Raw genomic sequence first — 144179 nt, 5'->3', positions numbered from 1 at the left:
AAAATATATAAAGAACTCATACAACTCAACAACAACAAAAAATGAATCGCCTGATTGAAAAATGGGCAGAAGATCTGAATAGATATTCTTCCAAGAAGACACCGAGGTGGTCAACAGGCACATGAAAAGACGCTCAACATCACTACTAGGGAAATGCAAATTAAACTGGGATACTACCCTGTCAGAATGGGTGTGATCGAAAAGGCGGGACGTAACAAGTGTTGGTGAGAACGTGGAGAAAAGGGAACCCCTGTGCACTGTTGGTGGGAATGTAAATTAGTGCAGCCACTCTATGGAAAACAGTTTGGAGATTCCTCAAAAAACCAAATAATAGAACTACCATATGATCCAGCAATCCCACTTCTGGGTATTTATCTGAAGAATATGAAAACACTAATTTGAAAAGATACATGTACCCCTATGTTCCTTGCAGCATTATTTATAATAGCTATGATATAGACACAAACTCTGTCCATCAATGGATGAATAGAAAAGAAAATGTGATACACACACACAGACACACACACACCATGGAATACTACTCAGCCATAAAGAAGAATGAAATCTTGCCACTTGCAACAACATGGATGGACCCTGAATGTATGATGTTAAGTGAAATAAGTCAGATAGAGAAAGACAAATGCCATATGATTTCACTCAAATATGGAATCTAAAAAACAAAACAAAACAAAAAACAAATGAACATTCAACATAAAATGAAAACAAACTCATAGATACAGACAACAGACTAATGGTTACCAGAGCACAAGAGGGCTGGGTGTGGGCAAAATGGGGGAAGGGGACCAGCTGTATGGTGATGGACCACAACTGGACTTTTGATTACTCTGTAGTGTATACAGATGTCAAATTATGATGCTGTACAACTGAAACTTACATAATTTTAAAAAACTTTTAAAAAAGGACCCACAGAGAGCATATATTACTAACCATGAAAACTTTTTTGTTAGGCTTTGGTTTTAACTGAAAAGAAATTCTTATCCCATATGGAACACCAGCTGATCCAGAAAGAAATCCTATCATGTCAGGTGGTAGGTACAGTTATGATTTCCCATTTCTGGAGCATATGAGAGATCTCCTCCAGTCAGACCTGTTTGTTTTTCCCTTACAGATGAAAGCCAGAGATTTAAAAAAAAAAAAAAAAAAAGGAATTTGCTTAGGGCAGAGTTGGGAAAAACCCCAGGACGTCAGACTCAGTCTGGTGGTATTTGTTCAATAGCAGGCTGCTGCCCACAGAGGAAATCAAAGCTCAAAACCCAATTTCTGTGCTCCTTGTAAGACTGTATATGTCCTGTGTGTGTGTGTGTGTGTGTGTGTGTGTAAGGCAGAGGTGGGGAGGAAGGTGGCTACAACCAAAATCCTCCAACTACTCATCCATTTTTTCTAAACCACTGCTAAACCCTGTAGGGACAGGATGTTTATTTCCAAAATTCTGTAAGATAGTTTTGCCAATACATGACTGAACCAAATCCACAGGCAGCATGTCCATATGTTTAAAAAAAAAAAAAAAGAACACATTTGGGTGTGCTGATAATCACTTAAAATATCTGGAAACTTTGCAGGAGAGTTATTGACATGAAGAGAGAACTTAGTAGCCATGAATTTAATGTTTGTTAAATAATAACGCTTCCTAAGGTTCAAGCATCGTCACGATGTCTTAAATAAAATTTAATTAGGGATTAAATTTGCTTCTTGTTCCCCCCGAACCTGGCCTCCCAAGATCTTTCAGAATCTCTAACTTCTGTTTCATCTTCTGTCTTCACATATTTATCATTGTGTCATGAAAGTCCTCTATGGTTTTTCACCTCCGGAGACCAACTATAAGGCCACAGAGGCTGGAAGAAATCATTATAGAATCTGACCATGTATTCAGGGGCCAGACAGTGCATCAGTTTTCAGAATCTTAGCTCTGTCTTTTCTAGGGCCTGATACATCGTAGTCAGGCAGTAAATGTCACCCTCCTATTGAAAGTCCTCCGTGATCCTTTGTTCCCTTCAGAATAAAATTAATACTCCAGCTGGTCTTTAAGACCCAACTGCCTTTCTAATTATTGCTCCAAATGCTTAGGCCACCAGCCCTGAGATGCTTAGAGAGTCTCAAACCAGTGACACTCTCTCCCACCTCCTTACCTTTGCAAATGCTGTACCCAGCTGCTGGAATGCCACTTTTTCTCTCCACTCCTCTATCTTCTACTTTGAAAGTTCTCAGTGGAATCTTCTAGAATCTCCCCAGGTAGGGTCAGGTTTCCTCCAATTCTTTTGCTACTCTCCAAACACACAGACACACACACACACACACACACCTGTTCTCCCGTAGCATCCTGTTTAAACATCTACCATACATCTCCCTGTATTCCTTTTAAAGCATCTTCTGGCTCCTCTGACAAGGAGAGTAGAGGTTCGTTCTGGCCCTGGTGGCCCACGTGTAGGTGCTTACTACATTTCTGATGCATGAACTGAGATGGTGCAAACCCTGATTCCACTCGGCTACTCCCTGTGTGTGAGAAGGGACACAAATGACGTGCACTCCGAGAAGCCCCTGTGTGGCATTTAGGAGGGTTGAAGAGGTACTCTGAATGGCCACGAAATTCCTGGACCACGGCTGAATCATTTGTTTGTTAGAAAAGGTCTCCAAGGGAACACGAGTCACATCCTCTGACTACCCTCTGACAATGGGAAAATACTGGGGAGTCACGGAACCTGGGCCCCTTTCTCAGTAAACCCCATCTATTCAGAGGCTCCGCCAGGTACAAATCCTCCTTTGCTGTGGGCCAGGACAGGGAACCATCTCACTAAGTGAACAAAACCACGAACCCAGAGTTTCTGATTTCCCCCGGGGAGCAAACCCAGCCCCAAAATGTTGACCAACATCTCAGAAGAGAACTTAGATGTGATTTTTTGTTCCAAGGTGTTCAGCCAGGTGTTATTCTAACTGTAGACTTGAAAGGCTAATATCAGGGAAACTTCTGACACAATTAAAATGATTAAGGGGTTTTTCCCATGTAGGGCAAGTGCCAAGTGAATATAGATCGACAGACACAGATCAGATAAAAATGATTTCACAGCAACCTTGCCTTCCTGTCTTTCTGATTTAGTAGCATGTAAGTTATTGTCACTTCACAGCGTAAAAGAGAAGTTTAGTTTCTCCTCGAGAAGCAGTCTAACCTAGCGGCTGGGAATGAAGTCTCTCTGGTTTTGAGTCCTGCCCTCATTAGCTGTGTGTCTTTGGGCAACTGACTTCACCTCTCTGTGCTTCAGTTTCATTACGACACATACATAGGCACATGCCTGCACACGCATGCTCTTATTTCACGGCACTAATTAAGTGATTTAATGCACCAAAGAAAACCACTTAGAAAATTGTCTGGTGAATAGTCAACACTCAGTGAAAGTTAGCTGTCATTATTATGATCTTAGTGACACAAACATATTAATAACCTATTCCACCTTTGCTGCCTTTATTTCTTTAAGATATGAGATGTCTTGAGGTATATTTGGTCATCTTTGTGCCCCAGAGGGATCTCTGAGCTGAACTAATCCTATCTGTTCTAATGATGGGTCCTTTCACCTTGTAGTTAAATCATAAAAATATTATGAAGTTAAAAATCATCTTTGCGCCATCACTGATCCCAGCTTTGATTTTCCATGAAAGAAAGGGACAATGTGTTCGTGTCACAACCTACTGGAAGAATGATTATTTTCCACACTGTGGTGGATCATCCCCCAGTTGCTTTTAAATTTCTTTCCCATGTTGTGGTCTTACAATAAAAAAAAAATGCTGATAATATTCTGCAAGAAAGCTAAGTTGATACACACTCCTGTGAAAAGTGGATCAGATCGGCATTATTCTCTGTTGGAAACAGAGGCGGCTAGGATACAGTTATGAGTATGTGAAATACACTCAACCTTTGAACTGTACCCAGCGTCTAAGATGTTTCAAGTCTTGAAAATGAGTTGAACAAGTTCTTCAGAAGCAAGGAATACGAGAGCTGCTCTGAAGGTGTAAGTTACTAAATGTCCTTCCCACGCAGTTAATTGGTGTCTTTGGGGGGTTCTAGAAGGACAGAGAGAATGTGTCACTGACAAGCCCTAGCAGAGGCAGGAAACGTATTTCTTACCAAACCTGCGCTTTGATGATCCCAAACACCACCACTAGCAGAAACTCCTACCCGTCAAAACTCTTCCTCTTTCGTTTTTAACTTATCTTGGCTTTACGCACGTCTCTGCAAATCTGACGGAAATTCTAAACACTCCTCCAGGGAAAATGCAGACAGACAGACAGACAGACACGCACAGACACGTATACAATTCTGCATGTGCATTGGTGGTTTTCTTGGATGCTGTCATGTACAAAATTCCTTTTTAATGGCGTGATTTTCTGTTCTCTTCAGCAAAGGAATCCATCAATATTGGAAAATAGATTTCCCTCCTCAAATTCCTTTAAAAAATGTGTTATTTAAAGCCCTGCCTTATAACTTTCCTGAAAGATTTCAGGCCTTTCACTTGTTCTATTTTTACCATAATCAGCAGTTTCAAAAACCTTTGCAGATGTCTCTGAAACACTTAATTTCTAGGGAATTTTTCGATTTCTTTCTGCTAGGAGAGCACTGCAGGCATTGGGGTTACGCCTTCTTAGGAATACCTTATTATAATTTTATGAGAAGCTAAGCAAGGAGACTGTAATGTTATTCCCATGTTGGCTTTATATTAAATAAACATTGATAACCCACAAAAATCTTGATCATAATTCAGACTCTCACCCCCAAATAGATTGTTTTGGGAGAAATAAATGTCCAAATGTATTCAGCTACTGTAGCCACAGAGGAAAATTTTCAAATATGGAGAGAAAAACCTTTTAAAACTCACCCTCTATGCATACGTAAACAACAATATTGATGAGTCAAAGTATGAATTCCTATGTCTGTATCTTACATTTTAAAGTTGGAACAGAGAAACTTTCTCGATATTTGATGTAAGACTTTGCTTTGAATAAGTTTGGCAATTAAGGTAAAGCCACCTCCCAGAGTGAAATCCTTAGGCTAGTTTATAACAGTTTCTACAAGTTTATAATAATAAAAATTGCCATCTGACTTTCCTTTTGAGATCAATCACCGCACACCAAGAGCAGCTAAGCTTATAATAATTTATTAAGGTTGCATATCACTTGTCATGTGTAATAAATTATAGAAACCATAGCATCTTTATAAACTATTTAGTGTATCTTATTCGTTTCCTAACGCTTAACTGCAGTACTGTAAGAAATTTCGATTATATTTTAGCTTTAGTTAGAAGATTTAAAAATTATAAAATCTGTTCACAGTACTTCAGCTTTGTGAAGGAACCCCCCCGCCCCTTTTAACTTTTGTGCAACCAGTTTGAAATGCATTTAAAAAAAAAAAAAATCCCCTTACAAACCAGAAGGTGGCATCCGGCTTTTCTGAGCGGCTGAAAATACTGCAGTTCCTTGAATTTTGTATTTAACACCCATGTGGTGCACTTTGTAAGGCATTGTCATAAATGCAAATAAATAATCAATTACTGATCTCTTTTTTTAAAAAATCTACCAATAGACAACCTCGAAGCTTCGCAACACTTTGAACATTCAAATAAAAAATTCAGTCAACAATTGCAGGGTGGGATTCTCTTTCCTGTTCCCTCTCTCCCTCCTCCCACCCCTTACACAGCTTGGTTAAGGAAAAAAGAAGTCCAGGTTGAATTGAAGTCCCAGGGCCTGACAAAGAGACCGTGGCTGCATTTCTTCCCGATCCTTCTGTTATCATCCGTTTCAGTCCTCAGGACATCTGTCCAGACTCTCCTCCTGACATGAGCATCAGTCCTTTCCCGCAGGGAGAGTTTTCCAGTCTTTGCTGAAAGCATTTCCTTCTCCTCTGGAACAGCACAAGCACGGGCGTGAAATTGGTTGGAGTCTCTGTCACCAGTTTGTTCTGTGCCTTTCCTGCCTCCGAGACCCCGGAGTCCCCTGAGCGGGAGAAGTGTGCAAGGCAGCAAGATGATGCTGTGTGTTAGGGTCTCACTGCCACGCTGGATCTTCAAACGTCCGTTCTGGGATAACGTCCTTATCCGTTTTCTGGTCCTCAGTGAACTTTGATGGAATATTTCCTCAGTTTCAGAAACTGGAAGAGCTTGTCTTTCGTCCTCTTTTTCAGGGCCATCAGGGCTCGCGTTTTCTCCTCCAGATCTTGGTCTCTGGCAAAAATGATCTTGGCTCTCTCCTCGGCTTTCTTGTCCCCAGAGTTTTTGAAGAGCCTCTGCAGGGCCTCTTGGTCGATGTTTTCAAAGATGTTGCCCACCGCTTTCTTACGGGAGGCCGTGTCGAAGTGGTAGCCGTGGACGGACGGGCTCACTCGGAGGGAGGTGGACATGGTGCAGGCTGCGTGGCGGGGCTTTGCTTTCATCGACGTGGGAATCTTCAGGAATTCAGCTCCTGGGCTCTCCAGAGAGTCTGTAGCAAAATCATTCCCCGGATGGCTATTTAAAGGGTGAACAAAAGCTCCGGGCTCAAGTTACACTGGTGACATCAGAGTGATCTCAAGGAAGAATCATCGCTGACCGGTTTAACAGTTGAGTTGCCAATATCCTGTTTCTGTGCAAAATGCTCCTGAAAGCTGTGTCCAGGGTTGGGACAGGCACGTGAGGATTTCTTTTTACCTCATCTGTGGCAACAGAAATATGCAGACTTGGGCTCAGCTATTTAAAAAAAAATTTTTTAGCTGAAACCGGGAGCGTGCAAAGATAAGACACAAACAACGTGGGTTAGACTCTCAAAATCTTTCCCAACAACGCAGACTGAACTTTCCGGTGGTTCTGCTGGCCACTGGGAAGTTTTCACTCCCAGAGATGTTATTAAAGTACAGTCCGAACAGCTGGCAGCGGGCCCCAGTGCCCTCTGGACGTCCCTCCCCAGGGCAACCCCACAGCTCTCGAGGGAAAGCTTAACAATCAAGGACGTTGATTTGGAGTTTGTCCGATTGGAGACTAGGAGTCAGACGCGACAAAAGGCTGACGTGCCACAGGCTGAATCTGTGACCTTTCAGAGATTGTGTACAAGTGCTAGTCTGCAACCACTGAAGAAAACTGTGATTTAATAATAATATTAATGACAGACACCTTAGGCTTGTGTATCAATACGACAATATCAAGAAAGCCGGGAGAAAAAGTTAAAAGGCGCTTTACGGACACAGTGCTCAAAAGGAACGAGTTGATTCTCTGCTTTAAGATGTACTTGGGCATTCCTCAGACATAGTCAGAGTAAGACTGACTTTGGAAAAATTCCAATTTGTTCTTCCCACTTGCCACAATATTCAGCCAGCCAGGGTCCCCACTGATGGATGGAGCACTTAACATCCCACTGAATGTGAAATGTCACCTCTCAGGGTCCCCAGAGATTTCCCTTCAGTCAGGGACCACCTGCCGCTCCCAGAACTCTAAGTAACAGGACTGGTCTTCGTTCTCCTCTTATCCAGTCATCTAGAAAAATGTACAACGGGAGAGAGTGTGGAGAAGACATCTCACTAGAAAATTGAGTTGGAGATTCTTCTGATACAGTCATTCATTCATTCACTTATTTACTCAATCAATGTTTACTAAAGGTTGATTTTTAGCTAGAACTTTTCTAGGCATTGGAAATACAACAGTAACCCACACTAAGCCCAATCAATGAAACAGAACATCCCTAACTTAAGTTAACGGAGTTTACGTGCTGCTGGGAAATAGACAATAGAAAAACGTACGTTTATAATATGGGTGCCATCAGAAAGTAATGCCGGAAGCAGTTGTTCTGAAGACGCAGAGGGTTGGAATTGGCATAGGATGTTCAGGGACAGCTTCTCTTCGTGTGACGTGGTACAAGGACCTGAAGCAGGTGAGGGAGTGAGCTGCGGAGATCCCGGAAGGAAGGAAGGAAGGAAGGGTGTTGGAGGCAGAGGAACAGCAGTACGAGGACTGAGGCTAAGAGTCTTCATGGGACATGTGAAGAACAGCCAGGATGTGAGTGTGGTTGGAGCAGAATCCCCAGAGAAGAGTAGGGGGAGAGGCTGATGGACCACAATTCAGTAGTCTTTCTCATAAAGTTTTGTTTTACTCTCTAGGAGACAGGCAGTCTTTGGAGAAATTGGAGCTGAGACATGACATGATTTCCCTTGTAATTAAAAAAATAAATAACTTTCATTTCTTAGTAGAGAGTAGATTTTTAGGGGGGCAAATCCGATCCCGAGCATATTGTGAAGGGGATGTGGAAAGGATTGCCGAGGGCCCCAGTTAGAGAACCAAAGACAGACAGGAGCCCTTCCTGAAAGATGCTTCTAGGAAAGACATTTCTCGGTGAGCTGGTGTGAAACTCATGAGCCATGGCAGCTGATACTTGTTCTGGGTTTTTTCCATGGAAGAACCCGACGTTCTGCTGCCTCGGACGAGGGATTTACTGGCATAACCAGCACACCTTTATCTCCCTCACTAATCTAATGAGAGTTACTATTATGGCAACAGGATTTTTACTGAGTCTTTATTAAGAGCCCTGCACAGGGCTGTGAAAATTACATAACCATCTTAATCGTCACCGCTCAAGGCATCGGCAGCCTTTTCTTGCTCTGCCCTTTCTTGAGGTAATTCTTACACGGGCTCATGCTTTTTATCCCCTATTCATTAATTAAATCCAAGGTTTGATTCCCAGCCTGCCCCATCCCCTTAAGTATGGACGCATTTATTTAACTACCACGCAATACAAATACATACGAATACGATACTAATAGCTGTTCAGTTATAAAAGTCAGAAACCCACCAATGATCTTTAACATCTTCTCTTTCTCTCCTGTCTCTATCTGTCTGTCTATCATCTATCAATCTACCTATCTCACCATGTTCCCCATCTATCTGTATGTCTGTCTATCATCTATCAGTCTACCCATCTCACCATGTTCCGTCTGTCAAGTCTACCTACAAAATATGTCTCTATCCACTTCCTCTCCATTTTCCCTGCCACCATTCAGACAAGCCTCCATATGGTGGATGCTGTGATGCACAGCCCAGAACTCCCATTAAGATTTCCCCAGATGCAGGGGAGGGCGTAGCTCAGTGGTAGAGTGCCTGCTTAGCATGCAAGAGGTCCTAGGTTCAATCCCCAGTCCCTCCATTAAATAAATAATAATTTAAAAATAATAATAAATAAAGATTTCCCCAGATGCTCCGCTGTCAGCCCCCTTTGGTGGTTGTCACCCCTGAAGAAGGTCACATCACCTGAGGCACCTCCCCCTCCCGGTACAGCTGCATCTAGTGACTGATCAACACAAGGGTATCAAAGCCCACTCCCCTCGCCCCAGTTCTGAGGAGTCGTCCACATTTCAGAACATCCTTTAAGGTCAGCTGAGTCCTCCCTCTGCCTGATGCTGTTTCTTTCCCGTGTGCAGGCACTGATCCCAAGAGCTGTCTGTGATAAATCACCTGCTGTTCCTCTCCATCTCGGAGTTTGCTTCCCTGGGAGCCCAGTCCTTGACACCCCATCATCTCTCACCTCTCCCGGCATCCCTGCTTCTACTCTGGTTCTCCATCCTCCACGCAGCACCTGAGCAGTCTGGTGAGCCATCTGCTCAGACCAGCCCTGCTAGCACTCTTAGGATAAGCCTCAATATCTTAGCACGAACTTTCTGAGCATGGCCGGTCCTGGTCCCTAACTACTTCCACAGCTCCATAATTTGCCACTCTCTCCCCTGTTTTCCAATTCCTTGAACGCAGCCCGCTCATTCCTGGCCATGGGTCTTTGCCCATATTTTTCCTTTTTCTGGAATGTTCTTCTCTGCTTCTTAGCTCAGCTATTCATGCCTAAAATCTCACCTAAAAGCTCCTTTCTCAGACAGTTCTTCTCCGATCCTTCTAGACTTGAGCAGGCCTCCCCGCTGGTGGGCCCTCTGCCATCCCTCTGTAGCGAGTATTATAGAGTTTGTGAACATACCTTTATTCTTGGTATTTCTCATTTAAAGTCTGTCTCCACCAAGAGCAGGGATCATCAGATCTGCCTCCCTCACTAATGTGTCTGAAGCTCCTGGGTCACTGAATGTTTTCATAGTGGTGTTAATATCACTGTGCGTAATTCGCTTTGATCCTCGTAACAACCCCGTGCAGTGGAAACTCCTGTGATCATCATGTTCCAGATAAGGCAATTCGGTCCCTGCTGTAGTCTGACTATTCCCACCCCCTTAAAGTGTCCTTGTTCTAACCCCTGGAACCTATGAAAATAGGCCAAAAGGAAACTTCTATTGCAAAGGGGACTTATATGGCAAAAGGAATTTTGCAGGTGTAAATAAATTAAAGATCTTGAGATGTGGAGTCTGTCCTGGATTATCTCGGATTATTACATGGTCAGCCCGTGGAATCCTAAGAGTCCCTTAAATGAGGGAAGGAGGAAGTCAGAGGGGCGAGAAGATGAGACCCTGTTGACTTTGAAGCTAGAGGGTGAGGCTACGAGCCGAGGAAGGTAGGCAACCCAACCCCCAGAAGCTGGAAAAGGCAAAGAAACAGATTCTCCTGTAAATCCTACAGAAGGAACATAGCCCTGCAAACCCTTTTTAGACTTCTGGCCTCTGAGCTGTAAGATAATAAATCCACATTGTTTGAAGCTGCTAAATTTGTGGCAGTTTGTTAAGATGGCAATAGGAAACAAATTCCCTCTGCAAATCTGCAAATTCTTCAGCTACAGGAAGACAACTTGAACCCAGGGCTATCTGAATCCAAAGACCATGATTTGAAACCCTGTATTGAACTGCTCTCCAAGCAACTGCAAGCTGTCTCCTCAAAAAGCATGAATAATGTTTCTGCATGACATTGAGCAGCTCTCCCTGAGTACTGCCTAAAAGCATTCAGATGCATTTGAGAGATTAAGGAGTTTCAACATTGTTTAGAGGACAAGACCATCCGCAGAGAAACAATGTCAGTTTCTGTTTCCCAGAAATGTGACACAAGCCCTAGGGTTACGATTTGCTGATGCTCTTTGCAAAGGTAACTCCATCTGTGCTTGCAAAGCCTTTTGCTGCCGCCATCCTGTTCCTTCTCTTTGTAGAAATATTCTCCATGAATGATGTGGACAACAGAATCTAGAAAAATTACTGGCAAGGATTCACAAATTGCATGTGGATTGAGGCGGGGGGTCATGTCATATCAGCACCTTACAGGATTTTTGCTTTCTACAATAAAGACAGGAGATAATGTTTAAAAGAAGCAGCTTCTAAGCTAGTGTATTTTCTTCTGGGCACCAGTTTTCCAGTATTTTTTTCATTTCGCAAAGGAGATCTGTTAGCCAGTAATCAGTGAGCTTGGTTAGTTTTGTATCTGATGAGGAGGTTTGAGAAAACAAAGGGAAAGAAGAAAAAGAACACTTATTACCTAGTTTTCTTCGTACAATATCTAAATTATTCTTCATAATACTGGAAGTAGACATTATTGACCTCCATTTTCACCAAAGACAAAGAATTGGGCTGAACAACCTGCCCAAGATAAGGGGTAAAAACTGAATTCATTTCCAGATTTTTTTCTTATCCCCAAGTCTCTTCTGGGAAGGTTTTCCTGACCTTTGGCTTGGTCACCTGCCTCTCCTATTTGCACTACTGGGACCTTAGATTTGCCTTTTAAGATGAAAAAATTATGACTTATTTTATATATATATATATATATATATACACACACACACACACGCATATATATATATATACACACACATATGTATATCTTTAAAATGCTAAAGATATTAAGGTATAGTAGCTGGTACATAATAAATATTTATTGAATTATTACATGAATAGATAAATGAACATAAGCACACAGAATTTACTTCAAAGCTGTTTTGGGTACCAATTTCTCTCCCTGGCAACTTCCTGAATGTGAAGACTATAGAAGCCAATACCTTAACCTTAAAGTGGATTCTCCCTGGACACCTTTGTTTTAACATCAGAATTTCATACTATTTCACATCTATTATCTCATTTGACCTCCACAGTATCAGTGGGATGTTCATCCCTATTTTACAGATAAGAAAACTGAGTATTACGGAAGTGAAATACAGTGCCCCAAATTTGGATCTAATTAAATGACAGAGCTGGCCCTGGAACTCTCATTTTTTTGATCCTTAAATCCTGTGTATTTTTTTTCCCCTACCTTTGCACGGCTTCCTGATTATGCTCATTATTTACTTATCTCTTATAGTTTGAAGATTCTATGCCAACTGTCTTTCATTTTTTTTCTTTTCATGAATTTATTCATTGATCTATAGATTCATTCACAAATAAATTGTTGAATGCTTGCTGTGTGCCAGGTTGAACGCTGTGAGCTTGAGGAATAGGTGGGGAGAAGTGACATAGTCTTTGTGTCTGTGGAACACAAGGTCTAGAAAAGAGAAGAGACTTTAGACAGATAAGTGAACATATAAATATATGAAGAAAATAGTTAGAAGTGCTAGAAAATGAAAAGTACCAGGTGATATGCAGGAGGAAACAAAGTGAAGCTTCATTTAAATTGTTTGAGTCATGAAAAGCCTTTCTGAAGAAGAGATGTTTAAGACATTAAGATTTGGCGTGAAGGTTGAAATTAACAAGGAGAGGAGCCCAGCAAAGGACATTGGAGGCATATGGAAATCCTGTGCAAAGGCCCTGGGGTGGGAATGCGTTTGAAGGATGGGGAAACAAACACAAAGACAATGCAGGTGGGAAACAGAAACCAACAAGGAGAGGAGAGGATGATGAGGCTAGGCCAGGTGATGGAGAGGATTGAAGACCGTGTTGAAGATTTAATTAATATTTTATCCTAAGTGCAGTGGGCAATCTTTCAAATTTTATAAGCAAGATGGGGGGTGTAATTTAATTTTTTCAAATTACTTTGACTGTTGGGCCATCAAAAATGACAACTAAAGAGAACAATTATGGCTTCAGAAGGTAAAGAGATGATTCCAACTGTAGTTTGGAAATAAACTCAAAGGGACATGGTGATCAGTTGAATAGGTGTTGGGTAAGTGTCAAGGGTTACTCCCAGGTTAAGTTGTGGGCTCTTAGGAGGGATGGTTGAGCTAGGGATGGTGCCAGTTGAGAAGATTTGGGAGAAAAAGCAAAGGTTCCGTTATGCACACAGTAAATCCAAAATTCCTGGAGAACACCCACGAAGATGACAGGATGTATGGATCTAGAGCTCAGAGGAGAAGTCTGAAATGTAATTTTAATTCTTTATTTGTTCTCGGTGATAACTGTCAAGAAATTAACATGGACCGCAGCTTTCTTTACCCTACATAAATCCAGAACCACAGAGCGATGCCTGGCACAAAGTAGAACACATATACAGACTTTTAGAATTATTTTAAGAAAGGAAGATACAGAAGCTTCGAGAGGGCTGAGTCACAGGCAAAAACGATGCTCAGTACTCAAGTGACCTCTTCACTGGACACTGAAATCGCCCTCATTTTTCTATACTTAACGACTGAAAAGGCATCTCTTCAGTAATTACTTTGAGGCCCTGTATTAGATCCCATATTTTTAGATAAAACCTAGACAAGATTTCCATTCCTTCTATAGTTGTGGTTAATCCCCGTTAAAAATTAATCAGCGAACACTTTTATTTCAGTAAATTTCATTAAATGTACTTTCAGCCTTTCATTATAGCTGATGAGAATGAACGGCGGTTTTCTTTAGAAACTTTGATTCTGACATTTACTGTTGATTACAGAGAGGAACTACTTAAGCCTTCTGAAACAATAAAAATTTCAAAAAAAAAAAAAAGAAAAAAACCAGAGAAACGCATTTTCAAAACCTTCTAGTCAAAATATGGGGAAGAATCCACAAGTTACTGCCAAGATGGTTTTCGAAAAGTGATGCTTTTTAAAATGGTGCTTTTGCATGTGAAATGAAACAGCTGTCTTTGCTTAAGCCAAGGTCTATATTTGAAATGTTTTCTAAAAAAGGAACTACAGATAAGCTTTTCTTTTTTTAAATTTTAATTGGCTGGCTGTTCAGATTTAGATATTGAGCTCCTGGTAGTAATAACTTCTTTCAAGAGGAAACAGTTGTGAACATAAACTAGTATGTTTTTCTCAGGAAGTAAGCATGAGATATTTATATGTATTTATAGTAGCGTGTGTGTTCCTATAATCTATGACTAAGGCTAAAATAAGTCCTTAGGAACCAACTCCCCCTGACTCGTAGCTCCCACCTACTCAGTGCGTGCTTTGAGCTGAAAGTTGTGACACGGGTGTATTTCAGTTTTCCCCGAAATGGAACCATACACACAAGGAAAGGAGAACTTCCGGCACATGCTTCCCAGATTTTGTAAGCGGTGTCGCAAGTGATACACCAGGCGACCACTTCAAAAGTCCCTTCTCTGTTTTTTCGCTGAGCTCAGTATAGTCACACCTGGCTCCTCTCTCTGCAGACTGACCTAATTTTCTGTGACTTTCCAAGAACTATACATGCAACCCAAACCTGTAAGGGGCATGGAGAAATCTGATCAGTGATGGTTCTCAGAGCCACTGAGGGACCCCTCGGAGCCTGGGAATTCTTCATTAGGTAAAGCAAATTCTTAGCAGGGACAACATATCTCGGGTTAAATATTGAAAGTTTATGAGACGGAAGATGTATTAGGCTTGTCCGAGAAGTGCCAAGTGGTAGAAATAAGGCCAATGCAAAAAGCTGCAGGAAGGCAGCTTCTGGTTTTGGTTTTTTGGTTTTATTTATTTATTTTATTGAAATATAGTCAGTTCACAATGCTGTGTCAATTTCTGGTGTACAGCATCATGTTTCAGTCATACATGTACATACATACATTCCTTCACATATTCTTTTTCATTATAGGTTACAAGATAGTGAATATAGTTCCCAGCGTTATATGGTATAAACTTGTTGTTTTATCTATTTTACATATGGTAGTTGGTGTCTGCCAATCTCGAATTTATCCCAATTTATCCCTTCCCACCCTCTTTCCACCCTGGTAACCGTAGGTTTGTTTTCTATTTGTGTGAGTCAGTTTCTGTTTTGTAAATAAGTTCGTTTGTGTCTATTTGTTAGATGCCACATATGAGTGATATCGTATGGTATTTTTCTTTCTCTTTCTGGCTCACTTCACTTAGAATGACGATCTCCAGGTCCATCCATGTTGCTGCAAATGGCATTATTTTATTCTTTTTATGGCTTCATAGTATTCCATTGTATATAGAATTTCATCTTGAGTCAAAGTTACCCAAGTAGATCCAAACAGACTCCCAACACATTCAACGGGCACCCATTTTCCAGTGCATGAGGTGAAAACCTGACTCTCAGCTAACTTCCTCTTCCTCTATGTTGAGGACCTACTAAGTGCCTAGCCTGCCACCCACATGAATATGAGTCCTGACAATGCTGGGAGAACTGCGCAATTGCTGTACAATCTAAGCCTGTGCTGGCTACAAATTGGCACTTGCCACCTGCCTTTACGAGGACTGGGTCACGCTGGCACTTGCCATCTACCTCTGCTTGGATTAAATCGCAAGCCACTGCAGCCGCTGACCTCCATCACCCAGGAGGAGCTCAGGATGGACGTCAGGAATGAGGCGCTCTCTGCTCTGGGAAAACTGGCTGAATGGGCCTTCAGATAGTTAGATGTTTTCAGGAGAGGATTTTATGCCCCCAATTCTTGCACCTCCTCGTATCTAGAAAAGCACTAAAATTATTAACGGTGAAATCTGCTCCTTGTGACCAGCAGCAACCTTCTGCCTAAATGTGTGCTTGGCTGCACGTACCCCCTTCACTGAAATCATATATAATACTGAGTTTTCCCCCTCCCTCTCTGGAACAGTTTCTCAGAGCCATCTGAGAGGCCGTCTCCTGGGCTATAGTCCTCATTTTGTCCCAAATACAACTTAACCCACAACTCTCACGTTGTGTGATTTTATTTCCGTCAACACCTATCTCTCTATAGATAAACCTACTTTTCTACTCGAGTGTGTCGAATCTGTTTTCAGACAGGCTGGAAAGGAAGAGAAAGTAACATATTTTTATGAATATTCATGTGTTTCAGGATCATTCAGAGATTAGCACGCAATAAGAATTTCTTATATAGGGATTTATGACTCAAACGCGGAGGAAACAGATCATGGCCCCTGAACTTTGCTTTTGTTTTGAACGTTGAGGAACTGGTCCATGGTCATTGAGTAAGACTGACTGAAGGCTGACTGCGTGCTTTGGAGTGTATTAACTTGTCTTTATTTGTCTTCTGTCTTTTTCTTTTTCAAGGTAGCATGCTCTACACATGCTCTCAAATCTCATTAAATGTTATTTCTAGGTAATTACATTCTAAGTTCTACTGTGCATTAAATAATTCCTCTAGCAATAAAAATGAATTCAACTGAAATGTGGACAGAGTCATGCCATCTGTCTGTGCTATCACATAGATTCTGTGACCAGAACGGCACCCCCGTGCCTAGTTCACAGATTAGGTTCAGAAAGGGGAGGCAATTTTCTGAGGGACATAAGCTGTTTTCTGGTGGCTCAGGAAGGGTTAAAACCAACCTATGACTGACCTCCGGGAAATCTGGGTAATGGGCCCAGGGTTCCTCTTGCGTGTCTGAGACTTCTCTCGCCTCTTTCCAGGTAACGAATGCCTACCCTTCCATTCAAAGAGACTCAGGGCAAAGTGATGGAGAGTCAGCACTTCACAGTTGAAGACGAGTAAGAATAACTTTCCGTGGTACCTTTCAGAGAGGAGGCGATTTGCATTTACGCTGTATTTCCTTCCCGCATGTGATGGAGACCTGCCACTTATGCAGTCAAGGAGCCAATGAAAGCGTACAGTCAGCTTTCTTCCCTGGTCGTGATTTCTGTGCAGCTTCTTAACCCTAGCTCCTCATAGCAGTTATCCACCTGACCAGTGGTGGTTGTCAGTTAATCACAAAAGCTATGTTGAGGACCTACTAAGTGCCTGGTCTGCCGCCCACTTATTTTGACTTTCGAAAGAAAGATGTGGAGCCCGAGGGCGAGTTATGCTCACTGGAACAACGTGGTTCTGCCTCCAGTTCCCAGCTCCGTCCAGCGCTCTGTTTGTCTAACTTTAAAGCACTTTAGAACACCATGTTCCCTGGCCTTCCCCTGGTCCGATCAGGCTCTGTCTGAGTCCCCGAGGGGACTATAGTTCTTGGCTTGCTTGTTCACAGGCTCCAAGTCCAGAAGGAAGCAGGGGAGGACAGCCAAAGATGCACTGCCAGCAGCTGCCAGGTTACGTGTTCACCGGCCCCCCCCCCCCCCGCCTCCCTCTGATGCCCAAAGCCCTGTGCAAAAAAGAATCCGGCTGTCCTGGCATCCCCACCTTCCTTCCTCTTTGTACCTCTGGCAGGAAGTCCCTGATACAAGATCTCACACACACAGACCCCTAGAATAATGGCATAATGCAGCCTGAATCTTGACCTTAGTCCAGAGTTTTCGGCTTGTCTAGAAGCCAGCAAAACTGTGAAAGACCGCGTCAGATCCATCATCTATTGAGCAGGATTCTGAGAATGGCCTTGTTATCGGACCCCCGACACTGAAACCAAACACCGGGGTCACGGCATCTCACAGCTGGGAGGGCAGCGGAGTCTTTGGGAAAAGAGAAGTGGGAAAAGGCAGAGTACTGGACGCTGGGGCTCAAGTCACTCCTCCTCTGCAAGTTTGCTGTTTCTCTGAGGACTGTGTGGCTGCAGCAGACCCAGAATTCCATTTTTCGGAGAATCCCAGAACTGCAAGGGATGTCAAGGCATCTGAGTGGCTGTCTCCTGCCTCTGGTTCAGACCCCCCACCCTCCAGTCACCATTTTAAGCAGGAAACTGGAAGTTCTCCTAACTTGGCTCCCCCAACCCCTGGGCAATGCTTCTGTGTTGACTAATCACTTAGTTTTTATTTTGATGACTTTGGTGGAAGACGGGGAATTTGTTTCTTTTTTAGAAAAATTCTAGAGAAAAGCTAAAAAGTCTGAATAATGACTGCCTGGAATTGAACACCAGATAGGTGATGGCCGGGATGAGCCAGCGTTCTGGCAAGCGGGGCTCCCAGTCTGCGCAGAGGAGAGAGGGAAGGGAAGTTTCCCCTGTTCTGTGTGCCTTTCAGACACTTTACAAGTTGTCACCAGTGTCCTGTAAGATGGGGACTTGGATGTTTGTGGAAAGTGAGGTTTATTTAATAACTGAATGCCCAGGGTCTCGTTCTTTTGTTTGAATCCAAAACCACAGGGAGCCTTTCCAACAAACTGCTACATCCACCATGTTGACATGGTCTTGATTTCTGTCTCTTACCCTCCTTTTCTCCTAAATCTACATTCATGGTGTGCTTTATCCACAGTGTCTATTTCTCCATCATCTATGTATATCTATCTCTATCTCTATCTCTCTCTTTCTTTCTCTCTCTCTCTCTCTCACTATCTATATCAAATCTAAAATAATCATCACAGCCACTTGTTGAACTCATGAGGAAACTGAGACTTCAGGAAGTGAAGTATCACACAGAACACTGAGCCGCTGAGAAGGAGTGGCCATCCCATCTCCGTGTGACCCTGGTCCCTGCTATTCCCCCTGCATTTGTGTGGGACATCTGAAAGAGTGCTTGACGCATGTTAATAATTGTGCAGCTGCCTTAGACCCAAGAGAACAGATTGGGGAGGGCTCTGTGACGGAGGAGCTGTGTGAATAGGGTAGAGAAGGGAGGAGAGCCATGCCTCAGATGGAAAGTCGAATAAGGTTTAAAGAGATGGATAACGTTTATCTCAAACACTGTTCAGGGCTTACCCTGTGTCCTGGCACTGCAGTGTCTCCACTCAAAAAATTCTACTAATAATGGGGGAGACAGATGCAGACAAAAAGAACTCACCCCATCTCTGCCCTGCTAGCTCGCTTCTCTCCTAGTTCGTCCTCTCCTGGGCAATGGGAACAGTACCCATCCCAGTTCTCTCCTTCCTGCCACTTGTTCCCTCTCTCTCTCCACCTGATGGACAATTCAGTGACAATCCAGTAGCTTCTGATGGACCAGCTTCTCAGACTGTCACAAACTCTCCTGCCCCCTCCCCACCTCCTCCACCGCCATCTTTCTTCTCCTGGGTTACGGCAAACGTTCTCTACTGTTCCCCTGCAGAACATCTGGAATGAATCCTTTAAAGCATCAATCTCATCATAATTCTTCCTGTGGATAAAGTCCTTCAGCTGCTCCACATTGAAGAGAGTAAGACGCGAACCTCTTATGTGAGCCTTCAGAGCTCACTTGAGATGGTCCCCACGCACATATATGGCCTTCGTCTCCATCTGTCTGTCTCTCTATCAGGCCTTTCTGCTCTTAGTGTATCAAGAGTACTCCTGCTTTAAGACTTTACTATGGCCCTTTGCACAGAACCATTTCTATGCACCCACTAGGGGTGGGCCCTAAGTCACTGATGGTGTCCTTGTAAGAAAAGGGAAAATCTGGACACAGAGGAGAAGGCCATGTGAAGACTAAAGCCAAGACTGCAGTGATGCATCAAATAGCCAAAGGATGCCAGGGGTCGCTGGTGATGACCAGAAGTTAGAAGAAGCAAGAAAGGATTCCTTGCCTAGAGCCTCTAGAGAGAGACAGCCTAGGTCTCCAGCATCTTGATTTCAGACTTCTAGCCTCCAGAACCACCAGAGGATAAATGTCCGTTGTTTTATACAACTCAGTTTGTGATCATCTGTACAGCAATCCTGATCAAAATTCCCCCGTGACTAATTCTCTGTCCCACTGCTGATTTTATTTCATCCATAGCATTTATCACTCTGAATTATCATTATGTCATCATATATGTAATTAATAGATACATTTGTAATATTTATACCTACATACTGATATTTCTAATATTTATATCTACATGTATGTGTAATATATGGATATTTGAAAGCACAAAATGTATTTATCTTCTTCACTGAACACCTCAAGAATTGTCTGAGTATAATAAGGCTATGTCAGTGTCTGTTGAATGAATAGGTGAGCTTTGTGAGCGTGGTAATAGACCCATGCTCAGATAACCTCTGAGCCAAAGTTTTTATTATAAATGCTGAAAGCTCTTTCCTCGCTGAAGGCCAGGTTATCTCAAACGCGAAATGTTGTCCCAATGCTTCATTTCATAAATCTAATTCTGGGAACACTGAACTTCAGTTCTGTTCCATTTATTCAAACTCCCAGAGAAATGAGGAGAGTTATAAAGATATGATTTTGTGTCAGTTAAGGGGTCTATTGTATGCGTTAGTGTGACTCCTACTGTAAACATCTAAATTTGAAACAATAACTGTAATGAATTCATCCAAAAAATTAAATCAAATGTATCAGGTGAAAAGACACAGTTAATTTACTTTTATCTGTCCCCATGACTTAAGAATTGAAACAGGAGATTCCTGAACAGTTATGATTTTTCCTAAGACTTGACAGAAGTAAGTTCATGTTTGAAATCTGAGTTTGGGTTTAGCTACATTGAGTACAGTGGTTCATGCTCGAATTCATCATATGATCTGCTTAATTAAGTTTGTACTGACGTCACACTCTGTTGTCTGAGTGTAAAACCTTACAGACATGTTATCAGAGATGAGTCCTATTGCAGAAAGATCACGTTTATTCCAGTGGGAAAAGTTCAGGCTTCAAGACTCGAAATCCTCCAATTTCAATCACAATGCACTATATAATCATGGGTAAAAAACCCTAATTTTCTGGGCATGACATTCTGTTTTTCACGGCTTTTGTTTTCTTTTAAAAATCATCATCAAAGTAATAGAGGCTTGTAACAACAATGTAGCAAACACACACACAAAATAGAATGCCAAAGACATAAATCAGGCCCAGTCTTACCAGCCTCAAATAACAACTATTAACACTAGTTTATTTCTCTCCAGTTGGTTCTGTATGCATATAGTCATAAAAAATACATGCATGGAAAAATGGATGTGTTTCGCACAAAATTAAGAACATATGGTACACAATATACAGCTTTTGTATCCTGCTTTTTTGGGGGGCTATATAAATACTGGTTTCTTTTATTCACATTCGATGTGAATTTTTGTGTGTGTGTGAGAATATGATTTTAAAAGGTTGCCCAATATTGAATGACGCAAATATACTATAAAGTAACAAGCAGTCTATTGTTGAAAATTTAATCTATTTCTAATTTATAAGTGATGTTTCAGTAAATATTGTCCTTAAATCTTTGTGTACATTGCCAATGACATCCCTGAGGTGAATTTATGGGTGGAATTGTAGGGTCAAAGTATATGAACACTCTGAAGACTTTTGTACCAATTCACCATTCCTTGCCTGCCCACCTACCTACCAGAAGTATTTTTGTAACTCTACACGTAAAATGTACACATATACACAAAATTTCTAGCTAAGTAAAAAATAGAATTTCATTGTTTTAATTTTTTTTTAATAATGAAAAGATTTTAAAAATTGTACCACTCTGGTGGGGGATGTTCAAAATGGGGGAGACTCTGTATGTGTGGGGGCAGGAGGTACCTGGGAAGTCTCTCTAACGTCCCCTCAATTTTGCTATGACCCTAAAACTACTTCAAAAAAATAAATTTTTAAAAAGACATAAATGAACTTCTTTACAAAACAGAAACAGACTCACACATATAGAAAACAAACTTATGGTTACCAGGGGGAAACGGGGTGGGAAGGGATAAATTCAGAGTTCAAGACTGGCAGATACTAACGACTCTATATGAAATAGATAAACCACAAGTTTACACTGTAGAGGACAGGGAACCATATTCAATGTTTTTAGGTAACCTATAATGAAAAAGAATAGGAAACTGAATATATGTGTGTGTGTGACTGAAACATGATGCTGTACACCAGAAATTGACGCGATATTCTAAACCAACCATACTTCAATTAAAAAAAATGAAAAATAAAGTTTTAATTAACAAAAATCTACAGTCGAGTTTCTCGTCTTTCTGATCAAGACTGATTTTCTCAGTCTTTTCCTCCATCTGTACGTTGGGAAGAGCACCCTCACTGTGGTATGATATCCTGTGATAAAGATTCACACACTGCACTTTTTATTAGGATAGCAAACCCCAAGAGGACGTGGGATCTCCGAATGCAGTGGTTTTCGTTCCATTAATAGGCTCGTGAAGGGTTTGTTTTTATGGATTTTCCACTTCTGCTTTAGTAGCAGGAAGCTCCGAGTGCAACCGGGATGTTCAGTTTTTGTAATTATCTCTGCACCGTGTTTTCTGGCTTCATAACTGCTTCTCCTTCATTATTGCCTTTTTAAACATTTTTTGATTATGATTTTAATTATTTAATGTTTCACTTTGTAGGCCATGTCAAATAACTTCTGGAAGTAGGCTGAGTGTAAATATGATGTAATTGTGGTCGTGGTACAGTTGTTGTGAAGCATTTTTTTTTCTTTATCTCTTGTCTGGGTGATGCTCTCTCTTCCGTCTTGTGTGCACATTTTAGTTCTTAGAATTGAGAAGGAGATCTTGGATTAAATTCAGGTGCTATTATATGATTTTTCAAGGGGATGAGGTCAAAGGACTCACTTTCATTCAGCAGAATTTTACATACAATGAGGAAGACGGTAGAAAACTCCCAGTAAGATGCGTGACTCTTCCAGGAGCATCCAAGCCAGAGGCTTTGGTTTTGTTAACGAATCTTCTCCTTTTCCCTACTGTATACAAGTGTAAGTTAGTCACATTATGCATAACTGGGAAGAAAAGTATATGATAAATGTTAGATTCCCATTGAGAATTAACAGTCTGCTGCGGCCCATAAATTCAGTGTCATCTCTTGGGTTCCTGATAGCGCCGTATGTGACAAGATAAATTGCTTAGTAAGTTTAAGTAAATTACGGAGTTTTATTAATCTTAAAAATGAAGCTGAAACTCGTGACATTTTAAACATGTTCACAAGGCAACGTGAAAAAACTCCCAATCAAAGCTCAAGAAAAGGGCAACCTTGAACCCACACACAGGTCTTGTTTTGTATTCTTTTAAAAAGTACTCCTTGCCTAGGATAAAACTGCGCACGTCACAGAAATGGAAGACTGAGGACTCGTACCCACGCAGACACGTATGCAAACACACACCCCTCTCCTGTCATTCTGCACACATTTCTGCTGACAGGCATCTAGCTTCATCCAGCCCAGACGCAGTCACGTGAGGAGGACCAGGAATAAACACACATCACCGCCCCTCCCCCTCTTTTTCAAAGTATTTCCCAACCTCTCTTAGTTACTGCTCCATTAGGTCCTGAGTTCCCTGAGAATCTCATTCGATTCTCAGTCATCTGTTCATCTCCTACGAGGATTTACATAATCCACGATGGATACTAAGTATGTGTTTGTTAAATGAATGAATCATGTTGGATAGAAATTGTCTTAAGCCTGCAGAACCTTGTGTGTGCTTCTGTGAGTGGTGTGTGTGTGTGTGTGTGTGTGTGTGTCACAGAGAGAAGGAGAGAGAAGAGGACATTCAGTATGGCCCCCTGCTTCAAGAAATGCCACCGCTAGAGCTACCGTACGTCCTTGGCCACCGGAGTGCATCTTTGCCTGTTTTTGAGAAAATGAGTTGTTTTTTCTCTGAAAATCAGCTCCATGTAGATCATGGCTGGAAAATGGGAGTGAGTAAATACAGACTCCAAGACTCAACTGTCGAGCACGAAATTACATTCTCTGCATCCTTTTTCTTCTCATTCATAGAAGAGAGAATGGAAAATTTCTTTATTTTCTCTCGTCTCTCTATGGCAGAGAATAATGACCTTTAAGTTTCAACAGCACAGGTAGTTAGAGGTCCCTGTGAGCACTGAGTGAGTGAATTTGGGAGAAATATCCTGTTAGATTCCTGAGAGCCTCTGGTCACATTTTCATCAATCAATCACCAGGTACCTGAGTTTATGGGCATTTCTGCTCGGAGATATTTACTACGCATGGTTGATTTATTAACATTGAACACACAGCCAACAACACTCTAACTCTTGTGCAAACGGAACTTATCTGGCACATGTTTTCTCTCTGAAGGAAATCGCACAGGACAGCACTCAGCAGTCCATCTGGGGGCCACTTTAAAACAGCAAAATCGCCCATAAAAAGCACAAACATGGGGATGCTAAATACAACATTTACAATACGATTGCCTCTGTGCCTCAATTTTGGTTGACAGCAGCCCCCTCCCCACTACTGAAAAGAACGTTGCTGACTTCCTGTTTAACAAACGATGGTGAAGAAGGGCGAGGCGTCAGTCATCCTACCTATGAAAATAGGGCACATGCTTTGCTTTAAAAGGATAAAGATAAAAGGTCTGTAAGTGGCTGTGTCTCCATCCATTGTTTCAGGCAGGCGACGCTGACTCACTGTCCTGACGGCCAGGGGAAATCCTGTATTTCCCTCTCTGGGGCTTTTGGTTTAATCTTGCTTAAGAGAGGCAGGCGCTTTATTGTTCTGCTGGAGCCACGGTGTCACTCTTCCAGACACACTTGTGCTGAGGTTCAGGTGGCCTCTATAAATCACGTCACTGGAACTTGGGGACATAACTTTTTCTCCGTCTATTGTTTGGACACCGGGGAGCATTGCGCTGGCATATACGGGCATCTTTCCACTCCTCTGGGATAACTCAGCTAGGCCTTCATGGGAATCTTCTCGCACGTTCACCATCATCCCCAAGAAGTCAGCCCCGGCCTTTACATCATATGGGGAAGATGCTCTGTCAGTTGCCAACTATTTGTTGCATAATATTAAGGAAGTACTGTATATGTTGTCAGTCTTTTACAATATCATGCACCCAATGCTATTCTCATTTACAGGAAAGAAACAGAAGCAAGTTTAAGCCATGATGTCTGCCTTCAATGGATGGAAAGAGGAAAAGAAAACCAACTTGAGAATAATATGGCCTGGAGGTGACATGATTTCCCGGTCACATAACAGCAACTAAAACCCAGAAGGATTCCATTTGAAGCCACACAGACGATAGTTACGGAGGAATTCACTGAGAAGGTGATGAGTGACCTGAGAGGGTAAAGTTTATGTAGGTTCTAAATTAGGAGGGGGAAAAAAAAAAGACAATTCCATCAAGAAACAGTGAATCAAAACTGAGTATGTGTTGGCAGAAAACAGTAAATAAAAACCCTGTCTGAGAAAAAAAGAGAGAGATTGTAAAGCAAAGACGTTGCATTTTAAATCACTTAAGTGAGGCTACATTATGGAAAGTCTTGGGCGTGGTCCATTGGGAAACAGAGAACCTTTAGAGATGCTACTATGGTAAAGAGGAGAAATTCAGCAAGTGTTTATTAATTATGCATGGCATGTTAACGAAGCAAATGAATAATCAAATGAAAATTGAAAGTAGGGCTATTTACGATTATTTAAAGGGATACACCACTTACATTAAAGAATCTATTTTTGGGCAATTAAAATACTATGTCCACATCACAGAAGGATGAAATTGGTAGGACAAAGAAACTAAATTATCCATTTTAATCTTCTAACATTTCGGATGAAGAATTTCCTCTTGGCTATTGACTATACCATACGCTCTATCTTCTTAAAAAAATGCACCCCGGCAAAGACAGCCCGATGCAGGTCACACAGTTTAATTTTTTTTTTTTTTAACTTCTGTAATTTAATCCTAAACTGGGTGCTTTCCACTGGTTGTTCTGAATTAGTGAGTCACAGTAAGCAAAGTCTGGTTTCGCTCCCTAGGTTGTAGCGAACTGACAAAGCTGTGCACACAGAGATGTCATTAGAAGGGTCACATAATCAACTGAACGCGTCACTCATGTCTGTCGCATCATTTGTTTTCCAAAGTAGCTGCTCCAAACAACAATTCGCACTTGGCGGTTATTTTTATCCAAAGGCCAGTTATTTGATAATATTCAATTCATTTTATCTAAGTTGCTGTTTCTCTCCTGCTACCCAGTTTATTTCTGTTTAGTATAATATTGCTGAACTCTACAGGTTCAGTGAGCTATCCTTTAAATCCTGTGAAATCTGATGGATTTAAATCTTTCTTCTTCGGTACCTTGGTTATCCCCCGTGGTGCTACTCCTTAATGAAATCTGACTTTCATCTGTCATTTTGAGGACAATCTAATACTACAAAGTCTTCCAATATCTTATCTATGGGGTCTTGTGGACAGCCCAAAACTCAGGGCTGTGAGAATTCCTGGCATGGAAAGCAATGGCCAGTAGGTTCAAGTACAATCATTTTCAATTATATTCTTTATTACTCTGCAAAAATCCCTTACTCAAGGACTTTAAATGTACAACACAGCCATCTGGGTAATAACCTGGTCACATCTTTGGATGTAACTTCTCTCAACCTGGAAAAGAAATGGTGATTTCATTCTTAATTTAGAGGCAGTTTTGGCTGTATGTGACCTTTTAGTTTCGAAATGTTCAATTTGCCTGTACTTTGCATCATTTGCATATAATTTATATATTGCAGAGTCTTGTTCTTCACATCAGAGTCAGTTTTAAGATGAAAAGGTTTTGTTGTCATTAAGTCTGGCTCATGGAGGTGGTTTGAATGGCCAATTCTGAGATAAATAGGGTCTCAGCTCAGGAAAAAGGATCTGGGACACACAGAAGAGAATGATCTCTTTGTTGCTGAAAAAACATATACAGCTTCTTTCAAACTTTTCAATATGCCTTATAATCTCCTTGAATTAGAGGAGCAATCTCTCTGTTGTAGATCACCCATTAGGAAGGCCCAGGAAGTTTCAGTGTCCAGAGTTTTACTGGGTTTCATCTGGAAACCAAACAGGACCCTGTGGGACTTTCCCAGGTACAGAAGCCTCTCTGTGTTCCCCATTGCTTGTTTATAGAATAAAAGACTTTATTTTCCCAGGCTTTCCCCCAGTTCCAAAGAGCAGACTCAAGAAGTTAAAGATGAGGACAACAGAGTCCCAGGACTCTTAGTTCCTCCAGAAGGGACGTAGATGACAATCTGATGTGTTCAGGAGCCATATGATTCAACTGAATCTCTATTCCCCTTCCCTCCCCTGAGGTTGGGAGGTTGGGCTGAACATCTGGCTCAAAATCTCAACGTTGATCTTTCCAGCGTGGCCAACCCCCATGCTGGATAGATCCTGAAACTAACCAGGGGCTCCCTATGAGTTACGTCATTAACATAAAGCCACGTGTGGTCCAGGGCTCGACCATGAATAATAGACACTCTCATCACTTGAAAAATTCCGAGGATTCAGAGTATCTCTCCCAGGAACCAGGTACAAAGACAAGTCAAATTCTTTATTACACAGCAGGACTCAGTAAACTTACCTACCTTTATCAATACTGTTAAACCACTGAGCACCATAATAACTTTGCCTTTCCTAGGAAGGACTCTTCTTTGCTAGGAAGAGTCTTTATAAGTTTGCACACTATGTTTTTTAAAGACGAGAAAAGAGTGCAGATGTGAGGGTGTGCTCAGTTCAAGATAAAATTTCTAAGACCCTTTGGGACACCGAACACCTCTTAAAAGTAAAGAAGAAAGCTAGGCACTTCACGCATCTTCAGTTTTCAGATTTGTAAGCAGAAGTGTAAATGTGTATCATCTTTCTGTAAATTAAGTCAAATAAAAATGTGTGTTTGAATTCTATGCTAATTATATATAAGAACTACAAAAAAAAAAAAAAAACTTTTGTGGGAAAGCTGATTAACTCATTTTTTGGAAGAAAAAATAGAGATGGAAGGTAAGCCAGACCCTCCAAATACAAGATACAGATGTTTGCCATATGCTGTTTACAACCATTATCGTTGTTGGCAACCAAAGAAAATGAACTCCTGTCAAAATGCCTCGGATTTTGCCGTATCACTGCAGGTTTGATTTACCTTCTATTACTCCCAGAGAAGCAATCACAGACTTATAAAGATTACATGAGCATTTTTATACCTTTGTACCAGTGGGCTCGATCATGGCTTTGCATCCTATTAAACAAAAATAAAGATATTTTAAAGGTGTTCTGCTACCACTTGAAGATGTAAGGAGTCTCACGGGGTCACTTACTTCCCCCAGCTGCATCCTGACTCAGCATGGAAGGATGCAAAGGGGAGGGTGAATTTCATAGGCTTTTGAGGAGGGATCTGGAGAGAGCATCTCTTCTGCCCTCCTTCCTTCAGATAGTTAGACAGTTCAATAACATTTAAAAAATTTTTTATTGAATTGTGGTTGATTTACAATGTTAGTTTCAGGTATACAGCAAAATGATTCCGTTACAATATATATAATATATACATTTTTTTCTTTTCAGATTCTTTCCCATTATAGGTTATTACAAGAAACTGAATATAATTCCCTGTGCTATACAGTAGGACCTTGTTGTTTATCTGTTTTATATATAGTAACATGTGTCTGTTAAGCCCCAACCCCTAATTTAGCCCTCCCTGCCCTTTCCCCTTTGGTAACCATCGTTTGCTTTGTATGTCTGAGAGTCTGTTTTGAGTTTGTAAATAAAATTTGTATCACTTTTTTAAAAGATTCCACATATATGTGATATCATATATTTGTCTTTTTCTGTCTGACTTACTTCACTTAATCTCCAGGTCCATCCATGTTGCTGCAAATGGCATTATTTCATTCTTTTTTATGTCCAAGCAATATTCCATTGTGTATGTATATACCATATCTTCTTTATCCAGTCCTCTTAGACAGTTCAATAACATTTTACATTTGAGACAATTGAGGCCACAAAGTAGGTAACTCAATCAAGACTCAATGATAAATCTTATTTAAATAAGAATGCTACAAAAACAACTGGAGCCCCAAAGTCCTCGAGTTTAAAACAGATCTCAGCAATCCACCTTCTTAAAATGAAAGAATGAGTGATCAAAAATGGTTGAGAATGGTTATTAGGAAATCATGATTTCTCTGAAAAGAGATCATGGTTTTCGACATTCCAAGCTTCCTGTTTTGCATCACATTTAAGCAGACACTTTGCTGGTCAGGTTGCTTATGTCAAGTTATCGTGATTTATTTAGATGATTATCTTAAAGTTTTAAGAGAAACTGGTCCTTCTGTGGTGTTGGAAATGCTTTGTTAATAAAATGTGTCAGAATCATAAGCCATCAACGGGGACTCTTTGGCTACTATGCAACTCCAGAAGAAATTATTTTCTTCTGTTATTTCTCAAGGAAAATACTGTAAAGAGAGGTTGGATCTAAGGACAGAGGCAGATGCAAACAGGCACAAAAGCACTAGAATGTTTCCCCTTCTGAGTAAAGGGGAAGAGAAGGTGAAGTCCAGCCACAAACAATGGAGTTGGTTGTCTTTGTGGTATAAATACAGTCCCTAAAAGCCCCCCCTTTGGGTAAGCTCTGGTTTCTGCAGGATTTTTCACCAACAGTAACTAGTTATTTTATCAAGAACAGTTCATAAGGTCTGTTTGTGACTCAGGTCGTCTGCAAAGCCCAAGATTTTATCTTGGAACATGTAAGATGGACAAATGATACATGCTTTTCACATCTATAAACACATCTACAAGGTGAGTAACTAACAGAAAAATGGGTAAATGGCATGGCATAGGCAATTTACAAAGAATAAATGCAAACAGCCATTAAACATTTTGGAGAATTGTTCAACTTCACTGGCAATCAAATGCGATTCTTAAGAATAGTTAGCAATTTGTATTTACCAGATTGGCAAGGGTATAAAAATAATATAACCTGCATTTAATGAACGCTCAGATCCTTCCTATCTTACTGCAATAGCTGAAGAGCAATGCATACGTCATCTTTAAAAGCTTTTTACTTTTGAAACAGAAATTTCACTTTTAAGAATTTATAGTATATGAGATGTACAAACACATCGCTGCAAATGAGTCCTCACTGCACTGAGAATTTGGAAGCAATGTAGTTTTCTAACTATGGAAGACTTAAATTATAGGACACCTTCATGATGGAACATTTGTTGGACAGTAATTAACATCATCTTCTCCAAGTATAATTGGCACTGAGAATATGTTCATCATACGCGTGAAAAAGTCAAATTTCAAAAAAGAAGCATGATTCTTAATTTGTTGTAAAAGAAGATATTCAAAGAAAAATTACTGGAAGCGTTAGCTAAAATTTTAACGCTAGATGTCTCTAGGTACAAAATATGTTTTTGCTGTTACATTTTTCTTTATTCTTTTGTTGGAGGGGTGGGTAGTGGGGAAAGGTAATTAGGTTTATTCATTTATTTTTTGATGGAGGGACTGGCGGTTGAACCCAGGACCCTGTGCATGCTAAGAACACACTCTATCACTGAGCTATACTGCCCCCCCCCTTTATTCCTTATTTTTATTTTATTTTTTATTTTTCACATGACACATGAATTATTTTTAGAGTCAGAGAAGACAAGGAATGTTATTTTCCAGAAAGAAATTGCAATGGAGTATAATGATCTCTAATAGGATCTCATTATCAAAATTTCATAGTTCTTTTTTTGAAAGAAAAGAACATGTGAACATTTTTGTCACTTACTAAGCAGTTGATGAGGGTTGGTTTTGCCTACTAGCTAGTCCAGAGTGGCATGCCTCTAAACAAAGCAGAAGTATGGAAATAGACACTTTGATTTGGGAGAAAATGGAGTCCAAAAATTTTAGGAAGCATCAGAGTCTCACTTTCACTTAAAAAATTTAAAAAAAAAAAAAAGAGAGAGAGAGAGATGGTTATAACAGTCATAGAAGTCTGCATTGTGAGGGTGACCCCATCAGGCCTTCCCAGGGACAGAACATCTATGTCCCCTGCCTCTTGTCTGCAGGAAATCTTTAGCCTTCTAGGCCTTCCCTTAGTTCCAAAGAGCAAATTTAACCAGAGAAGTGAAAAGACGCAGAAACAAAGGAAAACGTCAAGCAAGACAAAAAAAAATAATAAGAATAGTTTAGCCATAAAACAAAGTTAAGTATCTTTAGTTCCTCCTCAAGGGCTAGAGATAATATTCTGAGCCTTACCCTTGAGTATTTTGCAGATAACATTGTTGAAGAACAGTGTGCGGAGGGGACCGTGGAGCATCCCAAGAGAGGTGGGAATCCAATCTGAAGACAAACAACACAGGAAACCAGAAGCAGAGGGGAGATGAGAAAACCCCCTTTCTTCTTAAAGACACAGGCGAGGGCACCGGGGTGAGTATCTGAAGCTTTTCTCACTGGTGTGCTAGGAGTTGGGTTGGTGCCTTCCATTCCATCGCCAGATGTGTTCTCCACGCATCTCCACCTGCTGGATGACCCGGGCGCTCCATTCACAGCTGCAGGAATTGATTCCCTCGCCCTGTCATCCTGTTGGATTCTTCCCTGGGGTGAGGAGTGAGCATCAGAAGGTCAGGAGGACAGGAGGGTGAGTTTGGGGCAAGTTCTCCCGCGGGTATCTCCCTGCTAGAGACCCATGTTGTCTGTGTCTCTTGCAAAAGACAAAAGGTCATTTCAGGCTCCTTCACACTCTTTAGTTTTGAGCTTCCAAAACTACTCCATTCTCCGGCCCCTTCAGGCTCAGAGGGTAAGTGTTCTCCTGTGTTGCTAGCCCAGGGATAACACACGATGCTGTGTTAGTTTCTCTAAATCAGACTCAGAGCCTTGTAAAAAACAAAAAACAAAAACGCCTCTATTACACTGTCCTCAGACTTGGCAATTTGAGCCTGCTGTCTACTGCCTGACTGACAGAGGTGCAAAACCAGAGGAGCTGGGATTTCTAGAAGGCTGAATGCAGAATCACTGAAGTCTGAGCATTGGAGTCTGGACCAGCCCAGAAAGAGAGGCAGGTTAGTAGGGGATGTCAGTGAAAGGTTTATCAGGACCGTTCCAAAAGTAACCATATGCAGAAGGAAAGCAAGTGGACTCTCTCTAATGTATCACGGCCCAACCCAGGAAAAGAACAACGAAGGAGAAGGACTCACACGGGCAGCGCTCAACTTCCTGACCTGGTCGTCTATTCACAGATGTTCATTTTATTATTTAATCTCACAATTTACATATATGTTATATATGCTCTCTTTGATGCTGATGTATGTCATAATTAAATAAATGGGGAGGAAGAAGAGTGAATAAGGGTGTGATGAACAACACTGCCCATGATTTCTGTCAATATATCACTCAATATGTTTTGCACACTATCTTCTGTTGTATAATCTTCATACTAGGATTGTGAGGTAGAAAGATTCATTCCTTACCCTCCTATATTGTTGGTGGGAATGTAGTTTGGTGCAGCCATTATGGAAAACAGTATGGAGATTCCTCAAAAAACTAAAAATAGACTTAACCTATAATCCAGCAGTCCCACTCCTGGGCATGTATCTGGAGGGAATTCTAATTTGAAAAAATACATGCACCCCAATGTTCATAGCAGCACTATTTACAATAGCCAAGACATGGAAACAACAGATGGCTGGATAAAGAAGCTGGGGTGTGTGTGTATATATATACAATGAAATACTACTTAGCCATAAAAAAGAATGAAATGATGCCATTTGTAGCAACATGGATGGACCTGGAGATCACCACTCTAAGTCAAGTAAGCCAGAAAGAGATAGAAAAATACATATGATACCACTCATATGTTGAATCTAAAAAAAAGAGAGAAAAAAAGACCCAATGAACTTATTTACAAAACAGAAACAGACTCACAGACATAGGAAACAAACTTATGGTTACCAGAGGGGAAAGGAAGTGGGAGGGATAAACTGGGAGTTCAAGATCTGCAGATACTAACAACTATATATAAAATAGATAAACATGTTTCTTCTATATAGCACAGGGGACTCTATTCAATATCTTGTAGTAAACTGTAATGAAAAAAATTTGAAAAGGAATATATGCATGTATATATATATGACTGAAACATGATGCTGTATAACAGAAATTGACTATACTTCAATTTTTAAAAAGGATAGATTCATCCTTTATTTCAGATATTCTCAGGAGTGTTGAAAAGTGATATAAGTTAGCTGGCAATATTTTAGAAAACAATTTAACCAGAAAAAAAAATTGTGAAAGATTGCCCAGATTGTGGTGCCTCACTTTGAAAAACCTCCTTATTTGCCATCTCAGATCAATTTGTGAGCCAAGAGTGTTTTTAATAAGTAATTATTAGCTTCTAAAAAGAGTCTTTAATCACTAACAGGAAATTTTATAGTTCAGTGAATGCAAACTCAAAACTATTGCCAACTTGTAAAAAACCCTTAAAATATTTAGCTTTAAAATATTTACCGTATTTTTAGCTCTCTGGCTTTCAAAAGCAAAGAAAATTTTGAACTCTTCTCAGTTATCAGAACAATGTAGGATGCTAATAAAAACCCAAACCAGATGAAGTTTGGCACATACTTAGCCTCAGAACAGTACCCCCATATATATGTATATAAAGGCCCTTTGAGATTGGCCTACAATGGAGAATAGTTTCAAAGATAAAAACAGAAATGTGTTTATTATACTCATTTCCTACTGAGAATATAAAGAAGTAGAGATATTATTATTAAATCCCTTTGAATTGGATTTTTTTTTCTCTCCAGCAACTCATATATACTACTGTTAGTTCCATTTTAAAGTCAACGTGAATTCAGATGTGGGGAAGGAAATGCTTTATTCATATGAAACTTCTGCAGTGATTTATACACGAATGCTTCAGGCAAAAAGTAAGATGAAAGTACTTTATTCCCCAACTTAGAATTCTTTTCCACAGTTCATAAGTCAAATTCCTTCTCACTGTGGTTATTGAGTTTAAAGCCACTTCATAAAGCCCTGAAAAAATTATGGAAGAGGGGCTCTCTGCTTGGACTCTGTCCCATCCACCATGGAAGCTGCTGAGCCAGAAGGTTTGGAGTCTCAAAGGCAAAAAAGGATAAAAGAAATTAGCTAAGATGACTAAGAAAAAAAAAAAAAGATCCAGTAGAGAGTCTAACTTGATTTCTGAGGTGGGGAAGTGGGTTAAAAAGTAGGAACAATTAAACAAGGTTGGGTTTTGGAGAGCCTTGAACACGAGTGAAAACTTAGCATTTTTCACTTATCAACAGTAAACCTTTCTATGTTCTTCAGAAATGAAACAATATGTGCAGTATTTCAAGAACATTAGCCTGACAGTAGTGTACCAGTCAAATTGTGTGCAGAGAGGACAAACTTGGGACCAACCAGAACTTCAACAATAAGGGTCTGTGTAGTGAGGAGGAGGGATGGACAGGGAGATAAAGTTGAATAGCAATTCAAAATTTCAAAGGAAGGGGAAGACTTTGGTGGAAATATGGACATGTTCAGGGAGGGAAGAATAAAGCATGACTGTACAGATTCTAGCCTTCAAAATTAAGATGATGCTGGATAGAGAAAGGCCATTGGAAATGTTTGCGATTTGTATTTAAATTGAGGTGAAGAAGACCAGTTTGATTTGGGTGTGTGGAGTGCGAGATGACCATAGGACATCCAAATGGATGTATTCAGTAGGCTGTGTGTGTGGTGTGGTGATCGACTATGTAAAAAACATCACTAGTGGCTAGTTCTTCAAGGGAATTAGAATGAGAGAGAAGACCAGAGGGGATTTAATGACAGGGAGAAAAGTGTCCCACGGAAGTGGAGTGAAGGAATAGGGGAGAGGTCGGAGGAGAACAGAATGGAGCAACTGAAGGGTGTTAGGAATAGATGGATACAGGATCAAACCTTCTACTGATGTCAAGGACATGAAATTGGAGAATTGGTCACCTTGGATGGAGCAGCTGAGGTCAATGGAATGGTTAGTGTGAAAGTCACAGTGTAGCCACTGAAGGTGGACTTGGAGGATGCAGATGACAGCGAAGAGAGGAAGAAGCTAGAGGCGTGCAGTGGATGGCGGTGCCAGAAACAGCAGAGCGGGCTGGAAGGGTCTATTTTAGGACCTGGGATTCACAGTCTTGGGAAAGCTTTTGAAGCTGGGGTTGACAGGCTACGTATTTTGATACACAGTACTATCGGGTGCCTAGTAATGGGTCCAATGCTATAACCTGGGTTTTGGCTTCGTTTGCAGCTTGCAATGGTGAGTTTCAAGGTTCAGCTCACATTATTAAGAGAGAGAGAAAGAAGAGTTGCTAAAAGTACTCTTTGTACTCAATTTCATTGGAAAAAGCAGCCTCACAACCCCCATCTAACTGGTTGAGAACCCTCATCTTCCCAAGCCTACTTACTTCTGGCTCAAACGGGGAGGAGAGACCAAAACCAGATGTGCTGTGACCTTCTCAAAACCTACACACAGGCAGGAGGCCATAACATACTGTTTAAATACAGCCCACGTGTTGGTAATGCAGGCCCTCATTTTCCATGATGTACCTACCGGGCAGGGGCCCAGCCAGCTGCAAAGGCCCCAGGCTGGAATTTCACAAAGAACACGTTCCCCTTGTGGGTGGACAGAGAAGTCAGGAGAGGTCACCTTAAAGCTGCAGCCGCCTAGCAGAAATCTGACATACAAGTGTGACCCTTTTCAATTTTCTTATAATGAAAAGAAATGCGGAAGGGTCCCTGAAAGGTCAACTTTCAGAAACCGGAAAAGACAGCAAAAGAGTGGTTTTTGTTGTTGTTGTTTTTTGCAACGTGACTTAAGTAACAGACTCGGGCCATGTCCCTTGTGGTTTTCGTTCACCGTCCAGTGCGTCTCTCACTGGGAATTCTGTTTTTGTTTTTTTTTTTTAAATTCAGCTTTGACATTTCTTTTTAATTTGTTTCCATTGCTTCTTTCAGACCACCTAGAAAATGGTTTTCTTTCATTTTCTATCTTCTCTCTCTCTCTCTCTCTCTCACACACACGCACACGTGCACATATACCTCTTTCTGTCTCCGATTTTAGAAGACTTGGGCAATGTTTTGTTTCAACTCAACAAAACATGTACTGAATACCGACTGTGCATTCATCAGCCATTTATTCTTGTTTTATTTTGAAAATGTCTATGTTGCTTTTGGAGAAAATGATACAGGGTCCCTCTCAAAAAAGATAAAGAAGAAAAATACAGAACAACTTTGAGATCCTGCCATCCAAATGCAACCAACAGTAACCACTGGCTAACAAGTCAAGCATATTTATAAATATACATATGTTTACAATTTCGTGGAACAGGATCATATAAATTTTCTATGAGCAAAATATATTTTTTTCTTTCACTAATCTGCCATGAGTATCTTTCCTAGTCAAGCTGGATCACATCGTCATGGTTAATAGTTACATCAATGGGGGAGGGTGTAGCTCAAGTGGCAGAGTGAGTGCTTAGCTTGTAGGAGGTCCTGGCTTCAATCCCCAGTCCCTTCTCTAAAAATAAATAAATAAACCTCACCCCACAAAAAAAAAAAAACCATTTATATCATATTTCATGATATAGACACACTGTAATTTTCTCTTTTTTCACATTTCAAGTGTTTTCATTCTGAGCTGCTATAATTTTAACTATTCCCCCCGTGTTGGTAATCTAAACTCTATACCCCATCTATGTATTTTTTATGTTATTTGCCCTTAGTGGCAAAATACACTGCCTGCTTAAAAAACAAACAGCTGCCCATTTTTATTGTATTTACCGTCTTCCTGACTTCGCCTGACTCTTCCTAGAAGGGAGGATTTTTACTGTTTTTCACAACTCCTGACACAGTGTTACATGCACAGTAAGATCAGTTACAATCTGCAGACAGCATTTTAGAGATCATTGACTCTGCATTTCTCATTTTGTAGATTAGAAAATAGAGACCACGGGTAGGGAAAAAAAAAAAAGAGAAAATCTGGACGGGTAAGACAGAAAGGTGATTTTCATTGAGACTTTCTCCTTTACTTCGCAGAGATTACTTTCACACAGAGCCCAGTAGCAACGAAGAGAAAGGGAGAAAAAGCTGTCACTATAGCCCATGCATAGAGATTAGGTTGGAAATATGGGATTTTGTATAAAAGAAAAGATAGTTTCTCGTTAGTTTCATTCTGGCCTCAGGAGATCGTTCCTGTTGATCTGAAAGAGGTCCGGTATTTCCTGAAACAGGAGACTCTGTACTGTTGTAATTTCTCTCATCTACACCCAGCCCTAGTCTGGCCTTCACCTTCAGCATGAGATTTGGTTTGGAGCTATACCCAGGCACATGCCAACCCCAAAATCTCCTCCTACCCACCCTCTGAAAATTCCTCTACCATCTTTCCCAAGGTTCTTGCATCCCCAGTAAATGTGTTCGTCCAGGTGTGTCAAGTCTCCTTTATTTAGTGTCATGTCATTTGAGAGACTGGGGTGAGGGTGAAAGTTGCAAGATGTGAAGAGGCTGGAAACTGGGAATGAGACTAGGGGCCACCAGAGCACACCTTGAGAGGGCAGGTGAAGTGAGAGGACAACTTAACTCACTCCTCATTCTCTTTAGAAGAATCATAGCATTGCTATCTGCACCTTGTGTTTATTCGCTCACTGAATCCTCTTAACGATCCTAGGAGACAAGTACCATTATAGTCAGAAACTGGGCCCAGAAAGGTTAGAGGTCACCCTAGTAAGCCAGCTGAGTAAGTGTGTCACCAGAGGAAGTTCAAGTCCAGAGTCATACTTCCATCTATGATGTTGCAGGGCTTCTCAAAGGAGCTGTTCAATTTTGACTTGAAATCCATTTAGGAGTAAGTTTAAGATACACGAAAAGTTCTAGTTAGCGAAGCTTAAGGTGGTGAACTCACACCCATTACTGACAAAGTATTTCTGCGACCTGCATTGGTTGCATACATACACACAGCTTTAGAGAGCTTGGGGAGGAGTTCAGCTGTCAAAAGAATTCACAGTTGAAACATTTACCCAAATCCAAGTTCAAATATTCCTTGCTCACCTAAGTAGTGTAAGAATTTTGTGGAAAGAGAAAATATTTATCAGGCCTCAGATAATTATTGATGGGTGAAGTCCCACCATTCTTGAAACATCAAATATAAAAATCTGCTCCTTATGTGACCCAGATTGACACACGGTGGGTTTCATCTTCCCTGGAAGAAAGAGGTTCTCAAGCCAAGAGCGGGCGGTAACCTGATGGAAATTGTATTTTCAGAGAATTGGTCTGTGAGATGGACAGGAGATGAATGCAGGCGAGGAACTGGGAAAGGAGAAACCCACTGGGAGCCCACACCGGTGATCCAGGGATGGCTTGGCAGTCAGAGAAAATGGAAGAAACATTGCCAGGTAAGACTCATTGGAAATCTGTGACTGATCAGAAATGAAAACTGAAAAAAAAAAAAAAGAATTGGAAAGGACCTGAAGTTGGCAACCAGGGAGGAGAGATCATGGAAGTGTTGGTGACAGGAATGAGCTGGTGTAGGGGTGGACGGTGTGTGAGATCTGTGAGGTTGGGGACCATGACAAATTCATCTTCATAGCCCAACTCCCGTCACCTAATCACCTCTCAAAAACGCTATGTGAATGAAAGAATTGAGTTTGAGATCATCTTTTTTGAGAAATAAGAGTCCCTTCTAGAGGAAGGTGATACACTCAGTTTTGTATGACTCTGAGGCCAGAAGGGTGCATTTGTTTGTTCGGGCAGGTACCACAGACTAGGTGGCTTAAACAGCAACAGGCATCTATTGTCTTACAGTTCTGGAGTGTGGAAGTCCAAGATTAAGGTGTTGGCAGGTTTGGTTTCTTCTGAGGATGCTTTCCTTGGCTCACAGATGGTCACCTTCTCCCTGTGTCCTCACAAAGTCTTCCCCCTGGGTGGGTCTGTGTCCTAATTTCCTCTTTCCATAAGAACACCACTCATAGGACTTCATTTTCTCTTCATTACCACTTCAAATGCCCTGTGTCCCAATGCAGTCACATTCTGAAGGTACTGGTGGTTAAGATTTTAACGTATAAATTTAGAGGGGGGCCCGATTCTGCCAATAACAGTTATCCAAATGTATATTTCACAAGCAACTGGAAATTCTTCTTATAACCTGGGGAGGAGGACCAAACTGATGAGAGTGATTTGAAGACCTTGGAGTGGGTGAAGCCATGAGACTTACAGTCTTGCTCAGCTACTTGCTCCTAATAGAAAAAAAAAAAAAATATATATATATATATATATATATACACACACACATACATATATATATTTATGAATAAGCATGAGAGTTTCTCAGATAAGATTTTGGGATTGACCAAACCTAGGTGGGTCCAGGAAATAACATAGTGAATGGAGCTAAGTCATCACTAGACTCACAATCCAAACAGTGCCTATCAGAGGAGTTCCCAAGCTCTGCCCTCCCTGTGTGGTTTTAGGACCATTACTCAGCTGAGCAGCATCGTTGTGCCTCAGGCAAGGACTCAAGTGGCAAACAGATTTGGTGCGTCCCCTAACTCCAAAGAGAGGTTTTTATGTTTGCGACCATCACCCCAATCATTGCTGGAAAAAGATTGACTCTACTTTCTCCAGAGACAAATTCAAAGGTTGCTCACTGTCTTTTCCGTTCTGGTACCTTTCACTTCCCTCTCTGTTCTAAGGCTGCATTCTGTGTGGTTGGGTCCACCTGGGAGAATTACACCAGGAGTGTTCTCATAGCAACTAACTCTAGGACTTGTGCCAAATCATGGCCATTATGACGCCACTGTTAGAAAGGTAAATCCAGTGATCTCTAAATTGGCTTAGGGAGGAGAAGGAAAAATAATAGTTGTACTTTGCTACCAGGAAAAACCATAATGTTGATTCTCCTGTTTGAAACACTGCTGTTCATTGGTAAGGGACTCAGGAAGGCCTAAGTCAGAAACATGGTCCGGGAATTAAATATAAAATCAATACCCTGTAAAGGCTTCACCTTACAGAGGAGACCTTTAACCATGACCTTCAAATACGGCTTTTTTTTTTTTTTTTTTTTTTGGCATAATCTGCCCAGTGCTGACCTCTCCTGGACATCCCTAGCTTGTCAGCACTCAACAGGGATTCTCCTCTGCCCCTACCCAGCCCACCCATCTCACTGACTTCTGCCATTTGGAGATTTCAGCTCCAATATGATGCTGTCACTGAAATTCATGCCAAGCTGGGTCCTCCTGATGATCCCCTTTTAGAACCCCACATTCTTTTTCCTTCACAGCACAGAGTACATGTGATGCTTTGGTTAATATCTAGCAACTTCACAAGACCGGCAGCTGCATGAGGGGCAGACGTCACATCTACTTTATTGGCCACTCCGTGCCCAGTGTCTAGATCAGTGCCAGATCTAACAGCCACAGAATCAACATATCATGAGTGCACATACATGCGTATAGGTACTCAACGCATCTTTTCAGCACCTCAAGTTTGTATGTTTGTTTGCTTTGAATAGCAAGTAGCATGATACGGGGGGCCGATCACAGGTGGTGGAGCTGGACACACCCGAGTTTAAATCCAGCTGTCACATTTTATTTGTCTCGATTCAGATGAAAGCAGTATCAGTAACTAATGTTTGATTCTCACCCCCTCTGATTTTTCAATCGAACATTCACTTTTCCTTGGAAGTGTTCCCTGGGCTTTGTGGTGTCACTGTCTTAAGATTCTCTTCCTAAATCTCTGAACATGTCCTCCGTTCTCTTTCTTTTGTCCCCAGAGTTCCATTCTGCATCCTCTTTGCATTGGACCCCCTTTATACAGAGCTCTCATTTCCTCTTGTAGCTTTCACAGCCCCAATCTGAATTCTTCAGCTGCCTCACTGACGTCTTCACAAGACTGCAATAAAGAGTGTGGTAGTGAACCCCAGAAGCACGCTGTCCTGATGTTCCACCATCACTTGTAATTTAGTATCGTTTGATGCGTAAGGTAATATTTTAGTGAATTCCTTATAATTTATTCCTAATTGTGGTGGAAAATGTATTTCGCAGAGTGCTAATCCAGGTTCCTTTACTTTGTAATGAGGACAATTCCTGGGAATGTGGAACATATAATACACAGCTACACCTACCATCTATCATAAATTGAAACATCTAATGTTTCACTGAATTATCTCAAAGATCACAGATTCCTTTCTAGTCCATCCAAAGGACTTTCTGGGTTTAAGTACAGTTCTGTTCAATCAGATATTTAGACAAATTTTCAGGGCACTGAAATCCATAGGAAGGAAGATATGTACTCAAAAAAATAATTCCAGAAGAAGGTGCAGATATTAGGATAAGAAATGACATCCAGCCGTATTTCTATGTTATGGACGGCATCCCCAAATTTACTAAAACAATCTGAAATGGAATAGCTTTCCTTGATGCAGAAGATAAAGATTTGATTGATAATGATTCAGCAAAAATCACTTATTTATTCATCAAACAGAAATGATTTTTCTTTGTGTTTGAATAGCTTCTGCTGAGTCAAGGCATTTGCTTTGATAAAAAATGTATTAGTTACATTTTGAGCTTCACATTGTGAGCTTTTGAGTGAGCCACAAAGTAGAAATAAATATGTTTTTAAGTTACTCTGCAGTCCCAGAGAGCAAGAAAGACAAAAAATAATCAGGCCACAGTCGTGGAAGGTACAATCGATCAACACTTAGGCTTTGAGACTCGCTCTCCAAGGAACTTTTGCCAACTACTTTTTCACATCATCTCTGAAATCAGTTGCTGCTTGGAGACACCTGGAGACTAGGTAAATAAGAAGATAAAAATTTCGCTATGGCTCCTGGAAACTTCTACCCATCTAAAGTCATAAGAGAACTGTATACTAGAGAAGCAGCTGTCTTTGAAGTTGAAACCTAAGTTTTTTGCTAAATAGAAAAATGAATGGAAAGAAAACAAAAAAAAGAGAAATACTGAAAACATTCCACACTGAACACTATCCCGAATCAGAACTATCAGTTGTCCAACAGGCTTACACACCCAGAACTTGGAAGCAAGGCCTCTAAGTCATTGCAAATGATGGCGCCTCCAATGAGATTTAGCCACCTGACTTGTGCACAAACCCAACAGAACTTTATTCAAAGTCATTTATGGTTACTTTATGCTATTTTAAATACATTTTCATATTTGATTGTGGAGCCAATATCAATTTAAAATAAGGGCATTAGAATATAGAAATAGACAGGCCTTAGTTTCAGCAATGAGGTAACTTGTTTAAAGCTATTTGACGAGACAGAAGAAAGAAAAACTAAACAAATCACTAGTATCTCAAAGAACACAGACCGTGTGGTGTTCGAGGAGGGGCACGGAATCCTGCCCAGCACAGGGGGTCCTGAGGAAACAATGTAGATAAACAGCAAAAAAAAAACTGCTGCTTATAAGATATCAAGAAAAATTAAATTTAAAGTCTAACTAAACTGAAACTTTTCTTACACCACTAACAAAAATTAACTCAAAATGAATTAAAGACTTAAACGTAAGACCTTAAACCATGAAACTCCTAGAAGAAAACAGGAAAAAAACTCGTTGACATGAGTCTTAGTAATGATTTGGGGCGGGGGGGGTGGGGGGACCATGCCTAAAGCCCAAGCAAGAAAATGAAAAATTAGTAGGTGGTACTGTATCAAACTGAAAAACCTCTGCACAGCAAAAGAAACCATTAACAGTGTGAACAGACAACCTACAGAATGGGAAAAAAATGTCTGCAAACCATATATTGATAAGGGGTTAATATTCAAAAAATATAAAGACCTCATACAAGTCAGTAGCAAAATAATAATAATAATAATAATAATAATAATAATAATAATAATAATAATAATAATAATAAACAACTAACTGGAAAATGAGAAAAGGACCTGACTAGACATTTTTCCAAAGAAGATAAACAAATGACCAACAGGTACATGAAAGGATGCTCAACATCACTAGTTATTAGGGAAATGCAAAGTAAAACCACAATAAGACTTCACCTCATGATTGTTAGGACGCTCATCATCAAAGAGACAAGAAGAGATCATTGCTGACATGAATGTGGAGAACAGAGACCCTTGTGCGCTGTTGGTGGGAAAGTACATTGGTGCAGCCTCTACGGAAAATACATGGATGTTCCTCAAAGAATTGAAAATAGAACTATCATACAATCCAGCAATTCCATTTCTGGGAATATATTCCCAGAAAGAAAGAAAAACACTAACTTAAAAGATATTTGCCACGTCTACGTTCACAGCAGCATTATCTATGATAGCTAAGACCTGGAAATAACCAAGTGTCCACTGATGGATGAATGGACAAATACACAATGTAGTATTATTCAGCTACAAAAAAATGGGACAATCCTAACATTTGTGACAACATGGATGGACGCTGAGGACGTTATGCTAAGTGAAATAAGTTACACAGAAAGACAAATACCGTACAGTTTCACTCATAAGTGAATCTTAAAACAAAACAGCAAACTCATAGAAAAAGAGATCAGATTTGCGGTTACCAGAGGTGGAGATGGGGGTGGTTAAGGGAAGAGGAACTGGAGAAGGTCAAAGGTACAAATTTCCAGTAATAAGTGCTAGGCATGTAACATACCACCTGGTAACTGCAGTCAACACTGCCGTGTGATAATGTACAAAAGTTAATAGACCCTAAAAGTTCCCATTACAAGGAGAAAAGAAAAATTTTTTTCTTTCCTTTTTATTGTATTTATATGAGATAATGGATGTTAAGTAAACCTACTGAGGTGATGATTTCACAATATATGTAAATCAAACCATTCAGGCTGTACACTGAAACTTTATGCAGCGATGAATGTCAATTATTTCCCAATAAAACTCGAAGCGAAAACGAGTAACTTCACACCAAAAAACTGACAAACACTCCCTCAAGCCAACTGATCAAGGTTAATTTAACACCAACAGTCATTAAGTCATGGTGAGATGAGAAGGGCACTTTACTTCAATGATCTGTCTTCCCAAAACATACTACCTCACTCAGTCTGTCAGAGATGTGACTATTTAATACAATACGGTATCCTGGATGGAAGCCTGAAACAGTAAAAGGACACTAGGGAAAAGCTGAAGAAATCCAAATTAAGTATTTAATTAATAATAACGTATGGATATTGGTTCATTAATTATGATAAATGTATCATACTAGTAAAAAATTATCATCATAATCATGATGGAAACTGGCTTGGAGTATGCAGGATCTGTCTGGACTAACTTCTCAATAATTCTGTCAATCTAAAACTGTTCCAAAGTGCAAGATTTACCTTGAAAAATGTTCACCTGGGCTGAGTTTTGTCAATATTAAAAAAAAAAATGTCAACAAAACTCAACAAAAAGTAGCTTCACCATGTGTGCAAATGTCCTGTTGACATCGTCTCAACGAGTAGGTTACCCATGCACGTGGCTACTTACGAAGGGTAATGTTAAAATACTGCCAAGTTTGGTGATTAACATACTCTGGGTGGTGCCACAGTAAGGCTGTTCCAAGAATTTAGAAAAGGCAGCTGAATCATCTGCCCACTCTTCCCTTAAGTAAATTTATGGACTCTGGATTTCACTGTAGTGAAATCTTGAAAACAACAGTTAATTGTTCCCCAGAAAAGGGACGGCATGGGGGCTGAGACTCACAATTCTCAGAAACAAAGGGGAGATAACAATTATTAAATGAGAACAATGGTGTCACATTGTCAATTTGGTCCCAGAACAGAATAACTACACCTAACTCTGTCCCCACCCCCTCCCACCTTGCCCAGGCCCAGAGAGTCACCTGGCAGAATTCCCTTTAAGTATTCCACAGGTGCTAGATTTTTCACTGTTGCCTTAAACTCTGTGAAACAATTAAACCAGCATTTTTTAAAAAGAGTTAAAGTAGAAACCTATCTTAATTGTATTCATTCATTTGCAAGAATTTAAATAATTTTTCAGTTATTATGTTTAAAATAAACTCCTAAAGTGACCTGGAAGGTCGCTTTATTCCTTGGCAAACATGTCTGTAATAGAGAAAGGAAATCGAGCCCTAAGAACTGACTGAGGAGAGGGGAGAGCCATCATTCAAGGTGAAGAAGATATTTTTATCATAGAACTTTTTCCACTGGCTCCAGATCAGTTTTTCTTTAAAAGCAGGGTCCTGAAAACAAAAATCCAAATGAATGACCAATTTCTTCAACCTCTTGTACTTAATACATTTAATAAATTATCTGATTATTGCAGTATTTTTCAAAGTTTTCCTTTCAATTTGAACTCTTGCCCCTGACTCTCTATATTCTGTAGGAACCCTGCCCCTGCATTGGCTTTAATTCCAGGCTGTTCTTTTTTAGGAAAGTCGCTGGGGTTTCCTTTCATCACTGGCACAGAGGAAGCTGCCTATAGCGCCAGACTCTATAAAAGCGTAAACTTTCTGATAACCTCTTGGGCCAAGGTAGTTACTGAATCAAGACTCAAATCCACAAAAATAAAGAGACTGAAAAGCATAAAAGAAAAGGCGAGCCATCTCCACATAAAAAGGCAAGAACAGGACCAAAAGAAGATGCAGATGCCAGGGCTGGATAGGGGCTGAAACAAAATCAAAACTTGAATCATCCTCAATAATTTGGCAAATGGGATTTTTTTCATCGATCGGTTGGCAAGATGGCTTTTTTGCAAATTGACCAGGTTCTCTTTTGACAATACCGTAGGGCCTTATCATGAAACCAAAGTGCACTGCCCTGAGTCTACCAAGAAGTAAGAAATTAATTGGGAAATAAATGTTTAAATAGCCATGCACACCATCCTGTTTCTGATTTTCCTCCCCAGCTTACTTGAGTGCCTTGAGCCCAGAGCTGCTTGAGTTTCAACATTTGTATTTAAGGGAAGGGAGGAGAGAGAAACTTCTTTCATTTCCCTACATTCAGAATAAGATCACCTGACAGATAACTCGTGTGCTTGCCTTTTTTGCTTGAAATGAACCCACACTGTCCCTAGAAACATCTCTGAAAGAAGAATGGGATTCTTCAGTTACAAAAGTATTTAAAACTGATAAAGACGGTGGAAGGTATGCTAGGAATTTAGGGTGGCAACACCCCTAAATTTTACAGCCTAATTTCCCACATCCTAAGAATAATAATACAAAGTCTTGAATAATATTGTGTTGTTCTATCCAGCAATCTGTTGGAAGGAAGGAAGAAAAAGACTGGGAGGAGGAAGGGAGAGAGGAAAAGAAGAAGGCATGGAAGGACATTGTGGAGACTGCAAGATAAATATGTTCCCACCTTTTTCGTTTTTTTTTTCACACTAGTCTCCCCCAGGAACAACCGCATCCCTGTTCCCTGAACCCACCGTCCGTCATCTGACCTCTTACCGTGATTACCTTTTCATCCTGACTTTCTGGATCCCATCGATTTTTCAGGGTCCAGTGGAATGGTCCCTTTCCTATGCCTTTCCCAGACACCCTGATGTCTTCTTATTTATTCCTTCTAGAACTTTACAGTGGGTTTAGCAAAGAAACTCATCTGAATTTTGACCCCTTTTTGCTTCGCATAACTTACTTAGAAATGGATGAGCATCCAGTGAAGCAGACACGGTTATTTCCTACCTGTAATGTAGAATAAGAGTTCACTAAAATACAGGGTCTTGCAAGTCTTTTTTCCTTTCAGCGTTTACAGCAGTGCTGGGCCCATTCCAGGTGGTCTGTAAATGCCGCTTGGTGAGCGTGTGGATTCGTGAATAAATGAACAAGGAAACGGGTGCGCGGAGCTAAGTAAGGGTTGCAGGCAAATGGAAGAAGCACGAGGCAGTAAAGCAAAGACTGAGTGTTCTCTTACTCTCTTTCCCAGAGAGCGATCAGCTTTCTTTAGAGATCAAAACTCACTTGTTTTGAAACAGTCACGGCAAAGAAAGTGAGAGGACTTCAAAAGAAAAATGATTAATTTCATAAACCGTGATCTTTTCATTAAGAGCCCTTTATGGACAATAAAAAGTCATAGGAGGCAAAGCTAAAATAAGTTTCCTTTCCCAGAGCCCAAGGGAAAAATAATCCTTGAGCATCTTTCTTCAATGAGGTCTATAGTTCCAGTAATGAGAAATCTCAAACAACTCCACTTCCTGTTTATGTAAAACTTGTCACTGGGTGCAGGAGAAAATCTTAGCATCTTGCTGGCCTTCTCATTAAGGTGTCACCCACTCATCAATGCCCTGTACTTTCAGAGCGCACAATCATTAACGTCACCACGGGTAACCCAAAGACCGTCTCGAGGCAAACTTCTTGTTTTTCTTGGTGTCCTGCCATTTCATAAGGAAGAGATTGCCATTTGCCTAATATTTCATCTTGTTCCATGTGGAGGAGTTTTGGAAAGCATCCTGTAAAGTTTGACCTAAGATCTGAGTGAGTGATCCCTGCATTTGGACTGGTTCGGTTTTCAAAAGCGAGCCTGCCTGCTCTGGTGCCCTTTAAGTGATCTTTGCTATACATTGAACCAAGGTTGATAACTCTTTAGATGGTGTTTGCTCATGGCCTGTCTCCAGCTGGCAGATGCCAACACCACGCGTTATTCAGCTCTATTCTTGTCCCGTCAACGCGCTGCAGAGATTGCATCATCTAGACCTGGCCCTTGCTTCTGCCGACTCCATCACTCAGAGGAAGGGGCAGAGTGTAATTTTGCTGCTGGTGATTTGCTGGTGACAGGACTTTAATAGCCTGCCTCCTTCTGCTTGCTGTGCCCAGATGTTACATGACACTTTACCAATAATGCATATTTGAAAGAATTTGTCTTCTCTCCTTGTTTTGAAATAAGTTTATGTTTGCACCATGTTTTATCATTCTTTCTCTCTCCCTTAATGTGTGTGTATGTAAATTTTTTCTCAACTATCTGAGAGTAAGTTGCAGGGAGAATGCCCCTTTCCTTCTTGTGTATTTCCCTGAAACAAAGGCATTCTCTTCTCCTACAAATCCAGAATGTGTATGTTTTTCCAAATGGGGAGATTTGCATCAATAGAGTTCTGTTATGCAATCTGCAGGCTTGAGTCAAGTTTTGTCATTTGTCCTACTAAATATTTTATAGCCTAAGGATTTTTCACTTTTTTTCTGATCCGGTTTCTGTAGTGTAGTGGTTATCACGTTCGCCTCACACTTTTTTTCTGATCCAGAATTCATGTTGCATTTGGTTTACTTATGTTTTTATTCTCCATTAATTCAAATAGTTCTTCAGCTTTTCTTTGTCTCTCCTGACTCTAACATTTTTGAAAAGTAGTGGCCATTTATTTTGCAGAGTAACCCTCAGTTGGGAATTTGTTGAAGCCTCATTTTGGTTAGATTAGCAGGACACCCAATAGCAGGCACGTGGTATCTATCTGTCTCATTAATGGTGATGCTAACATTGTTCACTTTGTCAAGGCTTCTCATCAAATTTTCACCCACTGGTTTTAGCTTTTTTTTTGGTTTATTTTTTAATTTTTCCCCCCTTAACAGAGGCACTGGGGATTGAAGCCAGGACCTCGAGCATGCCAAGCATGTGCTCTACCACTGAGCTATATATACCCCCCACCCCAACCTACTGGTGTTAGAATCTAATGATGATTCTTGACTAAAACAATTATTACTACAGTGGTTGTCAAATGGTGGTTTTCTGAACACATCTTGCCATCTGTATTTGTTATTTGCCATTCTACTGAAGAAAGGAACATCCCCCTTGTTTGTTTATTTATTATTAACGTGCTTATGAATATTCCATATTCATATGTGATATGATTTGTAGATTTTCATTTTATGTGTCAAAAACCTAGTTGTGATTTAATTTGATGCCCAAATTATCCCAAATTTGGGGTCCTGTTCAAGCTGGCTCCTGTGTCTTTTTGAGGCATTCCATTATTCCTTGAGCACTTCCTTAATTTTTGGCATAAAAATATATTCAAAAATTACCTTGAACTTTTCGAGCCTTAACTTTAGAATTGGTGATTTCTATTTGGAGCTTTATTTTTTTTTTACTGGAAAATAGTACTTAAATTCCAAGATCTGAGGCTAGAAACTCTCAGTGGACAGAGTTAAGAAAATTACACTTGTGTGCGTGTGTGTGCATATACAAATTTACATTTATATTTATTTAAAAATTTATGTATTATATATCAAATACTAAATTCTAACTGATAACCTTATTTCCAATCCAAGATATGTTCTCAAAATGAAAGGCCTGAAGCATCCCTAGCAAGATAAATAAAACAAACATTTTTTAAAATCCCATTCAATTCACATGTAGAAATATTTCATCAATTAGTAAGAGAAAACTCAAAATGGGATTTGAGAGAATACCTGAAAAAAAAAAAAAAGAGAATCTAATTGGACCCTGAAAATGAAGCTATTGAAAAAAAAGACCTTGGGTTTCTAGTTCTATACCCAGAAAAATATTATTTTTAAGATTAATAAAATGAATAAATCGTTGGCAACTATGATCAAAAGAGGGAGGCAAAAATCATGAGTAAAGGGGGGCTTTTTATGGAACTTGGTGAGCTAGTTCTAAAATTCCAGCGAAAGAGTGATGTGTAAGAATAGCCAGGGCAGCTTTGAAAAAAGAAAAAGAAGGAGTGTTTTTCCTAACAAATACCACGACATAATATAAACTTTCAGATATCAAAGCAGTGTGCTGATAGAACAAACAAACACGAATAGGCAAATAGAACAGGTCAGAGAGTCCAGAAGCAGAAATTATGTACACAAGGGAATTTCTTCCATGATAAGTGTTGTCTTTATGTTGAAGAGAAAAATCTAACACATTAAATGGTTTTGGAAAAACTAGCTACACATTTGGGAAGGTATTAAATTAACTCATAATTTTCAATATTCACAGAAGTAAATTTTACATGGATTTTAGACCTGCCTGTAAAAAAAGTATACAGATATAAGAAGAAATATGATAATGTATGTATCAACATAGAGCATAGCTGTCCTTCTTAAACTGGACAAATACTGAGTTCAACAAACTTTCAAATTTTATAGGGTGAAATGCAAGACAAAAATAAAATTGTAAGTCATAGACTATAGGAAATAATGGTTGTAACACTGTAACAGAAATTATTTTCTCACAAATAAATACAAAAACTTAAATAAACAATGTGCAATCCATAGGGAAGTTGGCGACATATATTAAGAAGAAATTCCGGAGGAGTGAACATAAATGGCCATTAAACATTTAGAAAGTAAAAAATGTGTAGCCTCTCTAGTGATCAAAAAAATAATAAAAATGCAAATAAAAAATAAACCCTTTTCACCCAAAAGACTGGCAACAATTGAAGTTTGATCATAGAAAATATTGGCAGATAGGTGGAAACTGCTTGTCACAGGTGGGTCATTTGATATGGCGATTTTTGTTTAAAACTCAACAGTATCTTTTAAAAGATAAAATGTGCATATCTTAACCCTCAGTATTCCACTCTCAAGACCTACTCTGGAGAACTATTAGCTATCTTCAGGACAATGTATACAGTATTATTAATTGCAATTCATTTGTTGTAGGGAATATTGGAAAAATCCAAAGTGTTCATCGGTGTAGGAATTACTACCAAATACTATGAAACAGTTTACATGTGTCTCTAAGGTATACTGCTTAGTGAAAAATAAGTAAATTTCAGAGTGAAATATATAATGCTCTTTATGTCAAGAAAAAAAAAAAATCCAGCCAATACAAATTTGATGGAACAAATGGACACATGTGAATATACAGAAAATGATTTCAAATACACCTCACCCAGCTGTAAAACCTGGGAATGGATTAATTTACCTCAGAGTAAACTTTGAAATGGATGTTGTAGATCTTACTAAAGATGTACATTGAGGAAGAAATGAGGGATAAAGACACCAGTGAGAAGGGGTGTGACCATCACACCGCAGTCCTAACCCATCAGTCATACAGGCGCTCTTGTATTTCTGAGTCCAGCGTAAGCTAATCTTCCACCACCAACAACTTTCCAGGAATTGTTTTGGAATCCATAAGGTTCCTCAAAAGTAAAAATGACAACAAACAATATACATTTTATATCATATACTTTCCTTATCTAGCTGTTGACTGCCTGCTTTCTCCCATGAGAGCATAAGTTCCATAAAGAAGACAGGGACCTTTTTGTTCTCACCAATCTATTCCCAAAGCCTAGAACAGAGACAGGTACCCTCATAAAAGTCTGACTCTGTAAATGAAGATTATTGCCCGCCGTATCAGTAAACAAAGGATGCTTTGGCCATCAAGTCATCAGCCCCACCCCCACCCCAACCCAGGGTGAGCGGGAGGGAACTCAGGATGGAGACCAGCAGGCAGCCTGGCCTCTGCCACCAGCCCCAGCAGCGCCCCCTGAGGGGGCGCAGGATTGGGAAGAACAAGACACTGGCCCTAGAGAGCAGGGTGCATGTCAAAGAAATGATTTCAGTGAACCCAGACTTTTGCAACTTCCCACACTTAGAAAAGCACTAGGTTCCTTAACTTGAGATATTTGGTTTTCTTTAATTAACAGTAATCTTTTGATGTTCAGACTACCTGGTCTTTGCCGCAAAACTCCTATATACCCTGGCTCCTCCCCTACCTTTTCAGAGCAGTCCCTCAGAGCGATCTGAGAGGCTGTCATCCTGGCTCAAGTCCTCAGAAATGTCCACCAAATAAAACTACCTCTCAACTTTCAAGTTGTGCCTTTTGTAGTCAACAACTCCCCTTTATGAATTTCAAGAGAGAGAAATTTGATAAATTATTACTTATTTTATTGTGTTATAGTGATATTCCAAATGATTAGTGACCTTGCATTTCTGAGGGATGATACAGTTTCTTTTGTGCCCATTTTTCAGGTGATCTGTCTTCCCAAGATCACTTGGAAATGCCCCTTCTGTGGAGAAACCAATGATGAATCTGTGTCATAGAAAAGAAACTCTCTTTACATGTGTTTTAGCTTGGTGCTGGGGGTTGTCTGCAGAAGGACCAGGTAAGGTCCATCAGGGTTATTGATGGGACAAGAAAGAGAGAGAATATATATTTGAAACTAATCCAAGGATACATTTTGGAAAAGGGGAGCGATGCTAAATGAAACCAGATATACAATTTGAAAACAAGGGCCGTCATAGTAAATAAGGTAAAACAGATCCATAAAGAGAAACTGAAATTAACATTTGAAAAACAAGATGGCCCCAAGTATAATAGTCACTCAGAAAGACACACGAGAATGTGGTATTTAATATGGCCAAAAACATCATGACCTTTGTGCAAGGAATAAAACATTGCATTTTTTTTTATTGGGACCTTATCTATAGATTCCAATCAGTTCCACGTGGCAACAGGCATACTTAGATGAAACCAGCCCCCCCCCCATATTTAATAGAGCTTTGTGCCAAAATTCTAAAAGGTGAGAACTCCAATGAACAAACCTCAAAAATGACTTTTTTTCTTGAATTTTATTGCCCAAAGTCTCCTCCGCCTCAACTAAAGGATACTGTCTGTTCAAGTTTTAAATGAACCCTTGCGCCTCCCAGCTGTTCCTGGGCAAGAAATAGAACTAAAAAAAGCCTCTTAGTCCCCTAGAAGGGCGGCATTCCCCAAAGCCCTTTTCATAGTTAGTTGGGGAGGATAATGAAAATAGAACTTTTAGAGGCCACGGAGAACAATAGAGAAGGGGGCTGGGAGCTACTCCTTGGGAACGGAACTGACCAAGGACCTAATCAGGGAACATTCCAAACATTCCACACGCCCCAGATAGGGGGCCTCCAAACAGCTCCCTGGAATTTAGGAATTGCTGCAGTCAGCTCTGTGTCTCCCATTCTTCTCCTTCCAGAAAAGCAAGGTGTACTGGGCTCTCCTCTCTTTCCTATGCCTATATATTGGTTGCATGTGCTGGGTGGGGTCAGTTAGCTCTGCTTTCCAGCTCCTCGGTCTCTGTATCCAGAGGTTCCAGAATTGGACCCGAGGTAGAGATGCCCGCACTCTCTCCCTGGTGATGAGAGCTCTCAGCATCACCCAGGGACCTTGAGTTTAAAGTCACGCCGGGACGTCGTTCTGTTTCCTGATGGGAAGGAGGGTGGGTATTGCGTATGGAAAGGTGAATGGACAGAATGTCTGGTGATCAGAAGAGAAAACTGATTCATTGTGAAGGCTGCTCGGAATCTTCGATTTCTCCTCCTTCCAGGGATACATACAGGAGGAAGGAACACTACACAATGTTCCCTCCCTGGTAGTTACATGTGGCCAAGTGCCCTGTGCTGAGCAACAAACGTGAAGCTGGAGTGGGTCCTTCAATGTGCAAACTTTCAGGGTGGTTGTGATACAGGAAAAAAATGTAGGGTAAGGGGAGGGCCACGTCCCAGGTCTCAGTTGAGTCCCTGGGACGTGCCCCGCCAAGGGTGGGTCCTTGGCTTCGCACGGAAAAGAATTCAAGAGCGAGCCACAGTTGAGTAAAGGGAGATTTATTCAGAGAGATACACACTCCATAGACAGCGTGCGGCCCGTCTCACTCAGAAGGGAGGTGTGGCGGTCGTTAGTCTTTCTGGGCTTGGTAGCTCCATATGCTAACAAGTGGGAAGACTATCCCAACTACTTTTGGGGAAGGGGCGGGGATTCCTAGGAACTGGGCCACCAATCCCTTTTTGACCTTTTATGGTCATCCTTGGAACTGTCATGGTGCCTGTGGGAGTGTCATTCACCATGTTAATATATTACAATGAGCATATAACGAAGCTCAAGGTCTAATGGAAGTCAAATCTCCCGCCATCTTGGGCCTCAAGGTCTACTGGGACTTGAATCTTCCACCATCTGGTGTTAACTGCTGGGTCATCCCTTGAATGGCTGTGCCCTGCCCTCTTCCCTCCTGTCTCAGCTGCACTTATCAGTGAACACCCCTCTCTGCCACAGCACTCCCTTGCTCCAGATTGGGGCTGCTCCAACAGCCTATGTCCTGGAGTGAAGGATGGGGCAAAAGAGAACCCAAGATGAGCCTCAGGGCCCATTTTAGGAGGAAGAAATAAACCGTGCTGTCCTAAGATTTTAATTTTTTTTATTAATGCAGCATATCCTAATCTATGCTGACTAGTTCAATGATGATATATTTTTTAAATAAAAATACAATTAAATATTACCTATATAGTCACTTTTTTTAAAATATAAAAGTAAGGGGAGATCAGAGTGATATTAGAAGTGAGTTAGCAGAAGAATATACAGACGATCGCTCTCTGTGAGAGGCTTGTCAAGGGAGGGAATTAAAGCATGAGATTGAGGCCAGGCTGCTTTGTGAAATGTTCACGGTCAGCCCAAAATAACTAATTTAGCCCTCAGTACAGTAGGTCACGTGCAAAGGGGACTTCCTATAACCCACTGAGCTGGGAAGATGGGAAACCAAAACACCAGTCAAGTCTCAAAATAACAAGCGTTCACGTCTTGGACTATTTCTGACTTAAGAGCTCTTTGTGGTTAAAAATGAGAACAAAGGAAAATGGATTTCTCTCTTTTCTCACTATGAGCAAAAACTTCTGGGAGACAGGAGTGAGCAAGGCTTGTTTATCTTTGCGTTCCTTTGCCAGGCATGTCAATGAATTATTATTAAGTGGAAAAATAAATATGAAAGAACGGATAATTTTTAAATGAATATTAATTAATATTAATGGACATCATAACAGTGCAGATATGTCCCAAAGCACACCTGACTTGGAAAGCTAGGGCAAAGGTATTCACCACACAAGTTGCTGAAAAAACAACTCAACATCAACAGCAAAGCTGGAATTGTCCACGCAACCTGGTTCTAGGAAATTAGCCAAATGTGATAGAAATGGTTAAAATCAGGAAGCATCTCAAATCCAAGTGTTCTCAATCCAGCTCAATTTCAAATAACAGTGAGTGCAAAGGTGAAAGAAGAGAAGCAGGAAGAATATACCTTTGTTTTGTGCAGACTGGCCTCAGGGCTCCAGGGATACCCTGAGGAAGGCAAATGGAACCCCCGTGAGGAAGAGAGAACCGCTACGAATGGTGGGAACCATTTCAGAAGCCAAGGGTCCTGCTTGAAATGGATATTTCGCTTTGTAGAATTCTCAAGGGGCAGGGAGAAGGCATTCAAGGTGAGCCAGAGAGGGCTGAAGAGAGATATCAGCTGAGGGTGTGAGAGTGAAATGCTCAAGGAAGCTTCTTTTTTTTAAGCACAATGCGCACAAATTTTCTAATCCGTTTTGCTACTGAAAGGAGTGAAGTCAAAGGCCACCAGCTTTCTTTTCCCAATGCAATGCCTGGGAAAATCAATTTCGTACCAAAGGAACACCTGTTAGGCATTTTCTGAATTAACAGGGTTAATTTGGTTGATTATGGTTTAATACCAAATTGTAAATGGCTCAATCAACAAGTATTTACTGAGTAACCGGAGGAACCACAATGCACAAAGCAGCAGGTGCCCCAGGTGAGAACCAGAGTTTGAGAACGGACCGTTGTGGGTACTTTTATCTCATTGGTGGACTCATTGGTGTGTATTCGGAAGAAGAAAAATGAGCAAGTTGTAAAGGAGCTTATCTAGTTCTCAACCTCCTGCTGCCTCATTAAAAACTCCGCAAACGTATTTCTTAAGCTGTTCTGTATTTACTGACTTCACTTCCTCTTCTCCAAATTATTCTTTTAAAAAAATGTACTTTGCATCTATTTTTAAACATTCAAGTATTTAGGAAATGTTAACTATGTATTTTTTAAAAAACAGGCATATACTCTCCCTCAAACAGATTTGAACAAAATATCACTTTTTCACATCGGTCATAGATCATTGTTTAAAAAAAAAAAAAAACCCAAAAAATCACAGAAACATTTAAAAACTCCCTCCCCTGTCCCAGCCTTCCTCCTCCCATCTAATACATAACCGTGATTTCCAGGCTGTTAAATGATAGTCTGCGCTTACGTTTATAAATTTAGTAAATATGTACGGAGAACTTTTTTCCCAACCTAGATCATTTGTCCTAAAGTGGTTCCTTGGAGTTTTAAGGTTTGTGTTTTTCACCTTGAGGACCTTGACCCCTGGGAAATTTCATTTTCATCACAACGCAATTGTGTGAAATAGGTAAAAGCTAGAGTTCCGGAGCCAGGCGGCTGTGTTCAAAGCAGGGTCCTGCCTCTGCCACCTGCTCGCTGTGCCACTGTGACAAGTTCTGTCTCTTTCTGAGACTCGATTGACTCATCTGGGAAATATTTCATTGACCGAGAAAAAGAGTTAAATGAATTAAACTCATGTGGTGTTATATACAGTGGCCGGCATCTAACGAGGACTCAACGAATGTTAACTATTGTTGTGATCGTTGCTGTCATATTATCCTGTGGCATGGAAATTTATTACGAATGGATAATTACTCCAACGATATCTATCATACAGTCAATTTTTTTTCCACCACGGAATCACTGATTTATCTAAAGCCACCTTATAACAAGCTTGTATAAATGCACAGTCTGTTCTGGTTTCTTTGTTGTTCGTTTGTTTTTATTGCGCATTCCAGCTTCTATACCACACTGTCCTAATTAGTGTCCTTACAATAAATCTTGTATATTTACTTTATCTTTATACAAGATAATATCGTCCATCCTCCTCTTCTCCCTCATTTGTGCAGTTTGGCAATTCTTGGCCCTTATTATTTTCCCATGTTAATTTTAGTATCCGTAAGTTAAATGTTTTTAAAAACAACAAACAAAAATCCACCGTGGGAGCAATGGTTACAATTACAGATACTTAGTGTTTCCATTCACAAATGTGACTTGTATCACCGATTATTTTGATCTTTTTAGAATATCCTTCAATAAAACTTTATAAATTTTCTGTAAACTTCATTCTCTACTTTTCTAAAATATATTCCTATGTACTCTTGCTGCTCTCTTGGATAGGATTTGTTAAATTATATTTTCTAAATTTTTATTGTCAGCATAAGACATTATTGTTTATCGAGGAATGTTGATGCACTTTTATTAATTCTACTAGTTTGTGTTTTTTTCTTTTCTATGTAAATAACCATGTCACCTTTAAATAATATTTGCTTTGCTTCTTAAAAATTGCACATCTTTTACATTTTCCTGTACTGGGGGTTATGGTTCCGAAAGGAATTGCCGATAACAGACATCCTTATCTTTTTCTTTACTTAAGAGGGGATCCTTTAATCTTTTAGCATTAAATACAATATTCAGTTTTGGATGTTGACTGACAAGCTTTGTAAAGTTTTAAGGCCATTTTTTAATGCCTTTGTTGAGATTTTTAAAAACCATAAATACTGAATTTTAACACATGCTTCTGTGCGTTTATTAAGACACCTACAGTTTATCTCCTTTAATCATTAATTTGTTAAAGCAGTGAATTACAGGTGTGTGGTTTACAATATTAAATTATGAATTACTAGGATGCACTGTGCTTGCTCACTGAGAGAATGGCTGGATTCAATCGTTTCCTAGTATTTTATTTCGGGTAAGTGCCTCTGTGTTCCTGTACAAGACTGCCCTACAGTTTCTCCTTTTGATACCTTCTGGGTCCAGTTTTAGAACTGAGATTACATTAGCTTTATAAAGCGACTTAGAATCCTGCTTGCTCTTCTCTTGGTTCCTGGAATATATTGCACATCGATTGCTTTAAGTTCCTTTCTAGCTAGGATTTTTTGGTAGGAGAATGGGGAAATGCAGGGCGAGGTAGATTTTTGACCATCAACTGAATAAGTTTAATGACATAATTTCTAACAAGTTCTTTCTCTCTCTCTTGCTGTCTCTGTCTCTGTGTTTTTTTCTCTCAGGGACGTGCCTTATGTTATTCATCTTTCCAAAGAACCAGCTTTGACTCCTGTTAATCCTCTTTGTTTTTCTTGCTCTTGTCTTTCTCCTCTGTATTATTTCCCCTTCCTTTCTTTATGTCCACTCTGTTAGTTTTTCACCTTCATAAACTGAACACAGAGCTCACTGAATGTTTGCATCTGTGCTCATTTCTTCACCTGTGCCTTTAAGGTTCCCGTCTTCTATTACTTCAGTCACTACTCATGAGTATAGTGTGGATTTTTCAGTTCTCCAGGTGTTTTAATCACCTATTCTGAATTCCTCTTTGACTTATGAAACACGCAACTACTCAAATTTTTTTAAAATTAAAAAAAAATTTGAATGAGTTGTTTGGGTATTTGTAGAGATATTTTTGATACTTTATTTTTAATATAGTCCAGGCACATTGTGAAACACAGTCGGTTTTTATCAGTGTTCTATGTCTGTTATGAAACAATGAGTATATTCATTGTTGAGGACAGGTTTTTATACAACAATTTAAGCAAATTTTTTTAGGGGGAAGATAATTAGGTTTATTTATGTATTGGCGATACTGGGGAATCGAACCCAGGACCTTATGCATGCTAAGCATGGGCACTACCCCTGAGCTATACCCTCCTCCTAATGTGTTATTGTTCTTTCTGATTTTTTTCACTTTCTGATTTTTTCCATTTTTCTGGGTTCTGTTTCTGACAAGCGACAAGCAAAATCTTCTATGATTTTATTTTATCAATTTTTCTTATAATTCTGTCTACACTTGGCTTTACATATCTTGAGGTTATACTTTTAGAGCTAGATGGGTTTAGTATTATTTTATTTTCCTGGGAAATTGTTTATTTCATAATTAACCTCTTTGGTTATCTTTATCACAAACATTCCTTTATAGCTTTAAATCTAATTGGCTGACATTAATATTGGTGTACAATTTAACATCTTTATTTATATTAGCATCTTTTCCTGTTTGCCATTAGTATCTTTTCTGTACTGCCTATAAATTGCATATAACGTAATTTTTCTTTATCTAATTAGAGGCCTCTTTATCTTTTAACTGATGATCGTACCTCTATATTTATTGGAATGATGGATACATTTGGAATTATTTGTATAACTTCTTGTGTGTTTTCATGCTATTTCTTGATTCTTCTTTTTTTCCTTTTTTAAAATCATCCTTCTGTTGGATAATGAGAATTTCTTTCTGCTTTTCCCCTCTCTACAAAATTACTCATTAATTCTAATAATTTACCTATAGATTTTTAGAATATATACATACAAATGAAAGCACCTTATCTCTCTATAACTGCTCTTGTAAAGTAGAGGAAGTTGGAAAATAATATTGAGAAGGAATATTTGGTGAGGCAGAAGAAACATCAGAAAGCTGAACAGTCTAGTAAAATATTTATTGGTTGGCAACATGGAGGTTTTTAAGTAGCTTTGACAATAAATATCCTAACAGAGTGGTGAGCAGTCAGGGGTGGGTGGAGAGAAGCCAACTTGCAGGAAATCCAAATTGGATTCAGAAAAAAACAAACAAACAAAAAAAGATTTTTGAGATCAGTGATTCCAATAAAAGCAGCTTCAAATCTAGACTAAAATATTTTCAAAATCTCTTTTAAAAGCACTAAAGAGCTCATCAGACAGTGAAAAATTCCTGAAGAAGTTCTGAAGGAAAGGTGGAATCCAGAGTTTTAAGCAGATAATGAGGGTAGACAAGCCAGTTTTCTCTCTGAGAGCATTTTGAATTTAGTAATCAAGGGCAAAAGATGCCATCTGGGAGTTACTCACTGACCCATGGATGTCCTTAGACCCAGACAAGAAAGATGTTTACCCTGAACTCCATGCTTCCGACTCCCCCGGTACCACAAACCCAACCACAAGAGCAAAGGTACAATTATCAACCCTCCTCGGGCGTCTCTGTCAGTTGGGCTCCCACACTCAGGGTCAGCACAGCACGACTCATACCTGCCAGCCTCTGCTCTTTGACTAATCCCCTCCAGGAAAACGTCCACATCTCTCGCCCTGTATTTTGGAAAGAGAAGGCAATTTTGTTCGCATTATGTAAAAATTTGACAGTTGTGCCACTGCTGATATCAGAGAAAGACACTGCTTTGAGCTGTCCAGGGGGTTTGAGCAGGGAGAGAGGCTTAGATACCTCATCTGATCTGTCAGGCCCTCCCTCTTAGATGGCATGGATGGCACAGATTTTTTAAAGTTGAAGTATAGTTGATTTACAGTGTGGTGTTAGTTTCAGGGGTACAGCAAAGTGATTCGAGATATATATATATATGTGTGTGTGTGTGTATATATATATATATATATATACACACATAGTTTATATATATATATATGTATATATATGTATACTTTTTCAGATTATTTTCCATTATAGGTAATAACCTATAATTAACCAGATATTGAATATAGCTCCCTGTGCTATACAGTAAGTCCTTCTCGTTGATCTATTTTACATACAGTAGTGTGTATATGTTAATCCCAAACTCCTACTAATTTATCCCTCCCTCACTTTCCCTTTTGGTAACCATAGTTTGTTTTCTATGTCTGTGTGTCTCTTCCTGTTTTGTAGATAAATTCATATATATCATTTTTTGAGATTAGGTATGTAATAAATGCGTACGGCCAGATGAGTGTCAAAATAATTTAATAAATAAAGATAGCTGACTTCAAAGCCAGGTTGAGCCATTAAACTACCACTCCTTTTTTAGAAATTATGCTTTCTCCTGGTTACTTACCAGCCTGCCGCCCTGACCTTTAATGATGGTCAGCGATGTGTACATTAGAAATAATCCTAATCTTGGATTCTGCTGCCATACCGTATCCTAGAGACGGCCCCCAGAGGAGCCTGGTGGATAACTTTCTGATTCTGGAACTCTGCTGCTAACAAGGTGTGAATCACATCACAAAACTGAAAAGATCTCTTTAGGGCAAGGTCACACCATGAGCGACACTTTAGATCAGCAAGCCCAGGCAGGCCATGTTGTCCCTCCTAGTACTACAAAGAATGATGTTGTCACGTGTTCAGTCATTCCTGCATATCCGTTGCTTCACCTAGAATTTCATTCATTCATTTCACTCACTTATTTCAGCTGACTACACATTAAATACAGTGGTGGATGCTACTGTTTTCCATGTTCTATAGAGCAAAATAATACCATACAATTTACTTCCAGATGACGAATCTGAGCATCAGAGCAGTCGGTCCCATGGTGGGATTCTAACCCAGAGGAGTCTGACTGCAAAAGTCATCACTCTTGACCGTAGGGCCCTCTCCAGTATTTCAGTCCGGGCCCTGCCCCAGCTGCCCATACACCCCTACAATATACACACAGGACAAGCAGCTAACGAAAACCCCAGGAGAAATCACAAGCCCTGTAACAGAGGACTGGCCACCTCCGTTGCTGAAAGAAGCCTCAACCAGAATTGCGGGGAGCGAGCAGATAATTTCTAAATCTTAACACCCTTCCTCTCCCTCACCTTTTCCTTTCTCAGGGTCTGGAACTACATCACCTCACTGCGGCTGTACCTCTTGAAGCAACACAACCACGCTGGGCTCGCAAAAGGACACCTGGAGGGAACGGCCATCGCCTGCTGGAGGCTGTTGAGGAAGATAACCGATGTTCATTCTCCCTTTCTTGGGGCCTCTACTGATGTCTGTGGGGGAAAAAGCCCCAGGCCTCTCTGAACAAGTGTCACAGAGTCACTTAGCCCTTCCTGAAGCAAAAGGCACTCCCTTCTGAAGAGTCACCAGGCTGAGTCACCCGCTAGGAGCACTTTCGAAAAGGAAGTGTCTGCAGACAAGGGTCTTTGTCCTTTGTTTGCGGAAACCATTGGCATTTGTTTTGGAGACTGCTTGCTCCAGAAACTTTGAAGAAAACATGCCTTGGACTAAACCCCTCTAAATGCCCTGTTACAGCTCCTGGTACGCTGACTTCTGGACTTGGGGGCTCTGGCTTTTTTTTTTTTTTTTTTTTAATTTTTAAATGTTTTGGTTGAGGGGGGGAGGTAATTGATGCCCAGATTTGTCATCTGGAAGTAAATCGTACGGTATTTATTTATTTTAATGGAGATACTGGGGATCGAACCCAGGACCTTGTGCATGCTAAGTGAGAACTCTACCAACAAGCTCCCTCCTTCCCAGGGCTGTGGCTTTGATTTCTTTCTTTCTTTCTTTCTTTCTTTTTTAATGTTGCAATCCCAGCAACAAAGTGGCCAGATGTTTGTTTTGCAAAGTTCTTCCCCCATGAGTGGTAGAGTGCCCCTCTTAACTTGCTTCTTCCTTTGGAGGTAAAGATTTGATGACATTATAGGAAAATTTATCATCCACAAGTTTGGGTTGTATTATGGTGATTTCTGGTTTCCCTAAACATAGACAGAAATTAGAATTTTTTTTAAGAGTCTGGAACTATTTTTAAGCTATAATAGTATGGGCTTTGCCGGATGTCCACCAGTAATTCAAATCATGTATTTTATACTCTGGCCTCCAAGTACTAAGATAATGACTAGTGTTTGGATTGTGCCTCATTCTATGAAAGATCTGAGTCATTTGCAAAATTGCAAGGGGAAGTTTTGATTGGAATAGAAGATTGAGCTGGTGGGGACAGTTAGAAATCAGTCACATAGGTTCTGGGGGTGGGGAATGTGTCTTGGCTGAAACAAGCTTGAATACAAATGAAGCCAATTGCCTGAGGAAGAGCCCTCCCCAGGCTCTCCTGGACCGGTGGCCGTACAATGGGGAATTTCACCTTTCGTCTCTCTTCCTCTTTACCCCAGTTCCCTGTCCAAAGCTAAGGAGTTGACTTGGGGAGCCTGTGCGGAAAGGCGCCACACGGGTTCTGAGTCACCCAGACCTGGGGTGGGCCTGCAGCGTTATGGGGCGGGAGACCCCACCTCGGCCGTGTTTTCTCTGCCTCGGGTCAGGGGGAACGGGAGTCAGGACGCCCCCAGCTGCTTCAGTCCTGACAGTCCAGCAACCTCACTTGTTCCCTTGTTGACTTGCACACTGTAAATCCAGCATTTCTCAGTAGTGCCAGAAGATAACATTTATTATTTTTTGAGCATCACTTTTTATCCTAAACTATGCTGGTTATATAACACTTTGTATAATTACTATTGTGTGTACTCAACTGTAAGATTCATCCTCATTTTTTTTTATGGAAGTATAGTTAATTTACAATGTTGTCTTAGTTTCAGGTGTACAGCAAAGTGATTCAATTAGACACACACACACACATATATATATTCTTTTTCAGATTCTTTTCCATTATAGGTTATTACCAGATATTGAATATAGTTTCCTGTGCTGTACAGTAGGTCCTTGTTGTTTATCTGTTTTATATATAATAGTGCATACCTGTTAATCCCAAACTCCTAATTTATTGCACCCCCACCTTTCCCATTTTGGAAACCATAGTTGGTTTCTATGTTTGTGAGTCTCTTTCTGTTTTGTAGATAAGTTCATTTGTATAACTTTTTTTTCTTGAGATTTCATATATAAGTGATATCATATGGCATTTTTCTTTCTCTTTCTGGCTTACTTCACTTAGTATGATAATCTCCAGGTCCATCCATGTTGCTGCAAATGGCATTATTTCATTCTTTTTTATGGCTGAGTAGTATTCATTCCATATATATATATCTCATATCTTCTTATCCATTCATTGTTGATGGACATTTAGGTTGCTTCCATGTAGTGGCTATTGTAAATAGTGCTGCTATGAACATTGGGGTGCATGTATCATTTCAAGTTAGAGTTTTTTCTGGATATATCCCAGGAGTGGGATTGCTGGATCATATGGCAACTCTACTTTTAGTTTTTTGAGAAACCTCCATAGTGTTCCTCATAGTGGCAGGACCAAATTACATTCCTACCAACAGTGTAGGAGGGGTACCCTCCTCATTTTAAGGAAGAGTAAGTTGAGCCTTAAAGAGTAAGATAATTTGTTTAACTTCATACAGTTAATAACTGGACGCATTAGACTGGGAACCTAGATTTAGTTTTGGACTCTACACTCTCCATTATTCCACACTGGTTGCTAGAAAAACTGTATTGACTGGGGTTTGATGGATACCTCCAAAGGGAAAAGAACTGCACCCATGGGAAGATCTTTCATAATCTTTAATAAAGAAGAAAAGATGTGCACATGTGAAATGGGTCAAAAATGACATGTGGCAACAGGTAAACGTTTCAAAATCGAAAGCAGGGACTTGAAGAGATATTTGTACACTCATGTTCACAGAGGCATTGTTCTCAGTTGCCAAAAGGTGAGAACAACCCAAGTGTCCATAAATGGATGAACAGATAAACAAAATGTGGTCTGTACACACAGTGGAATATTACTCAGCCGTTAAAAGGAAGGCAATCTCAACACATGCTACAACATGAGTGAATTTTATGCTCAGTACAGTAAGTCAGTCCCCAAAGAACAACTATGGTATGACTTCACTTATAGGAGGTACTTAGAGTAATTAAAGTCTTAGAGACCGAAAGTAGAGCAGTGGTTGCCGGGGGCTGGGGGTTGGGGGATATGGGGAGTTATTGTTTAATGGGGACAGAGTTTCAGTTTTGTAAGATGAAGAGCACTCTGTGGTTAGATGGTGGGGATGTCTGCACATTTAGAATGGTTCAGATGGTAAATTTGATGTGTGTATTTTACCACCACTTAAAAACAGATTTGAGATTACCAGCAAAAGCAGTGATCTCGGTTGGGCAGAGGTCTGTAGGAGCCGTGGGCGAAGGAAGCAGGATGTCAAAAGAGAGGCACTTTGGAGGAAGTGGTTCTGGTCTGTGGTCCTCCCGTTCCGGTGACGGCCCTGGCCCAAAGCCGTAGGACCAGGACCGTCAAATTCATAGTCATCTTTTATTTTTTCAGCAGCCAGGGGGATTTTTCTGTACTACAAACATGATCACATTTCTCCTCTTTGTAAAAATGTCCTTGAGTCCCTACTGCCCTCCAGATAAAGTCAAACCCCCTAATCTAGCTCCAACATCATTTGTGATCTGAACCTGGGGGACCTCTACGCCCTGCCGCTCTCCAGGCTTTTCCACTCACTCCCTAAGCTTCAGGATTCAGATCCTTAGTCATGTTATATTCTTTTCCATCTCTGCTGAGCCTTTCCATCCATCACGCCCCCTCTCTCCCCACGTCTCCCTATCAGCCCTGTTGAATCACGCCTCTCCCCGTTCGCCAGGCTAACTCTTCATCATCTTTTTGAAGACTCAACCTAGACATCACCTTCTCCAGGAAGCTTTCTTGAGCCCCCCGAGCCTGAATCAGGTGCTCCTGCCTGCATTCTTTTCGTACCTTGTATTTATTCCACCACGGTGCTCACTACACTTGATTAAACTTTTTTTTCAGTCTGCATCTCCCAGTAGGCTATAAGCTCCGTTGAGAACAAGGACTTTCTTGGTCTTATTTATTGTCTGATCTTTAATGCTTAGCATAGGTCCTGACAGGTTGTAGGCAAGCATTCAATAATATTGGTTGAATAAATAAATCCAGCGTAAAATACTGTTCAGTTTTATTCAGAAATCTACACCCGCACTTCCTCATTTTGTTCTCCTAAGTCTTCTGCCAGCAAGATTGAATAGATCACATAGATTTTGTTTCACAGATCTGGCAATGGAGATCTAAAAAAATTAAGGCAACAATGGAGAGTGACAGCGAAAGAAAGTGGTGGTGTGACCTCTTCTTCGAGCCCTTGTTTATATCACAATAGCTCATGTCTCAGCTTCTTCTATCATAGGAAGGAGATGCCTCCTTTCTAGGCATCACTTCATTTGTTTCTCTACAGATGCAAATGTTGTGAGCGACTGCTGACCGTAGCGGACACTCCCGATGCCCCATCCTATCCTGCCAGTTCACCTCTGAGCTCACCTGTGACGGTGGTTCCCAGCTTCCAGCACACTGAGAACTTCCTGCATCGAGCCTGTACATTTCCCTTCCCCTCTTCCTGATGGCTTACCTTCACCTGTGCTGGTTCTCCACATCCAGGTGCAACCCAGATGTGTGCAGGGGGGTGTGTGTGTGTTGGGGGGGGGTGTTAATGACCTTGACAGCAATCCCCAGTGAATGAGAATGGGAAGTGCTGGGAAACTGCAGCCTCCACACGCTCTGGTGGTGCAGTTCTGAGGCGGGCTCCCTCCTCATGGTTCTCACCAGGTCTCCACCAGGGGGGACCCCAGCTGCCCCTGGAGTTCAGTTCTCATAATAAATGTGAGTCTCATGGGTTTCCTACTTCCCTGAATCACTGTCATCACTCTCTCATTTGTGCTTCTTGTGATTACTTTACAAATAAGTTCCTGGCACCCGCGTCTTTTGTCTTTTGGAGAAAACCAGTCCAAGATATTGACGAATCCATAGCAAGTAACATGGACGGGGAAAGAGCATGTTGCCTCTCTGCTGCTAAGGAAGTGTCACTCTCCTGCCGTGGTCCCCACCGGCCTCCTCACCGGACGATCTTTGGGTCCTCTTTCATCTCTGAGAGACCACCCATTCTGCTGCGGGGACCACTCGTCCATCAAACGCGCAGCTTGGAGATAACTGCTCCTCCCGAGGCGCTGTTCCTATAGCTGCGCACGCACTCCCTGGGGCCTGACCTGTGGCAGGCTGGTGACTGGCACAAAGCAAGCAATTTCCAACCACTGTGCCGGTTCTCTCTGTCCTTTGTTTCTCAGAACTGGCTGGGATTCCTGACCAGGATCCCCGGGGGGAGGACGGGCGTGGCAAAGCACCGTGGCTCTCTGCGCTCCATTAGCTGAAGCAGACAGAGCCGGCAGCGCCACAGAGCATTAACTGCCAGACACACACGTTTAGTTGCAGACAGCCCACGAAAGAGGGTTGAGGATGCTCAGCAGAAAACGTCCACGCGGCAAAATTCGGAGGAGCGCACGTCAAACGCCCTCGGGCGGCTCTTGCACAACCGGTTTCTGAAACCAGTTTCCCCAGAATTGCTGAAATGTGTGTTTGTCCGGGGACGTTTCTCTAAATTCCAAAGGTCAGTTAAGTGGATCGATGTTAGCGCCACCACCTCCACCACAAAATGTGCGCCTCTGACTTGGGTGCTGCTCCCACCTCCCCCTGGGGGAGAAGACACGCCACCTGCTTAGCACCGCTGGGCACCAACTTAGACTTTTCTTCACCCCCAACTACCTTAACCAGCCGCCTAAGCACTGCTCCCCCACGACCTCCACCCCAGCAAGAACTCACAGGTGCAGGGACGCAAATGTGTTTCCCAGGCTAGTGGGTCACACTTAGCAAACTTCGGGCATCTGAGTAACTTTTGTCTTATTTATCTTCGTATCCCATTCGTTAAGTAGAGTGTCTGGCACATAGCAGACGCTCATTAAATATTTGTTGAGTCCTTGGATGTACGGAGGAATGGATGAATGAAAATATGCATAATTCTTTCAGCTGGAAGGATGGAGGCGGATGCCATGAATATATTTCCTGCATAATTAGCTTTGTGCATAGTGGGTGCTCGATAAATGTGAATTAATGGATCCATGATGTGCCTGAAAGAGAATAAATCCCTTCGGAAGTCTGCGGATACGCTCCCATCTTGCTGTTGGTGGATTTCACGCTGTTGCCCACTGAGTGATCAGAGTCTCATGTAAAGTGATCTGTGCGATAGTTTGCACTCCTGAGGTTGGTAAGACATCATTTTCATCGGGCTTTCAATTTTGGCATATGCCCTTTTCCTGTATTCTGTTTTATATTAGTCTTTTGAGGCATCTAGAAAGAATTAGACAGTGGGGGAAGATCAGGGCTATAATTAGGTTCCAGAAAAATTCCCTAATTGAGTAAGAGTTGGTCTACGGCCTTGAGTGTAGGCAGTTAGTCCCCGTAGGGGAGCACTGCTGTGTGTTATCTATGGTACACTGCGGGCACGCAGTCCATTTTATAAAGCCATAATAGAGGAATAGGTACAATCATTCACTGCTATCTTTACCCAGTTAAAGCTGTTTCAAAGTGCTATATCACATACAGCTGCTTTTTTCACTTTATAATAATATAGTAGAATTGAAATAATTTTTCTGCTCTCTTGTAGTGCTGAGTATTTCCATAAAGTTGTATACACCGTGTAGCTTGAGCCCACATTTCTTATGTAATAATAACGATAATAATCAAGGTGATATTATTCAACTTCCTTTCAATGATAACATTTCTGTTAGTGTCTAATACAGTAACAAAGTTAGCAATTTGGGGAGGAGGGTGTAGCTCAGTGGTAGAGTGTGTGCTCAGCACGCATGAGGTGGAACATTTTTTTGAGAAAGAAGTATGAAGTGGGAGGAATAATCCTACGTCAATTCCAGAGCGATTTATCACATAGCTACAGCGCTCAGGGGTGTGGAGGGATGGGCACATACAGCAATGGAAAATAACTGAGAAGCCGGAAGTAACCCTACGGCAGTACGGCCAACTGATTTTGGATACAAGCGTAAAAGCGATTCAGTGAAAGAGGGGTTGTCCTTTTAATAAATGATGCTGGAATAATTAGATATCCACAAGCAGAAGGAAAAGAGAAAGAGAATGAAAAGAAAAAGAGCTTTGACCTAAACTTCACATTTCATTCAAAAATTAACTCAACATGGATCACAAATGTGAGAACAGATATATGTATGTATCTGCATGACTGGGACATTGTGCTGTACACCAGAAATTGACACATTGTAACTGACAGTATGTCCATTTAAAAAGTTTAAAAAAAAAATGGATCACAAATTTACATGTAAAATGCAGAAATACAAGTCTTTGTGAAGAAATGGTAGGAGAAAATCTCTATGACCTAGCGCTTGACATAGAAGCCTTACACATGACACTAGAATCATGATCAATAAAAGAAAAATGTCAATAATTGGACTTACCAAAATTAAAATATTTTGTTCTCTGAAAGACCATGATAATAGGACAAACTACAAATAGGGAGAAAATATTTTCAGATCACATGATTGACAAAGGACTCATATCCAAAATACATGAAGAATTCTTAAAACTCAACCTTAAAAAAAATCAGACAATCCAATTAGAAAATGGGCAGAGAGACAAAGAGATATTTTACCCAAAAGGATCTACGGCAGGCAAGTAAGCTCATGAAAAGCTGTGGAACATCACTAGTCATTAAGGAAATGCTAATTAAGACCACAATGAGCTATCACTATAACCAAACAGAGTGGCTAACATTAAACATAGTGACAGTACCAGATCACAGCAAAGAGGCAGAGAAACTGCCTCTCTCAACATTGCTAGTGGAAATACAAAATCATATAATCACTCTGGAAAACAGTTTGGCAGCCCCCTTTCAAAAAGCTAAATAAATGTTTACCTAACCATCTAGCAGTCACACTCCTGTGCACTCATCCCAGAGAACTAAAAGCTGATGTCCACACAGAAACCTGTACAAAGATCGTTCCTAGCAGCTTCACTTGCAATAGCCAATACCTGGGAACGGTTAACATAGCCCACGGTAGGTCGGGGATTAAACAAACTGTGCTCCATCAACATAAGGTAATACTACTCAGCAATCAGAAGAAGTGAACTCCTGACAAACAATTTTGAGGGATCTCAAAGGCATTATGCTGAGTGTAAAAAGCCAACCTTAAAAGGTCACATACCGTGAGATTGCATTTATGTAACAATTCTGAAAGGACAAAATTATAGAGATGGGGATCAGATAATTGGCTTCTGGGGGTTAGGGATGTTGGGGAGATGGGGTGAGTGTGACCATAAAAAACAGTGAAAGAGATCCCTTGGTGGTGACTGAATAATTCTGTATCTTATCGCAGGGGTGGCTACGTGAATTTATATAGTACACATACCAATACGCCAATGTCAATTTTCTGTTTCAACATATTGTACTATTAGTTACGTAAGATGTAACTATTGAGGGAAACTAGGTGAAGGTTACATAAAACCCTTCTGTACTCCCTTTGCAACTTTTTTGTTGATCTATAAGAATATAAAATCAAAGTTTTGAAAAAGCAGGTTGTATAGACTTACTTCAGTTCCATAAATTCCTAATATCTTTTCAATAAATCCCTCTTTTGCTTAATACAGCATGTCTTGCTTTCATCCAAATTATCCTGAAAGCAACATTTACGTATATGATTTATCTCACCCTTAGAAGAATGAGTAAGAAAAAGGCTTTTGGAAGATGAGCGTGGGAAAACGAGATGAGAAATCACCTGTCTCTTTCTTCTCAGTAGGTTATATTAAATTTGTGTTCTTTCTGCTGAATACAATTACGCATTTCACACACACACACCCTCTCACTGCCAAATTCCATCCCTCACCTCACTGTCTTAATCAGAGGCGATCAGAGCCATCCTTATATTTGGTAAAGGAGACACAACATTTTCATTGCACTTAGTGGACCTGCATGGTTGGTTGCCAGGGGCAGAGAGTCACCCAGCTAAGCCAGCATGGGGACCTCAGCTGGGGAATAACCACTTTTTTCATGTATATTAGTTTGGAAAATGGGCTTTCCGCAGATATTCACCATCAGGATCCTCAGCTGTATTTTTTTGACTCAAGGTGGTTATTCTTGACTTTCTCTGAAATCTTACAACAGTCCACCTTCCGTGTGAGTCAGGTGTTCAGCCTGTGTTTCTGTGTTTTCCACTGTCATCTGCTTGACTCTGGATAAGATGGGGTAACCCAGTATGAAACACAGTCCACCAGGTAGCAGGGACTATAGGGGGAGCAGATTTGCTTGGAAGGAAGTGAGAGCAGAGCAGGGAGTGATCAACATCCTGGGTGTGGCTTTGCTTGAAGAAGGCTGGGAAATCTTCCAACCCTGCTGCTCTGTCGCACGGCTGGAAATCTCTGTCCTCCTTTTGAGTGGAACACATCTTTGGTCTCAGAAAGCAGACATACCACTGAAGTACTAACATGACCTATGCCCCTGATTAGGGTATTTGCTTTTCGAGGGTTACCTGATATCCTGAAGGGATATTTGATCTCAGCTGGGTACGTAGGTAGATTTGCTGTGTGTGCGTTAGGGACCAGTGGAAAAAACAAAGGAAACTAGGGATGGGATGAGATAGAATGTGGATGGACCATCATGGGCTTCCATGGGCTGGAGTCACTGGAGGACCAGGAATGAGTGAGACCCCAAAACTTACTTACAGAGCAAAAACAGAGCCGTGGGCATGGTCAGCAGGAGAAATCCGCCTACCCTCAGGGAGGACAGAAAACCTTATCTGGGAATCTGTGAGCGTGAAATTCTGCTGACAGCTTTGAGGTCACAGTGAGCAGAGTTAAACAAGGAAGCCAGGGGGAGATTCCGGGGCAGGTACATCACAAGGACAAATAGTTGTGGACAGCAGTTCATTGTGTCTAGCCTTTACTTATTTATTTATTTTTTGACTTAATATAATTTATTGGCTCAGGTCACTGGCGAGTCCAAGGGCAGAGCTTCGGTTGCGGTGTCTTCTAAGCTCGCTCTCCCTCCCTCTGCCTCCTTCACGCCCTGCCCCTTTCCCCTCTTGGCTTGCCTCCCCGCCCCGTTTTTGGTGGTTTTATTCTCAGGCAGGCTCGTTCCAGAGTCAACCCCAAATCTGCTTTTTCAAGAATTTCCGTCAGCACCCAGGTATCTAAAAGAAGAGAGAGTCCACTGGCCCCGTGGGTAACAGGACACTCTCTTCAAACGTGATCAAGTCACTTCCCCACTCTCACCTGGCTGGGCGATGGGAGGTGGGGCACTCGGAGTGGCCAGTGCTCTCACGGGTAAGATAGAGCCTAGAGCCGGGCACCTGGGGAGTTCGGAGTTGGGTGTAAAAACAGCAGAATGTTCGAGGGCTTTGCATAAAAGAAAGTGTAGAGAGAGGAAGGCTCTGCGGACCCAAAACACATTTACTTCAGGGTTTTGTAAGAAAAGATGTGTGTGGGAGGCGGCCACACATGGAACAGTTTTGACATTCAGATGCCACTTCAGGACAGTGACACAGAAGGTCAAACGCGGGAACACAGGAGGTCTGAGTCCCCTTCTGACCACACTGGGCTGAGCGTGGACGTAAGGGTTGCCCCTAGGGGCTTACATGGGGTAAGAGGTCTTCTATCTCCGGGAGAAATGGAAAACAGATGTGCTAGTCCTGCCTAGAATCCTACTCAGCACCTAAATAAAGAAACTGAAAATCTGGGCCCCAGAATGGCTTTTAGTTACACTTAAAACCAGGCATGAAAACAGCATAGGAACAGGCCAGGATCATGGTGCAGTAGGAACAAACGTCCGATTAGAGAGCCTTGAGAGTGGGCTCTCCTGTCTATTTCAGGCTCTAGGTGACATTCTTTTACAAAAGATGCAGAACCAGCATGACTGAGCCTAGGAAACAGAGCACAGGGTTAGAGCCAAAGGAACAGAGTTAATATGGAGTCAGATTTGTTCTTCCCTATTACAGGGTGGCTTCATGGAACCCACTGTTGAGTGAAGGAAGCAGCTGTAGAACTGAAAATTACAAGCAAATCTAGCCCCCGAGGCAAGCCCGGGGGTTAGGGCACATACAGGCTGGTGGGGAGGGATGGGGAGGGGCGCAGGAGGGGCTCCCTGGAGCTGCTGCCTGCTGAGTTGGGTCTTTATGGATTTGTAGGAGCTCATCAGGAACCAGAAGGGGCTGTATCGAGGGAATTCCAGGCTCTCTCTGCGTGGAGTAGAAAGACTTAGTTAACGAGCATAAATTTATGAGGAGTTAAGATAACATGATTTAAAGTACCAGCAACCACCCCAAAGTGCTGCGATACTGTCTGGAAGGAGCAGACCGCCATGGTGCAGCGAGGGTTTGCTCAAGGGAGCTGGTGGTCCTGGGGTGGGCATTTCCGGGAAGGAAGGGGATGGGTTTCTCGGGTGCATTTTGCTGTTAAAATATGATTAAATGGTCTATTATTGCTCATTCTATCTGTCATAACGATTGCCAGCGCTGAACACAAACAGGCAGAGTCCCACCTAAATTGGCCAGGGACCAGCCAGAGCTTTGAACAACTCTAGATTGATATTAGAGATAGAAGTAATTGATGGGCACTCGGCACAGGACCATCACAGGGCTGAACGTGAGGAAAGGTAGAGTCCGCACAGATGCTCCGGCCCAGCTGGCTCTCCCAGGGCGGCAGAGGCCGAGGCGGGGCCGGGGGAGGCGAGGCGCCGTGCGGGGATGGGCAGGCAGCGGGGTAACACAGTCATGCCGCTGCGTCCTTGACACTTACTAGCGGAAGAATCCTGATTTATACGAAGCATTTTCCAGCTCTGTCTTTTCTCCCTCACTTTAAAAAGGGGCATTTTATCCATTAATTTTCCCATCACCTAAGAAACACCTGAAACGAGTTTCAAGTCCCAGAACCAGTCTTCCCTCAGCTAAAATCATGCGTCGTCAGCAGTTTACTTGGAATTTTGCCATTTTCCGGACACTGTCCATCTCCTTTCCTGTGTCTTCTGGCCCAAGCAGGCTTGAATTTTTAATTTATTTTTTATTTTTTTTACTGTGTCCTTCATTTAACAATGGTATTGTGTTGTGTTATTTTTCTCCCTGAAACTTGAATTTGTGTTCTATTTCTGTTGAAACTGAATGGTGCAAGGGAATAATCAAAAAGATGTATTTCCTTATATAATGAAGGCAAACACTTTTATGCATGTTGGCTGAGGGGAGGGAGGAGAGGGCAGGACACCAAAAGAGCCTTTGGCATTTTATGCTTCATAATCAGATGATTACAAAGAACTTAAAGTTTCCCCTTCTGAAGGCAAAACTCTCTTTCGTCAAATGTGAGATGAATTGTAACAGCTCCTGGTGCCTTGTTAGCAAGGAACAGAGGAAAACACCATTTACCGGTGGGTCTCAAACTTTAGTTTCTAATGCCATCACCTGGGAACTTGTTAGAAAAGCAATTGTTTAGGTTGAATCCAAAACCTACAGACCAGAAACTCTGGGGTCTTGCCCCAACCCCTGATGTATTCAATTCCTGGCAATTATGATGCAAGGCTAAAGTCTGAGGTAGAGACTGCTGGAAACTTACAGAGTCAACCCATTTAAAGAATTTACTCCTGACTATGGGAACAGGTAGGATTTCTTCCAATCTGGGAGCAGCTATTTTAAACGAATGGGACTTTTTCTGTACCATGTGCAGCTAAAAGTTGAAGATAATATTAAGCCTTTAGTGCAGGCCGACTGGCCTGCGGTGAGGACTGAGTTGCCTGTGTGCTGTGGTTTCACACTCTGTTCAAATCAAACACTGCCTCTGCTCCCTGTGTTTACCTCTCCCTCCCTTGAAATTTTACGAGTCCTGTTTAATAACTGATAAAGGCTTTAATTCTATTATACTTCAAATTCTTTAGGCAGGTTAATACTTTCACCCTTTATCAATCTCTTATACAATGGAGTGAGTTTTAAACAGAATTCTATTTTTTGCTGGGTGTGTGGCTGTCCTGTCTCCACTGCAGCTATGAGATTAAGATATAGTCAGTAAAAAGTAAAAGATATGTAGGGGACTTCTTGAAAGTCTTCTAAAAAGAATAAAAGAAAATTATCCTTCTTTCCCCTTTTTTTCCTAACGATCTGGAAGGCAGATATAAAGGCTGGAGCTCCGGCAGCCATCCTAAATCATGAGGTACAAGAAACCTCCTGAGGATGTCAAAACAGAGAGAGAGAGAAAGAGAGAGCAACTTGAGTCATTAATGACGTAATGGAACCACCTTTCCATCCCTGGATATTTTAAAACATGAGCAAAACAAATTTCTATCCCTGGGATTTTTTTGACTATATAAAATGCAACCTTGTCCTGATAGAGAGATGTCACCAAGATGGAGGTTGACAGCACAGAAACCAGAAATTAGAAGTGTGGAAGCTAAATTCTCCCTGCTTTACAGCTTAGCCAGTCCTGTCAAGCAGTAGGAAATCACCTTTCTTCTTGCAGAAGATTAGATTTCTGCCAACATGAGGCTTTAATTTTGTAAATACTAGTTCTCGTTTTTGTTCAGTCTATAGTATCTCCACTTCCCTCAAAGAGTGTTGTAAGGTGTCACAATAACACTGACATGATTTTAGTTTTATTTAAAAACTACATATTTAATATCACTTAGAATCTAGTCGTGGGATTGGATAAGTTCTTTTCTAGTGAACATGACAGTGATCGGTGTCAGAAAAATATGTCTCTAAAAAGATGAGAATGCAATAGCCTAGAAATTTCTGTTTCCCCCAAGACTTTCCTCTGAGGTTCTTAGGTGAAAAGTTTCTCTGCCAGCTGAAGCCTGAGAGAGGAGAAATGAGCAGAATTCTTCCATGACTCTACACCTTGGATTTAAGAAAGCACATTTCCTTCCACACTGTTCAGCAGTGCATCTAACGGGTCCTGGAAATTAATAATAACAACAGTAAAAGCAGCGAACAGTTATATAATGCTTGATCTATGCAGACACTGATCTAAATGTTTTATATGTTATAATCATCATGCCGTATAAGTGTCGTTATCACCCTGAAACTGACTCACAGAGACGCCACAAATACACTGAATGGAGGAACTGGAATTTAGACCCAGGCCAAGTGACGTAGAAAGGAAGGCTGTGTCGACTAGAAATAAAAAAGCTCAACCTAAAAGTTGAGAATTACGTTTTATTTTGGGAACAAAACTGAGGATGAAAGCCAAAAGACAGCCTCTCAGATAGCTCTGAGGGACTGCTCCAAAGAGGTAGGGGAGAAGCTGGATATATAGTTTTGCAACAAAAACCAGGTAGTCAGAACATCAAAAGATTACTGTTAATTAGAGAAAACCAGGTATCTCAAGTTAATGATTTTAGCACTTTTCTATGTATGGGAAGAGGCAAGAGTCTGGGCTCATGAGATCACTCCTTTGATGGGCACCCTCGCTGTCTAAGTTCAGCGTCCTGCCCTTCCCCTTCCTGAGCCCCCTCAGCGTGCACTGCTGGGGACGGCTGCAGTGGCCGACGGCTTGACAGACGCAGCATCCTTTGTTTACTGATACAGCAAGCGATATTTTTCATCCACAGATATTATGAGTAGATTTCTGTGGGCTTCATACTCTGTATTGAGATCACTGGTCCCAAACTTGTTTACTATGTGGCTCTTGGGCATTTTGTGGCATATTGTCTAGATCTGTCATTTTCACTAGTTTCATATTGGAATTTTTAATTCTCTGTTTGAATTTCTATATTAGAAATTAATGGACAAGGGAGATATTCTTTATGTTTGTTTTCCTTTATGCCTGTTGTGTATTTTTTTTAGAAGAAGGTTGAACTTGGTGACACCCAGTAGACCAGCTGGATGTCCCATTGCCTTTCCATCTAGTGCCAGGGTCCACCCAAGCTTTCCCCTCTGGAGATTGAATGCAATCTCAGTGATTGCCCTGGTAGGACATTTTTAAGTGGACTCTTGGCACGTGCAGACTACATCACTGAGTCTCACCAGGGCACGACTTCCGCAGGAGTCACACATGGCCAAGTGCACTGGCTCAGGGATGGGGGTGATGAGGAATGAAATATTTAACCAGTGATGATATTTGTCTTTTCTTGTAGGCAAAGCCCCAACTAATCTCTTTCTAAGCCCAAGGCAGTTATTTGACTTTTCCTGTTTATAGTGTTTATGTAATCTTTCTTTTCAATCCTCAGTTCTGTTACTAATCTTCTTTTCACAATGTGGCCACATTTAAACTTCCCCAACTGTAAAGATGCTCAGATAACACTGGTCACTGAGGAAGGAGGAAGAATTCCTCTCCAACATAAAACAAAAAACAAAAACACCATAGATTAGTTTTTTTCTTTTTAATGAAAAAATAAAACTATAAAAAGTTTTCTTTTTAATAAAGAAAATTTAAAAAAACTATAAAAAGATACATTATCCATAGTTTGATCACCCAGAATATCCCTATTAAAATTTACCAAAAAATATATATATATGATTTGCTTTTGGACACAGAGAAAGCTATGTGGATTGATTTATGTGGTTCTGTCTCAAGGAAGGATCTTGGTGATAACCTCTCAAAATCCCTCCCAGTCCTACTGTGAAGAAAGAGATCATTTTTTAAAAATAGGAAAAATTTGACCTGAGAGGTCAGTTGGAAAACTGCACCTTGCTTGGAGCTGGTGCTAAGTACTGCAGGTCACTGTTGCCCTCTGGTGGGGACAGATCAGACCTGCAAGCAAAGTTTGAGCTGGGCAGCCCCATCCCCCATGTCTGTCAATGCTTTTGCAGGATAAGTGGTCATTCACACATCATTTCTACACATATTTACTATTTAAAAGTTATAAATCAGGATAGCAAATTATTAAGTAAAAGGTATTCCATTATCCCACCTAGAAAACAATACTTTCATAATGACCTGGAAGCTCAACTTCAGGTTAAAATTCCCAGACTCCTTAGACCCCCATGTGAATCAGAGATACCTGGAGACAGGTGTGGCCTCACCCTTCCCAGCCCCGCTCTGACGCATACCTCCAGGGACTGCACCATCAGGCCCTGGACACCCCAGCCTCCTGGTAAGCGTGCATCACGTCTCTGCAAAGAGCTTCTCCTCCCCACACACTCACTGCAGGCCCAGGGAATGAACAGCCCTGGCGCCGTCAGGAGCAAACCCAGGAGAGAAGACTGTGCGGGTTTCAGAGGCCGTCTTGGACCATTTGCACAGGGATTCTGGGGTTCCAAGCACCTGGAGCATGATCTAGGAAATGGCAGTGGTGGAGGCGGTGTGGGCTCCTGGAAGGCAGTTAGGATGACTGAACTGGCTGGCCTACATCTGTCTGGTTCTTAGAACTTAAGTTCCATGTGCAGGGAAACCCTTCTTCAGCAAGTTAAAAGTCCCACTTTTCAATCTTGTGTCAAAAGATTAAAGGAGAAGCATAAATTCCATTAAGACAGCCTTCCAAATTGGGGCTGAAAGTAACACTGTTTTCAGTGTCAAATGGAGACGATGTAAATGTTCCCGCTTCCATAGACACTGTCACTGGTCGCTGATACTGGCAGCTGTGGTTTGTGGTTCACAGCAGGGGCTGCCCACGGTTCCCCACAGTTGCTCACTCAGTGACAGGCCCAGTAATCCCAAGTGTGGACAGTCTTCTGACTTTGCCTGCAGACTGACTGTGGTGCTTTCGTGTCAAGATGGTCAGCGTTTGATTTTCCACACTGTGAACATTGCGTTCATGTTTGCTGAACTCTTTTGAAAACTTTAGATAAAGTGAGAACAATGATGTATTACGTGTTTGATTAGCCCTGCTAGTAACCAGTACCTTTGCCGCCGTCAACTAGCCAGTCGTTTGGTTTACATAATCGCATTTATGTAATAAAAAAGGAAGTAAAGCCAAATATAATTTCAAGTAGGTGCTTATTTTCCATATTTCAAAGACAAATTAAGAAGTCTTATGTGCATACTTATTTTTATCATTAGTTTTATCAGTATTGTTATTGATTCTCCCCAATTGGTTCCCTAAAAGTTGCTTATCCTGAAAGCAAGCCCTCCTGGTCCCTGGTTCCTTGGGAGGAGGGAGATGGCTTGTGAAGGGGCCAGCGGGCTCTAAGGTTCTACTGAAAAATGGCTCTCAAATAGACCGCAGGTCCAATCTCCGACAGAAAACTTCAAGAAGGAAAAAAACTGTTTATACGCCATTAAAGGAAAATACACAAACGAGTTTGACTTGGAATCTATACACAGCCACAGAACCACGTGGACCGATAGATTTACGAGTTTACAAAGGAAATGACTTTGCAAAAAGAAAAAAAAAATCATTTCTTTTTGATGATGCTTGCATTCAAGAACTCAGTTTTCTAATGTTGTTCCTGAGGAGCAGATGCTAAACTGCAAAAATTAACTGGTGATTGCATTTCAGAAAGCGGTGATATCCGACTTCTTTATTAAGTTTGCTGTTACGTGAACAAAGGAAGAGAAATGTGTTCCTTCCATTAGCAAAGCAAGTAGGACATCTGTGCACAAGGAGACGAGAGACACAATTTGGCGGGTGAAATTCACTGTGGTGGAAGGAATAATTGGCTTGTAAGTACAGATGCTGTAGCATCTCACAGGTTTTAAGCATTTCTTTGTTGTCATATTCTTTAGTTTTATTTTGATTTTAACTCCAGTTTGGAAACAGCAAACAGCGAATTGCACATTAACAGCGAGACAAGAGACAAGCGAAATCAGGCTCTGAGCCTCTCTGTCTCGACTTAATATCCTGTAAGTTGAGAGACCTTTGGTCCAGGTTTGAGGGATCCTGCCCACCCACAGGCAACTTGGGGAACGGGATGGTGTGGGGACCTGTGAGCCCACAGAGTGAGCATGACCTGTGAGCCATGCCATCTAGATGGGATTTCCTTTATGCTTTTTGTTTGTTTTCTTTGAAAATCATCTCTGAGTCTTCAAGTCCTCCTGTCTTTGTCTTTTAGGCTTTGTTACAACTCTTTCTTCTGAAGAAGACAAAGACAATTAAGTCTTGCCCTGAACAAATACAGCATTTTGAATGTGACAGTGGCTACTCCCTTATGTCCCCGGGACCCCTGTCTAAGTAAAGTGGCTCATCTTTTCAAAAATAAAAATAAAAGTATCATAATAATTTAAAAAAACACATTTTTTTTTCTGGGATAGAAAACTTTCTGTAGTCTGAAAGCCTGAGTCTTTACTAAAGTCTCTTAAAAATTACTAATCTAATCTTAGCTGGACCAGGGCACAGAAGAGAATCAGCGCTCCCTCGTCACCAGGACTGGTAAGTGGTGGGGGCAGCCAGCGGGGACAGTGACTCTCGTGTACGTACAAGGTTTAGGACTTTAAGGTCTTGTTCCTCCTTCTCAGGTGCAGGTTTGATCTATGTTCTCAACTCAGAGCAGTGGGATGTTGTGACCAAGGGAGTCCAGAACCCCCTCCCCATGACGGCCCTGAAGAGTGGAAACAGCGGCTGTGGTCCTGGGCAGACACTCTGCGCCCCTGTGGCAGTGCCTCCCAGCACTCCTGGGGGCCATGGGAAGTGGTCAGGGCTTCTCCAGCTCGGGTGATAGGAGGACCTTGAGGGCCAAGCCACCTTTCCTGACTCCTAGCATGAGCCACACGGCAGGCTCCATTAGATGGGTACCCACACCGGCAGGGGGCACTGCTGAGCAGATGCTAACTTGCTGGATAATCAGGTCCCCTCCCCGATGCAGTGATATAGATCAGGCTGCCACCGAATGTGAGCCAGCGGCTGCCACTCTTAAAATCAATAGGCCAAAGAAGCAATGTTGATAGAAAAGCAAGTTGCTTTTAATCAGAACGCCGGTCATCCGGGGAGACGGTGGACTTAGTGTCCCCAAAATACCATCTCCAAAGACTCTGCTCAGGTGTGAAAGTTTTTAAAGAGAACATTGGGAAGTAATCCCAGTTGATGCTTGAGATAATGGGATCAGAGCTGTCGCTAGCCCCACGCCCCCCACCTCGTGCAGGCTTGTCAATTTCTTGTGAATTTTCCTTAGATGCTGTCTCGTTTGTTCCTGAGATGACTGAAGGGGAGGCTAGGGAAGTGATCTGGTCATCTGTGAATCACTTATTCTCCATTTCTAATTCTTTCATCTGGGAAAGAACCAAAAGGTTATGCAGGGTGTTGCATGCTCAGAAGGGCATGGGGTGCCTGGTTTAAGGTTCCTCACAAGACTAAAGGGGCCTCCTGCAGAGAGCTCCTTCTTGCCAAAAGCTGCTTTAAAGCCCTGCAGAATTTAGAACTAGCCCATGTGTACCTGAGTGTGCCTAGTAAGGGGCAACCCTCAATGAATGGCATTCATCCTAAGATTAATGTTTTCTAGTTTTCTACAGTCAGGTGGAGTGAGACCTTGAGACAGAAACTAAGTGAATAAAAAGTTATGTTTATTTGCACATTGAACTGTGGATTTACTATTTATTCCCATTTTGCTCACTGAACTTCCAAAGGGTCAGGTTGTTGCAGCAAATTCGGCCTCTGCAACCTTCCCTCTCCCACCTTCGAAGGCCAGATTGAGATTAGGACGCAGAGTTTTGGGAGAAAAAGAACAGCTTCATTGCTCTGCCAGGCAAAGGGGAGTCATAGCAGGCTCATGCCTTAGAGACTGCGACTCCGTCGCAGGGTTGGGGTCTTGAGGTTTTATAGAAAAACTGGATGGACCAGAAAAGGTGGTAACCAGGGCCCTTTACAGGGTGCTGCCACCTTCCCCTTAACCTCTGTGTCATGGGGGAGCCCTGGAGGGTCTGCCCATTCTTCTGAGATTGTCGGCCCATTACCTTCTTCCTGGAGCACAGCCTCTGGGTTAAAACCATTGTAAAGAATGTCAGGGAGAAGTGTGGGGGCTGCCTAGCACAAAAGCAGTAAGGGAGAGAAAGCCAACTGCAGGAATTCTTAGAAAGAATCAACAAACGGTTTTAGCATCAGGGACGTTAGTTCATTTCCTGCTCCTCCAAATCCCCACTGTTCCTTCATTCCTTCCACTTCTATGGAAATAGGGCATCGGGCATCGCTCTCTTCTAGCTGGTTTTTTTTTTGAATCGGGGGGGTCATCTGCCTCAGTTTGGGGGATGGATACCCAGTTGAAAATATCCCCTTGTTTCAAGTCCTGGATCCAAGTCTTGTATGATGAAGATCCCAGTCCCTTAGTCCACCCTTTTGGTGCCAAAAGACCCGACAACAAGAACTTTAATAGGCAAAATAGACCTCGTTCCCCATTGCCAGAGGAATTCAGGAGAATGAGCCTGAAAACCCGCCTGGACCTGGCACTATAGGGGAGACCTGTACCAACAGTTTACGTTTACCTAAATAGGCTTTAACTTCTGATGTGGTATTAACATAAATATGACAGGTGCTATTGGCCTTTACACGTCTCCTTTCTGCTAACATCTGATCTAAAATAATTTTGCTGTCTAAAAATGTAATTACGAGGAGACCTTGAAGTCATAAGGTTGCAGCTGCCAGCGGACACTGCTTTGAGAGTGGTTGGTGGTCTCCAGAGTATGACACAGCTCAGAAAATTTGAGTTCTCAATGATACAAGAACGTGTCTGAAGTCACGCCCCACCCCGTGGCCACCTAGTGTTTCCTTGAATGTCTGAACCACAGCTACTGCATTTTGACCTTCAAGTGCATTCCCCTCCTCAAGGCTATAGCAGGTGTATGATACATGTCCAAAAGTCTTTAAAACAGGCCACTTCAGTCAGTAAAGTTTAAGTTAAACTATGTACAAGCCAGAATGACTTCCCCAGACCTCAATACGTGCAGATTTTTCCATCATTTCACTTTTGATTGCAAATCTTTCAATGGAAAACACGGGTGAGCAAAACATCCTTGATGCTGGGGTGGTGGCTCCTGCCTCAGGGTCAGATCGTGTCCCTCGGTGCCAGGCCTCCTTTATATTTGCCTCGTTATCCACGTTGTGGGGAAACTCATCAGATATCGTGAACAGGTTCAGAAGTATGTTAACGGGGAAACACATTATAGGCCATACATTTTATCACTTATACCCAACAGTTACACAAGCATTGTACACGTGCTTTTAGCAACTGACATGGAGCAGGCATGTTGTTCGTCATGAGTGGTTACACTCTGTGACAACTCCATTAGAGAATTCTCTTTCTACCCTAAACCCCGGGGGCAACAGTGTGGTTGGAAGTAAAACAATCACTTTCAATATTGATAGGGAGACAAACATCTGATAAATAATTCAATTAGAAAATGTAGATTCAAAGGCAGTAATACTTCAGACAAAACCAAAAAATTACAATCATTTTCACCAGTTTATTCAATGCTATGCAATTAGTCCTTTTTACTAAGAGTTTACAGAATCAGAGCTTTCATTAAACTTTTTAAATATCTTACCCAGTTTAGCAGTATGATTTAAAAGAAACCCATACTTGTCAAAAAGCCCTTTTATGAATCTTGTTGACAATGGAGCAGTTTTGCAAAGCATCAGCTTAACTGTCTATGCATAACAAGTCTTAAAGGCATGGTTAAACATCTGGTTATACCGTAATCGATAAAGAAACCTGATTACAATAATCAGAATTACAACTGGTAACATTTCAGACATACAAAAATTTTTTAAATTCCATATAATTTCTAGAATATCTATATTAATAATATTTTCCCAAACAATGTATCTAAGAAGATTTATTACTTATTTATAATATCTTGCATGCAGTTTAACCCGCCAAATGAACCTAATTAGTTTAATACCTCTCTTTGGGATATTTCAGGGACCTTCTGAAGCATCCCAAAGTTATCTGGAGGTCAAAAGAACTTCAGTCAAAGTTTGGTATTTGGGAAGCTTGTTAAAAAGTTTTAAAACACTGGGTCAGATAAGATCACAGGTCACTGTGAAATTATACTTATTCCCAAGATAACAATAAAATATTTCAAAGGCAAATACAGAGTAGATCAGTTAAGGGGCAAAAGAAACTTTACAACCTGTTACCAAGAGCAGATTAACATTTCAAGAAAACTTTGTCCTTTTTGCTGAAGGAATCAAATTCCAGTTTTGCACTAGCTTATTTTAAAATTTATTTACTTAACTAAATTTATCTTAAATTTAACCAATTCTGATTACACGTAAAACTCTTTCCCCAGGGTTCCTCTTTTATAAACCTGCCATCACTTCATTTATCCAAATGAGTTTGTCCATTATTATTTTAGTAGCTTTTTAATTACATATAAACTTAACCCTTAAAAACCTTAACTCTCTAGCAAAAACCAAGAAGCAAGCAATTGTGAATTGGTTGCCATACCATACCAGCATTTCCTGATTGGAAATTTATGCCTCAGTTTTTCCCTCCTAAGAAGGCAGAGGTAGGTAAACTTGGATGTGCCCAGCAATTAATATTTCAATATGTTATAAATGACACCGATAGTTCGTGAGTTCTCTTCATGTAATTTAGTTCCAACTTACCAAACTCTGGATAGACAATTTTAATTTTAGATAGACATTCCCAAAACATAATTATTCTTAAAGAGTTTACTTAAAAGCTCTTACTTTGTTTACTTTTACTTTTCTTGAAAGTTTTTTTTCCACATTCAGTTACTTTCCTTGTTGACAAATTTGCAACAGATACAATAAGGTCTTCTTTGACTTCTAGTAAGCCTAGGTACAACAGAAGTATTGTACCTAACTGGTGATTATAAAGACATGTCTATATTAATTGAACCAACAAGCATAAGGTGGCTTTACTACCAAATATTGACTCTGTACTGAATGTTTTCCATGGTCACGCGAACCTGAAATTTATTTTCATCAGTTTTCTTTATTTCTGAGTATTCAGAGAAGCACTTACTTTTTTTAAGCCAACTAAATACAGTTAATACAGTTGTTTTACAGATTAATTTTGGCAATACCATACACAAACACACAAACACAAAAAGCACTGAGGCCTCATAGTTCCCGTTTCAGAATTTTAGCCATGAACTGGCTACAACAATGTAAAACCCTTCATTTACAAAAGAGATTGGTTGAAGTCGGGTTTCTGGCAGATGGAACAAATCAAAGTCACCTCTGAAGATGGAGAAACCTTTCTACTAATAATTATGGAGGAGACAAGATTTCTATTTGTCTTGAACAAGTCAAGTTTCAAGTTACTTACCCCCTTTCTCAAGATTTGCATTTTAAAAAGATGGCTAGACCCAGGTTCCTGGAGAAGACCAGGTAGAACATTGTGTCTCAAAAGCATTGAAGCTGGTAACTAATTGTAGTTTGAGGAGTCAAGATTTTTCCTAAGGGACTGTCTGATGGAACTGAAACGCTACCGCCCATTTTGGTCTTTCCCGCGCATACAACACAAAATTCAAACCTCGGCCGGCTAATGCAAGCCTCGAAATTCAAAGCAGGCACAAGTCAAAATTCAAAGTCAAAACAACAGCTTCCTAGTATCACTAACCGCTATCCGGTCGGCGCCTAACAAATGAGAACTCTCTCAGGGAAAGGCCCGTCGAACTGGGCCCCCCTGCCTTAGGGAGGCCCGGAGAGGGTCGGAGGGGCCTCGGTTGTCCCCAGGTACTCACCCTGGTTCTGGTCTGAGGGGCCTCGGTGTCTCCGGGTACTTACCGTAGTCCTGGCCAAGGGGTCGTGACGTCCTCAGCAGCCTTCTTGTCTCTGCCAAGTTTTCGAGCAGCCTGAGGTCCCGAAGAGGTTGGAAGGAAGAAGGAAGAGTCTGGAAGCCAAAACGCCTTCAGCAGCTGCTGGGCTCAGAGGCCTCTGCTCCTTAAATCCCACCTCGGACTTCCGCCTCGGAGCCCCGCCCATCGGCTACGGCGGCCCGAGTGGTTCAGACGCAGACTCCCTCCTCTCCCGTTCCAGGGGCCCCGCCATCTGGCCTCCTCGGCTCCCCCGACCCTCCGCTGTCACATGGGAGGCTGGCTCAGGGGTTGCCATTAAGGAATCAGATCAAGCCGAGGTGTCTAGGTGTAGGAAAGAGGTAAGAGAGGGGTGTCGAGCCCCACATTGGGTCACCACGTTTGTTGCTGCAAAACCGGCCTCTGCACCCCGAAAGCCAGGTTGGGACTCAAAGGCAGAGTTTAGAGAGAAAAAGAACAGCTTCCTTGCTTTGCCAGGCAAAGAGGGAGTCACAGCAGGCTCGTGCCTCATGTGAATTTGACTTGGGGTTGGGTATTAGGTTTTATAGAAAAACTGGATGGACCAGAAAAGGTGGTTAACAACCAGGGCTCTTTACAGGGGCTGCTACCTTCCCCTTAACCTTTGGGTCATCGGGGAATCACGGAAGGGCTGTCCATTCTTCTGAGATTATCAGCCCATTACCTTCTTCCTGGAGCACAGCCTCTGGGTTAAAACTATTGTAATGGAGAGAAAGCCAACCACAGGGTTTCTTAGTCAGAAAGAATCGGCAAACAGTTTGAGCATCAGGGAAGTTAGTTTGTTTCCTACTCCAAATTCATTCATTTTACAAATACAAACATTCAGTGCAAGGAGGAAGAATGGTTCTTCTAAAAACAAAGAAGGAAACTAAAACAGATGTACAAATTTGTGAACCTCGTGGACAACGTCTCACCTGTTCCCATGTCATTAACTACCCATCTTCATGCTGGTGATTTCGGAGTCTGCTTGTCAGCTGCCTCTTTCCTCCACATCCCCACTGAGCACTTTCAACCTTCTGCCCCCAGATTCTGCACATTCAGGGAGAAAAGGGCTGGAGTCCCTGCTGTGAGCCCTAAGCCAGTCCTCAGAAAGAACTTCCTAAGTTGGTAAGTGAATGAGTGCATGCATGCATTTTTTTTTTAATTTTTGAGACGTGAACAAGGTGATCTGTCACAAGCAAATTTATTTGATTTGTTGAAATTTAGGTTGATTTTCTAGCACTTCACAAACAGAATAGGGGAGACACCTGGCTCCTCGGTGGGGGTTCTGATTGAGGGAATATCCGAAGCTGTTAACCAGTGATCAGGTAGAGAAGGAAAGGTTTCTGGCTGCGAAAATTCTCCTCTGTGAAGACCAACAGCTCTCAACAAAGAAGAAGATGTTCTATGGAGCAAGGACGTGAACAGGGCTGAGGTCCCTTTGAGAGTCTCCCAGGAAGAACCCTGGCCCTCATTCTCCAGGCTCACCTGCTATCCAGTGGGGAAGAGGGTTAGGAAAGACATGCATTGGCTGGGTTTGCATTGCTGGGGAGAAGGCAGCCTCTTAACCGCTTTGGTGGAGGATTGCCTCTAAGGTCTTATCCCTGACGCTCTTCAGGAATCTCAGAACCACAGTTCCGCCTGTGCCCCTCTCTTCTAAGGCCCGAGGTGGCCCTGGGAGCTGGCTTGGCCTCCTGCCCTTGGCTCTGGCTGCAGCTGTGATGAGGTACTTGGTCACCATGGCGATGTGATAGCTGCGCAGTGCCACGAGGGCCTCCACACACTGGTTGTAGGCTGCCAGAAGTTGGCCATTTCCGGAGGACAGAATGTGGTCCCTCAGTGAAGGAGCAGAGTGAATTTCTTCTATGAAAGCCTTATGGGAAGGAGGCATGTAGTCCCTCATCTTGTGCAGAAAATCAGCTGAAAGAAACCAAGCAGAACAATGCTGTACGTAGCACCACACGCAAAGATAAGAGAGTCTGTCTGCTTCTGCAGACGTCAATGCAGCGAAAGCTGTTGCTCTCATCCTAATAGGAAGGCTGGCTTGTAAACTTCAGATACTTAAAATGCACATGTCTGAGGGTTGACTGGAGATAGGAAGGGAAAAAGGAGCCTGTCTCAGGTAACGAAGTTGAAAATAGATCTAATCAATCAGTGTCTAAATATTTATCATCTGCCAAATGTGGGCAGAACATCTTGCCAGTCACTGGGAAGGTTATCTGCAAATGGAAGCTGTGAAGCCTTAAACTGCTGAGCTAAATAAATATGCCACTGAATATTGTTTCCTGGGTGCTGTGTTTTGGAGGGAGTGCTAAGGAAGAGAAAAAATTGAGTTTCTGAGAGCAAAGAGATAAAGAGTGAGCATGTGTTCCAGTAACAGCATCTTGAAGTCAAGTTGTTTAAAAATCAAGTCAACAGATATTTATAGGAAATACAGAGAGATGATAGATTATTTAGAAGAAATCCATTCTAGGATTCCTATTACGCAGAGTAGGTCAACTACTAATATCACCAAATCAGAAGTCAATGAAAAGTGGACTAGTTCCAGAGAGCTGGCTTTTGTGAATGAGACTGGACTCTAGGTCATCACGTTCTAGCCACTTTTTTTTTTTCCTAATCCAACTGGAAAACTCTCTACTAGGAAGTCTGTATCACAGCTGTCTCGATGCAGTAAGGAAATTTGGCTTGATGCTGGCAGTAAGGAAATGAGCGATTTCAAGTTTGTCAATGGCAGGCTCCCTGTCTGGGTCCACACAGATTTGGCTTGAGGCGGCATCATGTTTATGGGCAGGGGTTGCACTGGAGAAGCTCAGCCCCACCACCAACTAAATCCAGACTTGGCAACATAGCGTCATAGCCTTCCATCTCCAGATCTCTCTCCTCCACTTTAGAGTAAGGAAGCTACCACCTAAGGAGCCAAACCAAATTACAGGGAACAGCTGGAGACAGAGCCATGTTTTAAGATTTGGAAATAAAAACCCACTCTTCAGATCAGCTCTGCTCTTAATTGACTTGACACTCATAACCTATCGATTATCGATTGGTAAAAACACCTTTGTCCTTTCTCCCTGTTAAGGAAAAAAAGAGAAAGAGAGAAAAATGTCTGACTTACCGCTCTCCTCGCTGTGATGAATGCCTAAGAACTCATCAAAGGCCTGGAGCACTGTGCTCTGAGCGGTGCTCCCGCCCGAGTATCGCAGGGGCTCGTTGGAGACGCCTTCATAAATCAACCCCGCAGGCATCGCTGGGTTATCCTTCCACCTAGGCAAGAACAAGAGTCAGAGAGAAGAAGTGGGAGCTGGAGTTAGGAGTCTACTTTCTGATATGGAAACAAACATTGAAGAAGAAAGCCAACATCCTTTCAATGGCAGCCTCGGGGCCAGAGACTGGCTACCTTTGTGGGATATACACTAAAACATCAGCTTGTCCCCAGCCTCAGAACAGACCAGCCCTTCTCTTTCCTCGTTCATAGGATTGTTCCAGAGGAGTACAAGATATTTAGAGAGGAATCCTTGGCATTGGTCCTAGGATATATTCATTGGGAAGATTCAGTTATAAAGATGTTATCAGTGCTGATCAATGGGAATAATTAATATGGGGGCTCTGGAAGGTGCTCTTCCCTCCCTCTGCTAATCTCAGCCTTCATGGCCTGATAGCTGTAACTCCACAAGTAGAATTTTGAAAATAACACACACACACACACACACACACAATCTTTGCCCTTCCCTAAAACAGTTATAACTATAACAGCTTTCGTGTTAATCTCTCAGTTCTAAATACTACCTGACTTCATGGAAATGCCTTTATCAAATACTTTGTTGGCTGGAGGTGTCAATACTAAGTGTGGTAGCAAAGAGAACACAACACAACTCTGCAGGTCACCAGAAGCTACAGCCAAGGACATGAGGAAGGACTGGAACTGAGGCTCAGATTGCGTGGTTTTTCCTTCCTTCTCTCTCCTCTCTTCTCGTCTTTTCTCTCCTCTTCTGTTGCCCTGATTCCATTTCTTCATCTTTTTGTCTCTGAGTCCCTATCTCTCTGCCTCCAACTCTGTTACTCATTTCCCTGTCTGATTTTTTAATTTTTTAATTTAATTTAATTTTTTTTATTGAAGTAGAGTGGATCTACAATTTTGTCAGCTTCTGGTGTACAGCAAAGTGATTCAGATATATATATCTATATAGATATATATAGATATATATATAGATATATATATAATATTATATATTATATACATTTATATATTTATATGTTATTATATATGTCAACATATATATGTTAAAGTATATATTATATATATATTCTTTTCAGATTCTTTTCCACTGTGGTCTATTACAGGATATTGAATATAGTTCCCTATGCTATACAGTAGGACCTTGTTGTTTAGCTACTTTATATATAGTAATGTATATCTGCTAATCCCAAATTCTGAGTTTATCCCTCCCCGACTCTTTTCCCCTGTGGTAACCATAAGTTTGTTTTCCATGTTTGTGAGTCTATTTCTGGTTTGTAAATAAGTTCATTTGTGTCATATTTTAGATTCCATGTATAAGTGATAGCATATGATATTTGTCTTTCTCTATCTGACTTACTTCACTTAATATGATGATCTCTAGGTCCATCCATGTTGCTGCAAATGGCATGATTTCATTCTTTTTATAGCTGAGTAGTATTCCATCGTGTATACATACCACAACTTCTTTATCCAGTCATCTGTAGATGGACACTTACGTTGCTTCCATGTCTTGGCTGTTGTAAATAGTGCTGCTGTGAACATTGGGGTGCCTGTCTCATTTTTTACAGGGTCTTGAACAATCACGGAGTGTATGTGGGTGACTCCACAAGGAGACAGAAACAGCAGCACCAAGATCACATCACCTTTGTACTTACAACCCTTTACAGTTTCTTCATCACAGTCACATCCATTTTCTCATTTGTCCTCTCTGGACTAGGTCAACGCAGGCATTTTTAAACCCATTTTACAGCTAAGGAAACAAAGACTCAAGGCACTAAGTCTCCAGGGTGACATTGTTAGAGAGTTGGGGAACCAGAACTCATACCCCAAACTTGTAATTTTCTAGTTTCATTTCCCAACATCCCCAGATGTGAATTTCTACTTTTACTAAAGAACAGACTCTGTCTTCCTCTTATTGCCAGGAACAAGATGTTGTGGTCGGCTTAAATATCAGGCTTTCGTTGCTGTCTCACCTTCTTCCTGTAATTCTAAAAGTCCTTTTGCTCAAGAGCAGGAAACACACACATCACGCACAGACAAGAGCTGCAGACAGACGGCTTGGCTTATGTCCATGACCTTCTCCAAATACTTTCCTGTGGTAGGAAATGCTCTTGCTTTCATCTGGAGCTGTTCTGGGTTGTCTGTTCTATGGTTTCACTGAATGGCCTTTGCAGGTGGAGGAATATCACTCTAGAAACAGACTAGGCACAGAAAGCTGGGCAGGAGACACGCAGGAAGAGCGTGGTGGGGAGGATTCTGCGTCTAAGATCACAAGATGCTGTAGCTGTTAGGAGAGAGGGGTTCATCTGCGGCAGATACGGAACTTACTCTCGGCTTTGATGCTTAGTAACTCTGAGCCTTGACGGAGTTAATTCACCTCTCAGAGCCTTGGTTTCCTCATCCAAGTTATATTAGTATCCACCTTATTGGGTTGTTGTGAGAACTAATTAAAATAATACCTGCTCAGTGCCTGGAAAATACTAAGCATTTGATAACTGTTAGCCATTTTATCATGTTATTCGGAGTGTGTTGTAATCTCTGCTCCCTCCAGTTCATCATTTTGTAACTTTGTATAAACCCTTCTGAGTCTCAGTGCCCCTGACATGTACCTACATCCTAAAGCTCCTGGAAGAATCAAATGGATGAGGGGCAGGCTTTAGCTCAGTGGTAGAGCACATGCTTAGCATGCATGAGGTCCTGCGTTCAATCCCCCGTACCTCCATTAAAATGAGTAACTGAAGACTAGGAATAGACTTACCATATGACCCAGGAATCCCGCTCCTGGGCCTATATCCAGAAGGAACCTTACTTCAAAAAGACATCGGCACCCCAGTGTTCATAGCAGCACTATTAACAATAGCCAAGACATGGAAGCAGCCTAAATGTCCGTCAATAGATGACTGGATAAAGAAGATGTGGTATATTTATACAATGGAATACTACTCAGCCATAAAAACCGACAACATAATGCCATTTGCAGCAACATGGATGTCCCTAGAGAATGTCATTCTAAGTGAAGTAAGCCAGAAAGAGAAAGAAAAATACCATATGAAATTGCTTATATGTGGAATCTAAAAAAAAAAAAAAAAAAAAGCAAAAACAAAAACAAAGCATACAAAACAGAAATAGACTCACAGACATAGAATACAAACTTGTGGTTGCCAAGGGGGTGGGGGGTGGGAAGAGATAGACTGGGATTTCAAAATTGTAGAATAGATAGACAAGATTGTGCTGTGTAGCACAAGGAAATATATACAAGATCTTGTGGTAGCCCACAGCAAAAAAAAAATGTGTGACAATGAATATATGTATGTTCGTGTATAACTGAAAAATTGTGTTCTACACTGGAATTTGACACAACATTGTAAAATGACTATTACTCAATAAAAGAATGTTAAAAAAATAAATGAGTAAATAAATAAACCTAATTACCTCCCCCCCCCAAACAGAAAATAAGTTAAGAGTCTAATGGATTCCAGAAATTTCTGGTGACTTGTCAGAGTTCAGGGTACTGGTCCAATAGGATTTCTAAACAGCATTTCATGGGGCAGAAATATGGAAGCCCTGACAGCTACTGCGTGGCAAGTGGACCAAACACAATGATCACGCTTGTTCAGATTTTTCTCCATAATCCTGTTGATGGTCTTGCATAGCCACTTTCTACTCATATTATATGATTTATATAGTGCCCTTCTCTTGCTTCTTCTGTTCATGACCACTTCTAAGTGCTGGACCCTCTCACGACTCAGTCTTTGGGCTTCTCACTGCTTCCACTTCCCAAGTGATCTCATCTAGCCTCGTGGATTTACAAGTCAACTATATTAGGACTATTGACAAATTGGCACCTATGCCTGGACCTCTCCCCTATAGTCCAGTCAACTGCCCACTGGACATCTCCATGGGAACAGATATGTCCCAAAATGACCTCTCAATTCCTCTCCTTCTCCCAGACTCATTCCTCTCAGAGTCTCCACTGTAAGAGAAAACAAAATGGCGGCTCCATTCTTTCATTGGATCTGGCTGCAAACCTTAGAGTCCTCTCTGGCTGACCTCTTTCTCTTGTGTTCTACGTGCAATCCAACAGCAGATCCTGTCAACTTTACCTTCAGTCCACATCCAGAACTGAGCATTTCTCGAGGGCTCCACTGCCACCACCCTAGTCCAAGCCACCACCCTGAATTGTAGTTGTAGCTTCTAAAGTGCCTTCCTTGGCCCATTCTATTTCCCACTCAAAGGCTGGGGTGATCATTTGAAACTTAAGACAGCTCATGTCATTCTTCTGAAAACTTGCTGGAGCTGCTCATCATATTCAGAAAAGAAGTCAAGGGGCCTCTACCCACTTCTGGTCCCCTCATCACTTGTATCTCTCATTCTCCCCACGTTTACTCCACGCAGACACTGCTGGACTCAGTACAGCTCTTCCTCCAAATGTATTCCCACCTCAGGGTTTCTGTGATAGATGCCTGGGTGGCGTACTCCTCACCTTCTGATAGTGGCTTAAACATCCCTTAAAAGTGTGGCATTCACAGATCACAATAAATAGCTAAGACATTTCAGCCACCACCCCAACACTCTAACGTGCCATGGCCTACATTATATCTCCCTGTATCACTTCTTGCTATGACACATTTAGTGGGATACTTGCCTCTGTTATCTTTATGTATTCGTTATCTGTCTCCCGTGATCAAAATATAAGCTCCACGGGAATGAAGTTTCCGTTTTGTTTTACTGTTCCATTTCCCAGCACCTAGAGCTGTGCCTGGCATCCGGCAAGCACTCGCTAAACATTTGATGAATGAATGAATGAATGAGAAAGTAGCATGCTATAATTATATATTGTCTATCTAGAATATGTAAATCCAAGTCTCTTTCTTGGAAGGACCTGGCCAGCTTAAAAGAAGGCAATAGAGGAAAAAACAGCAGGAAAGTTAAAAAATAAAAATAAAAGGGAGGCGCCTACTTTGAAGACCCATCTCCTCCCCCTGTGATGAGGTTATTTGGAAGAAGGAAAATCAGGTTTTCCTGAGCAGCTCAGGAATTGCTCCCATGCATTCTAAGACTCAAACTGCTGTTTGTGAAGAAAAGGAATTATTTTCCTTTCAAATCTCTGTCGGCCAGGTTATTTTTAGCCTTTTTTGTAGCATATTTCTAGCAAACTCAAGAAAAGAGGAAGTTTAAATAGAAAAAAAAAAAAGAAAAGGAAATGAGATGACATTTTTTTCCCCACAGGGGCTGATAACTTCCCTGAGAAATTTAACATGAATGAGAAATAAAGGGACTATGCTTCATTAACCGGTGGAATTTCTCAACTCCCCTAAGTAAGAACAATTTTTAAAAGAAGTAAAGAAAAATAATAAACCAGGGCAAATCAAGATCACAGGAGCAGATTTAGATTTTTCAGGACAACCCCCCTGGGGACTCTCCACAATCTAGATGTTTTTGGCCATCAGTACATTTAGGATTTGATACTGGCCTCTTAGGTGAGCTATGGGAGATATGTATTTTTGAGATCAGAAACAGAATGCAGGCATTTATGTAGATCACAGATAAAATGCATCTTATCCCAGAACTTATTTAAATGAACATGAAGTCACTTTCTGGTGCCTAATTATGATAGGAATTCTAAAAATGCTGACCCAAGACTCCCATTCTAACTCCTAGAACTGTTAACATTATGTGATAGCATGTCTGTTGATATGATATATTATATGGCAAGGCTAAAGGTACTTTGCAGGTGTAATTAAGGCCACTCACCAATGACGTTAACATACGAAGTAATCCTGGATTACCTAGGTGAGCTTAACCTAATCACACAAGACCTTAAAAGCAGAGCGTTTTCTCTGGCTAGTGGCAGAAGGAGAAATCCGAATTAGTAGAAGGATCTGAAGTGATGTCACTGGATTTGAGGAGCCATGTGACAAGGGGCATGGAAAGCTGAAAGCAGATTCTGTCAGGAAAGAAAAGGAGACCTCAGTACCAAAACCACAAAGACCTGATTCTACCAAAAACCTGAATGAGCCTGGAAGTGAATTCTTTCCCAGATTCTCCAGATAAGAGCTCAGTCCTGCAGATACCCTGACTTGGGCCATTTGAGACCCTCAGAAGAGAACCAAGCCAACCTCACCTGGACTTGTGGCCTATGGGAACGCAAGATAATACATGAGCATTGTTTTAAGCTGATAATCTGTGGTAATTTATTACTGGAACAGTAGAAACGAATAAAAAGTCACAGAGCAAAGGGAAGCACAAAGAGATTCTTCAGAATTAGATGCCTCCTAAATTCTAGTCTATTTAAAATGTTTAAGAAATGGCCCCTTTTTTTCCCTCCCCTCTCCTCTCCTTCCAAAGCCTGTCTGCATGTTTTATGTAATATTTGTTGCTAGAATCTCTATTCTACCATCAGATCTTTCTCTTGACCCTGACTACAAGCAAAATATACAGAGAGCAAGAAAACTTCTACAGGGTAGATAATCCTTCGTGGGGGTTTTGGGAGTGAAGGGTACACAGGGAAAGGCTAAATTCTGAGACACACTCTCAATTCCATTTCTTTGCTTTCACCATTTCTTTCTCTTCTCCCCATAAACTAGGTACCCATTCCTCTGGACTTACTCTCTCAAAACCATCTTGCTTTCACTCTCTACAGTGAGGGATCTTCACCCAGGCTAGCCTCCCTTTAGACTGTCTCACACTATAGACCTACCCAACCTAGAGAAAATGCTTACTACACATTGTCACTCCCTTCTTGCGCCAAAGGAATATAGCACTAAATGTACCAGCAAATCAATAAATCTACTGATGTTGGTATTCAGCATGAGTCTTGCTACATCCAGATACAGCTTCAGACTCTTGATAACAACAGGACTTCAGGCACATCCTAGTGGTCAAGAAGGCATTCTAGATGATTTCTAGATGACAGCTGGATAATGTCTAGATGACATCTGCGTGGTATCTGGACGATGTCTGGGAGATAGCGAGATGTTGTCTAGATGACATCTGCGTGGTATCTGGACGATGTCTGGGAGATAGCTAGATGATGTCTAGATGACATCTGCGTGGTATGTAGAGGATCTCCAGGAGATATCTAGATGATCTCCAGACGATAGCTAGATCGTGTCTAGATGATATCTACATGATATCTACACAATGTATTTCACATGTTTCACCTCTTCCATCCACTCCAGCCACCTTTCACTTTTCACCATTAAAACAAAAACAAAAACTTCATTTCTCTCAGTTATAGTCAATAGGAAAGCAATCTCATTAAAACATGTCAAGGTATGACTAATGTATATAAAATAAGAAATGTATCTAAGAGTAGAGTTCTCTAGTTGAAAAAAAATTGCAGGCCATGGGACCAAAGAGGACCCAGGAATGGGAAAAAAATGTCTTGGGGTAGCTATTCCAGGCATGTTAGGAGGAAGCCTTTAAGCTACTGTCTGTGCCGCCATCTGCCTTGATCACAAGGAGGAGAGTGGGTATAAATGACAGAGCTTTGTGGGTGGCACACTGGGCCTTTTTCCCCTCTGTCATCAAGGTGGCTTCCTGAGAAAGGTGAATACAAATGAATGTAAAGTGATGGTGTAAAGACAACTGCTCTAACTTAAATTTTACCCTCTCCGTGTTACTTCTCATGCAGAGGTCTCCTTTCATCCGAGCGTGCGTCTAGGTGATTATGTTGTTAGCAAGGGGTTACTCGGTGTGTTTCTTATTCTAGGAAGCTTCTGTCTGTTTCCCCCTTCACGAATTTGGGAAATGCTATGGATGCCTCATGCAAGAAAACAGTTGAACTATACTCACCCAGAGAAGAAGACCCGGATGACTGCATAAAATACGTCTGGATCTGCATAATCTGCGGAAGCAATCAAAACGTGAACTTTACTACAGGCAAAAAAAGCAATTGGTTCCATGTGCTTGTGTTCTGCCGCCCTCCTGGGGCCGCCTCCTCTATCTGATCCTCACAGAAACCTGGAATGAACACAGCAGCAGGAGAGGGAGGAACGTTCCCTCTGTCGTCCCCCTCGCTGGCGCTTGCAGAAGTGTTAAACTCTTCCAAATGCTGCCCTTCTTCTATTTGTGGTCCTTCCCTCCTCTGTACTTAAAAACAACCACAAAAAAAGAGATCAAGGCCATCTTTAAAAAATTAGTATTTTAAACAGACATGATATTTGAGCGAATGTGGGAAGATGAAAGGAGAAAAGCAGAGAAAGAACTTCCTCTCTCAAGACTTTCAGAAGAGAGGGAAACTGAAGCCACGGATGCTCATGAAAAGTTCTGTAGAGTCAACAAAGGACAGAGAGCGGAGGGTCTCCTGTCCAGGGTTTGTCACACCTGCTCACATACAGGCTCACTGAGCTGCACTCATCAGTCTGCACAGCTAGTTTTGAATCTAAGCCAATGTGTGGGAGTAATTGATTCCACAGTTTATTAACTTGTGTATAAGGAAGCGCATCCTCACATTGTGATAAATTTCTTTTCATCAATTTTTGAAGGTTGTTTTCTCTTCTTTACTCCATGGGGTCCCCCTGTGACCTGGCATGTTTCTCTTAGCCAGATTCCTGTCTATGTCTCTTTGTTTCTGGGAAAAAAGAAACATCTTTTTTATTAGACCTAAATAATGATATCTCTAAACCATCGATTTACCCGTCCCACCATCACACCTGGTCTCTGGTCCTCCATCTCTCTTTGCCCTGAAGCCCCCTGGGCTCAGGAAACTCACACCTTCCATCCATCTCAGGGCTTTCTCAGGGCCTCTGAGTCCTGTCACATCCTCTCTGCTCATTTGCAACAGCGTCTTATGTGCTGGACCTTTCTCTCGACCCCACTTCTCAATCCTTCCCAGCTGGCGCTCTGTTCCCACAAAAATACTATGCAAAGTACTATGTAAAATTTTTGCTGAAGCGGTAATGACTGGCAATAATTTCATGTTTTAACCAACTTGTCCTATTTAAGGAGGAAAAGGCAAATGCTTATTTCAATAGATGTAAGATAATTTTGATGTAAAATTTTTCGATAGGTATAAATAATCCATTCATGATTAAAACAAGCAAGCAAAAAATGTTAACTAATTAGGAATAGGAGGTAACAACCTTAAACTGAGCAAAGGAATCCATAGAAAGCCTATAGTACATAGTATACTTAATGTTGAAATATAAAAATCAGTCTTTTAAAATATGGGGAAGAAAACAAGTGTTAGCACTTCTGTTCAACACTGTGTTAGGAGTCCTAGCATAAAAGTAAGAAATAAATTAGAAGAAATAAGTTATAAGTATTGGTAATGAAAAAATAAAACAACATTATTCTCAGATAATACGATTTCTACATAGAAAACCCAGGTAATCTACAGATCATTATGAAAATTAATAAGAGTGTTTATCAAAGTTGCTAGATTCAAGGTTAATATTAAATATCGATTTCATTCTATAAACCAGGAACAAACAGGAATTAGTTAAATCAAAAGATAACATATTCAAAACAAAAATAGAAAGTAGCTATGAATAAAGCAGAAGATACCTAAATCTTTTATCTTGAAAGAAACTGAAGAAATTTAAGAAAAATCCTTGTTCATGGACAAGAAAACTCAGCATCAATATCTAAGAGAAGAAATGCACATACAGAAGATTTTCTATTTGGAAAAATTTCAGGCCATGGGACAAAAGAATCCCCAGCGATATAAAGACATGGTCTGAGGGGAGCAGGTTAATGTGTTTACGCTGGTCTCCGCCTCTCCACCTGCCTGGATTATAAGGCAGAAGGGCAAGATGTAATATCAAATTCAGGTCATTTTTCTCCAAATTAATATGCAGATTTAATGTAATTCGAGAAAAATTCCTAACGGGCTTTCTATTGGAATTTGACAAGCTGATTCTATGTTTACACGAAAGGCAAGGGTCAAAGATGGGAAAGGCGTCCCTGGAGAATAGCAAGGGGAGGGGCATTTTCTCTCCCTGAAAACGGGAAACACCAGGAAGCTATAGTTCCCTTAAGACAGATGGTACTGGAGTGGGGAGCGACAGACAGGCAGTGAAACGGAACAGGGAGCCTGGAAACAGATCCCATCTTCTACGAAAATCTGCTGTAACACTGTGCTCATAGTGTAGATGAGTGAGTGTTCACAGAAGGGAAATCAAATTTGTTTCCTTTGTCATCCTCTATATAGATAATTATTCTTTAATTATTAAAACTGTGTAACTATAATATAACTATTACAACTATAATGAATTATCTAATTATATGTGTATTAAGGCCTGAAATATGAAAGACAATTTCAGAAGAAAATGTAGAAAAATATATTTAAGACCTATGCTTATGAAATAATATCTTATGCAAGACCTTCTAAAACATAGCCTTTTACAAAAGAAATGATACTTTGACTATATTTGAATTAAGAACTTCTGCTTTCAAAAGGTAGAATAAGACAAACTACAACATTTGCAATATATAACTAACAAAAATCACCCTCCAGAGTGTACAAATAAAAGAATTAAAAGCAATAAGTAAAAGAAATGAATACATGTATGTTCATGACTGAAGCACTATGCTGTACACCAGAAATTGACACAACATTGTAAACTGACTATACTTCAATAAATATATATATATATATATATATATATATATATATATACACAAAAAGGAACAATTAAAAGATAAAAGACTTTTAGAAAAATTAGGAAAGACATGCATTTCACAAAACAGGAACAGGAGCAGTGAGCACGCAGGAACACACGCGTACACACACACACACAGAGAAGATAGTTCACTTGCTAGAAATCAGAGAAAGGCAAGAGCAACATCACCATCGTGGCGGAATACGAGTTTTCTGCCCTTTCCCCCAATGAACATTGATTTAGACGAGTCACCACCGTGGATAAGAGCGCCTTTGTGGGAGTCCCAGCACACCACTGGAGCGGAAAAAAAAAAAAAAAAAAAAAGACTGGATGCATTGAAGAGGGTGAGAATTTCATGTCACTTTAACCACATCGCCCCTTCCCCAGCGCAGCTCAGTGCCAGGGGGGACCTTCTCAGCCTGTGATTCCTCGCGCGAGGGACAGTGCGTGAGGGCCTGGCTTCCCCGGCTGCAACAAATGCTGCAAAGACACCCATCTCTTTCTCACCGCATCATCGGAAATACTGAGGTGTGCTGCAGGAGGGCGGGCTGCGGGGCTGGGGAGGGTATCAAACAGGGCTCTGGGGGGGGGGGGTGGAGGGCATTAAAGGGATACAGATCCTACGCCCCACCTCACGGACTCCATCAAGAAACCCACCCGCCCATGAGCCCCTGGGGTTTCCTACCATTGCAAAAACGTGGATGAATCTTGAGGGAATTATGTTAAGTGAGAGAAATCAGACAGAGAAAGACAAATGCTGTGTTATCTATCTCCTAGGTAGAATCTAAAAAACGAAAAAGAAAAAACCAAAGTTATAGAAACAGAGTAGATGGCTGGTTGCCAGAGGCAGGGTGGTGGGTAAAATGAGGAGAAAATGTTGGTCAAAAGAGACAAACTTCAGCTGCAAGAGAAACAAGTTCTGAGGCTCTAACCTAGAGCGTGGTGACCGTAGTCGGCAATGCTGTATTGCAACCTGAACGTTGCTTAGAGAGGAATCGTGAATGTTACCACCACAAAAACCAACAAAATGGTAATTACACGGGGTGAAGGATGTGTTAACTTATTGTAGTAATCATTTCCCAGTATATACATGTATCGCATCACTGCACTGTACACCTTAAACTTACATGATGTGATCTGTCAATTATATCCCAATGAACCCGAGAAAAAAAGAGGATATCAGATTGGCAATCAATCAGTCGATCAATGAATAATGGAATGAATAAATGAATAAAGCCGACTATATTAACTGTTGGTGAGGTGGAATTTCAAGTTAGTAAATCACTTGGAGAACAATTTGGTGCCAGTTAGTAAAACTGAAGGCTCAGAGATATTTCCAGTTTATATCCCAGGAGTTTGCGCATGAATATTTGCAGCAACATGTCTCATAACAGCAAAACCAAACCAAACCAAAAAAACAAACAAAACCCCCAGAAGTAAGCAAGAGAATGAATTATATATTTATACAAAAAGCTGCTGTATATAGCAATGAAAATGTACTACATCTATATGACTAATATTGATAATCTTTAGAGAACTAAGTTGCAGAAATAAAATATACATTTTAATTCTTTGTATATAAAGTTCAAAAAATTAATATGCTGTTTAGGAATAATTCTCAAATAGTGACATTATTAAGAAGTGAAATTGAATGATGACTATCATCATCAGAACGATGGTAACTGAAAGGAATGTTTCGGGCATGCAGTTGGAAAGAACCACACAAATGGTTTCAAAGTTTTTGGCAACGGTCTATTTCTTAAGTTAATCTGTGTATGAAGATGTTTATTTGACAATTACAATTTTTGCATATACTTGATTTAAATATTTTTGTATTGTATATACATGAGGTCTTTTATTTTAAAAAGAAAAGCAACTAGGGTCCACAGTGGTATACTTGTGTGGCTATTATTAGAATCAGAGCTAGAATCCAAATTTCTGACTCTGAATCTGGTATTCTTTTCATTTTCCTGAAGCTGAATTGTCAGGGAGAAATTTCGAGCAAGCTTATAGGGTTAATATGAACACCTGGTTCAGAGAATACCAGGCAGAGATTGTCTACTAACATGGCGCTGGTGAGGGATGAGAGCCACGTAAACACTCTTGCTTCTGGATCTAATGTGTGTACCTTTTGGCTAAGAAAGGCAGTTCCTAAAAGCCAGTGACATTATCCTCCAGGGAAGACAGAAGGTCCAAGAGCACTTGAGTCAAGCCTCCCCCCTTTCCTTGCATGTGTCTCCTGGGCGCAGGGGGAAAATGGCCCCAGTGGCCAAACCCAGGTCCACTCTGTGATGTCTTCCAGAGTCGCTGTTGTTGCTGTTCAGCTAAACACAAAACATTTAGTCAAGTATCTTTTTCTTCTAAATATAAGTGAATCTCAAGAAAGACACAATGTCTGCTTTCGGTTAGTTAACGCTCGCCTCATGAAAATAAGTATTGTTTTTGTTTTGCTTGGAAAACCTAAAAAAGCTGGCTTTGTATACTTTTCAAGGGTAGGGATTTAGGCTTTATCCTAAGAAGTGGTCTTTACACAAAGCAAAACTCAGCAAATTCTTGATTTGGGTCAGTGCTGTAAAACCACAGACCCAGAATCATCCCAGCATTTTTCACATGACATTATTAACGTTCAATATAGTCCCACTCAGGGAAGTAAGGCTATCACTGATACCAAAAACAAAGCATGGTAGACGCGTAATTGAACTTCATATCCAATGGTCATGAGCCCCAATCTGTATCTTTTGTGTGTAATTCCCACCTTAAAAGCCACATATTTCCACTAGGTGTCTCCCCATCACCCTGAATGTGATGTGTCACAAAACCAAGTGTTGCTTCCGGCCCCTGCATTCCCTGTTTACTTTGAAAATCAATCTACCAACCCAGCAGAACCCGATTCAATCTTCCGAATAAGAAATCTTTTCCTTATTGTAGTCATCATATCATGGTATATACACATATCATGTCATTACACTGGACACCTTAAACTTACACAATGCAATACGTCAATTCCATCTCAGTGAACCTGAGAAAAAAGAGAGGCTATCAGATTGGCAATCAATCAATCAATCAATCAATCAATAACTGAATGCAGAAATGAATAAAGCTGACTATATTAACTATTGGTGAGGTGGGATTTCAAGTTAGGGGTCGTGATTTTTTTTTTAACCAGCTTTGAAACCATACGTTCATCCTTGACCCCTTCTCCTGCCCTGGGTCCTCCTCGATGTCCCTTGTCGATCTTTTCTGTTGCTGCCACTTCTCCACCCCTGCCCCTGCTCCTGGGTCTCACAGCATTGCTGATAAGGATTAAGCAGCTCTGTGAGCCTGGAGGAGACCAGGGTTACATCTGAAGTATAAGTAGGCGTTAACTAGGCAAAGGAGGAGTTGGGAAGAATGCGTGAAGCAGAAAGAATAGAGCACACACAAGCCTTGCAGTGGAAAAAGGTTCTTTTTGGGAACTAAAAACTAGTGTTGGAAAGAACAAGTGAAGGGAAGTATGGTATGAAATTAATTAAAATTAATTAAAATTAAAATGGCCTGGGGTCAGATCAGGCTGGGTCTGGAAGAACAGGTTTTCATGAGAAAATTCATTCTTAGAGGACAAGAGCTATTCATAAATATGACAAAGGATATGTGCCTTCCAAGGGAGACCAGAGCTCGGACCTGGCTCAGTTCTCTGTAAACCACCAACAAAGGGAGAGCCAGAATCAGCCCTGCAGGTGTGCAGGGTGGGGATACAGTGAGCACTGGGTCCTGCGGGGAGCGTGGATGACACGGGAGGTGCTGCAATGGACTTCTGCCTTGTGGGAGTCAGGCCCTGGGAAAAGGGTGGTCTGGTTTTATTTTCCAGTTCAGCCATGAGAACTGTGGAAAACTGTGACATGGACATCTCTGTGGGCTGGACAAAGGCCTGGTGACAAAGGTCACGGTGGTCCTCAGATACGCAAATGGCAGCCTTAAAATAAAGGGGACCTCTTCCTCCTTCCCCTGCCCTTATGATTCCAGGCTGACATGCTTGGAAAGGAGGTATTTGGGGAGGAACAGAGCGGAGCACACAATTTGTGCTAAAGTTGGGCTGAGAAAGAAGGAATTGTGGGGTGAGCTCCATCTGAGGGAGGAAAGCCATGCAACGAAGCTCTATCACCCAGAAGAACGTCAGCAACCATAAACCACAGGCAATGACTAAAAAAAATCCACGTGATTCCTCACACTTTGTTGTGTCTATTATTTGTTCTTGTTTGTATGATTTCATCTTTCTGGTTACTACGGTTGCATGGCAACCGACTCCAAACTCAGCAGTACAGAACCACCATGGAATTACACTCATGGGCTCTGCAGGTCAGGAATGGGGACGAGGCACAGAGGAGACGGCTTGTCTCTGCTGCACAGTGACTGGGTCCTCAGCTGGGAAGATGGGAGGCCCAGGATGCCTTGACGGTAGGAACAGACGCTCACCGGAGGGCTCATTCACCCCCGCTGGCACCTACACTTGGCCTCTCTGTGTGGCTTGACACCCTTGTTCATGGCCATGGTGGCCCCAGGGTAGGAGGACTTTTTCAGTGGAGACTTGGTACACAAGGCAGCAGTGACATCACTTTTCTAGCCTTGTCTGGGAGGTCAGGCAGTGTCATGCTGCTGAGCCCAATTTTTTTTCCTGATCACAAAGTTTTTTTCTTTTTTTTCCTAACAGTGTACATATATATATATATTTTTAATTGAAGTATAGTCAGTTTACAATGTTGTATCGATTTCTGTAATGCTTCAGTCATACATGAACATACATATATTCGTTTTCATATTCTTTTTCACCAACAGTTACTACAAGATATTGAATAGAGTTCCCTGTGCTATAGATTAGGACCTTGTGGTTTATCCATTTTATATATAGAAGTTAGTATCTGCAAATCTCAAACTCCTAGTTTATCCCTTCCCCCACTTCCCCCCCAGTAACCATAAGTTTGTTCTCTATGTCTATAAGTCTGTTTCTGTTTTGTAAATAAGTTTGTCTCTTTTTTTTTTTTTTTAGATTCTACATATAAGTGATATCATATGATTTTTTTTTCTCTTTCTGGTTTACTTCACTTAAGATAACCATCTCCAGGTCTATCCATGTTGCTGCAAATGGCATTTTATCCTTTTTTATGGCTGAGTACTATTCCTCTATATAAATATGCCACGACTTTATCCAATCATCTGTCCATGGACATTTAGATTATTTCCCTGCTGATCCTATTGATCCCAAGCATGTCACAAGGCCACCTATGTCACAAGCAAGGACATAAGAGGAGTCCCAAGGTCACATAGTAAGGGAACAAATGGGCTGGAAGATGTCCTTGTGGCCATTTTTGAAAAATGCAATCTGATACGTACATATATTTCACTGCCGTGACTAGCAGTGAAACTTTTAAAATAAATTATGTCTGTGTGGGAAAATCTGCCTTTGGGGGAAACAAGGGAAGTCGCCCCATCACCTCCCGAGGCCATCAGACCTCCTGCAGAGGACGATCAAGAAAACCTCAGGGCTGGCCCAGGCTGGAGAAGGGACCTTGAGAACTAGGGAAGCCTGTAACAGTCACACAGGGCTGCACCACCTCACCGCACATGTGCCGCGACAGGGTGAAGGGCCCCCTGTGACCCTGCCAACTCCTCACTTCTGCTCATTCATACGATCTGAAGACACCTGCCAGGGACCTCCAGTGGCCTTCATATCCTGAGAGATAAAGTCAGGGCATCTTGGCAAAACTAAGATCTATCTCACTGAGTTGAGAGAGGTGGTTTGGCAGAAGGCCTACTGATGCAATCATGAGCGCTTTAAAATTAAAATCCAGGAAAATGCAGAGCTGTGAATCTAAAACGTGAAACAGGGGAACTGAATGGAAACTACATAACCCCGTGATTCCAGATGGACTTCTAGGACATAGAGTATGGGAGAGCAAATAAACAAACTCTTTCAATGAAAGGTCATATTACTTGAACACCACCCTCTCTCCTGCTCCCTCCCTCCTGTCTCATTTCCTATAAACACTCTCTTTTCCTAGAATTCCCCTCCTTTTTTTTTCCAGTGAAGCAGGACCTAGGGAAACAGACACTTAGCAGCTTTTTCCTTATTGAACAGATCACACCCAAATATTGGACAGGAATGCAATCACCAGAATATTATGTAACGAATTGCAGGAATGCAGGAAGGGTGCACACCTTAACTGGTCCCAAGTTTGATAACTTTATCCCTGCTCTGGCCACAGAAAAGGAGGGCTGAGGAAGCCAAGGGCAGTCGTCTCCGCTGGTACCACGGTCCTTGCTGGACCAAGCAGGTACAGATGAGGCTGCTGTGTGCCCCCTCCCCTCCTCCCAAGCTTCGGGCAAGACCTCAGCATGCAAATAAATAAATGACCACCAAAGAGAGGAAACGACTCTAATCCCAAGAGACAATAAAGGATAAAACTGCAAGAAGAGCCCTGCAAACCGAGAGATCACTTTCCAGTAGTAGGAAGAGCGGGTACCTTAAAACAAAGCTAATACACCAGCGCCATCTGATGGAGGTTCCCAACATCCAGGCCCTTCCTCCCCCAAGCAGAGCCCTCGGCTGCCCTACCGTGCATTTGTCCCAAGACTCCTTTGATGTCCTGGATGGAGAGCCTCAGACGCTGCAGGGCTTGGAGCAGGGATTCCGGGCTGGGCTGCAGGATGGCATTCACTGCCTGAACCAGGGCCTGGGGACCAGATTCAGTCAGTCAATTCATTAGCGTTCACTTAAGGCCGATTGGGGTGGAATGAGCCTCAGAGCTGGGGGAGGCGGGGGATAGCTCAGTGGGAGAGTGCGTGCCTAGCATGCGTGAGGTCCAATCCCCAGTACCTCCGTTCAAATAAATAAATAAATAAATAAACCTAATTACTACTGAACACCTCCCCCCTCCCCCCTGCCAAAAATACCCAAAAGTCCTGCTGTCAGAGCTGGGGACTCCCGGAAGGGCCGCCCTCTGAGTACTGGCCTCTTTGGCAGGGCTCCCCTGGGAGTTCTCTCTGGTCAATTCCCAGATGGACCCCTGGTTAGGTCCTTCTGGATCTTTCCTCTGGCTGCTACTCTATCATTTTCCACCTTCCTTTCCTCCGGAGTTGTCAGGCCTGAGGATCCTTTCTACTTCCACATCTTGAGTTAGGCCACCCACACTCCTGAGTCCTGCTCTTACACAAAAGCAGACAGATTCTGGGGAGCCCACGCTCAGGAGCCCCCACCCCGCCATTAGCAATTCTCAACCTCATCTGAGATGTATTTGGAAGAGAAGTATTTTATTCTGTATCTTTCCATGGAGTAAACACACGGATAGGAAGGAAAGTGACCAGAGGGTTTCCCTTCTGAGAGGGAAAGACATGATGGTTCTGCCACGATCTGGTCACCCTACCATAGACACACACGCCCTCCAAACATGCTCACCAGGGAGGGGGTACAGAAAGACAGAAATCTAGCTTCAGTATCTTGCAGCAAGGCAGGACTTTTCTCTAGCTGATCACCTGCTGTTTCAGTGTCTTTTGTACCTGCCTGACCCCTAGAAGAGTTCAAGTTTACAGTCCCCCCACCAGGTGATCTCAAGGATGGTTCATTTTCCCTCAGAGCCTGTGCATCGCAGCTTTCTCTGCCAGGTATCAGGTTCTGTCTCTGTCTCTCTGTCTCTCTCTCCCTGCTTAATTTCTCTACATGACTCAGGTTTTGACTTTAAGACCTGCCATTTCCCTTGGAAAGCTTTGCCTGACCTTTTGAAGGAGCAGGGAAGGAACAAACTAACATCCCTGATGCTAAAACTGTTTGCTGATTCTTTCTAAGAATTCCTGCAGTTGGCTTTCTCTCCCTTGCTGCTTTTGTGCTAGGCAGCCTCCACACTTCTCCCTGACATTCTTTACAATGGTTTTAACCCAGAGGCTGTGGCTCCAGGAAGAGGGTAATGGGCCGATAATCTCAGAAGAATGGACAGACCCTCTGCGGTTCCCCCATGACACAGAGGTTAAGGGGAAGGTGGCAGCACCCTGTAAAGGGCCCTGGATTTTACCACCTTTTCTGGTCCATCCAGTTTTTCTATAAAACCCTAAGACCCCAGCCCCGAGACGGAGTCACAGTTAGACTTAGAAGGCCTGGCAAAGCAAGGAAGCTGTTCTTTTTCTCCCAAAACTCTGCCTCGGAGTCTCAATCTGGCTTTCTGGGTGCAGTTTTGCCAGTTTTGCGGCAACACCTTCAGGTCTAAATTAGGTTTTCCATATCTTTTCATGAAAGACTGCACTTCTTTTCTTGTTACCCCGTACGTCAACCCATCTTCCTCCACTGGATCCTGAGTTTCTGTGGAGGCCAGAGTAACGTCTGTCTTTTCCCCCCAGATACTCCATTGCCGAGAACGATGCTAGTGTGTTGAATGTGCAAATGGTCAATTCCACGGTTCACAGCAGTTGTGGGCTAGAACTTAGGTCCCTTTGCTCAACTAACCAAGGAAGACAAGGCCCCTGCTTGTCTACGTTAATTAATCCACGGTGGGGAAAGGGACTTGGAGAGGGAGTGAAAAAGTGAGTGAGAAGATACCTTAATCCCAGGCACTGCTGCGTTCTCCACCAAAACAATCACCAGTATAAAACCACGCAGGCTTTCTCCCCCAGGAAGTGAGAAAATGATGTCCAAGTTCCTGGGGAGGGAGAGGACCACGTGGTTAGAGAGGTCTGCACACAGTGGCTACACGTGGTCCAGTGGTGGCCTCAGAACTAGGCAACTCCACGTGCAAAGTGCAACCAGTGGGCAAGGTTCTCCCCTCCAAGGATGAGCATCTCCCCCTTCAGGAGCATTCGGGGAGGAAGGAGACCGATCAACCCCAGCCCCAGTCACCTGACCTGAGGGCTCTCAGAGCCTCACATGGCCCTAAAGTGAGTGAAGGATTTCTGAGGGCTTACCTGATTTCCAGGGGTCTAGTCCAAGTTCAGTTATTGACAACCAGGGAGGGAAAAAAAAGAAAAGAACAAATCAGTTTGTAAACCTGATACACCTTCCGGGGCCACGTTGTTCGCAGGCATGCGCACTTGGGAGCAAATATATGTGCAGACACACACATCCGCGCACTTTGGATGTCAGGGTTGTGACTCGACTATGGGCCTGAGGGGAGCAGCAGACGCCACCCAAAATAAGCCACTTTGGCATATTTGATACAGGAAAATAGCACAAGAGAATGGCTGGGTCCCAGGTCTCCGTCGAGTCCATGGGATGGACCCCGCCAAGTGAGGGTCCTTGACTTTCAAGGAAAGAACCAAGAGCGAGCCACAGTTGAGTAAAAGTAGCTTTATTCAGAGAGACAGACACTCCACAGACAGAGTGTGGGCTGTCTCCAAGGCGAGGGAGCCAGAGGCCAAGGAGGTACACATTCCATAGGCAGAATGCTGATCATCGCAAGAGGTGAGAGGCACCAGCGGTGACAGCCTCAGAGGATGGGGCTGTCCACGAAAATGAGATCAGCCACGAGGTGTGGGGGTGGTTAGTTTTTATGGGCTCAGTCACTTGATATGCTAACAAGTGGGAGGATTATTCCAACTACTTTGGGGAAGGGGCAGGGATTCCCAGGAATTGGGTCAGCCAGGGAATGGTCATGGCGCCTGTGGGTGTGCCATGAGGCTCAAGGTCTCCTGGAAGTCGAGTCTTCCGCCATCTTGGTTCTAACCAGTTGGTCCTGTCCTCAGCTGCTTGTCATTCCTTCAGTGGTTGTGCCCTGTCCCCTTCCCTCCTGTCTCATATTGATGATTTTGAATTAAAGGTAGTTGAGAAACAGCAGGTGCGCAAGAGAGACGCTCTGACCTCCTTTGTGGCCCTCAATGCAGGAAATAAATCTCCCATGTGAAGGCACCCTCGCTGCACCAGGAGGTAGAGAGACAGCATCGCCACCAGAGATGTGGAATCCAGGGAGGGGAAAAACTGTATAAACAAACTTTGTTACTGTTTCACTAATTAGCTTCCCTGAGCCCCAACCCCTGTCTTATCAGTTCTACCCAAATGTATTACTTCGTCGCCTAAAAGCTGCCTGCATTAGTCACGTCTTTGAGTCTCATACTTTTATGGGGCTCCAATATGTGCGGAATTACACCTGTTTTTCTCCTGTTCATCTGTCTTGGGTCAGTTTAGTTATTTTAGACCAGAGGAGGAACCTATACAAAGGGAAATCTTTTCCTCCCCTACAGAACTCAGTGTGATAGACAGACAGAGCTCAGCGCCCACAACAGCCCAGAACATTTAGCCAGTGGCCATCCTGACAATTCATCTTACCCCTTTTATTTATCTGTAGTTGCCACAGATCCACACTTTTGTTACAGCTATTCTATTCCTACTTAGCTTTTAGCGCCTACCTTAGACTAAGTCCCACCCCCTCACCATTTCCTGATCTTTAAAGCCTGCACTGATGTAATTTCTTAGAAATTCTGAAAGGCTTATTGTCCGCATCACTGTCCCAAGTCTGGTACTCCTTTGTCTTGTTAATAAGTCACTTGTGGGTAGACTTTCCTACTACTTTTTCTATTTCCTCTTAGCCCTTAGCCCTGTGCTAGGATTATCGAAAGACTCCAAAAAATAATTGCAAAGAAGCATAACTACTGAGCCCCGGGACTGAGTCTGCATCTTTGGGCTCAGTCGAGCCCTGCACCCTCACTCACTAAGAAACCAGCTTTCTGTCATCATATTTCTGACTCCCACTTCTCTGTTTCTCATTGAATCAGAAATCCAGCTTATTCAACACTGAATGCCTTGACCAGAATCATTTCTGCACACAGATTTTGTATTTATTTCTGCCCAACTTCTGAGCCAGATTATGCAGCTTTCCATGGGAACACCATGAGCCAATCCTGTTATTAAAGCAGAGCTGGTCAAAGATCTTCCCTGACAGCTAGAGAAGATGTTAAGATCCTAAGGCTCAGAGGTCCTTAGAAAGATGAGATGGCCCAATCTCACTTCCTCCAAGGGGTGCACACATCCATCCTAAAAGCTACATTGTTTAGTGGTTTAATCCTTTAAACAGGTTCAGCCACCTGCTCGCTCACACCCGTGGTTACTCACAGCCCTTCCGTGAGAAACTTCTTCCTCACGTCTAACCTAATTGTCCCTCAAGCTATTTTAGTAAGTCATAAAAGTACTGCCCCTTACCTCTATAGCCTGGAGTAAATTTGGCTGCAGTCATGAAGTTTAAAAGGAAATTTAACACTTCATCTCTTTCACCCCATTCTGACTATTTATTGGACTTTCTTGCTTGTAAAAACTCATGCCATTTCTTCTTTAGACAAATTGCCTCTATTTCTAGCTCAACTGTCAAAGGTATGTTGCCAGTTAGCTGGGACAGCATTATTCATCAAATTTCCAATGCAACATACCCAGAGCACCCAGTCTCAACTCATCCATAACCACTGATTTAGGGTCACTATATAATGATCACCTAGCGAAGGTCCTGGTCCTATCTTGACTTGAATGGAAGGCATGTTATGGAACAGTCACAGTTGCGTGAGAAAGAACGAGTGAAGTCTGAGTGAGACAGGAGGGAAGAGGGCAGGGCACCGCCATTCACGGAATGACAGCAATTAACACCAAAATGGCGGAAGACTCAACTCCCAGTAGACCTTGATGATTAAGATGGCAGGAGATTTGACTTCTAGTAGATCTTGAACCTCATTATATGCTCATGGTAACATATTAGCATGATAAATAACATGCCCACAGGCGCCACGACAGTCCCAAGGCTAACCATAGAAGGTCAAAGAGTGGGTGGTGGCCCAGTTCCTAGGAACTCCAGCCCCTTCCCCAGGGTAGCTGAAATAGTCCTCCCACTTGTAGTTGTGGAGCTACTGAGCCCATAAAAACTGGCAACACCATGCCTTGTGGCCACTCTTTTTCACTCCCTCCTCTTTGGAGACTGCCCTATACTCTGTTTATGGAGTGTGTACCAATTTTACTTTAACCTGAGCATCCAAATCCCACACCACCTTCCTTGCCTTTCTCTCACCTTACACTCTAATCAGTATGCATCTCTCTAAATAAATCTACCTTTACTCAACTGTGGCTCGCTCTCGAATTCTTTCCTGCACGAAGCCAAGGACCCACACTTGGCGAGGCATGTCCCAGGGACTCAAACAAGACCTGGGACACAGCCCTCCACACACCCCACATCCATTTTCCCTGCATCTGAATTGTGAAGGAGCTTGAAGGTCAGGTAGGGAACTTCCAATGTGATGTAGAAGCAGAGAAAGTAGCCTGCACCCATGTATTCATGATCAAGGGGAAATTCCTGGGAACTATGATTTATGACCTTAAGCTCAAGTCCACCCCTTCTTTGGAACCATACATCAGGTAATGAATATGAGCATCTCTAACCAAAAGATGGCTGAAAAAGCCTGGACTTTTCCCGTAGGGAGAGTAGAAGTCCCAAGACTGCCCCTTCCTTGGTGTTCATCTGGTCAAATCCCAAGCACCCTCTCCCTGTCTTACCTTCCTGGATCCCTAGCCGTCCAGTTGGCCAGCACCAAGTCTGAGTGAGTCAGGATGGGAGGGAGCCCCACGCTCCTGGAGACTTCCACAAAGGGAAGAGCAAGGTTTCTTGGCAGAACCTTTCAGACATAAACCTGGACAATCAGCATGTTCTAGAAAGAATGCATCAGTGCAAGCAGCCTGTCTCTTATTCCAGCAACCTTGTGGTAGAGAAATGACCCGGGGTAAAACTGGAATCATAGGAGTGATCCATACACACACACCTCACTCTGGTTATATATGTGTGTCTGTGTGTCTAGTCTTAGTGTTAAGACCATATACACGTATGTGTGCGTACATACGTGTGTGTGTGTGAATCAGCAAGAGGCATGGGAGAGATAGAACACTTCATCAAACCCAATAACAACTTCAAGCAAATAACCTCAAGACAGTCCCCATTCAGTCCCCAAGGTCTCTGAGGGGTGCTCTGAAGACCATTATCCACCCCTAAACCCAGGAAAAGTACTCAGATCCCTGAGGGTGGCAGTGGGGGGGCTCCAGCCATGAACGAAGCTAAATTAGCCCAGATCCAAAAGGACATTCTGACAAGCCCTGTCTCCTACTTCCATTTCCATCCCCTCCTGAGCTGGACACAGCCATTCAAAGAAGCCCAACTTCTGCTTTTGTTTTTTCCCGAGATTTTTTGAGAGGCCTGGGACAGAACTATTTTTTAGGCAGAAGACAAGAAGAGCTTTAAAGAGTTTTCAGATTCCAACCTAAGGCCAGCTTCCCTTGGGAGGCAGGGGATGAGGAGGGCAGTGAAGAATTGAAGTGTCTACTTTGTTGAAAAGTTAAAGGCAGAGAAACAAAGAGATGACTCGAGGTCGGGGAGCAGGGGGCTCACTGGTAGCTGGGAAGGACATGGACACACCCCTGTCATCAACTCTACCATTTCCCTGATTTAGGATTATGGTTTGGAGGGAAGGGAGTGGGAAACCCACTGGGATGTCCTATGGTGTGTACTTAGATCTCAGACTTTTCAACACCAGACTCATGACTCTGTAAAGTTAGCCATCCTGAAACTGACACATTGTAACTGACTATCCTTCAAAAACAAGAGGTTAGACATCCTGACATTTCAAAAATCTGAAGCAGCACGCTGCCTCCCTTTTCTCTCCTTTCTCACTTTCCTTCCTTTTTCTCACAGACAGTCTCCTGGACTTAAAAGATAAGATTAACCAGGCAAACAAAGTCAGCACAGGCTATTCCCTTAAGCATGGTACAAGAACAAGCATAACACCCTGATATCTGGAAAACGTCCACTTATAAAAACAAAAATGAAACTAACAGTGATTCAAACTGTGGTTAGTGGAACTCAAAGATTTCATGTTCCAAGGTTCAGACTAAACCAGTAAAAAGCCAGGCAAAGTCTCAGACGAGATTTAAATGAATGATTAAGACAGATCACTACTGGGAGACAGCAAGCAACATTTTAAACGAATGAGAGTAGTCTTGTAAATGGCAGTGTGTGCCTCTACGGGAAGAAGTCTGCATTAGTGAAATCAGAAGGTCTGGATTGTGGCCCTGGATTTTCCACCAACTTGCTCTCTGATCTTGGACAAGGAATTTAACTTCCACAGTCCTCAACTATCTGTAAAATGGGCATGGTGCTGGTGTACTTACCTTCCAGGATTGTGAACATTGTGATTATTGATATGTCTAAGAGCAGAAAATGCTCTAAAATATAAGTCATTAAGTTTTTTATGATGTCTCAGAACTTGCCTTCAAATGCAACTCTTCAAAATTCTTGGAAGAGGGTGGGTGCCAGAAAAAAAAAAAAAAAGATTCAAAAACGAATGAAAGGGCTACCAGTTCTAAAGAAAATTAACCTCCTGGCCGGGGGAAAAGAGTCTTTTATTTAAATGAGGATTTTGCCCTTCCATCAACTCATACCCAAAGGAAAGAACAAGAAATGACCCACTTTCTGGGAAAAGAGTGTAGAGGGCAAACTCAAGGTGCAGCAGACCTGTCAGATGGCAAGACAGGAGTCCCCTAGGGGGAGGGGACAGCTCAGTGGTAGAGCGCACGCTTAGCGCACACGGGGTCCTGGGTTCAATCCCCAGTCCCTTCATAAAGAAGAAAAAGGGAAAAAGGACAGGGGTCCCTTTGTCCCTACCTCTTTGGGCTGGGTCTCTCCTTCCTGCCAGACATACCCCATGGTAATAAAGCTCAGGGTCAGGTGGGCGAGGCGCTGTTCCCGGTAACCCGTGAGGAACTGGCAGCTCAGGAGAGGCATCTGTTTAAGAGAATTTCCAGAGATGAGCAGTTGCATGGGTGCCAAGGGCGCCTGGGTCTGTGGCTTGAAGGGTTCGAGTGTAAGGAAAGGGTTATATTTCAGTGAAGGCACTACAGGTTCCACGGACATCCATTTCTCCCCTCATCTTAGGACACTACAGTATAGGAGGTATTCCGGGTCATACTGTTCGCAAAGTACCCAGCCACTCCCACCCCAGCCCCCAATTTGTCCCCACAGCGGTGCCGGACTCTGGTCACTGTTGCTGAAGAGACAGCTTGGTTAGAATGTTCTAGAATAACTAAGTCCCAAGACTGAGATCACTTGTTAGACGGAGTCCCCCATAGCAACTTTTACAAGCCTGCGTCCCAAAGCACCTGCGCTGAAGTGGCGTTATCTTTTAACCCTAATCACAGCCCGGCTACTCTGGGCCTTACTCCTTCTGGTTAATTCGCTGGTAAACAGAGGAGGAGTGGAGTTAGGAATTCGTCCAAATCCCTGTGGGGAGGTGGCTGAGCGCGGCCAGATGGTTGCTCGGTTTGAACACTACCCGAGACCCTGGAGAGGTCTGCTGACCTCTCCATGCCCGCTCCCTCCTTGTCAAAATGCATCATAGGCAGGTGTAAAGGGGGTGGTACCATGGAAAGCAACACTGTGTACACAAGTTAGTTATTACGGACAGCCCTGCCCAGGCAAATATTACGTTTCTCAGCTTAGCCTGGGCCGGCTCTGCCTGTCTCGATTTAACATCAACAAAGTTTGAGCTCCAGCTTCCCTGCACACCCCCCTCGGCTCTTCTCCATCCCCCATCCCTCCGCCAGCTCTGGACACATCTGGGCATCTTCCCAGCTGCCCCTCTCCCGGTCCGAAGCGCTGGAAAGGGCCTCGGTGGACGTCGTGTGTATCCCTTTAAGATCCAGGCTCGGGGAGCGATGGGAGGACAGAGAGGGGCTGGGACCCGGGTGTCCTCCCGCCCAGCGCGCAGGGCAGCTCGCCCTGCAGCCGCGGCAGCCACCGACCCCTTCGTCCGCCGTCCGCTAGGGGGAGCCCGACTGAGCGCATTTCGTCTTAAAAATTGGCCCCGAGGGAGAATCGCGAAAGTTCTGTGCCCTAGGCGTGTGTGCGTGCCGGTTGTTAGGACTGCTGCTGAGATGTTGCCTTTTAACGGGAACCAGCCTGAGAGTCATAACTGCAGTTATTTATTTCAGTACTTAACTTACTATAACTTCGTATTTATTTAGCTCTTACTAAAGTGGCCGAGGCGTGCTGCTAAAAGCTTCCCAACCAGGACGGCCCTCCACCTTCACCCAAACTCATAGGACCAAACTGAGAGTCAGAGAAGGTAAGACACAGGCCCAGGGGCACAGAGTCGGGAGGGACTGAGCCGCGGTGTGACCGCAGTTGTGCTGACCGCAGCCCCGTAGAGATACATGAGAGCCGCGTGTGTCGTTTTAGTTCCTACTAGCCACGTTGTAAAAATAGCAACAACAACAACACAGAAATTATTTTAATAGCGTGCTAAGTTGATATAGGCAACATGTTATCAACGCATAATCAATATTAAAAAAATACGGGGCTGTTTTGCACTCTCTTTTTACGGTAAGTCTTCCACATCCAGTGAGGTGCTTGTAAGTCAGTTTGTCCCCGCCACATTTCAAGTGCACAGTAACCGCAAGTGGCTGTTGGCTACATGCAATGAAACTTTCAGGTAAAGAACTAAGGCCTGAGTTAAGAATGTTCCTCTTGGTTAGGTTTTCTGGAAACTTCCTGAACATTTCGGAGTCCCTCCAAGCAAACAAACACATACATATGTATGTTTGCTTGCTTGTCTTTTATATATAAGACTATTTATATGTATATAAATATATATAAGAAATATTTTTAATGGATTAAGAAAGAAAACATTCATAATAGAATTTTTTTTTTACCAAAAAAAAAAAAAAAACCAAGATGAAGTGGTTAGGAAGAGAGTGAGTCATACACTTACTGTTTCTCTCAGTTTAAACAACCTGATTTCATATTTATGTTTTCTTGTTAAATGGAAAGGAGATACTTTGCAGACCCGGTTTCACTGGATTTCATAAAACAGTTTTCTTTTGTCTTTGGCAAGAGGGAGCTGGCTTGTTTCCTGATTTTCTTACTGTTGGTTACAATCTCCCTTTATGGAAAGAGGGAGGAAGCTGGATTGAGAATACTGCAGTTAGAATACAAGGGCATGAGTCAGTTTTCCCTGTTTGGTCTCAAGGACCCTTCAGCCAGGCCAGCATCGGCTCAGCTGAATGACTACTTCCTTAGACACACAGCACTTTGCTGGTGCCAGCGTCATATTATTTTTAAAATGGCTGACATTAACCTTTTTTTAATTGTCTGACTGTCCCACTAGGGCGTGAGCTTCTGGAGAAAAATGACACTTAAATATATATATATATATTTTTTAATGTATACAAAAATAGTAGAATGCTACTGTAAAAATACTAAATATACACATATATATGAGAAAGTGGTTTCTACTAGTCTTGATATCACTCCTTAGAGCTAATTGCTGTTGAAACTTCAGTATTTCTACTTCTATCTGTCTAAATATCTGTAAATATTAAACAATTATGCAATAATATTTAAAATATACACATTCAGTGTTTATATTAAATATATATATGCATCAAATAGATAATTATTTTACATATATACATACTTATAGGCATTTATATCATTATATACATGATGCATTTATATACATCATGTATATAATTTTTACTCTATACACCTTCCTTTTTTCTGTGAACTATATTGCAAAAGTATGTATATATTATATGTACACGTACATACAGAGGAGAGATAGATGTATACATTGTCACTTAATAGTTGTATAGTGAATGGAAATAGTACTTAAGTAAATGGAAAACTATACAACCACTTAAGTATCCAAATCCAATTACTTAAGTATCCAGATCCAGTTAGTTATTAATAACTATTTAGGGGATAATATATTTGTCATCTTTTTTCTTTTTTTGTTTATTTCACTATGAGAATTGCTGCCATGAACACCCTTGCTTAATCATCTTTGCCCTTTTGAGCGAGTATTTCTGTGGGATAAATTCATAAAAACCCATACAAATGAGATAAAATTTGCTAGATGAAAGCTTACGCGTATTTAAAATTTTAACGGACGGGGCCAAATTGCTTGTCAGAAAGCTCGCACCAATTTTCTCTCTTGCTGTCAGCTTTGCTCTTCCGCAAGTTAACTCCATCATGGTAATGGTTTGTTTCATTTGTTGCCAAACCGATAGCCAAACCCAGATACTCTGCTGTTTTCCTTTGCATTTTTTTGTTTATTCCTGACATTGAGCGTTTTTGCATGTTTATTATTATCCATCCAGATACCTCTGTCTGTAATTTAACCATTCACGTCCCTTACCTGTCTTTGCCGGTCGATCACCTTATCGATTTGGTAGAACTCATTTTACATCACAATCCTGAACTTTGTCTGATACAGATGTTCTAGATTATTTCCCTAGTTTATCATTTCTCTTTTAATAATTTATTTTGAATGTTATTTCAACATTATATTGCAATCAGACCCACTGCAGAGATATTTTATTGGTAAATTATTATCAACTCTTTTCACAAACGAATAAAAAAACAACATTGACCACATTTTACTTCTAAGCCACTGTGTTCTGCATTGTAAATGACTTTGGGGACGTGAGCCCATATTATCACTTACGACAGGGATATTCACAACCCGCAAATTTGTGTAAATGAAATGGGGACTAAAAACAGAGAAACTCATTGGGGGGTTTTTACCCCAGTGGAAATGTCCTCTCCTGATCGATGACTCATCTTCCTTGGTGATACCCAGCTAATATTTTGACAGTTTCTGGCCCTCGGATGTGTTGGGAGAGATAAGTCTGAGGTTTTCCTTCTTGGAGTGAAAAAATACTGACTGAGTTTCTCAGTGTGTGTGAGCATTTTTTGACTCTAAAACGTGATGCTGACTAACAGATTGGCCCTCTATTTCTCCACCAAATGTTTTGGAAGTGCATTTCATCCTTTTTAGTTAATAAAAGTATTCTGTGAAAGATATCACATGCGTATATATTAGATACATAGACATTTATTTACAGCTTAAAGGATAAATGCAGGTAAATGCTTATTTACCCATCATTCCAGCTTAAGAAGCAGAACTTTACCAAGTTCTCTCCTTAGCCTACCAGAGACTCCCATTTGCTGAATTCTCTGTTGGTTATTTTCTTGCTATTATATTCAGAATTTATATGTATGTGATGACTAAACAGTATGTTACTGAGTTTGGGTAATTTTGAGATTCACCCACGTTACTGCATACGGTTCATTCATTTCTCCAGCGATTTCACATGTTTTTGCTTCGATAAGTGGCATTTTTAAACCCCACAGGGCACGCAGACACCCAAGAAGGTATTTATATACACAAGCGTGGAATCCTTAGATAAGAGAGATGCGTATCTCAGTGTTTTCCTGATAATGACAAATAGTTGTTCAAGGAGGTGGTACCTACTCACAGCACACGAGCCATCCAGCTGCCTCATACTCTTGCCAATAACCGGTACCGTCAGAGTTTTAAACATTTTCCAGTTTTGTGGTTGTAAAATGTTACCCTATTATAGTTTTCATTTTCGTTTTCCTGGTTATATGAAGGTTGGCATCTTTCGTGTGCCATGCGATCATCTTTGCTTCCTACTCTGTCAAATGCCTGCTCGTGTCTGTTAATACGCTTTCTTGCTTGGTTGCTTGGCTTCCTTACTGATTTCCAGGACTTTATATATTCAGGATACAGATATTTTCCTGAGCTACGTGTATGACAGTAACTTCCTTCAGTTTGTCGCTCGGCTTTTCATTTTCTGTTATGCTCTGTTTTGACAAACAGAGATCCTATTTTAAGGAAATCAAGTTATCGTAAAAATATCCTAATCTTATATCATTACAAAATTCTTCCGTAGTCCAAGTGACTATTCTTTTAAATGGTCTTCACAAAGGTTTTGTCTTTTTCATGTAAGGTCTTAACTATTTGGGATGAAGTTATTTCTGTTTGTGATAAAAGGAGCAGATTCAACGTGTGATTTTTGCTATTGGCGTGTGGTACGTGCAAATAAAGTCACCCTAGTACCGTTATGTTCCCCACTGATCTATCATTTCATCACTATTATTTATTAAGATTTCACACTTATGTGGGTCTCTGTGTAGACTCTCTGTTAAGATGTTCGGTTCTCTTTGTGCATTGCTGCCTTAGTGTCTCAGAAGACTGGTCTCAAGTTCTGTAGTTTTAGAAGATGTCATGATAACCGATAAGGCAAATCTTCTTACCTTGCTGTTAAATAATCATTATTATTTTTTGTTCTTTTGCTTTGTAACACAGCATAGCAAACAAAACACAATCTGCCATTACAACTTTGGCATACTATGCCTTGTTAAAAAGACATACAGAACTTCAGCTCCATCATGTAACACATCTTGGCCAGGAGAGCATGTTGATTCACACACATTATTTTAGAAATCATCTCTTATCACACAGCCACATTCGCAATGATTACTTAGAATTGACCATACCGTTCATTAATTTCCCTCTTTGGCAATGTTTCTTAAATACTCATTTCTCTTTCCCGAGTCCTTTATTTGGATTTGTAGTCACTGTGGTGGAATCATTCCTGAGCAACTGAGACAAAGGGCTTACATGGTATAGTTTCTTACTTCTTGATTTGACTGATAATTTATTTTCTTTTGTGCTCACAGATGAATAATAAAATCTGGGTTCTAAATACTCTTTTTCCCAAAATGTTAAATATCCACACTTTATCTCTGATTATACACAGATGTATCTTTATCTTATACTTTGTGTTATCACCTGATGCTACTTTATTTGCTTGCTCAAACTGTTCCAGCTTGGGCCCTGGGAGTTAATTTAGGTTAGCGTGTCCCATTGTCCCCTTTGACATAACCCCATTCCCCCGCCTTTTTAATTTCTTTTGTTTGTGTGTTTGTTTTTGATGGAGGTGCTGGGGATTGAACCCAGGACCCTGTGCATGCTAAGCATGTGCTCTAACACTGAGCTATACCCTCCCCTTTTGTTTCTGACACATTTCATTTAGCAAATGTATTTAAGGTTCATCCATGCTGTTGAATAAATCAATAGCTCATTCAGTTTGGTCACTGAATAGCATTCCATTGTATGAATACAACTCAGTGTCTTGGTGCAGACTGCTGGAACAAAGTGCCATAGGCTGGATGGCTTATAAACAATGGAAAGTTCATTCTCCCAATTTAGGGAGCCAGAAGCTAAGATCGGGGTGCCAGCATGGTTGGGTTCCGGTGAGAACCCTCCTGCTGTCTTCTTGTTGCGTCCTCACGTGATAGCAAAAGAGGGCCAGAGCACCCTGGGGTCACTTTTATCAGGGCACTAATTCCACTTATGAACATCCCATTCCACCCTCCTAACCTAATTTCTTTCTGTGTTGGTCAATTTTGTGTGTCACCTTGACTAGGCTAAGGGATGTCCAGATAGCCAGTAAATATTGTTTCTGGGCACATCCATGAGTGTTTTTGGAAGAGATTCTGGAAGAGCTTGGTACCCGAGTAAAGAATTCTGGTGGCATCATCCACTCTGTTTAGGGCATAAATAGAACAGAAAAAGTGGAGAAAGGGTGAATCTCCTCTCTGAGCTGGGGCAGTTCTCTCCCTCTGGCCCCAAACATTAACACTCCTAGTTCTTGGCTCTTCAGATCCAGACTGGAAATTATACCACTGGCTCCCCCGGTTCTCAGCTCTCCTGGGCCTCCAGCTTGCAGGTGGCAGAACACAGGACTCGTGAGCCTCTGTGATCACGTGAACCAACCGCTCCCAATAAATCTCTTTCCTTCTATCTCTGTACATCGTGTCGGTTCTGTTTCTCGGTGACCAGTACACCGCCCATTTATTTGGGTTTATGTTGTTTATTTCTTTGCTTTCCAGTAGTTCCTTTTACATAGCAACTTTACATTTTTTTTTAACATTTTTTATTGATTTATAATCATTTTACAATGTTGTGTCAAATTCCAGTGTTCAGCACAATTTTTCAGTTATTCATGGACATATACACACTCATTGTCACATTTTTTTCTCTGTGAGTTATCATAACATTTTGTGTATATTTCCCTGTGCTATACAGTGTAGTCTATTCTACAATTTTGAAATCCCAGTCTATCCCTTCCCACCCTCCACCCCCCTGGTAACCACAAGTCTGTATTCTCTGTCTGTGAGTCTATTTCTGTCCTTTATTTACGCGTTGTTTTTGTTTGTTTGTTTTTGTTTTTGTTTTTTAGATTCCACATATGAGTGATCTCATATGGTATTTTTCTTTCTCTTTCTGGCTTACTTCACTTAGAATGACATTCTCCAGGAGCATCCATGTTGCTGTAAATGGCATTATGTTGTCGGTTTTTATGGCTGAGTAGTATTCCATTGTATAAATATACCACCTCTTCTTTATCCAGTCACCTGTTGATGGACATTTAGGCTGATTCCATGTTTTGGCTATTGTAAATAGTGCTGCTATGAACATTGGGGTGCAGGTGTCATCCTGAAGTAGATTTCCTTCTGGATACAAGCCCAGGAGTGGGATTCCTGGGTCATATGGTAAGTCTATTCCTAGTCTTTTGAGGAATCTCCACACTGTTTTCCATAGTGGCTGCACCAAACTGCATTCCCACCAGCAGTGTAGGAGGGTTCCCCTTTCTCCACAGCCTCTCCAGCATTTGTCATTTGTGGATCTTTGAATGACAGCCATTCTGACTGGTGTGAGGTGATACCTCATTGTAGTTTTGATTTGCATTTCTCTGATAATTAGTGATATTGAGCATTTTTTCATGTGCTTTTTGATCATTTGTATGTCTTCCTTGGAGAATTGCTTGTTTAGGTCTTCTGCCCATTTTTGGATTGGGTTGTTTATTTTTTTCTTATTGAGTCATATGAGCTGCTTATATATTCTGGAGATCAAGCCTTTGTCGGTTTCACTTGCAAAAATTTTCTCCCATTCCGTAGGTTTTCTTCTTGTTTTACTTCTGGTTTCCTTTGCTGTGCAGAAGCTTGTAAGTTTCATTAGGTCCCATTTGTTTATTCTTGCTTTTATTTCTTCTAGGAGAAAATTTTTGAGATGTATGTCAGATAATGTTTTGCCTATGTTTTCCTCTAGGAGGTTTATTGTATCTTGTCTTATGTTTAAGTCTTTAATCCATTTTGAGTTGATTTTTGTATATGGTGTAAGGGAGTGTTCTAGCTTCATTGTTTTACATGCTGCTGTCCAGTTTTCCCAACACCATTTGCTGAAGAGACTGTCTTTATTCCAATGTATATTCTTGCCTCCTTTGTCAAAGATGAGTTGACCAAAAGTTTGTGGGTTCATTTCTGGGCTCTCTATTCTGTTCCATTGGTCTATATGTCTGTTTTGGTACCAATACCATGCTGTCTTGATGACTGTAGCTCTATAGTATTGTCTGAAGTCTGGGAGAGTTATTCCTCCAGCCTCTTTCTTTCTCTTCAGTAATGCTTTGGCAATTCTAGGTCTTTGATGGTTCCATATGAATTTTATTATGATTTTTTTCTAGTTCTGTGAAATATGTCCTGGGTAATTGGATAGGGATTGCATTAAATCTGTAGATTGCCTTGGGCAGTGTGACCATTTTAACAATATTGATTCTTCCAATCCAAGAGCATGGAATATCTTTCCATTTTTTAAAGTCTTCTTTAATTTCCTTCATCAATGGTTTATAGTTTTCTGTGTATAATTCTTTCACCTCCTTGGTTAGATTTATTCCCAGATATTTTATTACTTTGGGTGCTATTTTAAAGGGGATTGTTTCTTTACTTTCTTCTTCTGTTGATTTATCGTTAGTGTAAAGAAATGCAACTGATTTTTGAACGTTAACTTTGTAACCTGCTACCTTGCTGAATTCTTCAATCAGCTCTAGTAGCTTTTGTGTGGACCTTTTAGGGTTTTCTATATATAGTAACATGTCATCAGCATATAATGACACTTTTACCTCTTCTTTTCCAATTTGGATCCCTTTTATTTCTTTCTCTTGCCTGACTGCTGTGGCTAGGACTTCCAGGACTATGTTGAATAGGAGTGGTGATAGTGGGCATCCTTGTCTTGTCCCAGATTTTAGTGGGAAGCTTTTGAGTTTTTCACCATTGAGTACTATGCTGGCTGTAGGTTTGTCATATATAGCTTTTATTATGTTGAGATATGTTCCCTCTATACCCACTTTGGCGAGAGTTTTTATCATAAATGGGTGTTGAATTTTATCAAATGCTTTTTCTGCATCGATTGAGATGATCATGTGGTTTTTGTCCTTTCTCTTGTTGATGTGATGTATTACACTGATTGATTTGCGTATGTTGAACCAGCCTTGTGTCCCTGGGATGAACCCCACTTGGTCATGATGTATAATCTTTTTTATGTGTTGTTGGATTCTATTTGCTAAAATTTTGGTGAGGATTTTGGCGTCTATGTTCATCAGTGATATTGGCCTATAATTCTCTTTTTTTGTAGTGTCTTTGCCTGGTTTTGGTATCAGGGTGATGGTGGCTTCATAGAATGAGTTTGGGAGTATTCCCTCCTTTTCAATCGTCTGGAAGAGTTTGAGAAGGACTGGTATGAGTTCTTCTTTGTATGTTTGGTAGAATTCCCCGGTGAAGCCGTCCGGTCCTGGACTTTTATTTGTAGGGAGGTTTTTAATTGCTATTTCTATTTCCTTTCTAGTGATCGGATTGTTCAAGTGTTCAGATTCTTCTTGATTCAGTTTTGGTGGACAGTATGTTTCCAGAAACTTGTCCATCTCCTCTAGGTTATCCAGTTTGGTTCCATATAGTTTTTCATAATATTCTCGTATGATATTCTGTATTTCTATTTTGTTTGTTGTAATTTCTCCATTTTCCTTTCTTATTTTGCTAATTTGTGCTCTCTCTTTTTTCTTCTTTGTGAGTTTGGCCAGAGGTTTGTCGATTTTATTTACTTTTTCAAAAAACCAGCTTTTGGTTTGGTTGATTTTTTCTATGGTCTTGTTAATCTCTATTGTATTTAATTCCCCTCTGATCTTTATTATTTCCTTCCTTCTGCTGCTTTTTGGGGCTTTTTGTTCTTCTTTTTCTAATTCATTCAGGTGGTGGGTTAAATTGTTTATTTGAGATTGTTCTTCTTTTTTGAGGAAGGCCTGTATCGCTATAAACTTCCCTCTTAGCACTGCCTTTGCTGTGTCCCATAGGTTTTGAGTGGTTGTGCTTTCATTATCATTTGTCTCAAGGTATTTTTTAATTTCAGCTTTGATTTCCTCATTGATCCATTGTTTTTTCAATAACATATTGTTTAATCTCCATGCTTTCCTTTTTTTCTCCTTTGTTTCTCTGTTGTTGATTTCCAGTTTCATGGCATTGTGGTCAGTAAAGATGCTTGAGATAATTTCTATCTTCTTAAAATTGTTGAGGTTTCTTTTGTGCCCAAGTACATGATCGATCCTGGAAAATGTTCCATGTGCACTTGAAAAGAATGTATATCCTATTTTTGGGGGGTGTAATGCTCTGAAAATATCCACCAAATCTAGTTTTTCTATTGTAGTATTTAATTTCTCTGTTGCCTTGTTTATTTTCTGTCTGGGAGATCTGTCTAGTGATGTTAATGCAGTGTTAAAATCTCCAACTATCATTGTATTCCCATCAATATTCCCCTTTATCTCTGTTAGTAATTCTTATATGTACTTAGGTGCTCCTATATTGGGTGCATATATATTAATGAGTGTAATATCCTCATCTTGTATCACTCCTTTAATCATTATAAAATGTCCTTCTTTATCTTTCTTTATGGCCTTTGTTTTAAAGTCTATTTTGTCTGAAATCAGTACTGCAACACCTGCTTTTTTGGCTTTTCCATTTGCATGGAATATCCTTTTCCATCCTTTCACTCTCAATCTATATGTGTCCTTCTCCCTAAAGTGGGTCTCTTGTATGCAGCATATTGAAGGTTCTTGCTTTATTATCCAGTCTGCCACTCTGTGTCTTTTGACTGGAGCATTTAGTCCATTAACATTTACAGTAATTAATGATAGATGTGTGTTTATTGCCATTTTGAACCTATCTTTGCAGTTGAATTGGTATATCCTCTTTGTTCCTTTCTTCTTCCTTTTGTGGTTTGGTAATTTTCCTTTGTATTATCATGGATTTTATTTCATTTTTGTGACTCCTTTGTAAATTTTTGGCTTGTGGTTACCCTTTTTTGTAAATCTATCAACCCATTACTATAACTGTTTTTATTAAACTGATAGTAACATGATCTCAAACCCATCCTACTGTTAAAAAATTTTTAAAAGAAAGAAAAAAATATTCTATATTTCCCTGCCTCCCTCTCCCACTCTCAGTGATTTGTATGTCTTCTTTTATAATTTCATGTTTACTTTATTTGTAATTCATGAGTTATCACCTTTCCAATTGTGTGTTTCTCATTTCTGTAGCATCCTGCTGCTTTTCTATTTAGAATAGCCCTTTCAATATTTCTTTTAGCATGGGTTTAGTGTTGCTAAACTCCTGCAGCTTTTTTTTTTGTCTGTGAAACTCTTTATTTCTCCTTCTATCCTCAAGGATAGCCTTGCTGGATAAAGGATCCTAGGCTGCATCTTTTTTTCATTCAGGGCTTTGAATATATCTTGCCACTCCCTTCTGGCCTGTAGTGTTTGTGTAGAGAAATCAGCTGAGAGCCTTATGGGGGTTCCCTTGTAACTTACTCTTTGCTTTTCTCTTGCTGCCTTTAGAATCATTTCTTTATCCTTGACTCTGGCCATCTTGATTATGATATGTCTTGGTGTGGGTCTATTTGGGTTTTTCCTGTTTGGGACCCTCTGAGCTTCCTGTACTTGGATATCTGATTCCTTCTTTAAGTTTGGGAAGTTTTCAGTCATGATTTCTTCAAAAACCTTTTCAATCCCCTTTGATCCTTCTTCTCCTTCTGGGACCCCTATTATGCGAAGATTGGGACGCTTTATATTATCCCATAGGTCCCTTATGCTATTTTCATTATTTTTTATTTGCTTCTCTTGTAGTTCTTCTGAATGGGTGCTTTCTATTGCCCTGTCTTCTAGGTCACTAATTCGTTCCTCTGCATTATCTAGTCGGCTTTGCACAGGTATTAGATCATTCCTCATCTCTGTCAATGAGTTTACCCATTCTACTTGGCTCTTCTTTATAGCTTCAGTTTCATTTTTGACATATTTTATATCTCTAAACACTATCTCTTTTAATTCCTTCAGCAATTCGATCACTCCTTTTTTGAAATCTTGATCTAGTAGGCTATCGATGTCTATTTCGTTGATCTTTCTTTCAGGGGATTTCTTTTGTTCTTTTAATTGGGAAAGGTTTTTCTGCTTCTTCATCTTGCTCATACCTCTTTGGCACTGTGGTTTATGGAGTATCAGTTGTTTATTTTGGTCCTTAAGGATTTTATCTGATGCCTATTTAGGAATAGAACTTAGGAAAAAAAGAAAAAAAAATGAGAGAGAGAGAGAGAATTTTAAAAGAAGGGAGAAAGAGGGTTTGAAAACAGTGTATAATGAATAAAAGAAGAGTGAGTTGAAGCAGAGTATTAATCGGGTTGGGACGTCCTTTTAAAACCTTTACAAAAAAAGGGGGGGGGGAGATGAATAGATGTATTTGAAACCTGTGTCTAATCAACAGCAGAACATCAAACCCCAAGAGAAATAGAAATGAATTAAGAAGTAAAGATTAAGAGAGTAATAGAAAATAGAACAGGTAAAAACAGATTTAAAAAAAAAGGGGGGGGGTTGTCGGTGTTCTCCTGGAGTCTGTGTGCTTTTAATGTGAAGTCTTTCTGTCTTCGTCCTGTTTTGGAAGCTCAGCTTGCTGTTTTCAGGGGCCCTCCGTTGGCGCCCTCTTCTGTGCTGCTCCCAGCCCCTGTCGGCAAGCAGATCGCGCCTCCTCCCAACACTGGGTCAGGTGCAGCTCTCCTCTGCTGTGGGCGGGCGGGTCGCTGCTCCTCCGGATGCCGCAGTCAGATGTTGCAGACTGGCCGGGTAGGAGGGCGGGTCGTGCCCCCTCCCAGCACCTCGGTCAGGGGCTGTGTTCCTGCCCGAAAGGCGGGGGGGGGGGGCCTCTCTCCCTCTACCTGCACCACCGGTAGTTCCGCTCTCTGTGCGGCTGCGCGCTCCGCCCTGGTCGGCGCTCCGCAGGTGGGCTCAGGGAAGACCAAGGGACAGCCCTGTCCCCGCTCCGAGCCAAAACCCAGCTCCTTGTTTGTCTTTGTGGAGCAAGTTCTCTGAGGTACCAGGATGGAAGGATCCTATCTGCCCCAGGCTGCAGGCCAGTCTCAGTCTGGCCTTTGAGGCTGCTAAGCCCTTCGGTGCGGATGCAGGTTTTGCCCCCGCCCCCGCCTGAGTTCCTAGCGCGGAGGATATGGCGGCTGTGCCTGAGCCCCGCCTCTCTTCCCCCGAAAACTTTCCGCGGGTTTTCAGAGATGGGGTTGTGCACCCTTTCCCCGAGAGCACATCAACCTTGCTGTTTTATGGAGGGCCCAGGTTGTTCTGCCCTGTGCACCCACAGCCACGGCGCGCAGCCCCTTGCGTTCCCCCGGGGCTGCCTCCGTGCAGCCGCCCCCGTCCTCCGCCCGGCTTGTGCAGCCTGGCCCTGCCCGCGGCTGCCGGCCCGCGTCTCAGGCTGGGTGTTGGGGGGACGCTGTGTGCCCGTTTAACTTAGTTCTGTTAGTCAAGGGCTGCTCTGTACAGATCCGAGCCTCGGAGGCTCCCCCTCCGTCCCGCTGGCCTCTCAGTTGGAGAGGGGAGACCCAACGAGCGAGCACCAGTCCTCCTTGGCCGCTCCCTCCCCGCGGGACCCGTCCCGCGCTGCTTTGCCTTTTGTTCTTTTTTTTTTCCTTTTCTCCTACCAGATTTTTGGTGTCTTTATCTTTTGAAGAGGGCGATGTTCTGTCGGAGTTCCACAGGTGCTCTGGTTGGCTGAGTGGGTCTGTAGATGTGGGTCTTGGTGTATTTGTGGGAGAGGGTGACCTGCGAGCGTCCTTCTACTCCGCCATCTTCTCCGTCTCCTCGCAACTTTACATTTTTATGAAGTAGATACACTGGAGACATTAATTAGAATTTAGAAATAACTGATCTCATCTTTTTGGTTTTTATCGGAAGCTAAATGTTCTGTCTCTTCCTCCTCCTTTTTGACTTGCTTATTCTCTTCATATCATTTAGTAACTTGGGATTCTCTGCTCATGTGAAGGAATGGAGGCTAGGGTTACGACAATTAGAAGCCAATAACGTTGGCTGATCACGTTTCCAGACTATTTCCATGTTTCCTCTCGTATAGCTTCCTGCGAGCTAGTCAGTTGCCTGCAGTGTTTTGCGGCAGAGGGCGGAGAAGGGAAATCTTCCTGGTAGATGGGTGACTCTAAGCCAGTGACCAAGTTTTTATCTTTCCCCAAGAGCTAATAGACAGGTGCACCGGGGCTTTCTGCGAGCAAGGTGGTTGGCCCAGAGGCACTGTGAGATGGGAGATGGAGCCTCTGGGGTCTTCTTTTTACTTGGGTTGAATGCTCAGTGTGGGTACTACAGACTCATTTCTGGATCTGATATAATTTGCTTAATAAGGTGCAAAGATCCTTTAAGTTTTTATTCCATCATTGGTCCTGTCTCTTATTTACTCAACGTGTGAATTCACTTACGTTCTCTGTGCCTAGCAGAAGCAAACGTCTTGGTCCGTAGCTCCACACGTGGTCGTGGAAGCCATCACATTTGCATCTCAGGGTGCTTTTCCAGTAGATGCAGCCTCAGTCTGTGGTGGTGAAGTCTTCAGAGTGTGGCTTCATTTCATTAGTTGTTCTATATGTAATTAGAAGGATAGAGACTGGCCACGAGCGTCTTGTTTGTTTCCAATGGTTGTCCCCACAAATGAAGACAAACCCGGATGCTTAAAACAACAGAAATGTGTTCTCTCACGGTTCCGGAGGCTGAAAGTCTGAAATGAAGGTGTTTGTGAGGTCTGTTCCCTCTGGGACTCCCGGGGAGAATCTGATCCATGTTTCTCTCCTAGTTTCTGGCGTTTGCCAGCCGCTCTCGGGGTGCGTTAAGGGCTTGTAGGTGCGTTGCTTCAATCTTTGACTCTGTCTTCATTCACGTGGTGTCCCAGCCTATGAGCTGCCTCTGTGTCCAAATCCCCTTCCTACTGTAAGCACACCAGTCTTACTGGATTTAGAGTGCTCCCCAGTACCATGCGGCCCTTATCTACCTCGGTTACACCTGTGAACACCCTGCTTCCCAGTGAGGCCACCTGCACAGGTTCCAGGTAGACGTGATCCCTGGAGAGACACTGTTGAACCCAGCAGGAGTGTCAGGGGGTTGATTCCACTGCCGTCCTGAGCTGTTTCCCCAGCGCCCAGGTTTTCCATCACCGGAAGTTAGCTGGACACACCTGGCCTTTCCTCATTGACATTCAACACAAGAGAAGCACCAGTTCAGCAGGTCCCTACTTCACTTACGGAGGTTCAGTCACATCGAGCCCGAGGAAAGCCCAGTGCGGAGGACTGTGCGGCTCACAGATTGAACTGTAATCTGCCTTCGGGCAGACTGTCCCAGGCTCCCCCTGCTTCTTCGCCCTGTCACTCTGAGATGGGAGACGGAGCATCTGGGGGTCTTCCTTTCGCTTAGGTTGAATGCTCGGCGTGGGTACTACGGACCCATTTCTGGATCTGATATAATTTGCTTAATAAAACACAGAGATCCTTAAGGTTTTTATCCCATCATTGGTGCTGTCTCTTCTTCTCCCTCACTCACAGATACTTCCCTTCTCTCTCTCTCATTTTTGTTTCTTCTTTTTGTATTTCTTTGGTCACATTAATGAGACTTTATCCAGCAGGAAAAAAAATTCTTTGATTTAGTTTGCCGTCCTCACAGACACTGAGAACAGTCCCTTGCTTCTCTTGCAGGATCATAAACCTTGTGCCTGCACTTAGCAGGCATTCAATCAGCCTTTTTAAATGAATTTGTAATTGTAGGCATGAAATATATCTAAGACAGTGAAGGGGAATTTTGGAGGGTGGAAAACCTCTTGTATTAAAAAAAAAAAAACTAAAAAACAAAAAACCCTTGTAATTGTTCAATTAAAAAAAATCCTAAAAAACTTATAATTGTTCAATTTTTTTTAAATCCTAAAAAATTGGAATTGTTCAATTTTTTAAGAATCCTAAAAAAAAACCCTCAAATATCTCTGAAATCACATGACACTCCAAATCGGTGTGATTTAAGACAGATGAAGAGAACAGAGGGAAATATAATTATTTATTGAACACAATTGTGTGGCAGGAACTATGAAAGGACTATTCCAAAAGTCATTTAGTTTTCATGGAAGTTCTAGGGGCCCAGAATTCCTCCCACTTTATAAATAAGGGAGCAGAAGAAGTGACCGGTTACTTGTTAAGTAGTTGTTAAGTAACTTGGTCAAGGTTTATAGCGACTAAGTGGTGAAACTGAGAGTCAAGGTCTCCCTGAGTCAAGGTCTGCGTTCTTCCCATCGCACCTTCTTATAATTCCCGCGGTGGTTGTCCCCGGGACCAGGACTGGTCACCGTTCCTTACAGACTCTTGGAAAGTGTCGCACATCTTCTCTGATTAAATGGCGTTTATAGACTTAGCAATTATTTCTGAAGAACCAGAGAACCCTGGCTTGATGACTCAGGAAGTCTCTGACCCAGCTCTTCTTTGAGACCCCAGTGGTCACTCCGAGTGGCCTCACGCGGAAGGAGGGGAGCAGAGCACTGATCGTGGGATTTGGATGGAGGACACCATTTCCATGTCCCTGCCTGGCCAGCCCCGGCTGAATCGTACCCAGCACCTTGCTGGCAGTTCCCAACCAGATTGTCTTCCTTTTTGAAACAAATTCTTAAATGCTTATGTTCCAGGAATTGTTCTGTGCAGCCTCTGAAAAGTTTAGGGAAACATACTTGTCATATCAGAAATGAATGTCATGCTGTTCCTCACGCAGGATGAGTAGCTTCCTGTGATAGGTCAGTTGACCCAGTGCCAAACAGTTGAGAGAGGAAGGCCGTGTGACGATGAAACCTGGCCTGACCCTAAGGAGGGGGTCAGGAAGAGAACACAGAAAGTGGTACCTTATCCACTTGAGCTCGAAGCTGGCCGCTCTCAATCAAGTGAGGAAGTTGGTTGGCAATCTCCATCCATGGCCGATAATGATCCGGAAGCTCTCTCTGCATTCAGAAAATAGACATCTCAGGGTTTGAGAACTCTCCGGGAGGAAGCCTGGGGTAGTGGCTGCTTTCAGATTTCAGTCTGAAAGCAGAATTCAGGTCAATTCAGTTCGGCAAATATTGAGAATTCAGTCTCTGCGGGGCACTGTACTAGGTACGGCAGAGATACACAGGTGACAAAAGCACAGCCCTTGTGCTTAAGGAACACGTAGTCTCGTGAGGGGTAAATACAGTGCAACCAGGCGCATCTCAGTGCAGTATCGTATGCTCAGCGACTAATGTGCATGCGAGCTTACGACTTGCAGAGGAGGAAGTGGCTAATTCTGTCAGCTGCTCTAGAGAATTAAAGGGAAATATTCATAGGAATATGACAGTTAGGGCCAAGATTACGGTCTGAAAGTGACTTTTTTTAGGTGGCAGTTTGAAGATGGGAAGGAAGTGAAACGGGATTGTGGTTCAATAGAGATAACTGCTTCTTGGGACTACAGGTGATTCAGTGTTACTAGAAGATAAAGCTTAAGAGAAAGGAGGGTGAAATACGAGGGCGGAAAATCAGACCAAGTGGGCTTTGTGTGGAATACATCAAGACTTTATTTTTATGGATGTTGGTGACATGGTTCTATCTGAATTTTAGGAAGATCATTTTTCTGGGAGGATTTTGAGATACAAAGTCAGACTAGGAAGCTTTTGAAATACTGTTCAAAAACTGAACTTACACAATGACAGTGAATTTGGAAAGAAGGAAAATATTCCCCAAAAAATTGGAAAATAAAACTGAAATGATTTGTTTTAGGGGTGGAGTTGGGGCGGAAGGCAAGACGATTCCTAGCCCAATAGCATCCTTTTTTTTTTTTTTTTTTTTTTTTTTTTAGGAAAGCCATAAGGCAGTAACAAAGGGGAAATTTGTGTTTGAGGGTGATTTCCATTTAAGAATAAGAAACTGGCGTGGTTTATGGTCTGCTGCCATCAGAGGCAGAGACAAAATAAAAGGCGAGAGGGAGAAATTAAAAGTAAAGGGTCAAGAGGAAGAGGAGGAGGAAGGTGAGGAGGAGCCCAAATGGAACATCTGGTTTGACGCAACGGAATGAGAAAGCTTGGAGTTTATGGGACTTTGTTTCTTGTGAACACATTTTCTCAGCCAGTGGGGATAGCAATTCAGGTCACGTGGCTTGAGGAGCGGGGTGAGTGCTGAAATAATTAGAGAAGGGAAAGGAACAGGAAATTCAATATGTAATATCCTGTGTATATTGTAATGATATTACAAACCTAGGGAAGTTTGAAAACTATAAGTTTGGAGAGATATAGCTCTATATGAGGCATAGATCTTATACCCAGAAGTCACTTGTTGAAAGTCCTCTGCCACTCAGAATCTAAAATGAATCTGGGTGAACCTAACACCCAACATGCAATCTCTGAAAACTGGAGACTTTATGTAACCCCTCCTTTTCTGTCTTGGACCTTGACTCAATTCAGGACCAGTTGGGCACCCTTTACCGGCTTTCCCAGTGAATCCAATTGACACCAAATGTGATCATTTTCAATTTTTAGTATAGATATTATCCGGGGGGGAGGAATTTTCCCCTCCACACATCTTGGTTTCTTGTGGCTGGGCTAAATGTAAAATTGACCCAAAGCAGATTAACAGGAGAAAAATAAATTTTAGTTTGTGCACTCACACGAGTCTCGTAGAAATGAGACTTAAGAAGTGGCCAAAGCAGGCAACTTTTAAACTTTTTGACAAACAACAAAATTGTGAGGAATTGACAGGACAAAGAAGCTTAGCCTTTGGGGACTTAATTAATGAAGAATCTAAACAGAGTTAGGGCTCGGGGTGGTCAATGAAGGAGGTAACAGGTTTGCTTATGCAGGCTTCTCGGCCCGAATTCCCTACCTCTGGTGATAAAGGGTGTCTTTCTACCTTCAGGTGCAGGGAAGGCCCTCTCACAAGAGAGATTTACTTCCTGCTTAGGGAGAGAGAGAGGAAGAACGAAGTCCCTCTTGCATTGACTCTAAGTAACTTTAATTCAAAATAATCAATATGCCTTGAGGCCTATTTGAGGGTAGCTTGCCCTGGGCCCCAGCAACTTCCTCTCAGAAGAAATCACATCAAGGTCTCCTCTTCATATGTGCCTCACCCTGTACCCCAGCTTCTGGGAGGAGGCAGTCTCCTGTGCTCCCCCTCCTCTTCTCCCAAATAGAAAAACATTTATAAGCATGGGGGTTTGATTTTCCCTAGCCATGCTCAGCGGTGGTGCAGAGTCGAAAAGGCTGATAAATGAAACTGACCCATGTCTGGGGACTCACAGCGTCGCAGCAGAGTTAATAGTGGCAGCGAAAATAAAGGCAGAGAGATTTATGCTAAACTGACTCTGAGCTGGCAAATTTTTCTTCTCATCTGCACGATGCATATGTTTCACGAGCAAAACTTGAATGCAGTTGCAAAGACAATGGACAATGATGTTTCCAGGAGATGCAGAGTGAGTATTCAGACGGTCCTTTTAAAGTGGGTTTTGTAGGGGGCAGGGGTACTGCTCAGTGTTAGAGCACGTGCTTCACATGTTGGAGGTCCTGGGTTCAACCCCCAGGACTTCTTTTAAAATAAAAATAAATGTAAAAAAGATAAAATGGGTTTTATGAAAAGTTGTAACTACATCACCACCTCTGTCCTTCTTCTTTGATGCCTAGGGAAGGGATCATGTTCTGGGAATTAAATTAAAGCTTCCTGGATTTCTGCTTCCTGGCTTGCATGGACACCCTTAATACTACATTTTGCCTCAACCTAGGATACACTCTGTTCTTTCATGTTTCTTGTTCTTTCCCTTTAGAGTCCTAGCATCTTCTTTCCCTTCCTCCTCTTCTTCATCCTCTCCCTTCTTTGGACTCCCATATCGCTTGGGGTGCCAGGTGTGGTCCCCATCCATCATCCCTTGGAAGCTTGTTAGACGTGCATATTCCTGGGCCCTGACTCCAGATGCATTGCATCTGAAACTCTGGCCCGGGACCCAGCGGTATGTGTTTTAGCAAGCCCCGGAGGTGAAGCTAATGTACCCAAAAGTTTGAAAGCCATGAACGTGGGAACCTTGAAAGTAAGGGGAGGAAAGCTTTTAAAGCTATTTCGCAGTCCGTTAAAAATGTGCTCACCCTCCCAATGGGCTTTTCCTCTAGAGATGGAAGAAAATGTTGAATTATGTAAAATTATTTTTTGATTCCTGGATTTTAAAAAAATATTTACAGTATGGGGGACAGGATCAGTTGATGAGATTTTTCACTAACTACCACCCTTTTGGTGTTAGTTAATACTTACCTGTCACATCTGTTTTAAAACCTGTATACACTTCCAGTATTCTAGTAATGACTGTTACTAATTGCTTATAGTTTTTCACTCTCGTTAACAAGTCTGAAACAGTCATCCTTACACACGTATTTTTAGGTGGTTTCTCATTATTAGGACAGATTTATAAAAGTGGATTTACTGGATTAAAGATTCTGCACACGAACAGGTTTATACTGTAGAGCACAGAGAACTGTATTCAATATATTGTAGTAACTTATAATGAAAAAGAATATGCAAATGAATATGGCTATGTATATGTATGACTGAAAGATTAGGCTGTCCACCAGAAATAATTGACACATTGTAAACTGACTATACTTCAATTAAAAACAAAAAGATTCTGCACATGGAAAGCTTGAGAACTACTTCTTTTACTTTTTAACAGAAAAAGTACATGAATTAATAATCGCAGTTATAGTATGCACTATATACCAGGAGTGCCAGTTTATCTATGATTCTCACAGCACTGTGCATTACCAAATTTTTTTGTTTTGTTGTTTTTAAGTTATAATACATGTTGTATTATTTGCACTACAATTCTATAATATTTCAGTATCTAATAAACTTATTAAAATAGCCATCCAAAAATACACCTTTCTCAGAAATGGTGATTAAAAATAGTGCAATCCATGTTTAATGGAAAGACAGCCAAAAAGCACTAAATTTATAAGATGGAAAGTAAAAGTGTACTAATTCTTACCCTCCCGTCTAGAATGACGACCCCTGGAAGTTTGTTACGTGGTTTTCCAGAATCTGTGTATGCTGTCATTCTGTTGTTTAAATTTACATTTCTATGATTATTAATGAGTCTGAATATCTTTTCCTGTGCCTCGGTCATTGCATTTTGGGTGCGTTGTAAAATAGGCATTCGGACCAAGGTAGTCAGATGAACCAACATTTTCATTATGCCACTGGGTTTTAAAGGACACTTAGAAAGTTCCTAATATCATTTCTTTTAGATTATCTCTAGTTTAATTGTTGGTTCTTAAATCTTTAATCCATCTATGGGATAGGCCGTATTATCTCATTATTTCCATTTTGAGATAGAGGAAGTTCAAGCCGACAGAAATTGTATAACTTTTCCAAGGTCACACATCTGGTCAGTGGCCAGGTCAAACCTCTTCTGACTCCAAGTTCAGTGTACTTTCCAGTATGTCCTGAAAGTAAACATGGGGACAGACAGTGGGCCGGGGAGATGAGGGGCTGGGGTAAGGGGACCAGAAGTCGAGAGACGCTTCACATGCTTTTCTTCCTCTCATTCCAATGATTGGAAGACCCAGAGGTGTGATGGACAGGAACATTCAAATCTTTGGCCTTCCTTTCTTAATAAAAATCACGTTCTTGTTTTAGGTTATTTTTTTCCTGGACTTTTACATCTGTCAAAGTATGATTTTCAAAAAGTTAAAAAATGACTCATATGTATATGGAATGTATGGCCAAGACAAGTGAGGTGGCAACAGTCTGGGGAGAAATGATGGTGGACTGGACCAGGTGGAAAAGAAAAAGGTGGACAGCTAGGAGATACAACTCAGAGACAGCGCTGAACCACTCATCTTCCAGTGAATCAATGGGGGAGAGTGAAGATTATTGCGAGGCTCCCATGCAAAATGTGCAGTTAAGATTCACACAAGGCTTGGTTCAAACTGAGCACCTACCAATGAATGATTTCTCCTGTTATATTATTATACATTATAAAGGGGCTATCACAGGAAATAAGAAAAACTCAACTCTTAATGAAATATGAGAGAATGGTATCTATCAGTCTTGCTCATGAAAATCTGAATCGAAACCCCATTTGGAAAATTGTAAAAGATCAATTTTATTTTTTGTCTAGACGTGTGAAAACTAAATGGACCAATAAGCATAGAGGAAATGAAAAATGTGATTAAAAACTTACCACCTAAAATTTCTTTGGTCTTACGATCAAGTTCCATAGGATAGACAAAGATGAGAAAGCATCCAAGGGGGTCTCATGAAGATAACATAACCTCAGGACTAACCCTTGAAATAGACTATGTATGAATACAAAAAGGTAACTCTTTTTTTTTTTTTAATAGAGGTACTGGGGTTGAACCCAGGACCTTGTGCATGCTAAGCATGCGCTCTAGCACTGAAAAAATATAATTCTTAAATAAAATATTGTCAAATTGAATTCAATAATATATTCAAAGATCAATCAATTTGGAGCATTATTATATTTTGTTATTGGGAAGTTATTATTATACACAAAATGAGAAAAACTCAGAAAAAGTATAGAAAAGATTTGGAGAGAACATTTTGATAAGCTGTTTGAGGACACACCAGAGTAACAGTAAACGGTTGCTCAGATGCCTTCCAAGGTGGAACTTGACAATGATCAGGTTTTCTTCTCTTTACTTTTTCTCTCTCTCTCTCTCTTTTTTCTTTTTTTTTGCTTTTTCCTAAGGGATAGGTAAACATATTTGGGACCGAAGCCCAGTAGCCGTGGACAGCAGCCGCAGGAGAGAGTTTCACGGTCTCTGTCCCTTCCCTGTACCCAGAATGAGAGCTCAGGTGTTTCTATAATAAATACTGGACAAATAGTAAAAACTTTTCATAGGCACCAAATCAATTCACTCATCTATGGGGCCTCCCCTCCCCAGATCTTTGGTTCTGGTCCCATACTTTCAATGAAAATTTTCTTTAGTCTGGAGTACAGAGTTTCCATTAATCTTTTTACTCACATCTGTATCCTTAGGCCTCTACCTAAGTGCCTGAAAAAAAAATTCACTAGATTGAAACAGAAATGAAATTCCAGTACAAAATTGAGGGCATAGTAAATCAGGCAAGGGACATTAACTGGACGCTAGAGAGAGAGAACAAGTGGCTGGAGGTTAAAATGAAGGATGGGGAAGTGGTCCAAACAATTGCCCTCAAAATTAGCTGATGGTTACAAGTTAGTTTTAGGAACAAGATATGAAATGTTTGCGCAGATGGTTTGCTTTGAATTCAGACAGCAAGGGTAGATTAGACACAGATGTTTTAGGTATCAGTTTAATGTACAAAGAGAGAAAAACTGAAATTAACCAAAATGTCTAGTGTGCCATTTAAATGTCGCAGTGCTGTATCGTGCAAATGGGGTTTAATGAAACCATGAAAATTGTATTATTAAGACTGGTTAATTTCAGGCAAAGGTTTATTATTTTATAGCATTGAGTTAAAAATGCACAATGCAGACTTTGATATGCAACAGAATTACAACTTTACAACTTGGCAGGCACACACACAAGTACCTGCCCCGACATACACACCCTTAGATAAATTGCACCCCCGACACCAACGGTATTTTGATTTTGTGGTGGAGCTGTGAATAATGAGTGTCCTACTCTTTTCCATTTTCCAATTTTTGTTTAATATGCTTTTATTTGTTTAGTAAGAGAATCGCCATATTTAGAATATTTTCTCATAAAAATACTGTGTGACTAATGAGGAATCATACTTCAGTAGTCTCCCAATTTCTAAAGATCAATAATAACATAGTCATTGAAAGTAAGATTTCAAGCAGAGGATTGTCCGTTTATGGCACTCATTAACCTGAGATTATAGATAATTGAAAGATTTTGTATCAGTAATGGGAGTCATAAGATGTTATTAAAAGCAGTTGGGAGATACTTACAATAATTGTATGTTTCAAAATCATATTGACACATACTTTGATAACTATTGATGTAATTACAGTATGAAATGTGATAAAATACTCCATTTCAAGTTGATCACAATTTAGGAAATCTAGGCTGCATGGTAACAACTTAATCCTGTTGTCAGAAGAACGCAGAATTGTGCCTCACCTCGTGTTAAGTTCTAGACTCAAACCGCAGAGTGTCAGAATTATGAGGGCTTTTATGTAGGAAGATCTGACTTGTAGTGGTTGCTCACTCTGATCCTCACAGCCTGCCCAGGAACTGTTATCCTCACACAACCAAAATAGGTCAAAAGAGACCAAATACGACTTCTAGCTTTAAACCCAAGAAGAGATTTAGCTGGACTTCAGAATCATCTCAGCACAGCTGTTACAGCGTCTGTCTATGCCGTTAAACAGAATGTGTCACGTTAACTACCTACTGTTTCTCAACTAGAGTAATGGATAGAATTTCCTTAAAGGAATAATTTTCATGGGTCCCCGAGAATAATTTCCCAAAGATCCAAAGACCTCAGTTGGAAAAAAAAGAAAAGAAGAAGAAACTAAAATTTTACTTTACGGAAACATCTTCCAATTGCAAGTTATCTCTGTAACATAAAATGTTTCCTTTTAATATCTAGTCAGAGAAGAAAAACACAAAATTAAAAATCGTATTTATGTGCTCTCTGGAATGTATCTTTGCTTCCCTTTCCTGTCCCACTCCGCAGGCAACCACTTCAGAAACGTGAATCTAGCTGATCCTTTTAAATCGAAGCAGAGAGAAGAGGTCTCTTCTCCTATGTGACTGTGGTCACATGATTACAGTGCTCGCATTTGGAAAAACAAGTCTGGAAATTCAGCTCCTGTGGCTTAACTTAACTGTCTACCCTTTGCCCATATGGTGACTTCTCATAGTCTCGCTTTCCTCTGATTTTTTGTTCTCAATGAAGCATAGTCGATTTACAATGTTGTGTTAATTTCTGGTGTCCAGTATAGTGATTTATTTATGCATATTTATATACATATATATTCCTTTTCATATTCTTTGCCATTTTAGGCCATTACAAGGTATTGACTATGATTCCCTATGCTCTACAGGAGGGTCCTGTTGTTTATCTATCTTATATGTAGTAGTTAGTCCTCTGATCTTAAAGCTACAGTTTGACAGCATAGCATGTGAATTTTCTTCAGAACATCGAGGTCAGACTGGTGAACAGTCTGCTGCCAAAACCCATCAGTACTTAACTGGGTCCTCGTGCCTCCTTGACCACTCTGTGTTTCACACCTTCATGTCTCACTGTCTTTCACCCTCCCACGCCTGGATGCTCAGCTTCGAGATATTCAGGACAAGACAAAGCTTTAGTTCCCCTTTTGTCCAGGTTCCCCCCTCCCTCTGTTTCTTCACCTCACTCCCTGTAGTGGGTTGAACAGTGTGCCAACCCCCATCCCCCAGCCCCGACCGGCAAACATAAGTTCACTTGGAAACTGAATGTGGCCTTATTTGGAAAAGGGTCTTTGAGGATGTCATTGAGTTAATGATCACAAGATGAGCTCATCCTGGATCGAGGCGGATCCGATGGCAGTGTCCCGACAAGAGAAGCTGTAGGCAGGAGGGAAGGAGATGCAGGTGCAGAGAGAGCAGAGTGATGCTGCCACACCAAGGAGCACCTGGGGCCCCGAGAAGAGGGAAGAGACAAGGATGGGTTCTGCCTTCGAGCTTTTGGAGGAGGAGTGGGCCTGGCGACGCCTGACTTCAGACTTCTGACCTCCGGAACTCGGAGAGAACACATTTCTGCGTCCTAAGCCACCAAAATGTCGGTAATTTGTTACAACGGTCCTAGGGAATGAATTGACTCCCTGAGCCTCCTTTTGACTGGAAGTAGCAGATATTTTTCCAATGCTCGATTTTTGCCTCCTTTCTCAGATCTGGCAGCTCACCTCCACATTGTCTTACGCTTTTCTGCAGCTCAGATATCCTGAGTGAGGAACTCTCAAGTTGTTTCGTTGTTCTGAATTCCAGTTTCTAGAGGTCTGTCTTGGCTGTCTCTACGTCCACTTCCTTACCCCTGTCCACCCGGTTCCCCCTTGGCTCCTCTCCCTTCTCCTGGCTCCTGAATTTTGGCACAGAAGGAAATCCGTATCCCACCAAACACATCTTTCTTTATTGATCTGCGCTAAAGATTATGAAATCTGATCTCTTTGTGTCTCTCTCCACTGTATTACCCTCATTGCCTCAAATCCCCATTCGCCACGATCAGGCATATGCCCCAGACAGCAGCAGAGATGGCAATAATTTTCTCAAGGAAATATCTGATTTCTTCCTACCACCACTTTGTATCAGGAAACTGTAGCCTCCTGTGTTAATTATGTTTCTATTCTGCTTTCGAAGCAGCTTGAGTCCACCACTTCTCTTAGGTGCTTTGAATTTCTACAGAAGAGTATGTATTTTTCCCAAATGCTTGCTTAATCACCGTACAGAATAAAGTTTGCGGCTTCCCCATGACTATTTGCGCCGTTCCTTTTCTTCTGCTCCATCGCACCTTTAAAATGTCCCCCTTCCTTTCTGTCTGTATTTAAACTGCTTCGAGCTCTTCTTACTGTTTCTCATAGTTTGTTAGGCTGGAGATTCTGAATTAGCTTCTGGCTGGGATCCTGGCATCAGTATTTATTTTACTCTCCCCAGTGAATTTTGGTGTGCAGTCCAGGAACACCTGCTCTCACTCACCCTGCACATAATGTTCTGCTAGGAATATATTCATTTATCAGATGTGTGAGATGCAAACTCTGAGCCAACGTTCAGGTTCTCTCAGTCCTACTGCAGTCCGGTCTCCTGCTGTCGTCTCTCGTGACCCCACTTTTCCTGTCAAGCTAATTTCCTCATCTTCTTTATGTCTAAAGAAAGAGCCCTCTGTACCCACCCACCCAAACACATGCAAACACAGGACCTGTGCTCTGGCAAGGGAGTTTTGTGGCTTATGTAGGGACCTGGGTCTGAAAGCTGGCTGTTTTCCTCACTGAAACACAAGACTCTGGAAATGTTTCAGAGTTTACAGAAATAGTGGAGGAGAGTATTTGAAACCGAGTCCGCCCTCCCACAAAGCCAGAGTGTTTGCTGATTCATTGGCTTGACTAAGTTTTCTTCGCAGAGACTTTGGAGTAAGCCTTTATGGTAAGTTAGTAAGCAAGCTTGCTGGAAGAGCATGCTGGGGTATGCCCTCGGCATGGTCAGTATCTGATATTTCCCAATGTGTCGTCAGTTGTGACACCACTGTGGCCTGGTGATGGGTGGTGACAGATTCTTTCCTGATCAGTTGAGCAAGCCTGATGCAGATTCTGGTGTGTGAAGACTCTTCCCCAAAATGGAGATGTTTCACATTCTCCCACAAGTGAAACCAAAACTCAAAGAAAGAATTGCAGTCTTTGGCACTCTGACATAGGGCTGCGAGAGTAGACCCAGTTTTCCAGGAAGTGTTTCTGTGAGCTCCAGAATGGAATTCTCCTCTCCGGGTACCCATCAGCCGAACCGCAGGACAGATACAGTCTTGTGTTGGCTCAGCAAGCCACAAGCACTGAGTGGTGGCATTGTTTCCCATCTGGTTTTCTTGTTTACAAGAAAGGAAACGGAAAAGAAGGGTACACAGTGATGGTGACCTTACCCCATCGGGGCTGGAGGATAGCCCTAGATCTCCATCTAAATACATGTGAAAGCTGAAGGGCAGGCAAAGCTTCTGATTCATTCAAGGTCCCAAGGGTTAGTCAGTGCGAGGTAGGGTGACTGAATAATTCTGGTTTGCCCAAGACTTTGCTGGGTTAGCGTGGAAATTCCTGCATCTTGAAACCCCTTCAGTGTCTAGCAAAAGGACATTCTTTTTTTTTTAATTGAGATATTTTACAATTTTTTAATTGAGGTATTTTTTTAAATTGAGGTATTTAATTGAGGTAGTTTACAATGGTGTGTCAGTTTCTGGTGGACAGCATGATGTTTCAGTCATCCATATACATCCATATATTCCTTTTCATATTCTTTTTCGTTAGAGGTCACTACGAGATACTGAATAGAGTTCCCTGTGCTGGACAGTAGGTCCTTGTTGTTTATCCATTTTATATATAGAAGTTAGTATCTGCGAATCTTTGAACTCTCAATTTATCCCTTCCTACCCGCTTCCCCCCCCCCCCCCCGGTAACCATAAGTTTGTTTTCTGTGTCTGTGAGTCTGTGTCAGTTTTGTAAATAAGTTCCAGTTGGACATTCCTGGTCACCCTGGTGGCAGTGTCAGAGAACACAGTCCAGTGTTCTGGGTTACAACTTTCCTCTGCACTCTGAAGTCATTGCTTTTTTTAAAATTGTTGTCTAGTTGATTTACAATGTTGTATTGGTTTCTGGTGTACAGCATAGTGATTCAGTTGTGTATATATATATATATATATATATATATATATATATATATATATTCAGTTGTGTGTATGTATGTATGTATGTGTGTGTGTATGTATATGTGTGTGTGTGTGTGTATATATATATTCTTTTTCATTACAGGTTACTAAAGCCATTGAATATAGTTGGTTTCCTGTGCTATTCAATTGACCTTCTTGCTTATCTATTCTGTACATAGTGCTTTGTATCTGCCAATCCTGAAGTGATTACTTTCAACGCTCAGGTTACTTGCAGACCTGTGACTTGCTCTCACAACTCCCAGCTCTACAGAGGGCTTTGGGGACCAGCAACTAGGTCCTGCCTTCGTCTGTATTCCTCTGTTAACATACTCAGGTATTTGATAAAAGTTTATTGAATTCCAGCCCATTCATTAGTCACAGTTAAAGGACCAATGAGGCCGATGGAAGGAAAAAACTGGATCTAATAAGTTACGGCAATGACTGCAACGTGGGGTCCCTGGATTCTTCATAGTAGCCTTGAGCCTTATTTATGACGTAGTAGAAAAAACATGTCAAGCATCCTGAGTACTCACTCCCTGCCTAACCGCCTCTGCCTCTTTGCTCCCTCCCACGTGCTAGTGGAGACCGTTTTGATAATTTGCTTTCTTTTCTCTCTTACCCCAAATGCTCCCTGCAAATAAATTCCATGTGGCACTTAAAAAAAAAAAAAAAAGAAAGAGTCCTGAGTACCACTAGTTCTGTTTTTGTTGCTAATATGCCTCTGGGCGGGCTACTTCTGGTTTCAGCTAGTCCAAATACAAAGGACAGGGGTGGGACCAGATGGTTTCCAAGTTTTCTGACAGTTTTAACATTTTAGACCTCACACTACGTTCAAAGATTAAACAGGGTTAACTGATGAAACAGAATTGCATTACAGGTTGACCGATAAGAACGGTTAAGTAATAAGCACTATTTGTTCTCAAGTGTTCTTTCCTCTTCTCGGCAATTTCTGTGAATCCCTAACCCCCCTACCAGCCTCAGTGGCACCCAGTGTCTCTTGTTTTCTCTGTTCTCTTCCACTAGCAAGTCAAGATAAATTGATCTGCCCATGCAATTAATCTTTATCTGACTTCTGTCTTAGTGTTGTTTTTTTTTTTTTTTTTTTTTTGATAACTGCCCATTTGTTCCTAAGTTTACTGGACTGATTGGCAGTCCTTTAAAAGAAACGGAGAGTAAAACATCCCATTTGAACTGCTCTGCTGTGGCTGTCACGCCTCTTGCTGCGCGTTATGTGTGTTATCTGTCTCATGTCAGCGGCTTGGCACTTACATTGCACCTTTCTTAAAGAGCACATGTATTAAACAAACAAACCAATCAGCATCTCAAGAAACCTTTTTCTGACTTCGCCCAGGGCTCTGTCCTTACCAGAGGACTTGGAAGAAGAAAGCCATAGTCTTCGGAAATGTGAAATCTTCCTAAAGTCAATGATGGTGTTGTCTTCAGATTCGGACTCTGAGGCTCCATAATTTTGTTTGAAGTGTCTGCACCAAAGCTGCTCCTGAAGAGACAACTGCTCCAAAGCTGTGCAGTTATCTCGGGAACAGGGGAGAACCTTGGTCTGAGGTTGAATTCCACACTGCCGTGGACTTTCTCCTTCACAAAGCTGAGTAAGCAAGTAAATGCTGCTGATTAAAAGAAACAGGCAAACAAAACCAGCTCAGAAAAAAAAAAAAAAAAAAAAAAAAAAAAGCTCTTTTCTTTTCATGCTTGTGAATATAAGATTTGATTTGTTTACTTGTTTGTTTGTTGTTTTTGATTCCAAGCCATTCCTCTTTTCACTAGATCTGACTGCCAGGCTGTCTGTCAAAGGTACCATCAGGGTTTGAATTCACTTTAATGTGGACTGATTGGCAGTCCTTTAAAAGAAGTTTAAAGAAGTTAAAAGAAGTTAAAGAAGTTAAAAGAAGATGAGAAGTTCCAGGCAATAGACCTGCACTGTGAAAATTCCGAAAACGCTACGTTTTGCCCAGCAGACCCTTCACTTGGGTTGTAAGGTTGTAAACAAATTTATTTGAAAAGTAATTTGTCTATACACATCTTCTCCTCCCTCCCTTTCTCTAAGATAGATAGAAAAACTAAGGGCAGAACATGCTCTGAGAATTCGCGTAATGGTTCTCACGGAGGATGCAACCTGGAAGGTTCGTGTGGTCAAAAGTAGCCTAATGGATTTATGGTTCCTTAGCCCCTAAGAGCCGTCCTCAGTTACTCACTGCCCTCTCAGCCCAGTAACCCGACCAGTCACAAAGTTCAGTTTCTGATGCCTCCTAAATGCAACTTGTCAAATTTCCTATATGAAGTCTTGTTTTTTCCTTCAGTCTCACATGAGAAGAAGGCACAGGTGTTTTTGCTTCCTCTAGTCACGTTATTTTTCATCCGTTCCCTCTGCACCCTCTCAAGAATTTACTG

At 41.6% G+C, this 144179-nt stretch overlaps 2 protein-coding genes across 4 annotated transcripts; both read right to left on the bottom strand.

The window, feature by feature from the left end:
* Positions 1-5146: 5146 nt before the first annotated feature.
* TCIM (transcriptional and immune response regulator) lies at positions 5147-6497 on the bottom strand. Its single transcript, XM_010957997.3, has one exon. The coding sequence runs from the start codon at positions 6431-6433 to the stop codon at positions 6113-6115; it is 321 nt and encodes a 106-aa protein (XP_010956299.1). The 5' UTR covers positions 6434-6497; the 3' UTR covers positions 5147-6112.
* A 79196-nt stretch (positions 6498-85693) lies between these two features.
* IDO2 (indoleamine 2,3-dioxygenase 2) lies at positions 85694-143368 on the bottom strand. 3 transcript variants are annotated; one of them, XM_010958202.3, is made up of 10 exons: positions 143139-143272; positions 130274-130369; positions 112985-113104; positions 110830-110948; positions 107271-107285; positions 106909-107008; positions 104938-105055; positions 95539-95590; positions 87619-87767; positions 85694-86426 (listed from the first exon to the last, which is right to left on the bottom strand). In XM_010958202.3, exons 1-10 carry the CDS (start codon positions 143235-143237, stop codon positions 86071-86073), a joined length of 1224 nt encoding a protein of 407 aa, XP_010956504.2. In that variant the 5' UTR covers positions 143238-143272; the 3' UTR covers positions 85694-86070. The 3 variants fall into 3 exon arrangements, with proteins under 3 accessions (XP_010956504.2, XP_045374757.2, XP_045374759.2); XM_045518801.2 differs by lacking the exon at positions 130274-130369 and having other exon boundaries at positions 143139-143368; XM_045518803.2 differs by lacking the exons at positions 130274-130369; positions 143139-143272 and adding an exon at positions 113479-113621.
* Positions 143369-144179: the final 811 nt, after the last annotated feature.

This window comes from Camelus bactrianus, chromosome 26, assembly GCF_048773025.1.
Source record: "Camelus bactrianus isolate YW-2024 breed Bactrian camel chromosome 26, ASM4877302v1, whole genome shotgun sequence".
Classification (NCBI taxonomy): domain Eukaryota; kingdom Metazoa; phylum Chordata; class Mammalia; order Artiodactyla; family Camelidae; genus Camelus; species Camelus bactrianus.
This window is presented reverse-complemented; position numbering and strand designations above follow the sequence as displayed.

Bases quoted from the DNA above. Each gene is read 5' to 3' on its own strand.
- TCIM (XM_010957997.3), bottom strand. From the start codon at position 6,433: ATGAAAGCAAAGCCCCGCCACGCAGCCTGCACCATGTCCACCTCCCTC.
- IDO2 (XM_010958202.3), bottom strand. From the start codon at position 143,237: ATGGAGCCTCAGAGTCCGAATCTGAAGACAACACCATCATTGACTTTA. The intron at 87,768-95,538 runs GTGAGTATAGTT...GTTCTTGCCTAG, and splicing joins ATCCGGGTCTTCTTCTCTGG to GTGGAAGGATAACCCAGCGA. The intron at 86,427-87,618 runs GTAAGTCAGACA...GGTTTCTTTCAG, and splicing joins TCATCACAGCGAGGAGAGCG to CTGATTTTCTGCACAAGATG.